The sequence below is a fragment of the Rattus rattus genome, chromosome 14, assembly GCF_011064425.1.
Source record: "Rattus rattus isolate New Zealand chromosome 14, Rrattus_CSIRO_v1, whole genome shotgun sequence".
NCBI lineage: Eukaryota > Metazoa > Chordata > Mammalia > Rodentia > Muridae > Rattus > Rattus rattus.
In genome coordinates, this window is record NC_046167.1 from 55066967 (window position 1) to 55211145 (window position 144179).

At 43.2% G+C, this 144179-nt stretch overlaps 1 protein-coding gene and 1 pseudogene across 1 annotated transcript; one reads left to right on the plus strand and one right to left on the minus strand.

The window, feature by feature from the left end:
* Positions 1–10092: 10092 nt before the first annotated feature.
* Positions 10093–118244, minus strand: Lyrm4 (LYR motif containing 4). The gene is made up of 3 exons (XM_032884400.1): positions 117811–118244; positions 100460–100580; positions 10093–10522 (listed from the first exon to the last, which is right to left on the minus strand). Exons 1-3 carry the CDS (start codon positions 117894–117896, stop codon positions 10454–10456), a joined length of 276 nt encoding a protein of 91 aa, XP_032740291.1. The 5' UTR covers positions 117897–118244; the 3' UTR covers positions 10093–10453.
* LOC116883329 lies at positions 21129–22442 on the plus strand (annotated as a pseudogene).
* Positions 118245–144179: the final 25935 nt, after the last annotated feature.

Below are 144179 nucleotides of genomic sequence, written 5' to 3' on the forward strand. Positions count from 1 at the left end.
GTTTAAAGAGCATAAATGGAAAGTCTTTCATCTGGTGGCACTGATTATAAGCAGCAGTTGAAAGAGTTTTACTCGGTGGAGGGGAGGTAGAATGGGGCTTTTTTTTGGGGGAGGAACTGGGAAGGGAGATGACATTTGATATGTAAATAAATAAAATAACCAATAAAAAATTCAAACACTAAAATAAAATAAGAAAGATTTTTTATTGGTTCATTTTATGCTGAACGTCTACATATAATGGCATAGTGTATACAAGAGGACTCTTGGTGGTCATTTTGTATGCATTGACCATACATGTCTTTAACTATGGAAACCGTTTTCTTTTGTATATTACAGTCTCTTTATTAGTTGTGTGTGTCTGTGTGTGTATACATGTGACATAGTCTGCATGTGGGAGTCAGTTCTTTCCTTTCACCAAGGAAGTCCCGGGAATTTGAACCCAGCTCCCCTAGCTAGTGAAAAGAGGCACCTTGCTGACCTATAACTCTGTAAACTCTGCACCCACAGTTCTCTGCATTTCTAGTCTCAGACACTGGGGGTGTTGTTAGGCAGGGCTCTTTAGGGAAATAGAACTGGCAGGAATATATGTTATAAAGGGGGCTCCTTCTTGTAGGAGCTGAGCAATTAAACAATGCTCATGTGCATCCCAGAAAGACCTAAGATTTGATGCCTCAGCAGGACCAATTTGGTGCTAGGAAGGATGACAGCAGCAACAACCGAGACAGAGGTCAGCAAAACAACAACAACAACAACAACAACAACAACAACAACAACAACAGGGATAGACACCATCAACAAGACAACAACAGGGATAGACACAGTCAACAGCAACACAGTTGCGAGAGATGGACACATTGTAGAGGCAGGCAGGAATATTGCTGTCCCCTTTGGCATCTTTGTGTTTGTGCCACTCATTGGAAGGTGCGGTCCCCATCTGAGGGATGGTCTTTTCCTTTACTCCTTTCTGAAAATGTGCTTATAAATTTGATTCTCTTAGTTGATTCTAGATCCTATTAGGTTGACAAGATTAACCTCTACAGGTCCTACATAAAGTTAAAAGAGTTACCTTAAAATAGTTGTTTATTGTTGCTGTAAAATTATAAAAACAGCTGTCTTTTATCCCCCACCAGGTCCGGCACCGGAGTGCCCCAAGCAAAGCCTCTCACCCGCTCTGCTCCATCCCATATCACACTGTGGAAGCCTTCTCTCTGAACCTGGTAGCAATCTCTCTACCCACCTAGTTCCCAAGGCAGGCTTCACAATGCCAGAAACACACATCCCAACTCCGTGGCAGCCCAGTGTCTCTAGCCGCACACACTCCCTTAAACTTAAATCGCTACATGAAAGAACACACAACACCAAAACCTCTGATCCAATTGATAAGATATAATTGCCCCCCTAGACACACAGAGCCCTGTACACATCCATCCCTTAAGAACATTCATAACAACCTGTAAAGGTGCAGAGTAGAATCTTAACATCAGCCTCCATGTTATCTCAGTGGCTTCTCCTGCCTTCCCATTCCAGTCTCCTCCTCTTCCTAAAACTTTTCTCCTGCTCATCCTTCCTTCTTGTCCAATGACAGACCTTGTTCTATCTTGTACCTGCCTTCGCCTGTATGACATCCTACAGTTTATAAACTAGTAATTTAAAAGATTTTAATGGCAGGGTGTGGCAGTGCATGCTTTTCTTTAATCCCAGCATTTGGGATTAAATGTGTTGTAATTTAAGGAGAGACTTATGTTGTGCCCTGTCTGGATCCTTGATGGTTTCTAGAATGTTTCATATAAGGAAGTCATTAGTTACCAAATACTTGCTTTTTATCAAGCTCAGTGCAAAAACTTTATAATGTGTATTTTAAAACCTTATAAGGAACCATGTATGGTAGCTAATGGCTCCTGTTTTTGGAGTTCAGAGACTCTTTCCTGGAGATGTTGCTACCTGACAGAGGCAGGGGTGAAAGAGAAAGAGATGAATGACTTTTCTAGGCCTCTGAAGGACGTTTGCAATGTGCCTTGCTCAATCTCTTGACTCTCCTGAGCATCACTGAGACCCACAGCCCTCTCTGTGTTCTTCCTGGTCTACACTATTTCTTCATTCTCAGGGCCAGTCTAGTACTTGGCCGTTTTGCAGTTGCTGTACATGAGTGGTCTGGTCTTACCAACAATGAAGTCAGGTTCCTTCTGACAGGGACCCCTGATCATGTTGGACCTGAATATGCCTCAACCAAACTGCCCACTTCTCCTCAAATCATTCAGAACTGTCACACACATGTAGGCACGCATGTGCATTCATATAATTTTAATTTTACATTATGCAAGAAAGAGAAAACCTGTGGTACACTTAGAGCTTATCTAAAGACCATATTCCTGAACCCATCTGTAGGTCCAGCACTCAGGATACTGAGGTAGATGGATTATAAGTTCAAGGCTAGCTTGGGCTGCATAGTGAGACTCTGTCTTGAGCAAAGAACCCTCCCAAACCAATGACACAAAAAATATCATCGTATTCCAGTTGAAAGGATATGCGAGTGGAAAATTACTATTGAGAAAGCAAGACAGAGTGTCTTCCCACCCTCTTTCTCCAGTCAGGTCTAAAATATGGAGTAACTGCTGAGAATATAGAAAGGTGGAATGTTCTTAGAAAAATCAGAACTGCATTTGCTGGGCTAGATGGTGGCCCAGGGGCTGCTGAGAAATCTGACCAGTCAAGGCGTCTTCTCACAGAACCATTCCTTTGCTGTCGCCATGGCTGGCTCCTCTGCGTAGATGGTTCTAGGTATGGGCTCTGCTCAACTATGGTCAAGGTGGTAGCTCTAGTCTGTCCCCAACAGAACCCAACTTTCATGAGGATGAGACACCATTGCCTGCCTTGGGCATTTCCTGCTAATTATGCTAAGAAGTAGCATTTTAGGGGCTTTCAAGTACAGTGTCTTTCCCTTTGAGTGGAATTGCAGACTCGGGAGGCTAGACATTCAGGCTTCTCACAGAAGGAGCAAAGGTCCCAGTATCAAGGACTCTGGCAACACCAATGTGTCCCTTGGAATCAGAGCATCTTTACACAAGGCAGCCATTCAATCAGAGTGTCTTACCATAATTCCCAGAACACCGTAGTCCCTGTGTTTGATTTAAAAAAAAAAAGCTCGATCTGACTGGTTTTGAAAGATTTATTTATTATCTTACTTTATGTGTACAAGTGTTTTGCCTGTGCATATTTTTGTGCACAGTGGACGTGTAGTATGCATAGAGACTAAGATAGGGAGGTGCGTTTCCTAGAGCTGGAGTTTCAGGGAGTTGGGAGCCACCACGTGGGTGCTGGGAATTGAACCCAGGTTTTCAGTAAGACCAGATAGTGCTCTTAACTGCTGAGCTATCTCTCTAGGCCATGATTTTTTTTTTGGGGGGGTGTTGGAGATGAGGGTATGGTCTTCCTAAAAACGACATGATTAGCTTTGAACTCATAAAGATCTGTCTGCCTCTGCTTCCCAAGTGCTGGAATTAAAGACATGTGCCACAGATATCTATCTATCTATCTGTCTGTCTGTCTATCTATCTATCTATCTATCTATCTATCTATCTATCTATCTATCTATCTATCTACCAATCATTCCATCCATCCATCCATCCATCCATCCATCCATCCATCCATCCATCTACCAATCATTCCATCCATCCATCCATCCATCCATCCATCCATCCATCCATCCATCCATCATCAATCATCCATCCATTCATTTATTCAAAGACAAGGTTGTACTATGCCTTGGAATGTAGCTCTGGCTGTCCTGAAACTTACTATGTAGACCTTGAACTCAGAAATCTGCCTACCTATGCCTCTGCCTTTGCTAGGATTAAGGGTGTGTGTCACCACATTCGGCTGGGTATTTTATTTGTAAAAAGCTGCAAGGAAATATAAGGCTATGCTTGAAATATTTTAATACATATTAAAATCTGTAAGACTTAATTGCATTTGAAGTTCAGTGGAAGGATACATTAGCAACTATTGATCAGATTCCTACCTTTTAAGTTATAGTCCTTGATCATGTTTTGAGCATCTTTTGTAATAAATACACATAAATGCATTAACTCTTCAAAAACAAACAAAAAACCCAGTTGATTATATTGACAGTGATCTTAGACAGTTGAAGTTACATGGGTCCCCTATGTAGTATTTACAAAGTTTTAGTGAAATGTTTTAATAATGTGTAAGACATTTAAGAGACAAAGTAAATAAAGTAAGTCTTCAGATAATGGACCACTGTGGTAGGAAGTGGATACAAATCTTAGAAGTTGTTTCCCTTGTTCCTGGAAGCCTGGATTCCCTAGGGAGGTAGCAGGTAACTCACGTGGGCCACACTGTTCAGTCAAGACCATCCAACATGTGCAAATCTCGGTCTATTTGAGTTGGTAATTCACGTGATCTAATTTCAGGAAAGTAAGGCACAGGTTTTGCTACAGGCACAGTGGTAGCAATAATACCCCTAGGTAGGGAACAGTCAAATTCATCATTGAATGTTCTTCCTCCTGTTCTCTCTGAAGGGTCTTTTGACTTGAAACTGAGCCCCTGAGCAAAAGCACAAGACCCATCCAGCTCCTCATTTGGATATCAACACGAGAAGCAATTTTCATCAATGGCTCCCTGAGGTACTAATAAAGCGACAAAGTACTGCAAAGATCGAAAAAGGAAAATCTTACTGTTTTCAGGGGGAGGTGAGCCACTGTCCATACAGACTCTAGACAAACACTCAGAGAGGCACAGGGAGAGGTTTGCTTTGTTATTGAGCCCAGTCTCCGCTACCAAGTCCATTTTATAACAACCGGCAAACGCTAAGTTAGCAGCCAGGCTTATGAGCATTGGATGCATGGGGGACTTCCGGTTTTTTTTTTTTTAATACTGTGTACCTGAATGAGATTGGCTAGCTTCATCATGTGACCTTACCAGATGTGCTTATTACAATGACCCAGCTGCTCCATGTGACTTCTGACCTGTACCTTGGTGGCTGGTATAAGTAGACATCCACAAATTTCCCTCAAACAGAGCTAATGCTTGTCTTGCCAAAGTTGGGCTTGGATATGGTTCAGCAAAAGAGCACTTCCCAGGACCCCAACATTCACAGTCACTGCTGGGTGTTTGTGTGTGGGGTCATCAGGGTTCAGGTGATATTTCCCAAGGACCTGTCTGTGAGTTTAAATCCCTCCAAAGAGAGCTCCCAAATTCAGAGCCCATTATCTTGAGTGTAAGACATTTCCCCTTCTGCTTTTGAGGGCCTCATCTCTTCGTTGACTTTTGTGGTGTCCTTCAATCTAGGATGTAATAGCAGTTGCTATGAAGTACAATGGTCCCTCCGTGTCTGCAGGGGGCTGATTCTAGGAGCTCCGGTGGAGTTTGGAATCTGGCTGTGTTTGTGTAGAACTTACACAGTCTTCTTTGGGTTTCACATCATTTTTATCCTATGTACTCCACTGTAAGAGGTGCAAGTAATGGCCGTACTGTGTTGTTGGCAGCAGCAGCAGTAAAAGAGCTTGTACCGGCTTGGTTCTGATGTGGTTTTGTTCTGTGGTTAGTTGGATCTATGGGTGTGCAACCTTGTGCTTAACAACAAAAAAGCAGCTAGCTCATTTAGACACAAAAACGAGATTCTGAATGGTCCTAAAACCTGATGTTTTACTCTGTGCTTCTTAGTGCCAAGAAGAAAATACGTATCTTAATCTTTCACATCCACTACAACAAAAAACCCACCGCCCTTACCGCTGCCGCCAACAAGAAGTCCCTCTCCCCCTTTTGCTAAATATAGAAAATGTTCTCTCGAGGCAGCTCTTCCTACAGGTGCGTGTCTGTTCTGAGCTTCAGGTAAACTGTCTCTATGAAGGGTTTTCATTTTTATGATGCGATACAAGGCAGAGTACTTCCCCAGCATACACAGGGTCGTCTGCAGCACTGGGGAAAGTAGGAGCAATGTTTCTACTCCTTGGAAATAGGAGGCTTTCAATGTTGGGTGTGGTTATAAAGGGGACAGCTGAAGATGACTGCTACAGGACAGCATGTTAACATGTATGTAAATCAATCTATGCATCACAGGCTGACGATGCTCTCTTAGCTTCACCATCCAGATGACAAGGGCCATAAAAGCTACATAGATACACACTTGGCTGTGTACTGTTGCTCTAGAGCCAGGCTTAGAAAACCAGATAGCCCCCCCCCCCCCGCTGCCACCTGAAGGTCTAGGAAAAGGCTGCCTGGCAAGTGGTTTTGCTTCCACAGAAGTGAACTCCTGGCGGTGTTTCTCATCTGGCAGCTGCTGACACAGTGACCTCTGGCACTTTCAGAGCAGAGCATAGTCTGGGAGAGTTGAGATGGTCTGGTCCAGTGGTACAGCTTCTCCAGCACGTTGCTTGGCCCAAACTCTACAGTTGGGGCCATCAGGCAGGCAGATGGCTGCATTATACAAACATAGTGAAACGCCACTTTCTCTGAAGTCCTCTGTTGTTGAAATTATGTAATCCCGACCTTGGGTTTCTACCCTGCCTTTAATTATTTGGTTCCCAGATAAAAACACACACCTTTATATTGACAATAAGCCTTAAACAGTTCAAGAGCTGGGCCGCTGCCTACCCTCTATGCTGTTAGAATCTACTTTCTTATGGATAACCCTGAGTTATTACTGTGCTTCATCTGGGCTGCTCTTAGGGACCTATGGAGACAAAGTGTGGAGCAGACACTGCCCCACCTGGGGGATCCATTCCATATACAGACACCAAACCCAGACAATATTGCGGATGCCAAAAAGTGCATGCTAACAGGAACCTGCTATAGCTGTCTCCTGAGAGGTTCTGCCAGAGCCTGACAAATACGGAGGAGGATGCTCACAGCCAACCATTGAACAGAGACCAGGTCTCCAATGGAGGAGTTAGAGAAAGGACTGAAGGACCTGAAGGGGTTTGCAGCCCCATAAGAACAATACCAACCAACTAGACCACTCAAAGCTCCCAGGGACTAAACCACCATCCCAAGAGTACACAGAGATGGACCTATGGCTCCAGCCCCATATGTAGCAGAGGATGGCTTGTCAGGCATCAATGGGAAGAGAGGCCCTTGGTCCTGTCAAGGCTCAATGCCCCAATGTAGGGAAATGTCAGGGCAGGGAGGTGGGAAGGAGTGGGTGAGTGAAGGAGCACCCTCATAGAAGCAAGGCATGGGGATGGGATAGCAGGTTTCTGGAGGGGAAACCTGGGAAAGGGGATAAACATTTAAAATGTAAATTCCTCCTGGTCCTTCTCCCACCTCCCAAGCCTGGGAAACCTGCACTCCACCTATTGGCTGTTGGCAGCTTTATTTACCAATCAGAAGTAACTCGGGGCCAAGGTGTGTGTGTGTGTGTGTGTGTGTGTGTGTGTGTGTGTGTGTGTGTGTGTGTGTGTGTGTGTGGACTCTCTCATCTCTCGACAACCAGGTCTTGGGGGCCCATACTTAGCATTACAAAAGCAAAAGACCAAACCTCCACCTCCCTCTGCATTTGGGGAGCACCCAATATGAGGCTCTGCTCAGCTAACTCCTGTTTGTAAGCTTTTGTCTCAAGTCTCCTTTCTGTTTTTGTGCAGATTCCAAATACACAGTAATCTGATTTAAGTGACAAGAATTAGCTCGGCTTTATCAAGCCCTGGGCATGTCCAAACTCACTTATGAGGTTTAATTAACACAAAGGCAGCCAGCTGTCAAACAGTTTGCAGAACAAACCAAGTTTACTCCACGATTGTCTGTGGAAGTGATCCTGTGGGAGTCTCCCATGGAGCTGCCTCTCGGCTCGCAATGTGACACTCTCAGGGTTACTTAGGTTACATTCATAGGTGCTTAAAAATAACTTTAAGTTGGGAGCGCTGTTCACAGCATTGAGTAAGATGGTGAGTGACCACTTACTCTACTCAGTGTGGACAGCAGCAAGGACCACCTCCACCAGGGCCAGGTGACACTGCTCCATGAGTCAGCTCCAAGGGAAGAACACACTTCCATATGAACTGCTTTTCACATGTTTCCTGAATACCTCAGCTCCCAGGAATGGCTGCAGTGGTATGAGATTCGTGATTTCCAATGATCACAGTGTGAAGTGCGTGTACACACTTGAGGGGTGTATGAGACTTCACCCTGGGTTGCACTGCTGGATGAATGACAATAAAGCAGGCCACACAGGTATGAACATTCCCACGTGAAACCTGTGTGCTTTGAGTAAGAATGGCCCCCATAGGCTCATGTACTTCTATGCTTGGTCATCAGGCAGTGGAACTACTTGAGAGGGATTAGGTGTAGCCTTGGTGGAGTGGGTGTGGCCTTGCTGGAGGAAGTGTGTCACTGGGGGTGGGCTTTGGGTTTCAAAAGGCCCAAGCCAGTACCAGCGTCTCTTTCTTCTTCTGCTGGTGCCTGTGGATCCAGATGTAGAGCTCTCAATTACTTCTCTAGCACCATGTCTGCTTGTGTGCTGCTATGTTCCCCACCATGGTGACAATGAACTAAGCCTCTGAAACTGCGAGCCAGCTCCAATTGAATACTTTCCTTTATAAGAGTTGTGGTCATGGTGACCCTTCACAGTAAGAGAACACTGGTTAAGACAAATCTCATTATGTTGCACACTCGTTTTAATCAATTAAGAAAGTTGAACTGCAAAATAGAAAGGCTGTACATATCATGACAGAGTCTACACTGTACAAACACCAGCTGAACACCTGTGGCAGGCTCTATGTCATGTGGGCTAGCTTAGAATATATGTAGCCAAGGCTAGTCTCAAACTCACGCTCCTGCTTCAGCCTCAAGTGCCAAGGGTCACAGATGTGCAGCACCACATCTGGCTCACTCCTCCTTTATGTGTGTGCTGTATGCATGTGTATGTGTTCATGTGGGCGCACATAGGTATGTGTGCATGCATGTGGAGGCCAGAGGCTGATGCCACTGGGTGTCTTCCTCAATCATTCTCTGCCTTGTTTGGATGCAAGGTCTCATACTGAAACTGACTAATTTGGTTAGAAGGGCTGTCAGGGGTAGCAAGGTGGTCTGCCCAGTTTAGCTCGGTGCTGGGAATCTGAACTCAGGCTTGTGTGGCGTACTTTACTGTGCATGGACTCATCTCCCTAGCCTTATGTCCACAAATTTTTAGGTAGGGTGACAGACTCCTTGTACCCAATTCACATGAATGCCACAGGAGTTTGTGACGTTAGCCACTGGAACACCTCACTACTTACATGCATGCATGCTCCAGCTTTGATATGAATCCAGTCTAGTTAGCACCGAGAAGAAATTCCTCCCAGGAGATAGGTCTCTGGAACCTCCCAGAAGTTAAGGAAGATATTATGGGGTATGTGCCCTGTGTTTGGAAGGCATGGATTCTCTACAATATATGACATCTTTAGTACTTGGGAAGGGCTCAAAGGTAGTGGACAAGGCTGACTGACTGATCAGCAGAGTTACCTGGAGAACCACACTTTAATTGTTTTTAAATTAAGGCTTAATTAATTTTTATGTGTATAAATGCCGTGCCTGCATGTATGCGCACCATTGCACACCTGGTACTTCAGCAGCGTTCAGAGGGCATCAGATCCCTGGAACTTGACTTACAGACAGTTGGGAGCTCCTGGAGCACTGGGAACCAAACCAGGGTCCTCTACAAGAGCAAACGTAATGTTTAAAATTTCAAATGGACTCCTAAGTGCTGAGCCATCTCTCTCACCTTGAGAACTGTATTGTAAACGTTCCATCTTCGGGTTCCTCATTCCTTGCTGACTCCAAGGTGTGAAACAGCATAGGTAACATGCATTTATATGGCTTTCTCAGTGTCCTGGAGTCTCAGGATTACACACGGCACACTTCAGTGTTCATGGCCTTCCTTGGTGATTGCCAGAACTAAGATTGCAGTGTGCCTGGGATGTGGAGGGCTTGGGACTCTGCATTTGTAGGTTTGAGTGGCTGGGTGACCCTAGACTCCCCATCTTGATCCATGTCCTCATTACCTGTGTCTGAGCTGGTGCTTGCAATCTGCAGTTTATGGTGGGGCCCTCCTTTTGAGTCCCCACTTTTACCATTCCTGCTGTGTCAGGAAACGAACGCGCATTCATTGTAATGGGTTTATTTGGTACAAAAGGATAGAGAGATAATTACGTTTACTGCTAAGGACTAAGACACAAAGTCTGCAAAAGCTCTATACAAATGTGGGTGAGGTGGCGAGGAGACATGGTAACACATGGCATCATTCTGAGGGACCTCCAGCTCTTCATTCTAACACAGAAACTGAGGATGCACAGCCATTTCTTCACAGGACAGCTCTGACAGAAAGCAAATGTGACTCAGTTTATCGGCTCCTACAAGGCAGGCAGAGCAAGGGGCGATTTCACCCAGTACTGGGAGGTTCCGCCATATAGAATGGGTGCTGACGGTGGTCAGTTCTGCAGAGGCTGTTTCTAGCGCTGGGTTCCTATGTCCTTGGCTTCTCCTGATTCTCAATGATAAGCTTGTCAGTTGAGTACAGTTGGCCAATAAGGACCTGAAGGCAAAGAAAGACACCAGGTAAGAATTGGTGGACTCTGTCAGATATTTGGTTTGAGAAAGAGCCTTGCTATGTAATTTGGGCTAGCCTTGATTCGGCCATCTTTCTGATAGTCTCCCAGTTGCTGTAATTATAGATATATGCCATCAGCCTGTTTTTATTTCTAATAAAAATGTGCAGGTGCCCGTCACGGCAGGCTGATGCCCGTGTAAACTGTGCTGCAGGGTAAAGTTCGTTCCCACCGTTCCCACATGCCTTCGCTAGTTTTATTTTCCACCTCCTAGTCTTGCTGTGGAATGTTAGCGAGACCCCGTGTTTCTCTCAAATGTCACCATGGTATTGGTCTTGGTATTTGGATATGGCGAGGCTATCCACTAGGCTCCCTGGCTGCCAGCTGCAGGCAGAGCCATCCATGTGCAGAGCTCTCCACCCCATGAGAATTGCTTCCCTTACAGATGGCAGCCTGTGCTGTGTCTGCTGGGGTTGGTAGTCTATGCTCACCAGGCTCCTGCTTCCTGTCTTTCCTGCCTCTTTCGTTGTATCTTTTTAAACTAAGTGTCTCTGTTGGTATCCTAGTGTTCCCACTACCTCAGATGCTGCAGTAGCAATGCGGGGCTGTCCCTTTTCTAAAACAAAGATTAGCTGTTCTGGTTTCTCACTAATGGCACTTCCTAGGCAATACTCTAAGGAACAAACAGAACTGGGGAGGAACTGGGCATTAGGACATCTGTCTGGATCTCAGCACTTGGACAGTCTCTATGGACCATCTGGGGCGAGAAATTTCTCTTTACAAAGGCAAATGAGAGCACACTCCCAAGGTCGGGGCTGCCACCCAGAGTGGTCAGTCATGTGTCAGAGCCCAGACTCTCTCAAGGCTCCCCCACTCCCTGCCCCTCAAGGTTTCTCTTTGAAGCCCTGGGTGCCCTGAAACTTGCTTTGTTGATCAGGCTGGCCACAAACTCAGTGATTCACCTGCCTCTGCCCCAACCCTGGGATTGAAGGCGTGCACTACACCGAAGAGCCTTCTCAAGGGTTCTTTTCCTGCCTTATTAATGCTGTGGCTTAAGGAGAGGGCCAGGGCAAGGGAGTATGTCCTTGGCAAGGAACACAGTCAGTGTGGCTCACTCGTACCAATGCTGGCAGTTGTAGAGGCCTCTTGCCTCTGTTTCCCCATGCACTGTCTTGCATGCAGTGTGCACTCAGAGCAGGCAGGCATCAGCGCAGCCTGCCTCCCGTTGCCAGCAAAAGTGGGAATGAGCACTTTAGAATAATTCTGGACAAAACCACAGTGATGAACCTGCTTCTGTGTCTGTGGTCTTGTATTCTTATTGACATGGAATGCCAGGTGGATGAGGCCTGGGAAGCTCATTTCTCAGGAGCAGAACTGAACACTCTGATAAATATGCTGGAACCTTCTTAGGTCTGTGATTAGCTGGGTAGAGCTTTTTTCCTCATTTATTCATTCATTCTCTGGATATCTAAGGAATCATTTCACAATCCTAGTGAGTGGAGCCAAGGACTTCTCTGGGCTTTTCAAATGTCAGCCTTAAGTTTCTGCTGATGGATTGAGACACATGTCTTAAGACCAGCACTTTCCTCAACCCTGAATATTTGTAATATATATTAGTAAACTGCAAAGAGAATATATTAATGCATACATTAATACATTGTTTGGTGCTGTTTAACTCATTGAGAAGCTAGCTCTGGAGGCTGAGTTGCCCCCAGCCCCATTTCAGACCCAAGCATGTTTATCTCAGCATGTCCCCAAAGACCCCATGTCTACTCATCCCTGTGAGAAATACAAAGGAGAACAGACACCAGCCCAAGCATGAAGATGCCATGTTCTTGAGACCAGGAGAGCAGCTGTTAGAATCCAGACCTCATGTCCTTGAACACAGCTGGGAGGTAATCATTCCCAGGCACCTTCCCAAAGCAAGACTCTGCTACTGTTTATCCCTCGACACAAACAGGGATGCCCGTGACGATGGCTAATTAGAAATCTCACCCAGGAGCAGACAGACAGTCTTCCTGGGACCTTCTCCAGCACACGCTCTGGCTGACTGCTCTGGTTCCAGGACTTGCCCAGTTGGTTTCTGGATGCTATGTCTGATCTCATGTCCTCCCGTCTTTTTACTGTTTTAGTTTTTTATTCCTGCTTGCTGAAAATTAATAAATTTACTCCTTCAAAACCAAAAGCATGGCTAGTGTGGATCCTTGTCATCTGAAACAGACCTATGGGTTCACTATCAAGTTGTTTTCACAAGAGTTAAAATACAAATAGTTTTTTAAATAAAGTAACCAAATCACTATTTTTTGGAAAAGTCCACATAACTGAGATAGGTGACACATGTGACTTTATTTAGCAGTTCAAATGGGTCAACTAGGTTTATATATGGTCTATTCTGGAGCACTAATAGGAGCCTTTCTTTTCTGTTTTGGTGTTGTTGTTTTGCTTGTTTTGTGTGTACTGTAACTGTCTGATATCTCGATATCTGATATGTGACCCCTGTGAAAGGGTCATTCCACCCCCAGAGACCGTGGCCCACAGTGAGAACCACTGCTCCAGCTCCAGCCTGCATGCCTTTCCCTCTCTTCATTTGGTGTGCTCGCTATTTCTGTGTTGCCTTCACACAAGCTAGAAGCTAGAGATATCTGAGAGGAGGGAACTTTAACTGAGAAAATGACTCCATAAAATCTGGCTGTAGGATGTTTTCTTAACTAGTGATGGATGGGGGAGGGTCCAGCCCATTGTGAGTGGTGCCATCCCTGGGCTGGTGGGTCTGAGATCTGTAAGAAAGCAGGCTGAGCAAGCCAGTAAGCAGCACTCCTCCATAGCCTCTGCATCAGCTCCTGCCTCCAGGTTCCTGCTCTGTTTGATTGATTTCTTGTCCTGACTTCCTTCAATGATGAACAGTGATACGAAGTGTAGGCCAAACAAACCTTTCCCCCTCAAGTTGCTTCTGTCATGGTGTTTCAGCAGCAGTGATCCTAAGATACTTGGCCTTCTTTTTCCTTGGTATATGAACTGGGTGGTTGAAACATCAAAGTTATTTTGCACTGTGAGAGAAGTCAGTCAGATCTGGGAGTCCCACTAAGAATGAGGGTACAGAGGAAGTACCTGGATTTCTGATGTTCATGGAGCTGCCCTGCTAGCCCAGGGTACCCTCCTTTGAATGAGTTATGGTAAAGATATTGATATTTTGGAGGGATTTGGGGGTGTCCTGGGATTAGAGTCAGGGCCTTGCACATTACATGCAAGTACCCCACCCTTGGGCTACTTACATTCCTAGGCCCTGCCCATCCCACCCCCCTGGTTATTAATTTATATGTAGGTTTAAATGTGCAGGGGATATAACTGACGTATACAGTGTTTTCCAGCAAGCTAAGCCTTGCATTGAATCTTTAGAACTTCAAAAACCAGGTGTACAACTGTTTACCAAGTACTTGGGAAGTAGAGGCAGGAAGATCAATGTTGAAAGTCATTGTTGGTGCATATTCATTATAGGTCTAGCCTGGGCTACATGAAACCCTGTCTCAAAAAGACAAAAACAAACTCAAAGTAAAGAGAGTGTGTGCGCGTGTACACACACACACACACACACACACACACACACACACACACACACAAAAGTATTTAAGTTTGGAATTGTAGCTTGCTCATTCTATTTAACCATGTAATGATCACTCACTATTATCTGATTTAATGTCTCTTTCAAGACAGATTTATTTTCAGGTGTGTGTGTGGTGTGTGTGTGTGTGTGTGTGTGTGTGTGTGTGTGTGTGTGTGTGTGTGTGTTGTGTGTGTGTGTTGATGGGATTTGAGTGCACATACCCACAGGGGCAAAAGGTGTCAGATTTCCCTGGAACTGGAGTTTCAGGTGGTAATGAGATGAGATGAGGACCAAGGTGAGTTCTTGGTCCTCAAGAGCAGACAGCACTCTTAACTGCTGGGCTATCTCTCCAGCCCCTGAATGAATATCTTTAATAGTGTTATAGCAAGTACTTCATTAGAAATATGTGTTGTAATGTATTTGTTTTTCATTATGAACATACAGCCTCCTTTGGTTAATGCTAGGTTAATATGTCTTTTTTCCTGATATTTTTGTTAATGAAAGTTTCTAGAAGCAGAGTTACTGGGAATAGTTATGACATTCTTAGGACTCCCTAGGGAGCTTCCAAATTGCTTTCAAAAGAGGTTTTCTTGCTTTTCCAACTTATGCTCCCTCTGGTGGCCTGTCTGAAGGCTTTGTGTGATATAAACCTATGACAAATGTGTCTTGCTCCACATAACAGGGTATGTGGACTTGGGTGTGTAAAGCAGCAACAATGCATTCCTAATGAACCCCAACCCGCTGTGACCGTGAGCCTAAGGCAAGCTTCACAAACCCCAGTAACCTAGGGCTGGGAAACGGACAGAGGCCAAATGCACCAACTTATAGTTCACTTTGACCCAAATATCACTTAGGCTTTTTATCATTGTTTCTTTCCAATCAGGGTCTCTCTCTCTCTCTCTCTCTCTCTGCAGTCTTGTCTTAGACTCTCTCTGTGGACTAGGCTGGTCTCAAACTCTTAGAGATCTTCTGCCTGTCTCTGCCTCCCAGGTGATGGGATAAAAGGTGTGTGCCACCACCTGCTAGCCGTCAGTTAGGTTTTTAAAGTCTATTCAGTGCTGGGATAGAGTCTAGAGCCACATGAATGCTGTATTAGACATACTACCAACTCTTAAATAAATCTGTTCAGTTGTGTAATTTTATGGCTATCGTGATAATGTGAAGAGAGGTAAGTAAACATAAGGGTGACTGAGATCAGTCTGTCTAGAATTGTGTCTGTTCTACATCCCCTAGCTGCCCACTGCCTGTCTTTGAATGTCTCACACACTGCAATCAGGCTGCAGGGCTCCAACTTCTGTGCCTCTCTGCCAGGTTTACTATCAAGAGAGGCTCCCCTGATGTTCATCCAAGCAGAGCCTGCCCACCCTTTGGCCCAGAGGTTGAGGCATCCCTGGTGTCCTCTGTAGATGGGGATCTCTCCCTAGGAGAGCACGACAGAGATGCAGCACTCATATGGTTTTCAACACACTGCACTGACTTTGAATGAGCCTGTTTGATGATGATGGAAGGAGGCGGCAGAGGGCATGGGATTATTGACTTACGTTGCTCTCACAGCCACAGCCCAGGACTGGACAGGCAAGTGGTCACTGTCCAGTAAATACGGTCACCTACCACATGATGTTCTGATCAAAGACACATGTCCTACATGATGGTGGCCCTATAAGATCATATTGCCTCGTGGTGCTGTAGCCATATTAGTTTGTGTGAACAGACTCTATGATGATTCCACAGCAATAAATGTGCTAATGACAAATTCCTCAGGACATACCTGTGCCATCATCAGTGCTGCATGGTGGTGTCTTGCAACCTGTAGCGGTAAGGTTCTATGCTGGTTACTGTGAAACCTAGATCTGCTGTGGTTAATTAAGCGTATAAATACAGACCCAGCAAAGGCAAGCTGATAGAAACAGCAATAGGACCATCACTTCCTGCAACAAGAACGCCCACTGACTGTTAAACAGAACTCAACAGTATAATGTTGGCTGAGCAGAGGTTTTATGCCATGATCCAGGGTTACAGGGATTGACCCAGAACAATTACAGGAGAGGTGAGGGGAACATTGAGTTTACCCAGGAAGGGAATTCCAAACAGCTATGTCAATGAGAGCTATGGAGCAGAGCCCACAAACGTACATCTAACTGTACAAGGTGTCAGCATATGCAGGAAGTTGGTGTGATTAAGGCTGCAGCTGATAACGCAGTATGCTGCCACTAGGCTGCAGGTTAGACATCAAGGGAGTTAAGGAAGTGCAATTAGCAATTTCCATTTACAGTCCCCTCAGAATCCACACCTGACTTCCACAGTCAGGCCAGACAATTACTGTGCATAAATTGGTCATTAAAATGGATCACACTTTTCTTCTGTAAACTTTTGGAATTGGCATTAGAGTCTATTTGAAAAAGACAGATTATTCAACTGCAAGTAAGATCCAAGAAAACAGAATTATCTTAATCCTTAAGGTCTTTACTGCTAACTTCAGAAGTGACGTGCACTCACCCTCCAGTGCACCTGAGACTCAAGGGGAGGAGAGCTGGGCTCAGGAGGGGGTAGAAGGACCAGCCAGTGGAATGGATCTGCCCTGCCAGGAATCCTAAATCTGCCCCTGCAACTTCCTGCTTGTTTCACAGAGTAGGAGGGAAGCAACTGGACAACAGGCATGGGGAGCACTCGGCAACTGTTCTAGCTACCCAGAGTCCTAATGTGGGGAGACACGTGGCAAGTGTGTGGAAGGCTGCGTATGTGCATGGCCCACCACAGTCATGACGTGTATCGCCTTCAGCAGATTAAAGTGCCATGCCAATGACAAGGCCACGTGGCTTTGAATATAAGTTTTTTTTTTTTGAAATTGGATTGAACTTGAGAAATGACTGCTGGGTTGGTTCTCATCTTCTCTAGAGCTGTGGTTTCCTGCCCAGGAGGGCCCTCATACTCTTAACTGGTTTGAGGGCTTGGTGAAGGAGTGCATAGACACTGGAAGTGAGAAGAGAGATATGGACTTCTGGCTGTGCTGGTAAGATCCAGGGTAGAGCACTGCTGCTCGCTTCCTAGAGGTTACTAAAGCTGGCCAGGCAGGGACATTTCCTAGGCAAGGGGCGATGTGCCTCAAAAGCATGTGATGAGACTTTTAATCTGCATTGAGAGGAAAGTGGCAGGGCCATCTAATGAGCATCTGCTACATGCCAGGGCTGCCCCAAGTGCTCAGGAGCATTTCCTGTAAGAGAACACAACTTGTTTTGCTTTAATAATCGTTTTGAAAGGCATGTCCTTGCTCTGGCGAGCATGTCCTTCCAGTTCACACCCTGAAGCCAGTATCACAGTGATCTACACTGGATAAAAGCCAGTGCAGTACCAACTGTCATAGCAACTAAGACCACACCAAAATATAGCCTTAATCAGAAATGTGTGGTGTTGCTGAGACGGCTCCATGTGTAAAGACAGCCGCCAAGCAAGGCAGCCTGAGTTCATGCCTCTGGACTGACAGGGTGGAAGGGAAGAACTGATCTCGCATGCTGTCCTCTGATTTTATACACCTGCTTGCAGCATGGGTCTGTGTGCTACACAGATGCACACATAAATGTAATAATATTTAAAAAACAGAAAGAAATATGTGTGATTGTAGGGTGGTAGGGTTCCGAATCCCCTCTGCCACAGGGCATGGCCTCTGGAGAGGTGGGACGCAGGGAGTGATCAGGCTTAACTCAGCTGTCACTGGGCAGGTGCTGGGCCATAGGGAAGCCCCAGGGCACTGTTCAGGGGTGGGAAAGCGCAGTCTGAGGTGTGGGACAGCTGGAGCTGACTTGGAGGTCCCCAGGCGATGAAGATGGGTCCCTCTGGTTCTCAGGCTCTTGGACACTCAGGAGCTGCTGGATGTCAAAGAAGAGCTAAGAACAGAGTGGGGGCCCATGGGGGGCAGGGCGGATCTGGGAGAAGGGGGGAATTCTGGCTGGTCCCACAGGTGGTTTGAGCTTAGTGGTGGTTGTGGCTGGGAGCACAGAGAGGCCTTCTACGGGAGACTAGATAGTGGTTCTATAGGCAAAGGCTTTCTCCATGGCTCTCCACGGCAAATCCCGATAAAAATAGGCAGTCCATGGTTTTAAGACATTTATTGTCATGGAGGAAAGTGGATGTGTAAAATTGTACCCTATTCTCAGGGTAGGCCTGAGATTAAATATCTTTTGCAGGGAGGAGTGTCTAGGAAGGAAAACTTATTGGCCAAGCCTCCAGGTCTTTGCCTACCTCATTAAAATGGAGATCTGTCTTGACCCTTTGTCCTCTACCTGTGGAGGGGACTGGGGCCTTGCCCTTATGTGACTGATGGCCACAAATCTATGGAGGGCTGTGGCTAGTGACAGGGGCCTTGTATCTGCGGACAGGCAAAGTGCCTACCATCCCTTCAGGGTCACCGGGGTTTCAAGCCTTAGCTCAATTGGGAACCAGGTGCTTTTCACGGTCCCATATGTGATCTTCAGGAATAAACTAGAAAACTTAAAACTCTAGGCTGGGTGTGGTGATGTAAGTCTGTAATTCCTGCACCCAGGAGGCAGTTTGTCAGCCTGGGATAGTGTTTTTAGGCCAACACTCTCTCTATGTAGTGAGACTGTCTTAGAATGCCAAAATAACCAAATTATCCTTCTGCCTAAACTGAGAAATGTAGACTAACCCTTCCCCTGCACAGCATCACACTGTAGCCGCAGACTACAGCTAGTTATACAGTCCCAGCTCCCCAAGCCCGGGATCCTGCTTTGGCTTTCCAAACGCTTGGGCCACAAGTGCGAGCAATGGCGCTCAGCCTCTAACACAGATTTTTCATGAAGACCGAGATCAGCCAACTTGTGGAAAGGCATGATTTATAGGGCTAACAAGGAAGAAGAGGATGAGACTGCATGTGGAGTACACACTCACGAGCCCAGCCTTTAGTAGAGGTAGGAGGACTGAATTTGAAGCCAGCCTGGCCTCCACAAGAAGACTTGATACAGGGGCAAAGCAAAGTAAACTACCAGACAGACAAACCCCCAAAAGACAATGATATCAAAACAGAGAACACTCTGAAAATCTAAAATCATTTTTGGGCTACAACCAAAATAGTAGGGTACTTGCCAGAGGTGAGAGGTCAATACAGCAGAGCCTTTCACACTGGACCCAGACATCAATTAGCTGACAAACTCAGTCTTACTCTCGGGGATTTGGAACTAGACTTGAAGGGGTCATTGAGAACATTCTCTGAAGCATCTTCTACGGATCCTTAAGGATACGGTATATATTGCTTTATATTTCTGTGTACTTTAATCCAATAATGGTGTTCCCAAGGTGATCATGAATTTCTGGGAAGATGCACTGAATTTATCTTATGCTTCCAAACATTCAGTTTCAGAAGCACATTTTAAAGCTCTCTCACTCTCTCAACATGGCTACACTTAACAGGGGATCTGCAAGGCAATAAACACAACAAAACGCCTTTCAGCTATCAATTAATGATTCTCCCATGGAATTCCAGCTTGAGGCCTCTTCTCAGAGGGCAAGTACCCAGCTGCCCACTCTCACTGGCCTGTGCTGCAAAGGGCAAGCACAGAACCAGGGTCTGGCGCTCAGGTCGAAGCCAGACACCTTGTCCAACTGTGCAGTCCACTCAGCCACTCTCTGAAACACCACTGCAGCCTTGTCACTGTCCATTCTGTCTATAGGCCCTGAGTTAGACACATTGGGACCTTCTTAATGAGGACAGAGGTGGTGACATAATACTTGTTCCTGTGCAGTAACTGCTCCTGGTAGGAGTAAGACTAGTGTTGCTTGGCAATTTTCAGGTATAATTATCAGCAAAGAAAAAAAAAAAAGAAGAGAAAAAAGGCCAAATATACTTCCCTCCTTACAACCCACACCATGGCTAGCAATTATTGTTGTTATCCTTGCTTGTAAGGACAGGGAAAGCAGATACAAGTGTGCGTGCTTTCATTAACATATCCATGCATCCTGTGTACAACGGCTGTCCATGCAGGATTAGTGATAGTCAGTGATCTTTCTCTCAAAAGTGTTCTGGTCTGGACAAAGGCTAGCATGGTTCTATAACTCTCACTTGCAGTCACCAGCTTTCTGGGACATCTCATTGTCTGCCTGCATGTCTGATGTTCAGATACAGAAGTAAGACTACTATGTGAGGGCCTTTCTTTGTGTTCCAGGGGAAATAGAACTATTTTTTTTTTTTTTTGGTTCTTTTTTTTCGGAGCTGGGGACCGAACCCAGGGCCTTTCGCTTCCTAGGCAAGTGCTCTACCCCTGAGCTAAATCCCCAACCCCAAAATAGAACTATTTTAAGGGATCTCAGAGACCTGTGGCCTCTAAGGAGCCTGAAGTCACAGCTAAAAGGCTTCCCATTTCAACAAGCTTTTGGTTCTTGCTACAGGGACTGTTTTGAATGGATGCAGGTGTGGGTCAGAGGCTCCTAACATGTCCATATCCCTAATCTGGGAGGGGTTTATCAGGTAGTTACTGTCTGGGCAATACTAAAGTTGCCTTTAGGGAAGCCATGGCATGAGGGGAAGGCAGTCAAGCGCTCTCTCTCTCTTTCTCTCTCTCTCTCTCTCTCTCTCTCTCTCTCTCTCTCTCTCTCTCTCTCTGACATTCCTGAGTGATAAATGACAAGGAGTGTAATCTTAGGAGATTTGGGCCAAGCACTTACCCTTACTATTATTACTGAATGACTACTCTTTAAAACCAACCAAGCAACCAACCAACCAACCAACCAACCCACCCACCCCAGAGAGTAGTTTCTCACCAAGTCCTTCTAGAAGGTAAGGCCACACAGCAAATGAGATGGAGAGACTGCAGGTTATGGTGCTGCTGTAGGACACAAGGGCCCGTGCACTGTTCTCAAGAACTGGATGCTTCCCACTCTGGTCTAGACCAGCGCTCAGGAAAGGGAGGGGTGGTTAAGAACATGAGACAGGAGCAGACAGGAGCAGACAGGAGTCTGATGGGAGAGGCTGGGCAATGAGCGAGATGGTGCAGACTCAGGACTCCAAGACGAAAGTCTGTTACTGTTATGATGGGAATGTTGGAAACTACTATTATGACGAAACCACCCAATGAAGACTCACCAAATCTGCATGTCTCCCAATTTGCTTAATTATGGTCCCTACCTTATGGAAAAATGGAAGTCTATCATTCTCACAAAGCCAATGCTGAGGAGATGAGCAAGTACCACAGCAATTACTACATTAAATTATTGTGTTCCATCTGCCCAGATTACATGCCTGAATACAGCGAGCAGATGCAGAGATTCAACATTGGTGAGGACTGTCCAATATGGCTTGAGCTCTGTCAGGTGTCTATTGGTGGCTTTGTGGCATGTTCGGTGAAACTTAAAAAGCAGCATGTGGGCAGGGCTATGATCAGGGCTGGTGTGCTGTATACTGACATTGATATTCACCATGGTGATGGTGTGGAAGAGGCCTTCTATACCACGGACTGGGTCATGACTGTGTCCTTTCATAAATATGGAGAATACTTGCTGGAAACTGAGGACCTATGGGATATTGGGGCTGACAAGTACTAATGCCAGTAACTTACCACTCCGCAATGGGATCCATGATGGGCCTTATGAAGCCATTTTCAAGCTAGTCATGTCCAAAGCAATGCAGATGTTCCAGCCTAGTGCAGTGGTCTCACAGTGCGACTCAGATCCCCTGTCTGAGGATCAGTGAGGTTGCTTCAATCTGACCATCAAAGGGCACTCCAAGTGTGTGGAGCTTGTCAAGAGTTTCAACTCGCCTATGCTAATGCTGGAAGGAGGTGGCTACACCATTTGTACTGCAGCTCAGTGCTGGACTTATGAAACAGCTGTGGCCCTGGGCTACCATACAATGATGGCTTTTGAATACTTTGGACTGAATTTTAAGCTTTACATCAGCTGTTCCCATATAACTAACCAGAACACTAATGAATAGCTGGAAAAGATCAAGCAGAGGCTCTTTGAGAACTTGAGAATGCTACCCCATGCCCCTGGGTCCAAGTGCAGGCCATCCCAGAGGATGTCATCCCAGGGGAGAATGGTGGTGAGGAAGATGCTGACAAACACATCTCCATCTGCTCCCTGACAAACTCACTGCCTGTGAGGAGGATTCTCTGGTTCAGATGGGGAGGGAGAAGGTAGTTGTAAGAACTCTTTTAACTTCAAAAAAGCCTCAAACAGAGGATGAAAAAGAGAAGGATCCAGAAGAGAAAAAAAGAAGTCACAGAAGAGGCGAAAACCAAGGAGGAGAAGCCAGAAGCCAAAGGGGTCAAAGAAGAGGTCAAGTTGGCCTGAGCAAGGTCTGTAGCTGTCTTCTCCCTGAGTTCCTCACTTTCCCTTAATCTTTTGGATTTTATTTTTTATTCCCTGTGTATTTATATAAAATATATTAAATATAATGTCCTCAGGTACTACATAGGAACCAGGGCCAGGGCCCAGGGCAGTGGTGCTGGGAGAACTCTTCCTAGAGCTCCCTTGTCCATTCTGCCCCGGGTTTGAGTTTTGAACATGGTAGGGTGTGAATGGAAAGAAAAAAAAATGGAAGACAAAACCCTGAACTGCAAGTTAGGAGCTCTGTTAGGATGCCTGGTTAGGGTTGCTAGAAAGGGTGGCGGGGTCTTCTGCGTCCCGTTATTCAGGCTTAGGTAGTACCAGCCATTTTTAGATTGGTTCTTTTTATACCTTCCCACTAGTCTTGGGCAAGCAGAAAAACTTACATTCCCCTTCTTCCCCAATTCTGCAGGTGGACGTTGTTAGCCTAACTTCCTTTTTGAGATATTTTCGTTTTGTGAGACTCTTTGTAATGAAGCAGCACATTTCTACAGAAAGAGAAAAACAAAACAAAGAGCAGGAGACAGGTACATTCTTCTAGCATGTTCTCCCACCTCTGCTGGGCTGGGGTAGAACTGGTAAGGTAGGGACACGAACATGCCCGCCCCGCTGAAGCCTTGTGGAGCATTGCACAACAGCCTCTGTTAGGTGGAAGCCTCAGGACAGAAGAACCAACTCAGGCACCCAGCCCTTCTTGGAATTGAGCAAAACCTGAGACCCAAACATCACGTCAGAGTACAACCTGGATCTTTGCCAGCCACGGTGACAGCAGAGTCTGGGCGCACTGCCGAGACAATGTTCCACTGGAGGTCACGCTCCTGTACTAAGGGTGAGACCCAAGCTTGGTACACGTCAGCCCTTGAACTCAACACTGAGGTCACCTGCACCTCGGCAACAGGCCTTGTCCTGATACAGCAGTGGCAAGGCTGTGCAAATGCTCACCATCCCTCCTTGGTTACAGGCCAGCATGAGCAAACTCCTGTGAAGTGGAAACGTCCAGTTCTTTGGAAAGTTAGTTATATCAAATGATGGTTTGCTGGGGTAAACAGGTGAAAGGATGTCTAGCTAAAGCAAACTGTTTTCCTAGGCAGACCCAGGTGAAAGGATGTTTGGCTATAGCAGACATGTGAAAGGACTCTTGATGAAGGAGTATAAATATGACCCCACAGACAGCGGGAGAGGAGCAGTGAGCCTTGGTTTGGTTTGCTCTGCCTCCATATGCTTCACTGACGACAAGCATGTATTGATTTGCCTTATATAGCGTTGTTGAGCTCAATTTGTGATAACTCCAACATTGAGAGATGCTTGCCCTAGAACTGCTTGTGAGGTTCCTGCAGTAGCTTGCTGCTCCTGCAGCCTCATCTTAGGCCAGTTAGCGAGCCTGGCAGTTTCTTCAGGATGGAACTACAGTTGCTGGTTGGTGCCTGATGTCTGCTTGCTGAAAGGACTGGACTGTAGCTTCTGGTTCGTGCCTGGTGTCTGCCTGCCTAGAGGACTGGTCTGCAACTCCTGAATAGCGTTTACTATAGGACTGAACTGCTGCCCAAGATCAAGCTCACTCCCAAAAACCTATGGCTGAACAGGTTCACTTCCCCGCTATCCTAAAAACTTTTTCTTCTACTATCTCTGCTGGGTGGTTGGCTAGAGGAGAGGTTGAACCCTTATTAAAAGTAGGTTGCAAAAAAAGTATGCCTATACTCCTGACTATCTGTCTGTACCCCGCTCTGGGGAGCATCTCTGATGACCACGGGGGCACTAGGCCGCTCTCACTATTTACTCTCAGGACCACTATGGTTAGGGTGAATGAAAAGGCAGGACCACTATGGTTAGGGTGAATGAGAAGGCGGGCTCAGAGAAGCTGCTCAGGACAAAGGCCAGCCCTGCTCGCACCACTGCAGACCTCCAGCCTACCTTTCTGCTTTAGCTGTGTTCTGTTTGTCACTGTTACCAGCTGCTAACGGCCCAGCACAGGGAACAGTTCTGTCATCTGCACTGTTTATGTGATTCTCTGGGTCTTGGACTTTGTGGGCTTCCAGAATTGAGAGGTCATTACTGAGAGTCATGCTTTCCTCAGTTCTGAACACAGCAGAACCCAAGCAAAGGTAAAAGCCTCACAGAGGAGTCAGTGCTAAGACTCTGGGTAGGAGTCACACTCATTTTCAGACTCAGGCCTGTGCAATGCCCTTGTTTCCTGGTCCCTTTCGAAAGCGCCTGAAGCAAAAGCTCCCCATGATTCACAGCGAGTGTCCGCTTTTCTGGCTTTGTTCAATCATTTTGTACACCAGTGCTTTCTGGAAGTTTCTCTGGCTGCATTCTATCCCAAACTATTCCTAACAGGATGCTGACCGCTGGCAGCAGGTCCCCTTCCTGTGCCGTCATTTCTGACGTCAATGACACACATGCTAGAGAGACTGAGAAACAATAGAAACAAAGGACCAGAAGTGTCAGTGTGCAGGTTCCTATAGCTGTTCTCCTGCTGGCTACCCAGAGAGGTTCCCTTGTCCTCGGGGCCCACAGGATTGCACTGGCTACATTGTGGCACCTTGCTCACAGGCCCACAGGGAGCTGTGAGTGACATTCAAGGACTTCAGGCATGTGGTGTAGCATTGGCAAGATGACATTACAATCCAGGGTCCCTTCTGACTCACTGTGCTCCCTCTGTATCTCCCCCTCTAGCAGTCAGGTCGTAGAGCACACCATAACAGTCACCCTGTGAAAAATATCAGTGTAAGCCCGACTGCATGGCAGGGCCTCTGAGAGGACCCCACTCCTATGTGAGATCTTGCTCCACTGAGGTGGAGCGTAGTCTGGGGACAGGGTGCTCGTCAGTGTTCAGGCAAGCAGGAGGCCCACAGCCCTTGGTTTGTAGGAAGTTACTCTGGATGGGGCAGAGGGTAAAGGTGGAGCCTGAAATGCCAGTGGCCCTTGTGAGGCCAGGGCTTTTGCTTCCTTGGGTTAGCAATCTGGTGTGGACATTGTTCGGTTTCTGATGGTCTGTGAGTGTAAGGTACACGCAGAGCTTCCAAGACTTGTTTCAGACACACTGAGTTTAACACAACAGAATCCTAAAACTAAGCTTGTCTGATTTTTTAAAAAATATTATTTCTAGGTAACTTAAGATTCTATGGCTGGTTTGAATTTATACATTTTATTGTATTTCTATTGAAAGACACATAAATGTTATCTTTTAAAATAATTGAACTTTTAGGAAGTTTGTTTTTTTTTTAAAGATGGCAAATTACACATTGTATTATTGTGCGATTCACCATATTCACCTTGACTTTTGCTTTTGAACTGGGAGGGTGATGTGCAGTACATCGAGGGCCTGTGTGCTCTTTGCCTTGGCTCGGCTTTCCTGGTGGGGCACACTTGCAGAACTACAGAGCAGCAAGCACACGGGGGAAGTGACATTTACACATCTGCATTTGTCTTGCTGGACCGCCCATCAGCCCTCCATTAGGAGATGGGATGCAATGGAAACAGCATCAGGAAGCTGCTGATTCTCAGTCGGAGAAATCGTTTACTCTAGGAACAGTAAAACGGAAGTAGAACCCAAATGCAGGTTCCTTCTCATTGTACGCAAGGCAGTGTTTTATGACATCTGTCATCATTCACAGAACTGCATCTTGGACACGGTGCAACCTTCATCTCACATTACCCAAACTGGCTCAAACTGGGGTGGCACCCAGTGGCCTCATAGACGTGAGCCCTGTCTCTAGCCCACCAATCACTAAAGACTAAATGAAGCTGTCAGGTTTGACAGTAGCTGCACTTACTCCCCTTGAGAAAAGTCAAAGAGACAAGGTTGCCTGCTGACTGACAGCCGATAAAAACGACCACCCATCATTTCTGCCTTCGCAGGGGCAGAGAGGATGTCTGAAGATCTCACGGGCCACTGTGAATTGGCTGACAGTCACAGAAATGAGGATTTGGAGCGATGCCTCCGTCCCCTCTTCATTTCCACAGCCATTCCAAGAACATGTCTTGAGAGCCCTCTGTGCTCACAGCTCCCACCGCCTGGACTGAAGCACTGTGTGGAGAGATCACCCTGACTGACTGGCTTCCCTCCACACTTCTGAGCAAGTTCCCATTTGACTTCTCTGTGATTTTCCATGAACAAACACTCACAAAAATAGTATTAAATTTGTTGAAAATTCTAAAGGTAGAAAAGCTTCTGAGTAGGTTCACCAGGAAAAAGTAAAAGAAAATTGTCATACTGAAAACTGGTCATGGGAGGGCATGATGACTGATTATTTTTATCTCATGCTTTCCACAATATTTTTAAAGAAAGGATAAGAAAGTGAGCGTGCTGGGCGCCACAGATTTCGGACAGTCTTCCTTGTCTGATAGGAGCTGAACAGAGGAACCTGGGAATCCTCTAGAAGCAGCAGACAGCCTGGCATGCGGTCAGCACTACTGTGTGCTATGGAGGCTCAGAGTCCTCCTGGGGCTAGAGGTGTGTCGCAGCGGTCAGTGCTGGCCTAGTATCTGCAAGGCCCTTGCTTTCATCTGCAACACGGAAACCCTGGTCCACCCTCTCCACCTGTGACCCCACGCCTTCCATCCTGTGCAGGAAGGACTTGAGAGAACTTCAGACTGCGTGGATGCTGGGGTCACACAGGAGACCAGGACTCATTTGACCTGGGGTGTAGTTTACATATCACGTTTTCTAAAAATTCACCTTGTTGGCATACAGACAACTCTGCTAGCCTCCTTCCAGGCACCGAGCAATAGATTACATCATCACCTGCACTGCCACCAGATGCAGGTGGCCGGGCAGCCTAGAAGAGGACTGCTTGCTATCCCAGCCCTACTTCTCTGCCTCCCCCTCTCTCCCTTCCCACTATGGTGTCTTAGTCTTTCTCCCTCTCTCTCCCTATGTGTTCCTGGCCAGTCTCTCATTCTCTCCTTCTGTCCTTCCTGTCCCTGTCTACCCCCACTTTTTCTGCCCTCATGACTCTGTCTGCCTTTACCCCTTCTCCAGGTCCTTATTCCCATCCCTTCTCCATAAAATTTTCTCTTATACCAGGTCTGTTCCATGGCATGATTTCTCGGGGGACATCTTGGCACAGGCCCCATCAGGTACCCCCGCTGCTGCTGCGTTATATTTCATAACACATGTAGCCAATAGCCTACTTCCTGTCTCTCTGGACATTCCCCATGAATGGAACCACCCATGTGTCATACTCACTTAGTTTTTGGTATGCATCAGTATTCATGACTCTGAGATTATGGTACGGCCACCTGGGCTGTTTCCCTCTTTAGGCCATTGTAAATAGTACTGCTCTGCACGTCTACACACACGATTTTATTTAAACACCTGTTTTAATCTTCTTTGGAGTGTGCCTGCTGGTCAGACAGCAGTTCCATGGAGAACTTATTTAGGAAACAACGAGCTATTTTCCACTCATCAGGACGGCAGAATCTTCCTAGGTCTACTGTCAGGCCAAGACTCAGACTCGGGTTGTTTAATATCAGCTATCAATTTTTATACAACCCAAGTAACAACAATAACAACAACAACAACAACAACAACAACAACAACAACAGCCCTCAAAGCCCAAAAAATGACAAGGGTGGTAAATCTGGACACTAAAGCTGTCTATTTCACCAAACTGTAAAGAAAAGAAGAGGAAAAATATGTAAGTGGAACCTATGGACTTCTTTTTAAAGACATTTGAGAGGCTCCCCTTTTAAAAAGATTTATTTTTTATGTCTATGAGTACACTGTGGCTGTCTTCAGACACACCAGCAGAGGCCATCAGATCCCATTACAGATGGCTGGGAACAACCACGTAGTTGCTGGGAATTGAACTCAGGACCTCTGGAAGAGCAGCCAGTGCTCTTAATGGCTGAGCCATCTCTCCAGCCTGAGGCCTAATTTTTTTTAAATCCTAGTTCAAATACATATCTTGAAAAATTATATTTGTGGTACAAGGAAAATGTAAACATTTACGTATTACTAATTTATTAATGTGATGATAGTCTTGAAGTTATGCTTTAGAAGTATATTATTTTCAGAAGAGCACTAAAATAATTTTCAATGGAATGATAAAATCTTTCTCAAAATAATATGGGAGAATGTGGGCAGAAACACAGGTTAAAAGAGAGTTGTGGCCCTGTTCATGTAACTGTTAAAATGCTGGCTGGGTAACATGTCTTATTAGATTATTGTCTTGTAGATATACTTAATTTTTTTTCCAGGAAGAGAAAGTTAAAGAAACAAACTCTCAGGGCTGGAGAGAAGGCCCAGCAGTTCAGAACACTGACTGCTCTTCCAGAAGTCCTTGAGTTTAATTCCCAGTAACCAATGGTGTCTCACAACCCTCTGTAATGGGATCTGATGCCCTCTTCTGGTGTGTCTGAATATATATAAAACCAAACTCTAAGTCATTGGAAAGTAACAAACAGGAAACTCTCACCTTCTTCCCTGTGTTCCCAGGGCACTGCAGATTCCCTGCAGGTAAGATTTTTATGATAATGGAATTAGCTCCCTAGGTGGGGCTCACTCTGCATGCCTCAGGCCCAGTCTTCTTCAAAGACAAGAGTCTCCTTTTAAGTTTTCTGGCTGGATCCACTTAAAAGCAGTTTTTATCTTTAACTTTGAAATAAACCTACTGCTATGTTTTGGGTGTGTCTGTGTGGTAGGATGTGTATGTGCATAGCTGTACAGTTCTAGGGCACTAAGAGCTCCACGCAGGTGACGTGTCTCCATAGGCTCACTGGTCCCCAGCTGCTAGCTCTGAGTCGGGGGATTGTGGAACCTTAGAGCGGTGGAGCCTCAGGGGATGAAGCGTGTCCCCTGGAGCAGGGCAGGCATTTCCTGTTCTCTCTCTGCTCAGTAAGTGCACATGCCATGTGACCACTGAGCCTCCTGCTGTCCTGTCATGATGGACTACATCTCCCTGGAACTGTAAGGCAAAGTTAACTCTTTCTCCCTTAAGTTTCGTATGTCCGGGCATACTTTATTACAGCAATAGGAATGTAACTAGGGCAGATGTTATATTATATTAATTATATTATATTATATATTATATACTAGCGTTCTAGAACATCTCACCCTTACTAACTGAAACTGTGTCCCTTCAACACTAATCTCCCACTCTCTTCTCCTAGGTCTCAGTGGCCGCCATTTTACTCTTGGTTTCCGAGTTTGACTAGTCTAGACACCTGGTATGAGAGTACTCACACAGTACGTGTTCTCTGTGTCTGGTGTACTTCACTTGGCAAGGTCTTTCTAGGTTCACTCACCTGGCAGCGTGTGGCAGTATTCTTTCCCTCTTAAGGCAGACCTTTCACTGTGTTCCTAGACCATTGGTCCCCACTCACAACTGTAATTTTACCCAAACCATTGTGCCTTAACTTAAATCTATCACCTGCTGACGAAGAGTTGAGAATGATGTTGCTTTGCACACTGGTTCAGTACTCTGGGGTATCTATAAACAGTAGAGATGGGATCATATGCTAATTCTATAACACATCCTCCTAGATGACTTGTCCAAAGTTTCCTGCTGCCTTATGGAATGGGGCTGGACTGGGAAAGGAGTAGAAGGTCAGATATGGTCGTGGAGAAGAGTACGTCTGAAGCATGGCTGATGACAATGCTGTCCTTGTCAGTTGCTGAGCATATCATGGAACCCCAAAGCCTCAGAACGCGGGAGGTGACACCAGTCTTGTAGAAGTTACTGCTTATGTTGTGTCAGTGGCTGGAAGGTGGCATTTGACGCGTAGCCCCACTGTAGAGACTCCTTCCTCTGCAACAGCACTGGTGTTAGCTGGGGTAACTGACGCAGGCCCTTCCACCTCTCCTAATGTACAGCTCTATGGCTCTGAGGACCTGTGGACTCCTGCACCAACTATCCATTTCTCTTTCTAAAGGACTCTTCACAGAAAGCAATGGTGTTGGGTAAAATTACAGTTGTGCATATCTTACTGTAATTGATCTTAGAACATTTTCTTTACCTTTGACACACTCATCACACTTGTTATGTGGCCTCTTACTGTAATTTTAACTTGTTTCCTCAGATGAATAAAAGAATTTAATCTCGAGTTCTTCATTGAATAGAGGCAAAAGGCTAGACACCAAATCTAACTACCAGCCGTGTATAAGGCCTTGGATGTGTCTGGATGCCACTGGGAGAAGCTCCTGTGACTGTACATGGATTTCCTCATGATGAGATCCTGGTGGGTTAGTGTTCTGTCAGAGCCTGGTCCATGCTGTTCATTTCCAGAACCATGAAAAATGAACCCTTCTCATCATTTCTATAAAGTAGCCTGACTCAGGAGTTTAGTTGTATTATTTAAAATGCTGACTAATACGTGACTCTTCCAACTTCTGAATGTTCTCAGCACTTGTCAATGACTAATCTTTTTGATTTCTGGTTTCTCTATTCTGTTCATAAAAACAAAACCATACTGTAGAGAGTCCTTTATGGCTTCTTTCATACAGTATCATGATTTCAAAAGTCATCTTTATTACTCCTTTTCAACACTAGTTAATACATTATCATGTAAAAACTGATGTTAAACTATTTTACTAATTTAGTATTCAGTTATCTGAATGAATGATGACTCTAGTATATATAATTTCTAAACTGCCCCAAACCCTTATATAGTATATGGGAATAGTTGTACACTATTTAAGAAACCCATCGTATTCCCCACTCTACTTTGGAGAAAACACCAACATGTGATAGGTGTGACCAGAGGTTTTAAGATGGAAATTAACTAGGAAAAAGAAAACCAAAACAAACATAAGTCCACAAACGTTGTGATTTAAGGGAAAGGAGATTCTGGGATGTCACATAGGAGCAAGTGCTAGAGGTGTCAGAGGAAAGCTGAAAGCTGGAAGCATCCTTCCTTTGGACCCACATGCTCTGCTCTCTACAGTCCTGCTTGGACTCTCAAGTGGTAAAGCCCTGTGAGCAGTCAGTGAAGGTTCTCAAAAGAACAATTTCAATGCTGAATGTCTACTGCAGTCCAGACACTTAAATTAGGCACTTGAATTGTGGACATTGATGTCTTTTTAACATTTAACAAGAGGAAATAACTATTAACATCTGTGTTATATGTACATCTACATTTTCTTTTGCATTAGTTATTTTTCTGTTGCTGTGATGAAATACACAACTCACAGCAACTTAGGGTTTATTTTGGCTTGCAGTTCCAGAGGGGGAGTCCACAATGGTGAGGACTGCATGGCAGCAGCTGGCCAGAGCAGGTGTCTGACTGATTCACATTTTAACTGCACAGAAAACAGGAAGAGATGAAGAAACGGGTGCAGTGGTAGGGGACTATAAGCCCCAAGGCTGCCCACTCCCAGTGATGTACTCATTCCAGCAAGGCTACACCTCCTAAAAGTTACATACCACTGCCACATCTTAGTCCAGAACCACTCATCTACTCGGGACACTTTGGCTGGCTCTGCTGGCTACTATGAACATGTGAGTGCAGGCGTCTATGGTGCTGATTTCACTGACTCTGGGTCTGTACCTACAGAGGCATAGCTCAGCATACAGTGGACTGGCTTCTAGTTGTTGGAGGGACCTCCATATTCTTTCTATAGGCTGTCCTACTCACATTTCACTAGCAATGCATGAGAGATCTTTCTCTGCACCTGCTTAAGCATTTGCTTGTCTTTTTGGTAATAGCCACTCTAATTGGGAATGAGGTGGGAAACATGGTGGTTCCAATTTGCATTTTTCTCATGACTTCTCTCATGTTGAGCATTTTTCATATACTTGTTGACCAGTTGTATATACACGACAGGATACCATTTATTCATAAAAAGAATGATATTCTGTGACCCATGACAACAGTGTAGGACTGGAGAACATTATGCTAACTAAAACCAACTAGTCACAGACAGAAAAATACCATGCATTTCCATTCATATGTTTAGGCTAAGAGTTGAACTTGTGGGAGTAGAGAGTAGCACATGGTGTATATCAGAGGCTAGGTAGGTGGGAGTAGGTAGAGAGGGGTTGGGTAATGGCTGTGGATGTACACCTTGATAGGAGGACTGAGTTCTAGTGTTCTATCACACAGCAGTCTCCATAATTTATAACAATGTATCTCAAAACTATGCGGAAGGAGGCTGAATGCTCCTAACACCAAGCTTCCACACACATATATCAAAGTGTCACACTGCATCCTGCAAACACACACACCTATTTATCAATTAAACCCAAAACCTCTCTCTGTTGGAGGGACAGAAAGATAATGGGGTAAATAGGCAGCTCTGAATGACGACAGCAGGTGACAAGCAGAGCTGGCCAGACAGGCCTGTTAGTCCAGCACACATGGCCTTCCCAGGCACCACACTGCACTTTCACCTCATTTAATGGAGAAACAGAGTCAAAGTTCAAACTCTTTCCTCACCAGAAGCACAGCAAATGCATTGTTTCTAATATGCTGACCATGACAAGGCAGACCGTAAAATCAGACCTGAGTATCAGGTCCTACCTAGGACATAAGACATGACACGGCAGGACACTGCATTTATAGATACAAAAACTGGATCAGTAGACTTAGGAGGATTAGGTAAAGGCACATCATTGGCTGGCTTTAAGATTTTTGTATTGGCTGACATTTTAATGATAATCCCAGCTAATATTACACATGCTCTTTTTAAAGGCTTGACTGACACTTGGTAGGATCTACAACATATTATCTGATGACAAGAGATTTGCACATATATCACAAATATCCCCAAAGCACGTAGAGCCCCAAACTGGGTTCAGAAAAGTGGCCTAACCTTGCTGACTTGCTCTTGTGTACATGAAGGCTAGCTTGTCCTATCTGGTTGTTCCTGGGATTCTAGTTCACTCACCTAAGGTCTGCTAAATGTAACATATAATTCAAGATTATTAATGTGACAGATTCTAGGTGTGCTTTACCATAAGTAACAGTGAAACAGCGATACACTCAACTGTGGACACAGACCCTTCTTGTTGTACTTATGTTGTGTTCTGGCAAGAAAGCTTTCCTTGTGCTGCCTTCTACTTCATACATAACAAGCTCCCTACATTAAAAGCTGATCAGCATGCTTTAAAAACCGACAGTTGTATATTCAACAGTTTCGGCCTCCACAGAAATCATATCAAGGGCCTCCATGTGTGATCGAGACTCTCTGTTTACAATATGTTGGACTTTTAATCTCCCAATCTAGAGTGTTCATGTATGGAAGCCTACACTTTATAAAAGTACAGGCACTTGTCACGTGTAAGCAGACACACTGCCAGTGACACAGGGCTGCCTCCTGGGAATGCAGAGCGACAGGTAGGAGACTGATGTGGCTCAGGTCCCCATGGTTAAAGGCAATCACATGAACAGTAAAGTGCACAGCTGTCAGGAATGGACGTTTGGTTTTCTCTGCCACTTAACTTGCCTCTTGACTTTGGGCAAATCATGTCCCTCATCTGTAAAATGCCAGGTGATAGTTTCAAATGTCCCCATTGACCACAAAAGCCACTCTAAGCATATAAAGTTCCATCAAGAAAACATCTCAAGTAGCCTAGGTGAGAGCCCCCCGAGAACAGGGTTTCTTCCTTTGAAGGCTCTCACACCCATAGTAACCAACTGCACAAGAGAATTTCATTCTGAAAATGTTTATTGACTGACATGAGACATGAGAGGCCGGATTTCACATAGCAGGGAACTGAAATTTCAGAACAGCGAGGGATGGCCAAAATTCCAGTGCACATGGGAGGAATTTTAGAGATCATGAAGGCATTGGGGGGATATGGAGACCAGGAGTGTTTTAGAACTTGAGGGAGGCTTTTCTGAACTTTCCCTGTACTACCATTGGTGACATATGTTTAATTATAGACGGGACCACTGGTGACATATGTTTAACTATAGACGGGACCACTGGTGACATATGTTTAACTATAGACAGGATAGTGACTAGAGCTCAGCCTTTCTTCTTCCACACTGGAAATGGGACGCAAAGCCATGTGCGTGTCTCACAGGCATGCAACCTATCACTGAGCTCCACCTCCCCACTCTCTCCCAGTTACATTTATTTGTTTTGTGTGTGTGCATATACATGTGTGCCATGGAGCATTCGGAGAGGTCAAGAGACAATTTGCCGAAGTTGGTTCTTTCCCTGTACTCTGTGAGTTCCAGGCCTCAAACTTAGGTTTTCAGGCTTCCTGGCAAGTGCCTTTACCATGGAGTTTCTTGCTGGGCCCCAGGCTTTCTCTCTCCAGGATGAAGAAAGTAAGGCCGAGAGAGCCTTGGACCTGGTCAGAGTGCAAACTGGAGAGCGATTTGGATCTAAAGCTGCCCCACTAGCCCAACCAACTGAAAATGGGTCTGAGGCCACCAAGGGCCTGTGGCATATCTGTGAGGTTATCTGTGTGTGCAAGGAGACAACAGTAATGTACAAAACAAGCCTTGTAGACGGTGTTTGCCAGGGACAGACTTGTGCCCTAAATGTCCCTCTCCCAGTGTGACTTAAACCTTCACAGAGACCCTACTGCTAAACCCTGAAGGCTCTATGACGCTGACCTTACACCCTGACAGCAGAAGTGTACTGCACGGCACTGGAAGTAATGTGACTTCTGCCTGGCCCGTTCTTGGAATTCCAGACCTGGGAAGCTGCCAGGCTACAGGGAGAGCCAGGCTTGTGTGTTGTGGCTGAAATCATCAGCCTGTCCCTCAGCTGCCAGCCAGCATCAGTTACCTAACAAGTGAACACGAGGACCTGGGACCCAGCTTTCAGGTCTCTGGTCACCATGGAGTAACATGTTGTATTTGTATTCCATGTCATGTTTGTATTTCTGACTTGCAGAAGTAGAGTGTGATATAAATGAAGATTCTTATTGCAACCCACCATCAGATAGATCACTTATTATACAGCAATAATGTGTACATGAGATCCTTGGGATAAGAGTCTACCTTACATTGTTATTTTAACCTCTACTATTCCTCCATTCCACACTTTCTTCTACTGTTGCTGGAGAAAATGAGAAGCCATGTTTAATTTTTTTCTCCTTTAATTTGAAAAATAACATCCTTTGTATCAAAAGACAGTGTTACATCTCTTTTGTACTACAGTCACACACAGATTTTAAGAGTCATTTTCTGTTTTACAAAGTCTTCATTCACTATAGAGTACCTAGGCATTTGCGCTCCCAGCCCTCATATGTCACAGTCTGCACAGCGAGTGCCATCTTCTACCCTTTGATCCTGCTCTAGCGTGGCTTAACATGGTCTACTCATTTTAGGTATTATTTTAGGTGTTTCCTGCTCATTATCTCATGGACCTCCAGGGAGCTGAGATGCTGCATGCATTGTTTCAGAGCAGGAAAGACCAGTTCGTTCCCACTTCATGTTCAGGACGGCACTGGGGCGATGCTGGCTCACTTCAGGAGGCTCAAACGACATCTGTTGGTGACTTGTTCAAGTCTCCAGGGGCTCCACTGAAGGGGCCAGACTTGCACTTCTAGGAGACTTTTGGTGGCTGGTTGTCGGTAGGTTTTGCTGTGATGTTCAGGATTCTGATCTCATTGACGTAATTGAGTGTAGGGAGGCTGAGTGTGACAACTGCAGGACCCATCTTAAGATACCCCGAATATATCTGAGATGCAGGCCGACGGGGCCTTGGTCTAGATGGCTCAGAAAAGCACACCGAGAAACAGGGAGGAAGGAGAAACCGCCTCTGTTGCCATTCTCTGTCTGTCACACTTCTAGAGTGCTAGGATGTCTCTCAGAAATTCTTAAAAAACAAGGCACTTGTACATTTTGGGGGCGGGAGGGGGGAATTTTGCCTCAGAAAATTCTGAATCTCAAAAACTCTATGCATAAGGTTATGACCTAGTAAAAATTTACCAACAGAAAACAAACTTTTGGCCAGCAGATGGCAGTAAAGGACCTTGGAAGTGAGTCCAGCAGTGTGTTAGGAAATGCTGGCAGGTAGCTCTTAACAGCTATTGTATAAGTGATTTATGTATTTGGATTCTGCTCAATGTTATATATGCATTACTGAATAAAACATTCACAGTGTATTTTCTAGCAGCAGCTGAGCTCCAATTCCAAGGTTCTGAGGCCTAATTCCCAAGGCTCAAAGGAGTCCCTGACATCAAATTGCTTTTCTTCCCTGAAGAGCTGCTCCATACCCCAGAAAAAGAAATGCTTAGAGGCGGGGAGAGAGATTTGATGTGACCACATCCTCAGAGCAGCTTACCGAGTACGTGTGAGGAAAAGCAAATGCCTGTCAGGCAGTTTCCTTGAGGCTTAGTCGTCTGGGCCTCCCCCATGCTGGCTGTCCCCCAATTTCATTCTCAACACTGTCACACCCTGGCCTTGGGAAAGGCAGTGCCTGACTCAGTTTCCACAAGGAAAAGTGGTTATTACTATTTTTTTTTTAAGACTCATGCCAAATAAACTTCTTCAGATTTTCTCCATCTTTTCCAGAGAACCCCAGCTACCCACAGCAGCAGGAGCTGGGAAATTGCTTCACTGTTCCCAACAACACTGAGTTAGGGCTATGCAAATGCAGAGGCAGGGATCTGGCCAGGCACTGGTGTGGAGCAGTCAGCCTGGTGCCTGGTAAGATGTGATTGTGTGGTGGTCACAAATGCTAGAGCAGGCCACAAGCTCAATGGACAGGCTCCCAGAGAAGGAAACATGTCATATTTAGAACAAGAGGCAGAAAGCCAGGCTCTCTCTTCTGGCAGGGAGAGAGCATCTGTGGATCAGGGGAAGACCAGGTACATCCCTGTGGGAAACACCAACATGCTCTTTCAAACATCTGGCTAACTGATAGGCAAGAGTCTTTCATATACACAATGTCTGCACAAAGGCAAGACAATGCAGCTATGGCTATCAGTGCTAACGTTCACATCTGACATTTCCTGTAGGCCAGGTGAACCCCAGCCATTCTTACTGCTTCACTGCAGGGGCTTGTAGGACTGACTGTTCTGCACAGTGCGTGCTGTTGGCCTCATTTCGTAGAAGAGGAAACTGAGGACCAGGGATGCCTTCATCTTCTATGGTTAATCCCTAGGAGTCAGAACTGAGATGGGTGAGAACTAAGACCCAGAGTCTTCCTAACTCCTGCCCCTGCTTTTCATCACTGCGACAGGGAGGGTGATAGCTGTGGTATTTCTCAGTGACAGCGAACACTATCTTGTCCACAGAGTTTTTTAAAAAAGCTTCATCTACAGGAAAAGCAATAGGTGGGGGAAAAAATCACAGGAGAAATGGCTGAGAAGAAGCAGAAAATTCATTTCATACTAACATTCCTCATGCATACTAATAGGCAGTGCTATAGAGCGCCAGAAACTCACCAACGTCTTTAATAAATATTATTTATTAATAATCATAAGAATAAATGGGACTACCTCTGGTCTCATTTATCCCCATGGCTTCACAACTAATGCTCTCATGGTACTGACTGCTTGACCCGAGCTCCTTCTTGACCCCTAGCCCAGCGTGTACATGATCCTACCACCCACCTTTGTTTTCACCATCATCCCTTCTGCCAACTCTCAGAGCTCTTGCAGGTCTTCCACCTGGATATTATGCCTCCATTATCAACTCCCTACAATTGCATTTTCCTGGTACAGCAATTTCTCTAACATATACATTTAGTATTATCACTTTACTGCCTGAAATAGTTTGATTCCCTCTTACTGCATATGGTGTTTCCAACACTGTATTCTGTCCGCCTCTCTGGGCTGGAGCACAGGGTGTCTCACACACTCCTACACCACTGCTTGTTAGTTCCCACCCTCTTCAGTCCTAGAACAAATGCTGGACACTGCTGAGGCTGCCTTGATTATGTCTTGTCCTTAGGATTGAGAACACGGCCTGTGCTAGGTATAGTATTTATCACGCCAAAATCCTCTAAAAGAGATACCGCGCTCTTCATTTTGATCAGTGCAAAGTGAGATGCTGAGGTCTTGTGCAGGGTGACAGAACCAGTAAGGGAGAGGCTGGATTCAAAATCAAGTGCATGCTTCACTTCTGCTTCCAGGCAATTCCTGCTGTATGTGCTGAACACAGGCTCCTGGACCACTTGTAATGGACCCATTCTGGCAGACCATGCTGTTGATGACCTGTTCTAGGCTGTTCTCTTTCTGTTTCCACTGTCCCCTCAAAGCGCTAGAATGTTCAAGTCTCCCATGTGTCCAGGGAAATCTAGTCTCCATATGGCCCTGTGCCATCAGTTTTGATTGATACAAACAGAGTAGGCCTAGGGAATGGCTTGTGCACAGTTCTGCAACACAACTGCTAACAAAACTAGTGTAGAGGGCACTAGTGTTGGGACCCATAGAAAATCTTTATTTCCCTTGAGAGGACACAACCATGCTTTTAAAAACTACACATGGTACATATGTATTGAAATGTCATACTGTACCCCATAAAAATAATTGCTATGTACTGTAGTGAAGCACTTTCTTCTGGGTTAGACAGAGCTGCTGTGGTGACCTACATACAACTGATTACAGGCATGGCAATGAAATACACAGAGTCACAGGGTTGATTGTGGAAGGAGTGGGCAAGTAGGGAGATCTCACTTTCCTATGGCTCTTTCCTGTCCTGGCTGAGTAGCGGGCCAGAGCACACGGGAGTTATAAGGTTGACTGGGGACTTCTTCATGGTATAGCTGCTTATGCCACACATGCTCCTGTAAATAACCCTAATAAATCCAATAAGTCACTTAGCTGGACTTGGCTAGAATCCCTTCCTTGATGTATTGGTGCCCTCTTTATTAATGGTGAATGTGTATCTCCAGGAAAACTCAGACAACATGTGTCCATTAAAACAAGTAACGAAAGAAGAAGACATGAGTCACAGGTTTTTCTGTTTTGGTTGATGGATATTGCCAAGTTGAGGCCATCAGGTATCCAATATTAACTATCCCAAGACTTCATATCATAGAATCGGTAACATTCTTTTTTTTTTTTTTTTTCCCTCTTTTCTTTTCTTTTTTTTCGGAGCTGGGGACCGAACCCAGGGCCACCGCTGAGCTAAATCCCCAACCTGGTAACATTCTTATATCAGAAATTGATGGAGAAGAGGGACAGGGCAGAGCACAGTCACTTTGGACCAATTTGCAGAAAAGTGCCAAGATCACTGTGAATGTTCCTGTCATCATTTGTCCCCTAGAATCATACTGTGACCTGCTCTAAGTTATTGCCCAGTTCTAAGTTATTCTATACAGTGGCCTTCAGGCTGTGCCCTGGCTGACTCCTTTACAAAGCAGCAGTTGGCTCCATTTTGAGTGCAAACGCTGAGGCAGAATGACTGCACCTTGTCTGTGCACAGACACCACCACCTGCACGCATGGACCACGAGGAAAGGAATTTTACCCACTTCTCTATGTAGGTACAAGTTCTACTATGTATGAACTGCCTGAAGGAGACTGAGAGCACACAGGTGCTGCCCATAATAAAATCCTATCAGAGAAGCCTCGTCCATGACACCAGAGCAGGACAACTCCCTCACCCGGATATCCCAGAAACAGTAATACATACCCTCTACTGCCAGAGTGAGGCCACCGACCTGTCATCTGACCATCTGGTGCCTGCATAGGGCACTGACAGGCAGAGAACGCCTGGCTATCCCTAGGATTTCAGCTCCACTATGTTCTGCGTTATGTGGTCCTTTTGACTTCTGACAGCCCATTCACCTATGCACCTGGACCTGGTCCTATGTCTTGTCTCAGTGGTCATACGTGTCAGGCTTGGGGCACTGCAGCAGCTCTCAAACTGGATTCCTTAATAGCTTACCTAACCATAGACAGTGACGCTGCATTTCATGGCCCTCTGCCTCTCTCTCCAGGAATCCATCTTTAACCCTTTCATAACCATCCACTCTTGTGAATTACTATCTGAAATGTGGCATGAAGAACTGACAGTAATGAAGACAGGAATAAAAGACCCTATGGTTGCTAAAGGCCACAGTCTCAAAGGATATCTCGATCACTCAGTAAATCTCAGACATCAAGGCGGGTGTACTGGAACTTCCTGCCAGTCAGTGAGCTCTGGCATTGCATGTCTATCGGTACTACTGACAGTGAGCTCACAACAGCTCTCACAGGAGCTTTCCCTAGTCAGGACACACAATCCAAAGGCCAGAAGTGAAACTATGGCTACTGGTTATCTGAAGAGAGTTGGGATTTTCTACTATTAAAGAGAACATTATTAAAATGTTCTCAACTGGGTGGCAGTAGTTAAGTTTTACTGAGATATTTGTGTTTAAGCAAGACAAATAATCCTGTTTATTAACAATTTAAATATAGGTTTACATTCCATCTAAACTCCTTTGATTTTCTCAGGGAAACAAGGCCATCCTAGGATTTTTCTCTTCTTTAATCAGGTTAACTGCTTGTGGTGGTCTGAATATGCTTGGCCCAGGGAGTGGCACAGTTAGAGGGTGTGGCCTTGTGGAGTACGTGTGTTACTGTTGGGGTGGGCTCTGAGAGACTTCCTCCTAGCTGCTTGGGACACAGTCTTCTCTTTCTCCTTGGAACAAGATAGAGCATCTTAGCTCCTCCAGCATCATGCCTGCCTGGACACTGCCATGCTGCCTGCCATGAGGACAATGAACTGAACCTCTGAAACTATAAACTACTCCAATTAAATGTTGTCCTTGTAAGAGTTGCCTTGGTCATGGTGTCTCTTCACAGCAATGAAACCCTAACTAGGACACTGCTCCAAGAAGCAAATGTGTAGTCACAGTCTAGCTGTACCTTGGGTTAGATAATAAAGAACCCAATTAGGCTACCAAGTAACAATCGTTTCAGAATGTCACTGCAAATGTCATGACCATGGTAAGCCTCTTTCTAAAAATCACTACGAGGTTATAGTTGAAACTGTGGGTTATTACTGTATACAAAATACACTGCCCAGGTTACAGAGTTCTAGGATTTGCATAACCAGGTTTTGTATCTACCTCTCTGTTTTGAGTAGATTCCTTTAAATCTTTTAAGAAGGCAGAAAGAGCACAGGATTCAAGTTACCTGCTCTCCTCCCAAAAGGGTACTAGGAAGCTAAGTCAGAGGCTGTCAACCAAGGATCAAATGAGGCCCCTTTTCTTCATTGTTTATTTTCCCAGGGAAGTAACAGTGTGGTTCTTGTTAAACTTGATTTCCTTAGAAGCTCCAGGTCTCATTAACATCGCACTGAAGACAGATTTCTTCTGTAAATTAGTTGGCAGTCACAGGCTCTAGGAAACTTCCCTTCCAAGTGGAATAGGAAAGCAACCCCAGCATTCTCTTTTAGTTCCTGGATTTGGCCAAGCTCTTCCTCATGCAGGGCACCTAATGCGTCTCTTCCCACTTTCCTCTCCAGGGCTCGTTCACCACCTCTACTCAAGTCTGTTACTCGCTCAGAAAACACACCCAGCTAAGGTGTGTTAAGTCCTCTTAGGCAGTCCTCCTTCAGAACACTTTCTGGTCCTGAGATTCATCTGGGTGCACATCAGCACCTGGGCCCACCTAGCCTGTGTAAGAGAGACCCACTCTGCCCTGCAGTCAACCATCAGTGTCATAAAACTTACTTAGGACATCAGGGAGAAGCTGAGGCCCTTCCAAGTCCCACAGCTGTGATTAGCAAGGCTATAGCTCCCTGGTGCTATGAGGGACAGTCCTGATATGGGCCAACATGTGAACAAGCCTCAAACAAGGCCAGTTTCTTGTAAATGCTCTGAGGGGCAAAATATGGATGAGAGAAAAAAGCAAGCAAGCTAGGAAAAACAGTTTCAGATTAGGTGGCAGATAATAGTGATTGTTGGGAAGAAACACACACACACACACACACACACACACACACACACACACACACACACACACTTTGCAGCAAGTAACTGTACACTACAATCCCTAGAAGGAGACTGCATTTAAACTGAATATTCTACAAAAGTGGATTGACAGATTAACACTTCAGTACTGTGAAGAGTTGGAATGTTGTAGATCCAGCCACCCCCTTTAGTAGCCATCTAAGGATCACCTGTCTGATCTACCATCCTGTGACTATCACATGAAACCTTCTGGGATGCTATGATGAAATGAATATGCTTGGCCCAGGGAGTGGCACTATCAGGATGTGTGGCCTTGTTGGAGTAGGTGTGGCCTTGTTGGAGTAGGTGTGGCCTTGTTGGAGTAGGTGTGGCCTTGTTGGAGTAGGTGTGACATCATGGGTGTGGACTTTAAGACCCTTATTCCGCCTGCGTAGAAGTCAGTCTTCTCCTGTTTGTAACAAGATATAGAACTCTCAGCTCCTCCAACACCATGCCTTCCTGGATACTGCCATGCTCCCACCTTAATGTTACTGGACTGAACCTCTGAAGCTGTAAGCCAGCCCAAATTAAATGTTGTCCCTGTAAGAGTTGCCTTGGTCATGGTGTCTGTTCACAGCAGTAAAACCCTAACTAAGACAGATGCTTTGGTAGATCAATACTTTCTTCCAACCCTAGAAATAAGAATGTTATTGGGTCCCCCGCTTTGCTGTAACCACCCAGCCTCCTTGCCCCATGCCTGATGCTTTTCCACTTGAGTGTCTCTGTTCTGATGCTGTGACAATCTCTTGAGAGCATAGAATTTGGGATAATCTAAATCTGTGTCCTGGCCACTCAACTTTGGATGCAGAATGACCCACCTCTTACTCCATTTGGGGCAAGTAAGAAGTGTGCTTTTTATGTCATCATAAAAATCAGCTCTGGACCTTGCAACAGGGAGCCCTGAGACCCCAGAACATTCTTATTCTCTTATATATAACTTTAGGTCTAGGGAGATGTAATGCTCCATGGGCACCAGGCACACATGTCAAGCACAGACATGTGTGCATGCAGGTGAAGTACCCATACACATATTTTTTAATAAAAGAAATAAGCAAAAAATAAACTCAGCAGCCATGACCTTCTCTCTGCTCTTATCCCACCACCCCCTCTGTCAGGTGCCTGGGTCCTTGCTGTGATGTGGCTTTTCTCTCCAACTAATACAATTGTTCTTGATTAAAAAACAAAACAACTCTTCCCAAACAGTCCAACGATACTTCTTGAAGACAGTTTCTTACCTGAGCCTTTTTTCATTTCTATGCATGTGAAAATGATGGCATGGCTGCCAGGTAGACCACACATAGACATAGAAATTACCTTGCCACTCACAATGCTTGCCAAGGGGAGCATCAAATGTTTTCTATTTTTTTCGAACTCAAATTTTCATTTCTTGACCCCCCCTAAAAATAACTCCTTTAATTAAATTTCATTTTCTGACATGATATTTCAAAATTGTACTTTAAACCTAAGCTTTCCCATTAATTATTTTACTTCTAGGTTTTAGGGTGACACATTTCAGAGGAATCACTAGGTAACTGATATTTAACCAATTTAGTTTCTGTTGGAGGTACAGTTCTGAGTGATCTATAACTAAAGAAGCTTTCATTAATGTAAGTGATGTCTCAGTTTTAGAGTGAAACAGGTACCAAGGTCATAAAATGTGTACCTGTAAGAAGCCAAGATTCATGGGAAAGGCATGCTGGGAAGAATGCCTGCCAGGGGTGGCTTCTCGTAAGGGGCTCTCCAATCCCAGCCTGAGAGCATCCAAGCATCATTACTGCTTCCAGGCCTAGAGGACACAGGAATCAAGGGCGGTGTCTGGCTCCGTATCCCTCAGAAACCTGAAGTGAGGGAGAATTCCCTCAGTTGGCCAAGGTCAAAAGGTAAGCTGTGAAGCTGGGATTCAAACCTTACATGTCTGCTTTCAACGTTATAATTCACACCACTTGTCCTTTCAGCTACTTTGGAAAGACACTTCCCAAGCTAAACTAAAGATGGAGAAAAACTAATCTGAAAAGCTTTGAATGTCTTTGGTGGTCATGGAAGTCAGGATATTCCAGGGGTTTCTTATCTCTCAAAATAATTTGGGGTAAATGGCCAGAGCTTCGGGTACACATTCCTATGAGCAGCAACTGAAATAATAAAATCAAGACATGATAGAAAAATCTGGAGCAATTTATGAGTCGGCTATAAAATAATCTGTATATGTAAAGACCAGGTACAGGAACAATCGTATCTAAAATCACAGATATAAATGTGTGTGCAAATGGAAGCCACTCCAAGGCCATGCTGCCCTGGTAGTTCCTCCTGGAAATAAGTTTGTCAATCCTGTGGCATGACTTATTTCCTACAAGCAAACTATCCACGTCTTAACAATTATGTTACCCTCTAGGATAAATATAAAAAACAGCAAACATTAAATGCAAAACTGTTATGCACAGAGGCAATGAAGAGACCTGTGTGTCTCTGCTATCTTCGAATCTTTGCCAACATTCAGAAATTAACCAGTACTCCAGGCAAATGGGTACTCAGGGGCAGAAACATGCCAGTCACCTGTTCTGCTGCAGCTCACTGTGTGGACTTGTGGAAGGGATTACTAATGGCGGCGAGCCAGCGCCCACTTATTGAAAGCAGCTCTAGCCTCAGCCCGAGTCTTGAGTGGCAGGTGAACACAACTGGCCAGATCTGCTCTGCAGTCTTCCTTTCCAGTATGGTTTCCCTCCTGTAGCACCTCATTTCCTTCTTGCCCTACAAAGCCTAGGGAGCCTGAAGCCACCATACCAGCTCTGTTCCTTTCTAGTTGTCAAATCGCAGTTAAGCTGCTGAACTTGGTCTTGTTCTTTCCTATGTAAAATGGGGGTAATTCTAGCACCCACCTCTCCAGGACGGGAGGTGTAAGGTAGGTGCCTGCAGCATACAGACATGTACTGTCAGCATAATTACCCTCTCCACGTCTGCCCTTCAGCATGTGAGCATCAGTCTGCTGAGTCACCCACAACCCGGCTCTCACATGTCCTCCACACAAGCATCCCCACTCAGGCGTGCGTCAGCTGAGCCCAGCTGGCCTGGCCACTTCCTTGAGGTCCACTCACTGTTCCCTCTTACCATCACCCTTTCCTACAGAAAAGCATCTGGGCTGTCACCTGCCTGCCACCTTCTCTGTCCATCCCACATAGACTACTTCCACCTACTTTTAGGTCCGTAATCAAATGATTCTTCTACTAAAAGTGCTTTCTTTATCCCAGATGGCGTATGTGACAACCTGTTGATATGTCTACCAGCATTTTCCCAGGAAGGAGGCAGAATGATCTGAAGGAAGCACAAGCTTCCAGCCAAGAAAACCCAAGTTCTAACAATGCCAACCACCCAGAGCTTCCAGGGACTAAGCCACTACCCAAAGACTATACATGGACAGACCATGGATTCTGACCTCATAGGTAGCAATGAATATCCTAGTAAGAGCACCAGTGGAAGGGGAAGCCCTGGGTCCTGCCAAGACTGAACCCCCAGTGAACTAGATTGTTGGGGGAAAGGGCGGCAAGGGGGGGAGGATGGGGAGGGGAACACCCATAGAGAAGGGGAGGGGGAGGGGTTAGGGGAATGTAGGCCAGGAAACTGGGAAAGAGAATAACAATTGAAATGTAAATAAGAAATACTCAAGTTAATAAAGATGAAAAAAAAACCCAAGTTCTGCCTCTACTTATGAGCTGCAGCATCAGGAACACATCCCTTACTCTTGGATGTTTGACTTCTCGCCTATAAAATCACATAAATCCAATTCTGGGGATACTATGGTAATAAGATCACATGGTGTGGTGGTTTAAATAAAAATGGCCCCCAATAGGCCCACAGGAGTGGCAGTACTAGGAGATGAGGCCTTGTTGGAGGAAGTCTCTCTCTTCCTGCTGCCTGCTAATCTGGATGTAGAACTCTCAGCTCCCCTGCAGCATGAATTCTGCCTGCACACTAAATGCTTCCCACCCAGACAGTAATGGACTAACTCTCTGGAGCGGTAAGCCAGCCCCAGCTAAATCTGTTCCTTTATCAGAGTTTCCAGGGTCATGATGTCTCTTCACAGCAATACAAACCCTAAGACAAATGTATACAAAACAGCAAGTAATTCCTCAGGCACCGAGGCAGACTCATTTCACAGATGTGTGTTTGTCCATATCCTTCTGTACTGGCATTTCCCACTTTTGACCTTTTTGAGAATTGTTTGTGTAATTTCACACTCTGGTTAGGTGGTAGGGTCTAGGAAGGCAACATCCTCTTGGGATTCGCCGTTGCACTGTACACAGCCCCTAGCACCTAGCAGTGGTGGAGGGACTCATGCAACACATAAGCGAAACTATGCTTACCAGGTTACCACAAATGGGAAAGAACTCAGAGACAAGCCACAAACTCAAAGTACTTTTCCTTCACTGTGACACAGTACCTGAGAAAATCAACTCAAAAAGTCTTTTTTGACTCAAGTTTCGAGGTTTTATAAACTTCTGGTTTTCTCTGTTGCTTCTGGGCTTGTGGCAGCAGAACACAGCATGGCAGAGGTGGCTGGGAACCGACGAGTCAGGATGGGGCTAGGGTTCGAATATTCCCGGTAAGAGCACGTCCCACAACGATATAACTTCATTTTTCTAGGCTGTACCTTCTAAAGGCACCACTTTTAATAGCACCATGGTCTTACATCAAAGCTTCTGGAGAAGCAGTGCTACCGACCAGAGTTAGCTGGCTGGGGATGGCAAGTACAGATGGGAGACATTCGGCATTGTGCTTCTCCTGAGCGGCAACGCTCCTTTCCTGAGCAAGTTGATGGGCAGGCGTTTCCTGACAGCAGAAACATTTCTTATGAAACTGTTACCTTCCAATACCCAAAGTCACTCAGGGAGACAATAAGCAGCTTGTAACCTGACGAGTGCCCTCCACGTCTTCAACGAAGCAAGGAATACGTTTTCTAACAATCTGCTATCCTCCTACTTGAAGGAAGAAGTATATCTTATTCTCCAGAGAAGCTGAGGCACACGCAGCAGATGTGAGGCTGGACTGTCAGGCTCTTGCTCCTTAAATAAGTCATTCACCTCATTTTGCCCATGTCCTCACAATTAGCAAAACATACATTTTTAAGTTTTGTTTTTATTTACAATCTTAAATACGGCGAACAGCTCAGGTTTCGACAGTGTGTGCCTTGTGCCTGCCCACCTTGGTAGAGAAACTGGGCGTTTAGAAAATGACCTTGGAAACGCTTACCTAACTTCCCAGGGCCTCAGTTTCCCTCTCTATAAAAGGGTATCACCAATGACACAGACTGTGCTTCTGTCATCGGGGGTGGCACAGAAACAAGTGAACAATGACTCCGCACTCTCACTGGAACCTGTGTTTTCTAACAGGGAGCTCATCCAGATTATCCCTGTAATGTCTTACACATATATTCTGATGTGCAGTCAGAATTGGGGAGGAGCAGACTATAGCAGACGGTACTCAGATCTAAGAAATTCCTGAATGAAATGACCATGTACTCAATGAGTGCTGAAACAAAGACAGATTCTAATAATTACAAAGGGAGACACACAGAACATGTCCCTTAGAAGCACAACATCCCAGACATGTTTGTTAAATCGCAGCAATAAACCTGAGAACATCCTCTACGGAATGCACCAATTCTAAATTACTGGCTAAATCTAGTAAAGAAAATTACCTGCAGAATGCTATCAGGAATGCTGGGGCGACATTTTTTCTTTTTAACCTAAGCTGTAGAATAAACCATAAGGAGAAAAAAAAACCCCAACCCTGCAAATTAGATATTCTAGCTCTTAAAGCCACTAATTTTAATCAATACCAGCCTGGAAGTTTTAAATGACTTTCTACTGAAACTCTCCACCCCCATCAAGTAATTATCAGAAATATTGATTCCATCCCACATATTCAATCTTACAAGTTCATAAAATATTAGCTTATTAAGTTAACATAAAAATGCAATTTAGTGGAATTAAACAGCAGTGGGAATTTCACATAAACACAGCAAATTGGGTTTATATATGGCTGATGTCTTAATGTATTACTGGTCCCTCATCACTAGTCCCTGGTCCTAGGTGGGTGAGAAAGGTCATCATCAAGGGGAGGGGCAAACTTAGCAGAAAATAGCTTGTATAAACTTAGTATCACACAGGACAAAGACAAGGGGAAAACAACACTCAGATCTATTTTACCTGCTTTAAAAGACATCAAGTTTACAAGGTTGCAGTAATATTCGGAATTGGACTGTGTCCATGAGAGGCAGCACAATTTATGTCCCCATACTCTAGGTCTGGGATTTTCATACCAACATCATTCTAACAGGATGATTGATTGAATGGATGAATGGAAGAATGATTTAGAAATCTTGCTTTGATTCCGTGTAGGATCACTATATCCCCTTCTATGGAGATCTATTACCAAGAAACAGTAATACAGAAACTCGGGACAAGTGTTCTGATCCCATTTTTATGAGGTGAATACTGAACTTAACTATCATGATTACAGACACAGAATAGAAATTATTGACACTGGCAAATTCTATCACTTCTCAGTCAGTCTCTCTCTCTCTCTCTCTCTCTCTCTCTCTCTCTGTGTGTGTGTGTGTGTGTGTGTGTGTGTGTGTGTGTGTGTAAATAATACATACGAGTGGGAATCCTTCCAGACTTTCAAGGCTGGCTCTGCTATTCCCTCCTCACACAGTGTCAGACCTGTTTTATCATGTCAAAAGGTAGTAATTGCTTGTCCCAGCTACTGTGAGGTTATAATGATGATACATGGAGATGTACTTAAAAAGGCTTAAAGCATTAAGCCAAGGAAATGCCTAATTGGCATTTTACAGTTCTCAGATTTGTGTATATTCCAAGGTATCATACATAATTTGGTCCCTGTGAACACATCTGATGTCTGTGGTGAGCAAAAACAGGCAAAGAAAAAAGTCTCGAGATTCGTTTGGAGACAGGCTGGGTCGCCCCTTACAGAGGTAACTACGCAGATTTATAATCTTGCATACTCGACTGCGAACTTTTCAATCCTCCTTCTCGAATGTTTGCCATGGAAGGAAGGCAAAGGAAAAGCATGAGCAGTCCCTAAAACATCTGAGGCACTTGGCAATTTTATTAGTTCTGAAGAATACCACTGTGGTCCTCAGATCAGCCAGAGGTCAAGATGAATGGCAGCCATCTCCAGAGCTGAGGCACTTGGCTCCTTCTCTCAAGAATGATAAAAGATGGCTCCTTCTATGTTAAGACCTCAGCTTCAGGTAGAGAATACACAAATCCTGGGAAAGGTATGGGATCCCAGATACCTGCTAATGGTTCAGGTCTCCCCAAGTACTGGGGGCAGGCAGTGTACCCAAGGAACATGTGTGTGTGTGTGTGTGTGTGTGTGTGTGTGTGTGTGTGTGTGTGTGTGAGTGCGTGTATACTTCTCTTATTGAGCTTGCTGCAGCAGCGTTTGAAATGGAGGCACAAGGCGAGCCCTATGCCAGATGTTTCTTGCAACCTGAACCAAACCTCCTCTTGTATGTCTGCACCTAACACAGGGATGTGCAGTGAGGGTGTGAGAGTGTGCATGTGCATGTCTGAATCTTGACTAAGCAACTCTTGCAGCAGCTGCATGCCTATGGCCTGAAAGAAGACAAAGCCATCTCCAGGAATATCCCATACACTCACATAAACAGCAGGTTAGGCAGGCTGTGATCTTGACAGGGCAGAGAAAATCCGTTATCACAGTCTTAGGACTGTAGGCACATATGCTGATTTATAATCAGACAGTGTGAAGGCTCCCTGTCCCCTCCCCATTTCACCTAGACCATTAAGATTGACTTGGTGGGTCCAAACCATGATCTAATGTGTTGAGTTTACTTTATTTTCATGCCCACGCCCACATCACGTGAATGAGGACTTGGATGCAGTACTCTAGTCACTGGTGCTTTATTGCTGGGCTCCAAGGAAGCCTTTGAATGGGGAAGGTGGGTGCACCACAAACTGCCTCTCACAGTAGGATATCCACAGCCAGCTAATGTTATCAAATGTTCAAAAAGGAAGTAACAAAATGGTTGTCTGTGGTTGTTTGAATAAAAATGGCCTCTTTAGGCTCATATGTTTGGATATTTGGTCCCAAGTTTGTTAAACAGTGAAAAAGTAGGAGGTGTGGCCTTGTTGGAGAAGCTGAGCCACTGTCGTGTGCTTCAGACGTAAGTTCTCAGCTATTGTTCCAGCACCGGTGAGGGACAGGGACTCTAGACTCAGGAACCATAGACCACAAAGGAAATGCTTCTTTACTGAGTTGCCTTGCTCATGGTGTTTTGTTACAGCAACAGAAAAGTAACTAAGATAGCAACTAAAGTTAAAAAGCAAAAAACAAAACTTTAAATACTGACATTCAATATTTCCACTGTATGCTTTAACTACAGAAGAATGGTGCAGTTTACTTTAAAATAGAAACAACACAGGAGAGGTCCCAGCAGAGTCATTTAGAAATGAGCTTTGGTTTTCATTTCACCTGGCTTAATAATGAAAACATGAAAGATGGCTCCCGACTTCTCCAAGATCAACATATTTGTTCCTTACAAATGCTGCTGGAGGCTGCTCCCACTTTACTTTAGAAGACAGATTTCATCTGTTCTTTGTTTAAAATTGAATGTATCTCTCAATTTTAACAGTGTCTGCCACATCTGGGCAACATGCGTTAGATTTAAATGAACCTGTAGGCACAGATTGCAGTGGGACTTTCTAGTCAGCCAGTTGCTGAGCAGCCTCAACACCGTGACACTGTCCAAGTCTGATGAAGAGAGGACACAGGCATTTTGTCTGTGTGTGTGTGTGTGTGTGTGTGTGTGTGTGTGTGTGTGTGTATTGTACCAAACGCCATGGCAACAACACCACATACAACCTTCTCTGCTTCATTGTTAGGCACATACAAAGGAATATGGGGGAAGGAGAAAGAATAGTCCTATCCACTAAAAATATGTATGTGTGTATGAACACATGCATATGCAAATTAGATATGTATATACAACATATATATGTATATTTATTTATGTACATACTGATGAAAAAAGAAGCAGGTTCTTCAAATATTTCAAGCCACATATGCATATGTGAACAAAAACTGTTGACAGGTTCTCCTGGCAATGCAAATTGAATGAAGCTATATTCCTCTGGGGGTACATGCCATAGAGGCTATATGGTGGGCTTCCGCCCATGGCCTGCACAGCTTTCAAGGTCAGGCTAGTCAAGTAAAGTCCACTAGAAGGCAAGTCCAGAAGAAAAGAGATTGATAGGAATAAGTAGGTTAAACATTTAAATATTTATAATATTCCTGTTATGTATTGTAAAAGACTGGCACCTTCACTGAACTGGCAGGCTCAGAACACACAGGTATGCTGATGGAGAACAGAGACGCTCTAATGCCACTGCATGGAGTCATTCTGGGAGGGTTTCAACCCACAGAGGATGACTAGGTCAGTGTCTAGGGAAGAGCCAGTGAAGGCCAGACGAGGGAACAGCTGCTGCTCTCAAGGTACTGTCTAGTAGGGCAAATTTGGGTCTTGTTACCCCTTTGGTAGGCCCCAAAGCGCTTGAAGGTGAGAAGGGAAGCAGCAGACCAGATAGATATGCTAGGGAAGAAAGATCACAGAACATGAAGGACGGCAAAATTTATTATTTCACTATAGTTTACACATTGTATTTTCAAGAAAGAGGGTACTGGTGACTGGTATCGGCTGTATTTGCGTGAAACACTCAGTTGTTCTGCACTGTCTCTGTGGGACTACCTTAAACCATCTCAAGCTTTGTCTTCAAACAAACAGGCACCCTTAAAACCCTGTCCCCTCTGAATGCCTGGGTCCTGAATCTTTCCATTCAGACACTCTGTTCAATTATTTTCCTAAGTATGTGTCTAGCTTCAACTTAAAAAAAAATCACACTTTGCTAGAAAGCACTAGGGGGCTCTTGATAGATATATTTAAACTTCAAAAAGTCTATCTGTGAATATATGACCTACAGCACCTGTGAAACAGACCACATCCACCAGACAGGCTTGAAACTGGCTTTGTTTTTCTTATGCTTCATTAAAAGCTTTGTTTTTAAGTGTCTGCTTGCATGTATGTCTGTAAAGTAAGGGTGGGTGAGCATGGAGCCCAGAAGAGGGGTTAGATCCCCTGGAGCTAGAGTCAAAGGCAGATGTGAGCTTCTTGACCTGGTTGGTACCACATTTGAGTCCTCAGTAAGAGCAGTGCCCACTCTTAACCACCGAGCTATCTCTCCAGCCCTGATTCCTGAGCCTGTTACCCCATGTTAATGATGTTCTCACGGGAAGCCATCATCCTGGCCTAGGATGTTTTCCTTCTGTTCTTCTTGAAAAGGCCTCTCTTCACTTCAGCTCTGGTAATCTTCTCCATGCAGAAGCAGTTCTGGACACTCTTCCTAGCAGACTCCTGGCTCTATATTTTAGGAAGGTGGCTTCTGTTTTTGCAGCTTGCAAAGTAAACAGTTAGTCTAGCACATGTCTGGGCTCTGAAACCCCAGGAGCTTGCCTGGGAATGGAGGGCAGAACACTGGAAGGCTCCCTGTTTAGTTTTGGCTCTGGGGTCCTTCACTGACTACGCTAAGCTTCCTTCCTCCTGCCTGGTCTCCAGTCTCGTTACCTAGCTATGTACAGCTGGCTTCTCAACATGCCAGCTTCATATTCTTGGATTCCTCTATTCATGATGATGAAAGAACGCAGCAAAACAAAGTACTTGTGGGACTGGAGAGATGACCCAGAGGTTAAGAGCAAGCATTGGTTACTATGACGTACAGCTTACAACTGGCTCTAACTCTAGCGCCAGAGGACCTATGCCCTCTCCGGGCTCTACAGGCACCTGCACATGCTTGTGTTTGCTCACAAAGACGCAAACATTCACACATACAAAAACAAACCTTAAAAAAGCTACTAAACTTACATCTGTACTAGAAATAAAAGCCAAAATATTCTATCAGTGCTGAAAACAGTTACACACTGCCTTTCCCGCACCATTCCCTTGAGAATGCAGAGCACCACAATGGTAGGTGTCACAAATAGTCTAGAGCTGTAAATTATATGGGAGAGTGTACACAGGTCTTATGAATTAATATGTCATTTATACAAGGGGCCTGAGCATCTGCAGACTTTTGGATTGGGTTTGCAAAGAGAAGGTCCCAGGGATGACTGTATTCAGAGATGAAGATGTTCAAGATAGTACAGTGAGCAAACACCCTAGATAGAAAAAAAATGGAGTTTATGGAATGGCTGTATTAACAACATAGAGTCATGGCCTAAGTTCTCTGCTTTTGGCTTTACTTTTCTCACCAAAGGACAAATATTCTCATCTTGTCCTAATCTGTTGAAAATGTGGAGAACTTAGCATTGATAATATGCACTGATATGCGGATCTAGTGAATCTAGTTAGCCAGAAACTGGCTGGAGGTTATAAGTTAAAATCTTATTTCCAGCTTGTTCTTTGCTTAGCAGAGAGATGGATGAAGAAACATAAAAATATAAGACATGAAAAAAATCTGTCAGTTGAAAACGTTCGGTTGCACTGTCTTCCATGATGCAGCGTCACCTGCTATGACCTGAGATAGATTATCACATGAGTATAAAGAAGATTTTCTGGTGAACATTTGGGACAGCTTAGGACACCTGGCGAGGCAGCATAGTAAAAATATTAAATTTTTGCTGTAGATGAGAGAGCAACAAAAGCAATTTCAGCTGGTGACAGAAGCTGGACCCTGAAGGAGGCTGTGCTAACCAGACAGTGTTTTCATCACAACCAATGTGTATTCACACGGCATGGAAACCAACCACAAGTAGCATTGGTACAAAACCGAGCTGTCATGAAATCTTAATTAGTGTGGGGGCTGCTACGGAGGAGGCAGGGCAGAAGGAAGCAGGCAGTGTGATCCCTCAGGTCCCTCTGGTTCCAGAATCTCTCAGTGCAGATAACATTGGGTGCCTGGGGTTAAGGAAGGAAGTCACCTATTTTTGAAAGATAGCTTATCAATTCCTCTTTGTAGTCCTCAGGACTGACAGTCTCTAGAAAGAAGCTATAAAAAGGTCAAGGACCTCTCTTACCCAACTAAACACAAATCTAACAGCCCAAAGGTCACTTAATGGGCAAACACGTATTTAAGCTCTGAGGGGACCCCAGAGCAGGCCAGGGCGAGGTGCTGGGTGCATCAGCCCCTGGTCCCAGTGCAGTGGTTACCAGAGCTCTCCAAATAACTCAGACATCAGAGAGAGAGAGAGAGAGAGAGAGAGAGAGAGAGAGAGAGAGAGAGAGAGAGAGAGAGAGAGACAGAGACAGAGACAGAGAGAGAGAGAGAGAGACAGAGAGAGAGAGAGAGAGAGAGAGAGAGAGAGAGAGAGAGAGAGAGAGAGAGAGAGAGAGAGAGAGAGAGAGAGAGAGAGAACTTGGTTTTGTGTCACTTTGACACACACATTTTCTTTATCTACAATTCCTCCCTCTTCAAACCACTGAATCTCCTAGTTTTGTATAATCCCCAGGCAGACACATAAGAGCTTTCCTTATTTCATCCATTCCATCACATTCTTGCCCCTTTATTATTCCCTGTAGGGATGGATGGCATTGGAAACCTAAAAAGGTGACCTTAGGTGGCTGTGTATGGGATAAGACATCTATGGCTCAGAGATTAGAGAGAGGGAAGGAATGAGAAGGCCACGCAGGTTGGTGAGAGAGATCTTGTTTGCTCACAGTTTCATGGGAGTGGGAATCCTACATTTTTCTTAGGGTTGTAAATATGTGTGAAGCCATCTGTTGAGTCCTGCTGTCAAATCCTTTAGATCCTACATGTTTACATGACTACAGCATCAAAACATCATGAGTCTAAAACAACAATATTTACAGGACAAGGGATTTAATGGACTCATACATAATACTGGTTCTTCATAAACAGTAATTTATAATGTCAGTCATAGGAGAGTGTTTTAAATTACACACATATTCTAGCCAGGTGTGGAGGTACATGCCTGTAATCTCAGCACCCCAGAGGCAGAAGCAGGTGGATCTCTATGAGTTTGAGGCCAGCCTGATCTACAAAGTGAGACCATATCTCAAACAAAACAAAACAAAATTATAAACATATTCTGCTACTGTAAGTCAAGAGAAGACGAAAAAGAGACGATTTCTTATTTTACTACTGATATTGCCTTTGTAAACTGAGTGCTCAAATCCTTTCCTCATCTTTAAAGATGGCTCGTGGACATTTGAAGAGATAATCTGTAGTTCACTCTGTATTACCAATAGAGTCCTTTATCACATGCCTTATTCCATTCTGCCTTGCCACTCTCTTAGTAATGTGTTCTTGATTCTCTAATTAGATATGGTGTAATGTTTTAACATTTTTGTTTCATTTCAAACACTTGTGAGCTGTTTGAGAAAATTTTGCCTATTTCAAAATAGGAAAGATGGTGTTTTTCTTTAAAAAAACTTATCTTTCCCATTTAAGTCTATAATTCATTTTTTAAAAAATAAAATGAGTGAATATAATGAAGAGGACAGGCACTTCCTTTCTTCAAAATTTATCCAAATGGCTGAAGCCACTTATTGAAAAGGCTGTGCTATTTCCAGTGTACTGCATTTAGCACACACAAGGTGGCTTTTCATAGGTGGGCACCTTCCTGGCCTTTATTCTGTCCACAATTAGTCTCAATCAGTCTACCTAACCTTGATTCAATTACTGGAGATTTAGAATGGTTTTGAAACCTGATGGTGAAGGCATAACAGCTTTCCTCTTCTCCTTCAAGAATGACGGGCTACTTCTGAGCCTCTGAATTTTCATGTCAGTTCCTGATTGAGAGTCTTAGTCTCCAAAAACCTGCACGCAATCTGCCAGGGCAGCATGCATCTATCAACATTAGCATTGGAGCATTAGTAATTTGGTTAGGGAATATCCATCCAGCAGTATATATGTTAAAAGGTGCTTGTCACCATGAGTCCTTACAGACTTAAAACTTGACTCTCCACAGGTAAGCTACGTGTCTTTATATAGGTATGTCAGGAACGTCAGGACGCCATTCGCCCTCAGACAGGGTCTCTGATTGGTTTGTCTAAGTTAGCTACTCAGTGAGTCCAGGATTCCTCTTGACTGCACCCCCCAAGTGCTGGGATTATAGCACATGCCACCATGCTTGTTTTTATAAATGTGAGTTCTGGGGATGAAACTTGGGTCCTCATTTTTGTGAGGCAAGTTATTTTTTTTTTTTTTTTTTTTTTTCTTGTTTGCTTTGGTTTTTGAGAATGGTTTCACTGTAGCTCTGGCTGTCCTGGAACTTGCTCTATAGACAAGGCTGGTCTCAAACTCACAGAGACCTGCTTGCCTTTGCCTCCCAAGTGCTGGGATTAAAGGCATGCCCCACTATGGCAAGTGCTTTAACGACAGAGCCATCTCCAAAGCCCTTACCCCTCCTACCTCAGGGGAGGATCAGCACACCTCAGAGAAGGATCAGCACACCTCAGAGGAGGACCAGCACACCTCAGAGGAGGACCAGCACACCTCAGAGGAGGACCAGCACACCTCAGAGGAGGACCAGCACACCTCAGAGGAGGACCAGCACACCTCAGGGGAGGACCAGCACACCTCAGGGGAGGATCAGCACACCTCAGAGGAGGACCAGCACACCTCAGAGGAGGACCAGCACACCTCAGAGGAGGGTCAGCACACCTCAGAGGAGGGTCAGCACACCTCAGGGGAGGACCAGCACACCTCAGAGGAGGACCAGCACACCTCAGAGGAGGACCAGCACACCTCAGGGGAGGAGCACACCTCAGGGGAGGGTCAGCACACCTCAGAGGAGGATCAGCACACCTCAGAGGAGGGTCAGCACACCTCAGAGGAGGACCAGCACACCTCAGAGGAGGACCAGCACACCTCAGAGGAGGACCAGCACACCTCAGGGGAGGATCAGCACACCTCAGGGGAGGACCAGCACGCCTCAGGGGAGGGTCAGCACACCTCAGGGGAGGGTCAGCACACCTCAGAGAAGGATCAGCACACCTCAGAGGAGGACCAGCACACCTCAGAGGAGGACCAGCACACCTCAGAGGAGGACCAGCACACCTCAGAGGAGGACCAGCACACCTCAGGGGAGGGTCAGCACACCTCAGGGGAGGACCAGCACACCTCAGGGGAGGACCAGCACACCTCAGAGGAGGGTCAGCACACCTCAGAGGAGGATCAGCACACCTCAGAGGAGGATCAGCACACCTCAGAGGAGGACCAGCACACCTCAGGGGAGGATCAGCACACCTCAGAGGAGGATCAGCACACCTCAGGGGAGGATCAGCACACCTCAGAGGAGGATCAGCACACCTCAGGGGAGGACCAGCACACCTCAGGGGAGGACCAGCACACCTCAGAGGAGGATCAGCACACCTCAGGGGAGGATCAGCACACCTCAGAGGAGGATCAGCACACCTCAGGGGAGGATCAGCACACCTCAGAGGAGGACCAGCACACCTCAGAGGAGGATCAGCACACCTCAGAGGAGGGTCAGCACACCTCAGGGGAGGGTCAGCACACCGTTGTTTGCCCGGTTTCTTAATGAATGTGTAAAGCAGGTAGTTTATTCCCTCTCAGGCTCTTAGGAAATGTGACACCTTGATTGCTACTGTGATTCACTCAATGGAAATAATAGACAAAACCAAAAATTATGGAAAAAGCTAAGACTGTTTTACAAAAGCACTGCGAGAAATGGCTAGTGGGCAATTTTTCTGTGTTTAAAAATTATAAATAAAAATATGATTCAAGTTTCCATGAAACAAAACGTCCTTATTCTAGACACTAATAACATTTCACGCTGGCAGAACATGCAGAGAAAGGGCTGCCCAAGGAGCAGCTTGTGTGTCTGTGCTAATTCTGGCTTTGCCAATAGATAACAATTCAAGAGAAAAAGAAAAACGACAAAAACAAAGGAAAGGCATTTACGAGAATATATTACAGCCCATTACTGCATGGAGATCTGTGGTGGTATTGAAAGTCATTCACGGGAAAAACTTTCTTAACTCACACCACATGCTCTGTGAGAGATCTCCTCAAGCATACATTACTCAGAGCAATCACAGTGTGACTCACAGTGCAGAGACGAGACAACACTTGACAGCTCCTGTATAGAGCCAGACCGTAGCACAGTTCAGCCTACAGAAGAAGCTAACAATTTCCAGTGTGTGCTGTGGACTCTGTTGAATTTGGTCTCCATGTAGAATAGACACTGAAGAAGGCAATTTCAGTTACATCTCTTTTACCACTTTATTTATTTCAAGACATCTGCCAAGGAGTGGACACCAAGTGCCATTTTACCCCATAGCAATGCACACTGACCAGGGCACTGCCATCACACCAACAGGTAGAACCAGGATGCACATGCTTACTTTTTTTTAAAAATAAGATTTATTTATTTATTTATTAGTACACTGTAGCTGTCTTCAGGCACACCAGAAGAGGGCATCAGATCTCATTACAGATGGTTGTGAGTCACCATGTGGTTGCTGGGAATTGAACTCAGGATCTCTGGAAGAGCAGTTAGTGCTCTTAACCTCTGAGCCATATCTCTAGCTCCCTATTATTACTTTTTTAAAAGGTTGATTTCTAATTTTTAATATTATGTGTATGTGTTTGTGTCTGTGTCCATGCTGCAGGTGTATGTGAAAGCCAGAGAGACTGGCACTGCCACCTCTGCCCGGAGCCAGTGGTTATGAGCTGCCTGATCTAGGTCTGAGGAACAGATCCTGGGTCATATAGAAGAACAGTATGCACTCTTAGTCACTGAGCCATCTCTGTGGCCCCATGTGCTTACTTTTTGAGACAAAAGTCATGAATTGTTAAAAGTTGGGACATTCTTTACTTGAATAAATAAAAGTTAAATTATTTGAAACCTGATAAATTTCTTTTGATACTGTATGTTGTTGTCAAGGGATGAGGATAAACAAAACAAAACAAAACAAAAGACAACCTGCACACATACATGAGTCCCTCAAGAAACAAAAAGCCGTTCAAACCAACCAAGTCATTTGCGCTCCAACAGCTGCTCTTCCAGGGAGAAAAGACCTCATATACTTAGGAAATTTCTACTTCCTCCTGTTTGTAAGTGAGCACAGTGCAGTCTAAGGCAGGAAGGCAATGATTATATACAATCAGGAATGGACAAGAAACAGTAATTAAAAGTCTACCAAGCAAAAAGAGCACAGGGCCAGATAGTTTTAGTGCAGAATTCTAACAGACATTCAAAGAAGAGTTAATGTCAATATCCCTCAAATTATTGCACAAATCAAAGCAGAAAGAACTGTCCAATTTGTTTTATGACATCACAGTTACTCTGATAACCCAACTACATAAAGATTCAACAAAGAAAATTACAGACTACTTTCCCTTATGAACATAGATGCAAAAATTTTCCATAAAATGCTTGCAAACTAAATCTAAGAATACACCAAAAAACCATTCACTGTGATCAAGTAGGCTTTATCCCAGAGATGCAGAATGGTTCAACATATGAAAATCAATAAATATAATCCACCATATAAAGAAACTCAAAGACAAAACACACATGCTTATCTCATTAAATGCAGAAAAGGTCTGACAAAATCCAGCACCCCTTTATGATAAAAGTCCTGGAGTGATTAGGGATACAAAGAACATACCTCAACATAATTAAAGCAGTTTACAACAAGCCCATAGTCAGCATCAACTTAAATGGAGAGAAACTCAAAGCAATTCCATGAAAATCAGAAACAAGACAAGGCTGTCCCCTCTCTCCATATCTATTCACTATAGTACTTTAAAAGTCTTACCTAGAGCAGTAAGACAAAGAAAGGAGATCAAGGGGAACAAATTAGAAGGAAAGAAGTCAAAGTTTCTTTATTTGTAGAAGATAGTACATAATATAAATGATTCACAAAACCCCACCAGGAAACTTCTATGCTAATAAACACTTTCAGCAAAGTACCTACATAAATAATTAACTCAATAAAATCAGTACTTTCCTTCATACAGACAGACTGAGAAAGAAATTGAGTAACAATTCCTTTCATAATAGCACCAAACAATATAAAATAGACAAACAAGTAAAAGGCTTACATGATAAAACTTTAGGATTCCCAAAGAATCGATAAAAATATTATGTTGAAAAAACTTTAAGACATTGAAGAAAGAAACTGAAGAAGATATCATTGGTGTAGGTTGAGAAATCCAAATACATGCATCCTTTTCACTTTGCCCAATACTCAATTCCAAAAGGATCAAAAAAAGTCTTAACATAAAACAAGATCCACTGAACCTGACAGAAGAAAGAGTAGGGACAGTCTTGAATTTATTTGCACAGGAGAAGACTTTATAAACAGAGCACTGCTAAAGCAGGCACTAAAATCAATAATTGACAAATTGGACCTCATAACATTCAAAAGCTTCTCTAAAGCAAAGGACACCATCATTTGGACAAAGTGGCAGCCCACAGGATGTGAAAATATTTTTTTTTACTAATTCTACATTTGACTGAGGATTAATATCCCAAACTGTAAAGACCAAAAAACAAAAACAAAGCAAAGACAAACAAACAAACAAACAAACAACCCTAGATAGTAAGAAAACAAATAACCCAATTAAAAATAGGCCACAGAACTAAACAGGGAATTCTCAATGAAGGATACTCAAATGGATGAAAAACACGTAAAGAAATGTAGAACACCTGTAGTCCTCAGGCAAATGAAAATCAAAACAACCTTGAGATTTCCTCTTCCACCCATCAGAATGGTAATGAAACAAGTGACAGCTCATAGTGAGAGTCTGCCTCAAAAGCAGAGAAAAACTAGTAAGACAAAAGTTCACCAATGGAGATATACCAAAGGTATAGAGCTGAGGTGAAAGAGTTTCACTGGCATCCAGGAAAGCATACAGATACTGAGAGTAACAATCATGTAATTGCCTATAACTTCCTTCACAGAAGGTCAGCTAGTTAGCAAATCCCAATACAACCACTAACTGTTAAGCAAGGGACCCCATTGGTGAGCCCCAATACCTGTGTGAAGGTCAGTGCAGAGGAGGTAACCACCAGGTCTCTCAGATACCACAAGATGACTGAGAAGAGAATGGTGAGCCTCCAGCCAGCCTAGCAGCACCAATAAGACAGAGTCAAATTAGAAGCACACATGAGCCTTGAGTTTCCTTCCGGATATGTTTAACCTGAATATAAACATGGGCTTTGAGCCAAGGCCACCCACCTCGCACACAAGATTCAACCTGTTCAACACAACTGGCTTGGACTCTTCAAAATTGAAATATCAGTGATGCACAAGAGAGAGGACGAATGTCCCCAAAGTAAAAATTCATCCACATACAAGCATTTTCAAGCAGGAAATCCTTAAAAACAAAAGAAAACTAAGGCTTCACAACAGACCCTGTCATGACACAGCCATGTAGGTCCAGATGTAGCATCAAGCCAAAGACCGCATAAGACAAAAATGCCATCACTGGTGTTTTGTTTTGTTTTTGTTGCTGCTGGTTTTTTGTTTGTTTGCTTTGTTTTTGTTTTTCCAAGACAGGGTTTCTCTATATAAGCCCGGAACTCTTAGAACTCGCTCTGTAGATCAGGCTGGCTTTGAACTCAGAGCTCCACCTGCCTCTGCCTTCTGAATGCTGGGATTAAGGTTGTGTGCCAAGGCACAACTCTGGCTGATTTTGAAGTTACAAAGAGATGTTAGTGAATTTAGTAAAGTATGGGACCTGCAAATGATGCCTGACTGAGTATGAAACATGCTTATTTTCATGTGCACACGCCATAGTTTGCTCATTAACACCTTGAAAACAGATTCTCTTCTATGGTTGTGAATACTAGCTTACAGTTGTGCTGATTTATTTACTACTGGTTGTTGATCTGATTATTCTGTAAACTCCATGGCATCTGGGGATCTCTTAGTAAGTGGAAATGTTGAATACAGTAGTTAATTTTGTCATCTTACTGTGTATCCTGGGATGCTCATAGATCTGGGTAAACATTATACTGTGTGTTTGGTAGTGTTTGTGGGTGATAATAACACTGAAACCAGAGACTGAGTAGAACAGATGGTCTTCCCTGATGTAGGTGGGCCTCATCCAATAATGAAAGGCCTGGATAGAACAACCAGACTGATGTCCGGGTAAGATAGAATTCTTCCTGTTTACCAGCCTTCAAAACAGAGCAACAATAGTTTGTGCCCTTTGTTAGACGCAAACTGAAACACTGGCTATTCTGGGGTCCTGGATCTGCTGATCACCCACCCTGCAGGTCTTGGAATTTGCTTGCTTCCATAATCATTTTAGTCAATTTTTTCCCCATTTGTAACTTGCATGGCAACAATTACCACCACTGCACCCACTTAGTCCCCAACAACAACACAATGACAAATTAAAAACTGCAACTCCAACTTCACTGGAGTCTAAGGTTAGACTCAGGATTCAGATCCAACTACTTGAAATACTGCTGTATGTAGTTTTAAGTGGAGCGCCCAATGTCTATATTCTAAACATCTTCAATTCCCAATACAACGAGAGGTCTGGAAACTACTTTTCTTACAACAGGACTTCATCTAATCTCTAACTATAGAACCAATACATAAGTATCAAATATATACATCTTTCTTTCCTATTTGGCATTTATAAAAATGTTTTTATATTGGGTATACATTTTAATCTGTCAATTTTATTTCCAGCAATCTATCATAAACAAATAGCCAGCCATATTGCTGACAATAATGTTTATCATGATATTGTATATACCAGAAAAGCCAGGAGGTGACCTAAAGGATCAACACAAGGACAGCAGTTATATAAAGAAGGCAGAAACTGTTCAGAGTGGCACCCTGTCTTATTCCCTTTAAAATGATGATGAAGGCATACTATTTACTATCCTGAAAGGCATTAAACTTTGATAAACTACAAAGGACTAATAGGATTTCATCAAATGACACACACACACACACATACACACACACACACAAAGATACATAAACACAAAGAGACACAAAGACACACACACACAACTCTGTAGAAGTAACATTTTGAAAGGAAATACATACAGATGACATTGTTTTCATGACAGAAAGATTAATACTAGTTTTGCTTTAAAACTATTTAGTTTTAATTCTGTGTGTGTGTGTGTGTGTGTGTGTGTGTGTGTATGTGTGTGTGTCAGTGCTCACAGAGGCCAGAGGCACTAGGATCTACAGGTCTTGAGTTAGAGAAGGTCATGGGCTGCCCTATATAGGTGCTGAGAAGTGAACTCAAGTCTTCTGGAAGGACAGTACCGGCTCATATCCTCTGAGCCATCTCTCCAGCCACATAAACTTACTTTTTTGCCCCTACATTTTATTATAAAAATCACATATGATTTATGTATTCAAAAGACAACATTTCCCTTATGCTAGTCTTCCATATCAACTAAATGCCTCTCCATCCATCAACATTATAGTCCTCTAACTATCTTATCTGCCACGCAAAGCACTAACAGTTTCATGAGAGTCCTTTGTCCCTTCAAGTCCTGCATCAACCAGTAAGAACTACACTGCCTTTGGCATGCAGTAGTGGAAGACTTACTCTAGCTCACTGGAATGCCTCTTATCTGAGAAAGACTCAGAAATGTCAAACAAAAGATGAATGAATGATTGGGGGAGGTTAGGCAGAGGAACAAGGAGGCTAAAAGAAGACCAGAAGAAATTGTTATCATCAGAAATATATCAGAAGTTTAACCTTCTCACCGTCTTTCTGTAAGAATCACTGTGCAGTTGTTATCATTTTGCTTGTTTGTTAGCCATTTTAAGAGTCCACAGTGATGACAAAGTGCGCTCTGTGTGATGGAGACTCACTGAGCAAAACATTACCTTTTCCTCTACTGTCACTGGGGTACTACGGGCAAGCACAGCAGATTTATGTAGTATCTCTAGATTGATTTTTTATTATTTTTGGGTTGAAAGGATTATGAGTGGGGTAAACCTACTCAGAGCTCATCAGTTTCTAGTGAAGACATTGTAAATCACTACTTCAAAGGAATAGAACCTATAAACCCATCAGTGACACCAGTATCAGCTATGCTGGGGCATGAACAGGCTTGCTGTATTTGCAGCTATGATAATGTACTCCCGGCTGCAGAATGCATTGACTACTCATGATCACAGGTTATACACAAGAACTTCCCCCACTCCTATGAGAAGCTTTGTAGACATGTGGACTGCCAAGTCTCAGCTCTACCTAGAAGCCATAATTTAATATGCACTAACATGTTGGGATCCCTGCTATAGGAGGAATTCTATTCAATGGTCATCAATTTCTAGAAAGTTCAGGAAAATATCAGCAGAGGACAGATGATTTGTAATATACTTGTAAACTGTGGGAGACAAAAATGCTGACTACCCAAGAAGTATGTGCAGGTCCAGGAGATGTTCTTGTGGTTTGAGTGCTGGGTCAGCTGCCTTTCTCCTAGCTTGTGCAGTATGCTAGTATGCTGCACCTCCCTAGAGCCCAGTTCTTGATCCTGACCTGTAGGCCCAGCAGGGCTCAAGGTCTCCTCTGTGTAGTGAGGATGACAGCAGGTAGTCCAATAGCTCTCTAACATCTCACTGACCCTGCTGTCCAACACTAGGGCATCAACCATGTGTAGTGAGGGGAAACCTCATGAACACTTTTTCTCTTTCCCACTTCGCCTGCTCATCTGATTTTTAGAAGTTATATACAACCAGTGCTAGATTCTCACTGACTTAGCTGCAGATAATACCTGAGAAGTGGGTGCTACGGTAGAGATTGGGTAAGACTTGTTTTTTTTGGAATTTGGTGGTCTCACCAATATAGGCTAAAACCAACAACTCCTCACTCGAGGTTGCTCAAACATCTGAAGAGTGACTTTTTCATGCCAAAAGGCTATAAACTCTATCCTGGGATCCCTTGGCATAAGCACCCAAATTTGTTCTTATGTTTACAATAAAACCCCAAGACTGGCTTCAACTATAAAGAGACATAAGTGAACACTTGGTTGACAGGAGTTATTCCTGCAGAGTTCACAAGCAGGTTAGCCAAGGCAGTTTGAAAATGGATTTTTAAAATGAACTATTTCAGCCTTTCCCCATCTTTCCAAAATAGAGCAAAGAAACAGTCTAACACCATTTCAGTGACCTATGGGGCTAGTATTCTGTTATGTTTCACTTTTTGGTGCTATGTGGTAAGAACAATAATTTCTACAAGTAATCCAGAGTCAAGCTAGAGAGTGAGTTCTTTACTGTCAATAAATCCACTTTCTAATTATGCAGAAAGACATGTTTGTCTTTGGTGCAGATTACATTAAAAATACCAGAAGTATCATTGCTTTAATGTGCATTACAGAAACATGAGTCCCAAGAGAGTCTGACCCATTAATAATACCTCTAACTGCTAATGACTTCTGCAGACATGTAATAGGATATTTCATTGCTGTTTTTAACCATCTGTCCCTCGTTCTTTCTGCATCGATTTGCCAGAGGTGTAATGAAATTTCTCATGCGTTGTGCCAGTACACAGTTCACATCTGTTAGTACTAACACTGTTGCACGTACTCTATGTGAAGTTGATCTCTAGGCTCAAGGAACCAGAACCTTTTGCCTGAGCATTCTCTCAGCTAAAGGTTGTAACCCATGTAGTTGTACCTTCAGGCATGCTCCCAAGATGCACAGGGAATAAGTCTGAATTAACTGTAGCATGAAAATGAATAACAGCACCAGAGATACCACACTCTGAAGAGAAATATAATAAGTAAAGTCACAATCCTTTCCTTATAAACTAAGTTTATCTATGTTAACAGATTTGAAATTCAACAAATTAAGTTATTGAAACAGAGAGTCAATGAGTATAAGAGTGACCAAGAATATCAAAATTTAAGCCCTTTTCTCAGTCTCTAACTTACTGTTTACTGAATATCTATTAAATGCTGGTCATTTTTATGATCAATTTTGCTGTGCAGGGTTCATGCTTGGTGTGTACACAAAGGAAAACTTCATCCACTAAGAATGTAAATGTTAAAGTAATATGCCATCTTCCAAAATACAGTAACAACTTATGAGGTTCTAGATTATCTTGGCTTGTATGGTAAGACCCCAACTCAAAGAGAAAACAAAACAAAAGCCCATCCCCAACAAAACCAAAAAACCTCCCAACATCCATTCACTCCCCAAAATATAACTATGCTGCAATCTCCTTTGTTGCTTTCAACAGGAAGCTGTCTTACAGACACCTGCAGACTCCTTAAGACCTGAGCGCTGGGCAATAAGAAGACATAACAGGACTCTGGAAGAGGCAGAGAGAGGATCCTGCTCCAAGACCAGGATAGATGGGCGTTAGAGGAATCATCAGTTATGGTCCTAAGTTCCAGCATTTGATGAGCAGGAGTAGTATGTATTATGCAACCTGCAGAGAACCTTTTCCTCTGCAGCTCTTTCCTGCTGTTGTTGGACCCCAGCTGCTCCTTGGCTTCTCTGCAAACAGCTGTCTTTCCCTCTCTCTCATCCCTTAAGGAGGCCAGAGCCTTCCATAAGCAGATGTTCAGATCTTATAATAAATTTTGCACGGAGAGCTCTACAGAATATAAAAATCATTACAATCTTTCATCCACAGAGGAAGCAAGTAATTTTACCCCTACAGGGCACCAGTCATGTTTCTAAGGGGAGTGCACCTTTAAAATCAATTACTGTGGTTAGAATGAGGAATGTATCCATGTCTCCGTGCTGTAGGATTCACCAGCGGTGCTACGACACAGAGGTGATAATGAATAGAACAGGAGGGAAGAAAGGGAGAAAGGTTTCCACAAAGGCTCCAGTTTCAAAAATGAAACCGAAGGTCATTCCTGTGTCTCGTCCTGATAGATGTCACGAGGACATTTCTTCTCAGAGCAAACTTAATGCTTAAATCAAGGAGGGCAGGAAGACAGAACTAAGATTCCCTCTGTCCTGTCTGGGCCACTGTGAGGTTCGTCAGTTTTATTCATCTTTGCAGATATAACTGGCATCTAGAAGGACTCGCGTGCTAAATTAAGGTGCATACGTGAGTACTTAGTAGTCCCTTCTTCTCTAAACTGACCTGAAATCTAATAGTACAGAAGAGTTGAAAATATAAAGTACAAGCTAGCACTACCTTCAAAAGGGAAGCATTTCTGCAATTAACCATTAAGAACCTGTTCCTAACCAATGCAGTTTAGAGACATGTAAACATTAGACACATAATCAATAGAACAGCTGCTCTATTCTGTAGTTGTCCCAAATGCCCATGAAACTTTGGAGGAAACCCCCCCCCCACAAGTTCATGTTGTCTACAGCAAAACATCCTGAGCAGAAACGCTGCCCTGGTTCTTTAGGATGAGCCTCCCTGTACCACCCACCTTGCAAGGCTCGTGTCCAGTGGTGCACACGCTCCTCGTGTCAGCACTGTGATCACTTAGGAGAAGGACATTTGATAACTGACTTCTAAGACTTACTCTTCCAGGTTGTCTGGCCAGGACTTACAGTTTCTGCCCTGACCTGAGCTCTGTCTGAGCTCTGACCTGAGAAATCTTTAAATCTTTTTCCTAATCCTTTTATCCATGGCTGTCAAATATGTCCTTATGACAGTGGGTTACTTCAATAACTAACAAAAGTAGAAAATCCAGCAAGAATCACGGATGGACTGATTGGTATTCTCTGACTGGTCCAGGGGCTAAAGGACAAATCATCACCCTGCAGCAGTCTGTTCTGTACTCTCAAAAACAAGCAAGGTCAGACGGATTTACACAAAGATAAGAATTGATTATTAGGAATGAAGAGCGCTTTCCAGTTCAGCTCATACATTTCTGACCATCACGTGGGGAAATGGACATGTATGCCAGGGAAGATGCTTTTGACTACAGTCAGAGCACTCTGGGAAGATGCTCCTTCCCATGCTCTGAAGATGCTAGTGTGTTCCACCCTGCTAAGTGTGTGAATTCTTCTCAGCAGTTAAGAGTAGGGAATGGAGATGTCTCTTCATCCCTCACTTGCTGTGACTTGAGAATATTTATTGAGCAGGTAATTCACACTCTTTGGCATATTGCTCTTTGATGGTTTTATCCTCTGAGGGTCACTCTGCCTCCTGGAACCAGTCAAAAGCAATTCAGAGCTAGGCGTAGAGACAGGTCTTGGTACTGTACAGTTTTCTTATCCGTACCATAAGCTAAAATGGCAGGCCATTCTGGAGACTTGTTTGAGTTAACTGGAAGGTTTTCCCACGCAAAATCCCTCAGATGCAGGAATCTCATATGGCTCCTAAAGAATAATTGCTCAGGGATTCCTACTGTAACTTTTAAAAAGAGGCTTCGAAAAGTAAAATCTTTATTTCTTCATTAGTGCACATATATGTGTGCACACATGTGTGTGCATGCGTTTTTGTGTTCCTTGAATGTGCAGTGAAGTACAGATGAGCTTGACATTCTAGCATGTGTGACAGTGTGAAAGGCCCAAATACTTGCCCCTTTCTTGTGGCTTCTTATTCCATAGTCTTTCTACTGCTTTACTTCTCAGCAAAAGCAAATCCGAATTTAGGCAAAATTAGAAAGATCCGACTTCCATCTTTGTTCGGCTTAGGCTCCTCTGTTGCCTATCAATAGGTACTGGTGAGAGCGGCAATTTCGCTACCCCATATAATGTGGTGGAGTGCAGTGGGACCAATGTCAGCAGACAGCCTGAATCAACTAGGAAAAAAGCAATGTCAGCCTGGGCTGAAGAAAGAATGGCCAAGGAGAAACATCCCCAGGCATTACCAGAAGCATGCTGTCTAGGTCCTGTGGAGGGTGGGTAACATCAGAGATGAAACTTAGCTTCCTTCTAGAGCATTATTTTTAACAACTGAGCCATATTTCATGTATTGAAATGATAACAGATGTTTTCAATCATTGTATTTTATGTGTATGAGTGGTTTGGCTGTATATATCTTTGTACACATTGTGCATGTCTATGCAGGCCAGAAGAGGGCAAAGGATTCCTGGGAACCAGAGGTGCAGACAGTTGCAGCCACCAGCTAGATGCTAGGAATTGAACCTTGGTCTTTATCACTCAACAGTCTCTCTAGCCCTCAAATGTTTTTAATCCATGTAAATGCACATGCATGGCTGCCTTATCTACTCCTGATGTCTCCATTTCTTCCTCTTCATTCTTCCCAGGACCTGGCAAGCGTTCTACCATAGCCCTCTTCTTCTTGTAAATGAAATATAATTTAAATATCGGTAAAGTACGCACATCACTGGTGTGTCAAGCTATGTTTTTAATTGCTTAAAGAAAGCAATTTTCCTTCTCCTTACACTTCCAAAGGGGAAAAGATGAACTCACTCATAATCAGTAACAATTAGGTCAAGAATGTGAAGAAAATTCTAAATAAAAATAATCGCTCAAAGCAATTTAATGCTTTCCAGTGAAAACTGAAAATAAAGAGCTTTCAATAAAAGAGCACATACAGAAATACAGATTGATTTTATATAGCTCTTATGAGTGACAGAGACAGAAGAATCAGTATGGTTACTTCAAAGAAAACCACAATTTACATTTAATAAAGTATGTTGCTGAAAATCAACTTCAAAGACTACCTGGTCACCCATATCTGCTTAACTATATAGTTGTTGCTAGAATTTAAGGTTTTGTTTTCTTGAGGCGGAGTCTTGTGTAGTCCTTGACTTGCCCTGAACTATTCATATAGCCCGAGACGACTTCCTACTTCTATCTCCAAGTGCTGGCAGGGTAGGTGCTGTGCTGCCTTGCCAGCTTATAGTTTAGATCTCCAACATCTCCCCCACACCACTGTGCTGAGACTTGCTCCCTGGCCTGCAGCACTCATGGGAGGTTGGTGGAACCTTTAGAAGTGGAGTCCAGTGTAAAGAAGACAGGCGAGGCTGGGCAGTGGTGATGCCCTTGAAGGGGTATGTGGACTCTAGCTCTTCCTTCCCTTCATGGCCCACTCCTTCTCTCTTCCCCCTTCCCTTCTTCCCTGCCCCTCCCCCATGCTGACAGGGCTCAATGACATAGCCAGAATGAACCTTCTGTAATTACAATCTAAAGTATGTATTTCTTTCTCATAAGTTGTTTGGCCCATGCATTTTTGACACAGCAAAGGAAAACCAATTAACACTGAGACAGAGAACTATCTTTTAACTTCCCTAAAGACAGCCAGTCAAGAATCGACTTCACAGCAAAGCACAGGAGTAATGCGTATTTACATGCGTCCAGCCAGGTCTAGGCAAGCTTTTGCTGAGAACTATCCTGCTGTAGCTTTATTTCTCATGCTGCTGCTTATTCACTGCTGCCTTAGAGGATTCTGTTAAAGCTGCTCCCAACATCCCTTGACAGTCTAGAAGCAGTGACTCGTTCAGTCAGGACTTTCTGCACACAGGGACTTGTGGAGAAAACTATCTCCATATCAGCAGTGTGCTCCTGGATTCAGGGCCATCTTATGTATTTTCAAAGACTCGAAATGATCGCCCCCTTCAAAGAAGCCCGTTAAGGACTGCATGAGCTCTGCCAGCAGTTCCTATGGGCTTCAGCACATTGGTTTATGAGTCAGGGCTTATCAAGGCAACACATCAAGACGGAGAATTTAGTTGAAATTCAGAGCACAACTCCAACTTCCCTTCCCTGGCACATGCCTTAAATGCCGAGTGAGACATAAACTGAAACCACGCACTGCTGTTTTCTAGGCATTATCTAGGCCCTGCAGCTGAAGGCCAAGTAGAGGGCAGGCAGGTTATGAAGGGCATGATAAAAGAGCCCAGGCACAGCTCTGGAACCGCAGAAGTTCTGGCAACACAAAGAGCGCCTGCATTAGATATGTCAGCAGAGAGCAAGGCTGTACTAGATATGTCACCATATCTATTTGGTGGCCTGAGAAAGGAAAACATTTTCCCCAGCATCTGTGAGGCTGTGGTAAAGTATGGGAAGCCACAGAGGGAAGCACTACCACCCTATTCCCATCCTACGGGGCTGGCTGCATTACAGCCACTGCCCACAGGATAGACGTGGATCTCACAGTTTGGTCGACTTATCCGAGGCCAAAGAGAAGTCTCCCACACATCAGGGAAAAGAATTATCCAAGTAACTGTGTTGTCAGCTACCAACTTGGGAGGAGAAAATAGTTTCTTTGGTTCAGTTTTGAAGGTTTCATGACTAATTGGGCCTGGTAGTCAGGACCTGGGGTACACAGTGTGGAGAGAGATGCTGGCTACAAGTTAGAAGAAAGAGAATAGGGGTTCATTACCTCTCACAGTGCCTCACCCAACCACTTCACAAAAGCATGAACTGGGTACCAATTTTCAACACAGGGGCCTCCGGAGAGCACTCAGAAGCAGAGTCACGAGCTTTTGGAAACTTCCTCTTCCAAGTTTATAGCTGAAAGGAAACAAAGTGACCTGCTCCCAGTAGTTTGTCATGTGTGGAGGGTATGTGTTGAGGGCTCAGCTCACTGGTTGAAGATGGAAAACCGTCAACCTCCACCTGGATGCCATGTGAGAGAGAGCACTTCTTAGATCTCAAAGAATTTTAATGTCCTCTGTTGTACTGACATTGCTAGCAATAAGAGAAGAAATTAATGAGAAAGATGGGAGTGAATGAAATGTTTGGGTTCCCCTCTGTAAAAGGGTAACAGGGGTAAAATTTAATAAAAAGTAAATGATCTTAATGAGACTTATTGGCAGTTTAAACTTGCTGATTCTCGTAAAATAAAACATGTTTTTGAGCATGGACAGTATGTGTTTTTGTAAGATTAGGAGATGACACACACATTGTCTTCTCACTGATTTTCTTCAGACAATTAAATGCACACTTGGAAAAGAATCAATAGAGGCGACCACTTCTTAACTGCTGAGAGTTGAGGCTAGGTTGTCTGACACTGTGCACACAGAGGTCAAAGACGACTGTAGGAGTTGGTTTTCTCTTTCTGCAATGTGGTCTCAGGGACTGAACTCATGTAGTCAGGTTTGGAAGCAGATGTCTTTACTATTTTACTGTGTACTCATTCTTCTGTCTTCACGTGCAGTCTCTTCAGCATCTGTGCTAGTGCTCTTCCTGAGACCCTGGTTTAATCACAACGTCTAGCATGTTCGAATTCAGTAGCGTGTTTGCCTCCCTAATGCCACCCACCTCAGGTACACTGCGACCTGGAACTCACTGGCATCTAGAGCACGTCCATGTCCTTAGTCAGCTCCCAGTTTTCTGCTCTTTCCAAACTGCCACCTTTGCACTTCCTCTTCCTGAGTGTGGCTTGTGCTTCTTTGGTCCCTTCTAGTCTCAGAGGCCTTGCTGCTCTGCTAGCCTGGCATTGGTCATCAGTCACTGCAGTGATGTCCTTGAGTGTGGCCTTCTTCAAATGACTCCCATTACTGTCTTGTCTTTGCTACTTGTAGCTTGGAGAAAAGGTGTCAATCTCTTTATGTGCACTGAATACTGCAAATCAACGCTGGATGCTCTTGCTACGAGTCAATTTCAACTTTACTACTCCTCTGCCTGCTTGCCCTCCACTCTGACTTAATGGTGTGCTTCTCCCACCATACTACCGACTTCCCAGCTTCCTCACATAACGATATCTTAATTGAATAACCCAGACTTTACTTAGAGAATTTCACTCTTAAGTCTCTGAAAGTCTCTGAAAGTCTCTGAAAGGATCAAGACCATTTAAAATTAATTTTCTTGTCAATAAAAAGAAAAACACAAAGGAGAGTCCTGGTTTATCAGATAATTCTGAGTTTACAGTGTTAAACAGAACTGGGATGAAAGATTAAAGACAAGGTAAGAAGGAAAATACAAGTATGCTCAGTCCCCCTTCTCACACTGATCTTGTGTGCAGTCTACCCTCTCCCCGCCTTCCCTCTCTCGTTTCTTCTGTAAAAGACATTTCAGGAAGACCACCTTCTCCTGTAGCGCTAGGACCGTGTTCTATCACGCTCTTCATTGGATTTCAGGGATTACTTCTGAATTGGCTCTGTTCTTAGTCAACGTGCATCCTAGCATTGTCACATCCTCACCACACTCACATACAGACCTGCCTGCCTTTCTTTCAAACACTTGCCTTAACCTTTCTCCGTTCTTTCCTCCCAAGCATGTCTCTCCCTCTCTCATTCCTATTCCTTCTGTCTCTTCTCCCTTCCTCTCTTATATCCAACACGACCTACTTGGATCTTTTATCAGTGGTTGAGCAGCCTCTGAGCTCCAGGTCTGTCTGCATCCTGTTGGATGTGCCTAGAAAGTCAAGAACTGGTACCTTAGACTCAGTCTGAGGGAACGTCTCCCCTCATCTGACTAGCCTTTGCTCCCTCCTGTAGATGATGGCATTCCTTAAACTGTGACGCACACTCACACCAGTATAAGAAGCCAACTGTGTTCTTAATGGGGGCAGCTCAGACAGTGCCCTGATCAGGTAGAGTAGCCTCCAGGTCCTACTATAGATTATTAAACCCGGACAGATATTAATTAATGTGACATTTCTGAAACCCCACAGGTTATATAGAAATAATGAAGCATAAAGTCAAATGCTGTTAACATTTTAGAATGGGCTCAAGTACAGATGCAGTAATTGCCTTTGTAGTGACTGTTTTTGTATTGTTTTAACTATTCTTTAAGCTGTTTGAATTAAAGAAAAAAAAAACCCAACTACATCAGAGTAGCAACTGCTTTTTAAATTGGTTAAAGGAACATAGATTAGAATTTAATCAATGCTTAAATGTTTACCAAAGATCCATTTTAAAGTTTCATTTATTGGATACTAAGATTAATAAACTGGTCATTATGTGTGATGAATTTATCCATGGTCATAGCCTTCTGGCTATTAAAAACCAATCAATGTTCAATGTATATCATTCACACGTCTCTTACTTGTTTTAATGGCTTGGGGTCATGGCTTTAAACAGGAGAGCAGGTGCTTACAAGGACAGGCCTGAGCTCATGTATTCTAATAAGGTGGCTCTGATGGACGTCCCTTCGTGGACTCACTGTTCAGTCCACCCTTAATCAGTGCAGAGACTATAAGAACCTGTATCTGTGTGTCACACTCAGATTACTAGTCAGGTCTCATTTTGCTTGGGATTGATGGATCTGTATTCTTTGCTTGAAATGCATCAATTTTAAGGAGGCTTTAACAAGAGAGAAGACTGTCTTATTTTGCAGAGACTTTTATTATAAGGAGCTTTTATCTGTACAAACGCTTTATCCTTACTATGTACTATTTACCAGAAACAGTGGGAGAAACGATAATGGAAGCTCACGTCTTAGCCTTTGAGACATATATAATTTCTAAGACCTCTGCTCTCACCTCTCTGCCCTTACCTGAGGGAGTTTAGTGTTTCTGAGAGATGAGTGCCTGACTAACCAAAGCTCACAGGCATGATTAAGAAGGGCACTAGGAACTGGGTTTCTAGTTGGCTTAGTCAGGGCTCACGGGCATGTGTTTGAGGAAAGAAAATCAATCACATGTACTGAATTGTAATGCTTGTCCTTTGTTGTGCTGTATAAACCAGAGTTCCCTATACCCTCCAATCTCATACTACACCTTCCATCTGCTGCTGGGTAAACCACCTTCTATACAGAATGTCCAATTCTATACAGAATGTCTAATTCTATACAGAATGTCCAATTCTATACAGAATGTCCAATTCTATACAGAATGTCCAATTCTATACAGAATGTCTAATTCTATACAGAATGTCCAATTCTATACAGAATGTCCAATTTTATACAGAATGTCTAATTCTATACAGAATGTCTAATGAATGCCTGGAGAGGCATTCGCTGTTTGTATTCACCTCAGTCGGTGACAACAGGAACAGCATCTGGCAATTCAATAGATGATAGTTATTATAGTAAGTAAGGTTAGCCTCCCTAAAAGAGCTGTGCACTAACAAAATCATTCTAAGATTCTATTTGGTAGAAAAAAAATTCTGGAGAGAAAAATTATTGTGATGTGTCTTACAGAATCTCCTATTTGGAATGACATACCAAGTCTCACTTATCTACCCCCCACTATTCTCAGATACAGGAAATAAGTGGTTGGATAGAGGTGGTCATTTCTCATCTTTTGCTGATGGCTAAAGGTAAACCAGAGGAGAACAGAGTATGACAGAGAACCAGGCCTCTGAAGCTACTGCTGGAATCTACTGGCCAACACAGGGTCTGTGGTCAGTGGTAACTCTTTCTCTACTTTACAACTGCGGAGAGAGAAGACCTCAAACACACTTATCACTCAGATACATGTGACAGGAATGTGAAGTGGTGGTCATGGAAGCTAGATTGATAAAATCATCTTACAGCATATAGAAATCAATGTAATACATTCCACATTAAAAGCATACAACCTGTATTCATCATTAAAAATAAGGGTACAAATAAAAGTAGTAATTTTTGCTTGTGCATCAAAACTTCTGTGCAAGGGACTGTGGGACAATCTATCCATTTTCCCATTTTTCCAATTACTCTCATTTGTCTTTGAATGATTTTCATGTGCCTACTTTCAATGAGGCAATGGGGACTGAGCCTGGGCCTCCTACATGCTAGGAGAGCAGTCTACTACTGAGCTACATACCCGTGGATGCTGTCATCAAAAATAAACTGTAGAAACCAAAGGGAAGGTAGGTAGTGTGCACTGAGATCTCAGAAGAAAAAGCTTTACCACAATCAGGCAGTCTCCCCTTCCTCCCAAGAACTGGTTCTTTTAAATAAAAAAAAAAAAGATATTTATTTTGTCCTTGTTTGGAAGGTAACAGATACTAAATGCTTTGTGCTCAGATGGGGGCTACATCAGTTACATACCCACCAGGTTAGAATTGTCTGTGGAGATGCTGTTAAAAATAGTAGAAACCCAAAAGGATTTGTTTTGTTTACTTTTCATACAAATAAAAATGTGTATGAAAATAATTAACAATAAAGAGTCTGGTATTTAAGAACAAACACAAGATACAAAGAGCTCTGAGTTCCTCTTTTGGGTTGAGGAAGAGTTAACTGTCTTGCTTTCCAATGTCCACGCACCCACTACAAACCCTTGCTGAGGAACTCTGCATGCAGACCAGATTCTTCAGGGTTCTGAATGTAAGGAAATGGTTCTGAATCATAAAGTACTCCCAGCACATGGTAATTAAGCGAAACACTCAGGAAGATAACCCTACACGCACTGTCTAGGTCCATGCCACTGAACTGTACTTGTCTGGAGGACAAGTCTTCTCCTGTAGGTTCCTCTACCTGAACTTTGAACTTCCTTCTGTTGGGGCAAACTCAACACCTGCCAGCTTCCATGGAGTCTCTGACTGCTGGGAACAAGTGTTAAGAACTGTGTGTGCTAGGCAGTTCATACTCATACCACAACACAGCCAGAAGATCAGTAAACACAGCAACCCCCTTAATTCTGACACACACCATTCCACTCCCTTCACTCCTGAGAAACCTGACGTCTACAGCATTCCACGTGGCAGCTGAGGCAAAGCAAAGAGCCACTTAGGATTCAATTCTGTGGGTGGTTATGACTGTTTTTAACGACATTTTTCTTTTATCGAAAGGAGATTTTTCTCATACAATATATTCTGATTATGGCTTCCTTTTCCCCAACTCCTCCCAGTTCTTCCCATCCAGAGTCACACACGTTCTGTCTTTACTTAGAACACAAACATTTAAGGTATAATAATAAAATAAGATAAACCAAAACAAACAAATTAGAATATGGGAAAAAAACAGAAGAAAAACAGCCAAAGAAAAAGCACAACAAGTACATTTGCACACACAGGATCCCATAAAAACCACAAACCTGGAAGCTATAAATATATATGCAAGGGACCAGTGAGGTTAAAAATCAAGGCCCTGCCACAACATATGACGAGACAAAGAACCCCGAAAGATGGCACTGAGCTCATTTTGTGTTGCCATCTACTGCTGGGCCCAGGGGCTGCTTTTATGAGTTTGTACGAAGAATTAAAAAGTTAGAGAAGAAACAGTACCCAAAGATGGCTAAGCCACCCGTGCAAACATGTCAACACAGGCTTTGAGCACTGCTATCCTTAAACAGGCATTTTCCTTAGCATGCTCCTGTGATAAACCGGATCTGAGGAATTCCTTCACTGCTTTAGCACAGTAGACTAATGAGGGCGTCTGTTTAATACATGTGCGAAGAACACTTCTGGAACTTTTCCAAGTTTCTTCGGTGATTTAATGACACAATCAGATGAGTTCACGGCCTCACGCTTTCTAATTTGCCTCAACTACCACACAAAGGGATTATCGCTTCCCCACTGTAATTTTTCTATAGGAATTTGCTAAAATCAGGTTTGCATTTACTCTGGAATAATAAAGTATTACACTAAGCACACAGAATAGACAGCATTGCTCTTTCTGTGAATTCCTTACCAGGCCTGAGGCAATTGATTTTGAGGCTTAAATTTTTGTTTTTGAAAGCACAATTTAGCTTAAGCAAGGAGGTTAAACTTTTTTTTTTTTTAAACCAAAATAGCTGTGACTCAAAATGCTTTCTTATATGAAGATGAATTCTGGTCTAATATAACTCTACTTCAGAAAAAGAAAATCTATACAGAAGAAAATTCATGTGGTATTCTGTAGTAGTGCTGTGCTAAGTATCTTCATGAGAAATAAATTGAATATGCTCTAATATGCTATGACATAAAATTGCAATGCACAGATATGTATTTGATTAAAATATTCTCTATCAAGTACAGCGACACATAACACACATAGGCAGGACGGAATAGGCTGTCTTTTATGTGTCTTATGACACTGAATTCCAAGAACCAGAACCTTGAACAGCTCTTCCCTCTGACATCCTGGGAAGCGTTCTAGCTTAAAGACTCTTCCCAGGAAGTGCTTTTAGACATGTCTGCTCCATGTTTCAGTTGCCCAGAAATAAGTACTTGGAAAGACAGGTGCAGACAGCATATGCTACAATGTGTGTGTTTTCATGGCAAGGTGGAAGGACAGTTATTCACTTCAGAGACCCCCAAACCATGCTGTCCCCTCTCAGGGAGTTCACTGTAAGATGCCCTGTCACTACTGAAGAAGACAACAAACGCTGGCGATCGTTCCCTGTGCTCCTGAGTCTTAGTTACCAGGGCCTACTCCGATCTTACGTGAACACTGTACCAGTAACGTGAATGGCCACTCTAAGACTCTCTAATCAGTTTTATAGATTATAATACATTGAATTAGAGTAAGTGGTTTGATGCAACTATGATAAAGGAAATGCTAGCCCAATGTACAAGTAAAAGCTGCCATTACCCTACACCACCCTACACAGAGCACAAATAGGCAGAAGTTGATTATAGACAGAAAGAGATTCACTGTATTATCAGGATTACAAGAAAAGCTGCAGAATCAATTACCAATAGGACATATTTCAAGTCTTCTCTTCAAAAATGACAATTTGACAGATGCCAATTATAAATGCTTTTTACCAACAGAGTGGAAAAGCCCCTAACAGCCTCATAACTACTTAATTAGAATTAAATCTGAGAATGTTTCATAGTCAGTGTGGTCTTGGGAAGTTTTCAGATTCTAACCTTACAAATCAAAAGTTCTGAGTCTGAGCCCCCAGTAAGGTATGCAAAGTACAATCTTTATATACATGAGTAGATGTTTCTGAGGCAAGTGCAAGGTCTTATTCTTTATAAGGTGCTGTATTAAAAGTTGCTTCAACTACTTAAAGGACATGCTTATCACACAGTCTAGTCCTTTCAATGATATATACATTTATCCCAAGAAGCTATCAGACACACACACACACACACACACACAGATATTTATGGCAATATTATAATTAGAAAAAAATCCCAGATATCGAGTAAATAGTCAACATTTTAGGGACAGAGTAAACAAATCATGGGAAGCTAAAAATGAGATGATACTGGAAACCATTAAAAAACATGAGTCAAAAGAAACTTGAGTCATATGAGAAATGTTCACCTTATATTGAGATAAAAATAGCTTTAATAAACCCAGCATGCAAGTTATTGTCACGCAGAGGCTAGAAAATAGGAGCAGATCTCTTTCTGTTCACTCTGGTGCTGCAGGCAGGTTCCCGGGTATCTCAGGAAACTGACCCTCAGGCCTCTGTGAAGAACAGTGAAACACTAACTCCAAGTCAGGCTTCCTATGGGTCAGATCATGAGTGTGCTCAACCACAAATGCGGAGTAAAACAGACTAAGAAACGCAACTGACTATGTCAGGATTTAGTCTTGTTAACGCGAGTCTCACTGTGCTATGATGATATGAGAAGGAGAAAAGCCACCATTTTGTAGCTACGAATATAAGAATTGACTCAGACATGGTATATTAATGGGTCTGAAAACCAGTGGATGAAAAGCTGCTGGAGCTTTATTTATTAGAAAAGAAATAGATTATTAATTATAGAAAGTAACAGGATTTTTTGATGGAAATATCTGGTTAAATCCATTCTAACAATGGACCAAACTAAGTATGAAACAATAGCACAAAAAATTGTTTCCTGAAATAAACAATGGAAAAATACCAGATTACCCACACAGTTTTCTTGACAAGGATACAATTCTGAGCATGTCACTAGACAATAACCTGACAAAGTCAGATGAGGGGACATTCTGGGCTAAATATGCCAATGTCATGAACATTAATAAAGAGTGCACAAGAATTCCATGTTAAAGACTAAGCAGACATGACTACAAAATACAATGCTCAACTCTTGCATAGATTCTTAATTAGAAGCAAACCACTCCTTCTGTCTTCAACAGCAACATGAAGGGGACTTTCTGATACCTAGGTGTCCTCTTGGATTTGGTTAACTTGTCTTAAAGGATTACACATCTACTCAGATGGCCCTGACTTGAACCCCAGTCCTGTAAAGTCACTGACTCTGGGCAAGTCATTTAAGTAAACAGGGTCTGCTTGGTTTCCACCCTTATGGCACTCTGAGGATCTTCTCTCTGCCCAGTGTGCCTCTCTTAGGGGAGCACATTTGCACTCACCAGGACAAGATGCTGTACTCTGCGGAATGGATGGTGCAGCTCTGGAAGAGCTACTTAAATAGGCACAACTGGCTCTTTAACTTATAGCCCTTTGACACCACAGGCTCGATTGTCTTTCTTGCCGAAGCTCCTCCTTTCACATGCTAAATATTCCTCAGAAAACAACTTACAACACATCAATATTGGCAGGAATCTAAAGCTGTAATGTCTGAAGTTATCTGTACATATGATTTATTGCCGACGTTTCACTGTTATAACCTGGTAATTAGGAAATATTGATAAATGCAAACATATTATTGATGTCAATTATAAAAGCACAAGATTGACGAGCTTCCAAATTGCTCTGACAGCAGCAGTTAGAGAGTACTGCCCATCAATACACATCTAGCCACCCCCAATGCAGAGCAATTAGGCTGCCGGGAAACAATGCTCTCACAGTAAAAATGAGAATATTCAAACAGATGAGCAGGGAGGCAAGAGGAAGCTCTATCAGAACTTCAACTGAAGACCTACTCAGTGAAAACCAGCACATACTAGGGATTCAGGATAAGGCAGGCAAATAAATTAATTGAGTGAAGAGAACCAAAGTTCCAAAGAGGAGACACAATCAATGTTATTGAGATAGACAGAAGAAGTAGGATTGAAAATCTAATTGGATTAACAATAAGGAAGCCTACATTTTTATGGTAGCAGCTGAATTTGTATAGGGAAGCAGCTAGCTTCCAAAACACTTTAGATACCTATCACCTGACACTCACTGTGCTGAAGACCTCCATGAAGAAATAAAAAAGGCAAACCATCCTGTCCAAATGGGAAGAACATTCCCTTTAATCCACACACTAGGGAAGGGCCACAAGACAGTGAAAATCAGGAGTCTCATCTAGAGCTGTGGGCTGAATCATCCTGTGGTATTTCTCAATCATTCCAACCAGTTTCTCTTTTGAGCACTGTAAAGTTAGGAAGGGGCTTTTTATTACAGAGTGGAGTTTATAGAAACCAAGAAAGTCAGGCCCAAGGTTTACATTGTACTATGTCTGTCTCAGCCTTCCTTAGATGCTTCAAAGCTGGCCTTCTAATTCAAATCTATATGTTTGTGCAATAAAGGTATTCATTAGTCTATACATCATGCCAACTCACGTGCAGTTGGAAGACTACAATATAAACTATAGGTATGAACAAATGCTTAGGAGAATGTGGTAAAACTGGAATCCACACATACTGTTGATGGTAATACACGGTGGTGTTGCCACTCTAGAGAACATGGCAGTCCCTTGCAAAGTAAAAGCCTGACCACTCCACTCCTAGATATTTACTGAAGAGAAATAAAAGTATATGGTCTGAAATATCTTCTCAGAAACTTGTACAAAGCTGTTTAAGAGGACAAAAAGGAAACAACCAAATATTCTTTAATAACTTAGGAGTGAGTAAATTTACAGGGAGTACAGTCCAGCAACACGACAGAATAAAGTACTAAAATATGCTACAGCATGGATTGACCATGAAAATGTATTATATGAAAGGAGTTAGTCCAGGCATAAACTACAGGAAACGTCCTCCTGCTCTGCTTTGCTCCGGTCTCCTTCCTCCCCCTCCTCTTCCTCTTTGTCAACTCGACACAAGGAACCTCAACTGAGGAAAAAGTCTAATCAGATTGACCATAGGAAAATAGGTAGGGCATTTTCTTCATTGATGGTTGACACTCAAGGGCCCAGATCACTAAGGGCTGTGCCATCCCTCACAGGTGGTCCCGTGGTAAGTAACAGCAGGATGAGCAAGGCTCAGGGTGCGAGTCAGTAAACAGCACTTCTCCATGGTCTGTTTCAGCTCCTGCCTCCAGTTTCTCCCCTGACTCCCTTAAATGATGAACTGTGAGGTGGAACTGAAACCTGAAATAAATTCTTTCTTCCACTAGTTGCTATTGGTCTTGGTCTTTTGCTGCCGACCAGCACTTGAGCAGGGATCATGTCCTGAGAAAGGGAAGGGGTGCTGGTGCAAGTGAAGACACAGTCCACCTGTTGACATTGAAGCAAGCGGCCCTGAATAGCTCAAGCTGCCTTTATACATCACAATCCTGCTCACCTGAGCGGTGCTGTTGCTGGTTATTTTATTTAAAGAAATCATAACATCAGCTTCATAAGCCCCATCAGTACAAAAGCCCCCAACACTTTCCTTTCCTCTTCTCTATCTTTGAAATAATTTAGTTTTCCCCCACTCATTAAATCACATCCGTCATAAAACTTTTTTCTTATTGCAGACAGAGATGTGCTCATTGTACCAAGCAACCTTTCCTGATCTGCACTCATCTAATGAGATTTCTGTTAATTGCATACAACTGCTCCGTTTTTAAGTCTCTGTTGATCAGACACAGCTCCCTAGAACAGTGATGCAAGCAGGACCCACTGCTCTCCAGGACTGCCCCAGGCTCACCGTGGTGACTGTAGTTGTTTCTCTAGGGACATGATTACATGTCCCTGAATACCCACGATTAATGGTCACTTCTGGAGGATCAATAGAGGCAGAAAGAGGAGAGAAAGGGTTTACCCTTCGAAAAGAGTATTGAGGAAACAATCATCCACAGTGCTTTCAGCCTGTGTGGTCCTGACTTTGCCTGTGACCATTCTTGGACCTTCAGTCTACAGGAAGCCACTTTTGGACAAGGCGGACCACAATCTGCAGGTTGTTCTAATAAATCCCTTTCCATATATATCCATTCAATAAGTTCTGTTACAGTAAAGATTGCTTATACATATTTTCAGACTGAAATGGTCAAAGAGATTGGCACGAACATGTTAGTCTTCACATAGTCACGTTGAGAAAAAACAGAGTAGGAAATTTCCGAGTAATATCCTTAGAAAATTTTGCAGTACGGGTTAAATTAATCTAATTGAGCCTAGACATATTCCTTCAAGTGCTAGGGCATTTGGCCCAGTGCATCAGTGTCTGCCACAGCACTGGCTCCCACGCACCCACTGCCTTGCTCTGCTTCTACAGGTCTCTTTGCTGCCCCTAAGTGTTCAGATATCTGGCGGTGTGAACAAAGCAGTTGTAGGTAGGTCTGAAACAGACCAGAGGGTTGAACACACTCCTAACAACAGTCTTGAATAAATTTACAAGCATTTTTTCCTGGCATAGAGCTAACATTTATTTTCTTTTTTTTTTCTGTGCACTCTATCTGAATGAAGAAAACTCGAGCATCTCCCTTCATTTCACCTTCGCTTAGAATCTGACTTGGAAAAGTGATTCTCATGAAGATACTTTGTGAACACTCTCTTACCAGGGCTTATACAACAGTGTATTTACAGAGGTGCAGGGTGGAAAAACCTACATTGTCTATGCAAAATACTTTCCCAAATAACTTAAACTTTCCCTGGGATGAGTGCTCTATTCTAGAAGGCCTGCTATTCTTCTGACATTAAATTTACTCTGCTTGGCTGTTAATGCTGTTTTGTGGGCTGGCGAGAGCAAGAATATAAAGGTGCCTACTGGCAGCTGCAGATCCTAAATCAGATCCCAAGTTCCACATGGTAGATGGAGAGAAGTGTCTCTCTCAGATTGTCCTCTGATTTCCCCATGTCTGCGGTGGTACATAGAGACCCAAAATAAATAAATAAAAATGCAATGAAAAAGAACACTATCTTTCAATATCACCCTCAATTCCACAGAGTGTCATAAGAAATATGTACTCTATCCTACTGAGCAAAACCACAGGGAATTTTGTTACAAGGAATTTATTTATAAACTCTAACTTAAACAGCTTCCCAATCATTGTCGAAGTGTAAGAGGATAAAGCAACCCTGGAATCAAGGCTTAGTTTGGAGATTTAGAGATCAGGGATGATATCACATCAAAGCAACCTGCTCAGTGTCTAGTTCTCTGGAAAGTGGGGTAGACAAGATGACTGCAGGCAGGTAAGGGCTCTTCTTAGGCCTAGTGTGAGACACGGTTTCCCAACAGAGGCTGTATTCCCCAACCTCTGGGAAAGCCTCAGAAATGCTGGAGCCTGGGTCCCACTCTCAGAGATTCAAATGCAACTGCTCCACAGTGACTGGTTACTGGGGCAACTGCTCCACAGTGACTGGTTACTGGGGCAACTGCTCCACAGTGACTGGTTACTGGGGCAACTGCTCCACAGTGACTGGTTACTGGGGCAACTGCTCCACAGTGACTGGTTACTGGGGCAACTGCTCCACAGTGACTGGTTACTGGGGCAACTGCTCCACAGTGACTGGTTACTGGGGCAACTGCTCCACAGTGACTGGTTACTGGGACTTGCCAACTGCTCCACAGTGACTGGTTACTGGGACTTGCCAACTGCTCCACAGTGACTGACTGGTTACTGGGACTTGCCAACTGCTCCACAGTGACTGGTTACTGGGACTTGCCAACTGCTCCACAGTGACTGGTTACTGGGACTTGCCAACTGCTCCACACTGACTGGTTACTGGGACTTGCCAACTGCTCCACAGTGACTGGTTACTGGGACTTGCCAACTGCTCCACAGTGACTGACTGGTTACTGGGACTTGCCAACTGCTCCACAGTGACTGACTGGTTACTGGGACTTGCCAACTGCTCCACAATGACTGGTTACTGGGACTTGCCAACTGCTCCACAGTGACTGACTGGTTACTGGGACTTGCCAACTGCTCCACAGTGACTGGTTACTGGGACTTGCCAACTGCTCCACAATGACTGGTTACTGGGACTTGCCAACTGCTCCACAGTGACTGACTGGTTACTGGGACTTGCCAACTGCTCCACAGTGACTGACTGGTTACTGGGACTTGCCAACTGCTCCACAATGACTGGTTACTGGGACTTGCCTAAGTATCACAGATGGGACTCTATTGTCAAGGCTGGGTCTTATCTGTGCAAGGTCAAGAGTCTTGTTTTTGAAGTTTTCAATAAAGACCAGATAGCCTTGGCCTTCTCACTAGGACAGCATAAAATATAATGCTAAAATAAATGTCAAGTGTCCCACAACATTTTGGGGTTAAGATTAATTTTTTTCTCTTCTCTTGGGAGAACCATACTAGGGATGTTTGGAGATCATGGCTTTTTTCTTCCTTTTCTTTGCCCAATATCATAAAGTGGTTCAGAAAGAAACACTCTGCTTATGTAAGATCTAAGGCTTCTGAGGAGAGGGGGCACTTGATATAGAATAGGCTACTCTTCTAGGTTGGTTTCTTGTTTCCATCGTGGAAAAATAGGGGTACACAGATGGCCAACCCCCAGTCATATATGCATGCTTAACATGTCCTGGGAATACAAGTACATGGTGGATAACCAAGTTCTTCCCTGTTTGGAAAAACATCTTTAGATTCTTTAGGACTTGGAACAAGTTTAAGCCTTAAATTGCCATCAACAGGAATTTGAGCTGACTCACCCACCTATGTAACCAATTCTCAGTCCAGTGTGATTTACCCTACTAAGTAAAAAAAAAAAGAAGACATTTTCAGCTAAGTTTTTTTAATCTCTAATTTAATTTTTAATTTTAAATTTTTAAATCCAAACAGAGTCTGAATCACTATAAAAGTGTGACAAGATAAAAGACAGCATTGAAAAAAAAAGGTTTAGTTTGGACATCAGAGGTTTTAGAGGGTTGTCCCATTATCAAGATGAGCTGGCCATTACCTAGTCCTCAGGAAAGTAGGACTTGAATTTACTTTTCATGGATCACTTCACTGGTCAGATGTGATTCTTTTTGTTGGCTCTGGTTTATCTCTTTAGCCTACTGGCTGTTCTAGAAGGAATCTTCTTTCTGATACTACTTACTTCTGAGCACCCCAAGGGCTTGAAGTGGGTGCCTCCATCATTGCTGACTCCTGGTGTTAAGGGATTATTCACTCAAGGTTATAGAAGTATACATTAGATCCTATGCTTTTATAAAGTCCTATTAAAATGCAATTAAAAGCTCTGAAGTGTATATTAGTGGTTGAGAGTTTGATCTACAGGAAGGCTCACACAAGTAAAATGTACAGTGCTTGTGAGACTGGCATTCTGGGGAGACATAGCCCTTTATCTGTTGTCATGGAATGACCATAACCAGATTCAACTTTAAGGGCTCTCATTTGGCTTCTTCTATTTTCTTATAAATTTGATTAAACAACAACAACAAATCTGTGTAGACAACACACCTAGCAAGAACATTACTTTGTGTATATTCTTGCATTTACAGGCATGTATGAGTTCACAAAATAGTGTCCTCCCCTAGGTTACAATGAGTAAATTACAGTGTCCTGAGCTGTGTGTTGATATTGTCTGTACTCCATGAAGCTGAGAGGGAACGCGGCTCAGTAAGTAGTGCTTGGTCCCAGGACTTGCCTTTGATAGTCTACTTATCACAGGCAGGCTGACCCACTGGTTCCCATCTCTTATGTACAATCGGAAGAATTAAAGCCTTATATGCTTCCCCAAGAAGGTGCCCAAGGGAGGCGTGGCTACTGGAAGAGCCATGCTATACGACCTAGCAAACTGTCTTTTTCATTGTGCACTTTGTGCAAGAACTATTTCCTTCAAGAGTAGCTTTGCAAAGTCGCATTAGCTACCTTATTCACTTAATTTCTTCCAAAATTTCTCAGGAAAACACTTTGTGGCAGCCAGCTTTCTGTTAGTATAATACGTGAGAGAATTAACTTTTAAAAGTAGGAAAAGGTTTACTTTGGCTCTGTTTTGGAGAATTCAGTCTGTGGTTGGTTGTTTATGACACTGTAGCCTGAGGTGAGGTAGGGATGGTGGGTGAGTGCAAAGGCACTCAGGGGCTGGGAAGTGAACAAGAAAGGAAGGGATAGAATCCCATAGTCTGCAAGAGGGCACAAAACTCCAATCAGTGACCAAACCTCTTCCCATGGGCCCTACATCACATAGGTTCCATTGCATCCCCAAAGCACAAAGTTGGAGACCAAGGTTTTCCCAGAGAGGACTATGGGGGAATAATTAGGATCCAAAGTATAGCTCTAAGTTTATAGATATACCATGGCTGCCAACTACAAAGAGAAAATATAATGAGTTTTCATTATTGTTCCAAGGTATGGGTAAATGTTAGCCTAAGAATTTTTGCTTTACTGATGACTTCTTCCTCAGACATGTGGAGTGACAGTGAGCTTTTAAGAAATGCAAATGTGTCTGGATCACTCCTTTACAGTTAGAGCAGGCGTGCTGTATTAGTGTGGACGGTGCTCTCTTAGGTATAAGGACAACCAGGACAGTTGCTGTCCTCAATGAAACAAAGCCATGTAACACCAGTAAATCAAGGTTCTAGAGAATTTCTCTCTCTCTCTCTCTCTCTCTCTCTCTCTCTCTCTCTCTCTCTCTCTCTCTCTCTGTCTCTCTCCTTTCCTTTCCCTCTCTCCCTCCTTCCCTCCCTCCCTCCCTCTTATTTTTCCTGCATCCAGCATTGGATCCAGGACCTTATACATGCCACATATACTAGCACTGAGGTACATCCCTAGCTCTAAGAAAACAAAGAAACAAGCATTTCCTATTCCTTGTCTATTTCTATGTAATAACATCTCTTAATAAAAGCCTGTCCTTTATCTGCCAAAGGAAAACTGTTTCTTGAACCAGACAGAGGGTACATGCATGTTTTCCTCCCAGAAATGGGGAGGGGGAAGTAGGAGGATCATGATTTGCAGCTAAGCTACAGAGTTAGATCCTGCTTCAGAAAGCTAACTACATAAACATACGTGATACTCAGATTCCAAGAGCCTCGTCTGTCTTCTGTATCCATGGCTTCTACACATGTGGATTTAGTCATCTGTACTGAATATGACTTGTCGTATTCCCTAAAAATATAGTCTAGCAACTATTAATACAGCATTTTAATTATATTAGGTGTTATAGGTCATCTAGGGGTAATCAGGAGAAGGTATGTATGGATTATGCTAAAATATTATACCATTTTCCATTATAAATTTGAGCAACCACAGGTTTTGGGGCCAGGCGGTGGGGCTGCTAGTCCTCTGCAGACAGCAGCGTCCTGTACTTTGGCAGCTTACCCCTCGAGACACGCCCTGATGCCCAGGAATAAAGTCTGCAATGAGCATTTCAGGGATGGAAGCCGAGTTTCATGCAAGATTTAATAAGATTCACCTTGTTGATCATGTATGTCTAAGTCTACAGTGGAATGAGTATTAATTTATTTCCATTAGCTTGCTGTCTGGAACGGCTGGTTGCTGGGACCATTTATGACTGTCCCATTGCTCTACCTTTTAAATTTGAGAGCACCTTTGTTCAAATAAGGATTAATCTCTAAAACTAGCTTGCCCTACTCAGTGCTAATGTTTTTTATTTTGTTGCTTAGCAGTCTGCATTGTGATAAGAACACTGACATAAGCTGGATTATGTGGAATGAATTTCTGTCTGTTCCTTGCGAGTCTCTCATTGGACATGCTTTTATCTACATATGATAAATATTTCACAGTAAAGCTGTTATCTGGAATTTGGAATTCATAGCTCCACTTAAGAAACTGTGAAAAGTAGTGAGATGAGACTTCTGTGTGACAGGTGCCCTGCATGGAAACTGGCACGTTGGCAGGCCCTCTAATCTGTGTGGTAGGATACAACTGCACAGTGGATTGCCTAGAAGACAGGCCATAGCTACTCCTTTGCTGCACAGTTAGAAATCTGAAATAGAATTGGGAACACCTCCATGGAGACTCACTTCAGCACAAGACTTTGAAAGCTGTACAGGAACATCTGAGCTGCACGAAGCTGAGCAGGCTGAGGAGTCACTCCGTGTCCCCTGAATCTCTGCAATGGGGACACTTATGTCTGTTCACGCTATAGGGAAGTAAGTCTCACGGAATCATTAATGAGTTCATAAGGCCTGGATGTGACAACTAGGTCTAGAAATCATTCCTACCCAACTCTTCTTGCCCAGTTTTCAGGCTTGTCAGTGGGCACAAGGCAGAGCACTTAGGAACCTATGACATTCTTGTGCCAGCCTGTTGGAACTCACCTCACATTATCTTTCTCCCCATGTCCCCTGAATGTGGAGTGGGGATGCAGATGGGGGGAAAGGATTCTGTTTCTAGAAGATTTCCTTTTTGTAAAATAGATGGTCACACTTCAGCCAGAGTGGGATTAAAGATGAGTGTAGGTTAGTTATGGTGGTATTATTCACTAGTCAATGGCTTTGCTATTTCTAGAATATGTTGGTACATATTTCAGCCTATAATCATAAAAGAACCACCTGGTACACAGGGCAAGCATTTTTTGCACATTAGAAGTCTCGTGGTCAAAAAGGCTGATTCCTTGGTTTACAGGGCCCATCAACACCTGAACTAGAACCAACCCTGAGTTCTGGTTTGAGCACTGCTCTTTTAGTAAGTGTTTGTGGAATAGTCAGTAAAACTATGGGCACACAGAGCAATGGGGTGAATAAGAAAACAACCCTGGGGCTGGAGAGTTGGCTCAGCGGTTAAGAGCGCTTCCAGAGGTCATGAGTTCAAGTCCCAGCAACCACATGGTGGCTCACAACCATCTGTAACGAGATCCGATGCCCTCTTCTGGTGTGTAAGACAGTGACAGTGTACTCATCATATATAAGATGAATAAATAAAATCTTAAAAAAAAAAAAAAAAAAAACAACCCAGTCTTCATGGAAGCTTGATGATCAGGAGAAGGGTAAGGATGACTAAGAAAAATGCCATAGCAAAGCATACTATATAGAAATGCGTGAAGTCACATCTGGAAACTAGTTCAGAGTATCCAAATCTCACCGTGAAAGGAAGGCGAAGAAATAGCACTGGAGGTCTCCTTCAGTGCTAGTGAAAGAAGAATGGCTTCTTGGGAAAGCCCTGTGTGCTGCTAGGGCTGCGTGTTAGACATAAATTGTGAGGCTGTAAAAATGCATGGTCATCAACTTGTAGGAAAAACCAAAATGGGCCGAGCTTCCAGGAAGAAACATACTTTATTTAGTATTAGGAAAAATGTGGGCAAGCCACTTAGACAGCTCCAAACTGCAGATACAGCTCCTGATTATTTAAAAATAAACAAAAACAAACCCATTAGGTTTGGCTCTGTTGGCAGAGCTTGTTCAATGTAAGAAGATACTTTATTTTTGCTTCCTTCCTCCCTGCTCCAGTCACTGTAGCAGCTCTTCTGACTTCCAGGACAGGAACGCTCAACAGGGAAGCAGTCAAAGGTCTTTCTCCTTGAGGTCTTTGTTTCAGCTGATGGTGAGGAGCCCAATGGACATAACCAGGCATTACCTAACCCAGCACACAATCTCATCATGTATGTGCCACCAAGGAGTCCCGGACAGTCAATAATGGTGGCAGCCAGTGATACAGTCTGTCTTTACTTAAACCCAGCACTGACCATTCACAGGATGTTTTAGGGAATTTAACAAGTATCATCATTTATTTTTAGTATCAGAAAATATCAAGAATAAAGAGAGTATGAAGTCTATGGAACAGCTTCTTTGTGTGGGAGTGCTGGTTCCAGGTCAGAGCAGGTCATAGCTCTTCTGGTTCCTGGGACAAAGTCTGTGTGCAGGTACTTACAGAGCTGTTATGGTTGGTCTCTATCTGTGCAAGCAATTCTTCAATGTCCTCAAATGGCCTCTCAATTTAGATTGATAGATGCACATTATTTATAAAAAACAAATTCTGTTTCTCAGGAACTAAGTGCCTAATTCCTTACTTTTTAGAGGCTAGGTCTAACTGGAAAAAAGGAAAATACTTAAATAAATACTTATTTCCACAGTAATATAACTTGACACAATGAAGATCATTATGACATATTAGAAGATTTACAGCTAGCCTATGATTTGTGATTGACTAATCCTTGAGATGACAGCTGTGACACTTAGCTCTGACTCAAAGCTTGGTGTTTTAAAAACATGCCCAGTGTAGAACTACTTAAACCTCAAACAATAGGGCTAGAGAGTGCAGAACAGGGGTAGAGCAGATGCCTCAAATGTGTGAAGTCCTGGGTTCTATGCTCAGCATTGCAAAAGAAAAGTTGATGATTTATTCCTCTGCCTTCAGGGAAACAACTCCACAAAAAACCCCCCAAAAAACAAAAAACAAAAACAAAACCCCAAAAACTTAAACAATGAATACTTTCAAAAGGGATGAAACACAATGACCAAGGAGAGAGAGCTACTGAATAGGTGTTTCCACTGAAGTGTATCTTGCTCAAACATGTTTCTTCTTTTACATCACTCCTATTACAGCTCAGGGAAAGCAAAACCAGAAAGAACTCAAATAGTGACTGAGAATGAGATGTGCAATTTACCTTCCAAATGTTACCCAGGAGACTACACTTCATAGACACGCAGGGAAAACGCAACTGACCCACACAGAAGTCCATCTGGGCTCCTAAGTGCTCAGGAAATGAGCGTGCTTTGCACCAAAGCTGAGGTCATCATCTCCCCATGGAGGATACCAGAGAGAAACTAAATCAGCACGAAGGAAGCCGTCCCCTGCCCTCCCTAAAAGATACAACATTGTCCCTTGTCCTCATGCTTCCTAACATGGCTGGCTTCAGCTCTGATTTTGTGAACGGACAAGCTGAGTAGGAGGCGTGAAAAGCTTGCCAGCGAAGGCTACTTTGCCCGTAGCTTGTCAGGAACAGCACAGCTGGGGCATTCTGGCAAATGCTTCTTAAGAGATGGCTGGACTTTAGCACGCTCTCAATGTGGTCTTCATACTCTTCTTTCTGAAGGTAGTTTTAAAAGAAAGGGCAACGGAGCCTGGCCTGTAGGAATCAACTCTGTAAGCTGCATAGGATGACTGCAACCTTTCAATACCACCTACGGACGTGTAGGAAAAGGAAAAAAATCCATTTACCAACACTCACATTCAGAGCCTATTGGCCTTCGGTTAAGACAAGGCCACCAGAGTCTGACTCTTCAGAGAGCTGGCTTCAAAGTGAGAATGGTGTGAATGTGTGGGTCCCTCTCTCCTAAAGTCACCTTTGCTCTCTTCTAAGTCTGTCTCACAAGGCTATCGTCGTTAAGACATTAACACAAAGCATCCCGAGAGTTCTGGGTGACCTCTACATAGAATGGCACAAGGAGGAACCCCAGACACACACACACATACCACCACCACCACCACCACCACCACCACCACCACCACCACCACCACCACCACCACCACCACCACCACCACCACCACCACCATCACCGCCACCGCCACCCTCTTTCAACATTCTCTGCTGCTGTATGGACACAGTACAGTGGTAGACTAGCAACTTGCCTGCTTGACTCTGCTGAGATTCCTGCCTAAGAGTTTACAATACTTACCACTGCTCAGAGAAAGTTCATGGAAAACCAGGAACCATGGCTCTGTTGACTCTCTGGGGGTTGGATGATTGGGTGAATGGATGGGCATTATTATAAAAATTCCCTAGTGAAATTCCTGTCAAGTCTAGGCAAAGCACCAGCACATCCATTCACATAGAGTACTCTCTGTCTAGAACATGCTAAAGAACTACTTGAAGAAAGCAGGTTTCTCCTGGACACGCAGGGCAACCTTGTTCTTTGCATGTTCATTCTGGAGGGAGCTAGCATACAAGCAGACTGCAAGCAGATAAGAAGCATGCTCTTTGCAGGAATGCTGACTGGAAAGACTTGCCTCAGACTTCAGGGTTAACTGGAAACTCCTACAGAAAGCAGGGAGGCAGGAAATTATTCTAAATTCTCACTGAAGCGATCTTTTTATAGCTTCAGAGCAGCTATATATTGAACAAACAGAGAAAAAAAAGTAATGTTCTATATAGGCCAAGCTATAAAACTAAACTACCCTTCTCTTTGCTCTTTCTTAAACTTCCACAGGGGAACTGAAGAATATTTCATTCATCCTGAAAAGCTGAAGAATATTTCATTCATACCCCAAAGCTCCATCTATCCAAAAGATACAGGGTTCACTTTGGGTGCAATTCCAGTTGCTGTATATAAATTCACATTGCGTCTGTGAGCCTTTTTATTGAAGTCCAAGACAGAGTATGGCCATCTCCTCTGCTGACTACTTTATTATCACTTTTTAAGTGAAGATCGATCCCTGGAGCTAATCTCAGTTGATCTATCTAGGCATAGGGAAAAGTATTGCCAGAAGAGGATTAAAAAAAGATTAATTTTTATTTTATGTGTATGGATGCTTTCCCTGCACTTATGTCTGTAGGAGATGCATGCCTGGTGCCCACATAGGCCAGAAGAGGGCACTGAATTCCCTGGGACTGAAGTTACAGATGTTTCAAACATCCATGTGGGTGCCAGAAATGGATAGAATCTGGGCCTTTGGCAAGAGTAGTCAAGTCAATGCTCTTAATGGCTGAGCCATTTCTCAATACTTTACGATAGGATTTAAACTCTGTTTCTGTTAGAATAAATGATGGAATCGAAAAGATCTAGATCTGAGAAGAACCTTAATGAAAAAGAGCATCTACAAGATTCTGATGAACCTCATAATCCTCCTCAGGTCTGTCACCAAAGAGCTTATCAATTACGTGGTACAGAGCAGGTAGTCTGTAATTATGAAAGGAAAAGAGAGTATCATGGGGAACTGCAAAACACACAATGCTTTAAACTGAGGTAGAAGATGTGTTAAGCACAGTGGAGAAGCCCACACGGTACAGGGATGAGGAGCTAAGATGAACCAGTACAGCCATTTGGGAGAGGTTTAGAAAACACTTTAATCCTTTCCTTGCCTGCAAGTTATATTGTTCTTTAACTACTATTTCATTTTCTGGCAAGAAAACAGTCTAGTTGTATTTTCTCTAGTCCTTCTAAGATTCTTCTCAGAAATCAAAGAAGCGGGGCTGGCAACATGAGAGAAATAACTGAGTTTCAGTAGCAGAAGCATTATGCCAAGACAAGAATTTGTAATTTATGATGAACAAACACTGGTGCACAACTTGGCTCATCTACAGCCTAAACTCAGCGGAATTAGGTTCTTTGTGAGTTATGATCAGCGAGATCTCGGCACGGATAAGTGTATTTGAAAATGTATCAGTAGTTTCTCAGAGAAGGAGGGGATGGATTTTTATGGGAATCATGGGAGCTGAGAACTAGAAGTAGCTTTAGAAATTGGAGCATAATTGTTTCATTTTTTCCCAACAAGCAAACTGAAGGTTCATAGATATAAATTTGCTAGTTTAAGCTTCAAATGACTTCAGCTTCCTACTCTTAAATACATGTACATAAAGCATTTAATTTTACTGTTTCCAATTAGAATTAAATGACTAGCTGTAATTTACTTTGGGGTGGTTTTTAATTGTAAAAAAACACCCAACATAAACTTTATCATCTTAATCATTTTCAACTATATAGTTTAACAGTATTAACTATGTTCAGACTTTTATCAATGAGATCTCTAAAATTTTCATTTTCTGAGATCTAAACTGCGTACCCTTCCACACCCTGCTTTCGGTCTATGGTATCAACATTCTGTTTCTATCTCTCTGACTGTGACCAGTATGACCTCATAAATGTAATCCCGCAGCAGCCCTGTTTTCATGTCAGGCTATTTCACTAGATATCCTACCCTTGGGATGTAACCATGGTTAGCTGGGGTGACTCACACTACAGGCTACATAGCTGTCTGTCTGTCTGTCCGTCTGTCTGTCAATAGACATTTGGGTTACTTGGACTTTTTGACTTTTGTAGACAGTGTAAAATTCTTTCAATGTGTTACAAATATCCCTAATATAGGAGCCAACCTTCCTTTAGCCACCAAAACCACAATTAAGTTTTATGTTTTTGATCCAAATATTCAATAGTACTTCGGCTAAATGTGTGCATGTGAAAGATATATAGGATACACTATCTTTCCCCTGCAGAACCTAAAACAATCGTACTTTTTTCAAAGGGTTTGTAGGATGAGAATTATGAGGTAGATTTCACCTACATTCTCATCACCATCTGGGGTCATGGCGCGCACAATGTACAGTGTCAGACGAGGACAGAGGTATCAGTTACCCACTGCTCATTTCATAGCAGCTCATTCAGAGCTCCTGGAACAGTTCTCTGGAACAATCCCTTAGAAGCAGCAACAGAACAGCAGAGAAAGTAAGAACAAATATGGTTTGAAATGCTTTTGACAGTCTATAGAAATAATTAAGTTCATACTAAGAAACACCAAAAATACTTCACCTTGTTCTTACATATGTTCAGACTAGCCAAATTCCAACCCCCTATATTTTCAACATAGCACACTCTTGTCAACTCTTGACGGCTTTCACAATAGGTTCTTAATTCTAACCCTTCTGCTGTCTGAGCTGCAAAGTTAAAGAAAGGAAGTTTAAGAAGAAACACTGGAACCAAAAGTAATGACTATTGGAGAGCTGATACCGAGATTACCATGGCTGAACCCTGACATTATCTGGAACCAGAGCATACACACTCTATCTTTTTATTGCACGGTTGCATACAATAGCATGGATATATTTTTAAAACTCATACTTGGGCAATAAGAGTAACTGTGGTTTTCTGGTTGCTGCCTTTCTATCAAAGAACATTTTAGTGACTCCTGTCCTTGATAAGATTACCAAATACTTTTGAAATACTTTTAGTTCTACATTCAGCAGTGTGTGGCCAGAAACATCTCAAAACAGAACAATTCTCCTTTCCTAAGATCTCAGACTCACCTAGCTCACTACATTATGGAAAAGGTCTGTGGGATATACTCTCTCCATCAGTGCACCCTAACCAACTTCCCTAACCAGGTTCCCTGCTCTAATGAGAACCCAAGCTCGAGTGTCATTTCACTCTAATGACCCCTGATGGCATGACATAGGTGGAGCTCGAGCCTTCTCTCTCGAGCACCTTGGCTTTCATCTAGTTTTCAGGCAGAGCTGCTAGGGTACTTAGGATTTAGAATTGGGATTCCTGAAATCTTCGGATGATTTTTTTTTTAGATGAATTAGTTTCGAAAGCTTTCAGGTAGAGGTGCTGTCAGTTAGGACTTGGTATGCATGTGTCTAAGTGAATCACCAATACAGACTCTGAAGCTCCTGGTTGGCTGCTTGCCCGTGTCCCACTCCTAAGCCTCTTCCTCTTTCTTGCCCACAGGCATGTGGTGATTAAGCTACATACAGAACAAAGGTCAGAACATTACTTCATAATACTCAGAAACCATTTCTTCTTTGATGAACACATGATCTCCATGAACACCCCAGGAAAGAGGTTCTAAAGGGCTAGAGATGCTGGAGGTATTTCCCCAGCCACAGTAGCGAAGAAGTACAAGGCAGGTAATAACCACACTACAGTGCTCACATTATGTTCCTTTAAAAGGCAAAACGCCAGCCAGGTGTGGTGGCATACGATATCCCTTTAACTCTAACATCTGGGAGCCTGAAGCTAGCCTGAGCTACACAGTGAGACTCTAAGAAACTAACAACAATGCAAGAAAATGCAAAGAGTATGGCAAACCACAGACTATAGTCAACGAGGATGGTTAACTGATAGCAATTACAGGAGGGGCTGTGGAATTCATTTACGCAAGAGACCCAAGACAGACTTGGCTGGCTTTCTTGCTCCTTTCCTGAGGTGGAAACACCATGGGCAGTTCTTTGCTGCCCAGACCACCGGTGCGCTACTCAGTCAGGCCTATTCATAGTCTGCTTTTACAGTCTGCCTCTATCTGGTCCACATCCTAAATCTCACCCAGCCTTTCTGATTCCACCTGAAGAACGAACAGAGGGGTAGATTTAGTGAGAACTACTCCAGAACTTGCTTTTGGCAGAGAAGCTAATATATGCCACTTTGGGCCAGTGTCTTTCCAGAGGCGTCTCACGCAGATCGACTGGTAGTTTAGCAGAAGCCAGAGTAGCACCTGGCCTTGAGATTCAATATGGTGGATACAGCCAAGAGACTTGAGACTGCACACCAGACTGCAATTTTCAGGGAGAAAGCTATCCCAAGAATGTCAAGGAAAAAAACAAGTACACGTGGGACCATTATTATGGATAAGAAGCAGGAGGCTGACTTGCTCACCATAAAAGCAAAGCCAAGCAATTTGTTTCTCCCTGAAATGAGAATAATCCTTACCGCTCTGTGAAGGTTAAGATGCCACTTTTAATCCCTTGAGGTTGCCACAATGAAGATTCAATATCCTTCATATGAAGAATGTGGAAGGAAAGTGAATGACCTGAGGAGAGGCTGAGGTAGGTAAGTGACACTCTTATCCTTCTGGGAACAGAAAGGCAAGGATGACTTTTATCTATCTGTTTCTGCTGAGCCAGGAGCTAATAATGTCCATGAACTTCTGAGTTTGCTAAAGAATGAGGAGATCTGAGCTCATGTCTGGCGTTTGGCCTTGGAAAAAGCATTCAGCTTTCCTGAACCTCGGGCTTTGTTTGGAGAGTTCTTTAAAAATTTCAAAATCTTACTGGGCTTTTGGTAGCCTCCTAGCATCAGGGACAACTGAAGTGACAGGGGAAGCTGCCCTGGGAAGGGTGACTAGCAGGCTACATCATATGAAGTGGGGACTTCAGCTGGGGTACTGTCTTTAGCATCTGTTTACCGGGCAGCTGGGCTGGTGTCCATGGCTTCTGGTTCAAAGGACTGGGAGGAACTGTGGCTGAATTGTGTGGCTGGGGTCCACCAGATCCAGAAGAGGGGCTTGATAGGAAGGAGACTACGCAATTTTGGCAGCACAGATCCTTTGCCTGAGGTGATCTTGGGACAAACTGTACATTTCCGTTTAGTTAACAACACTGGGAGTTAGTTCTCTGTGAGACTGTTCTTTACATGGTAACTGAGAACGGCAAATACTTCTCACGTGTCATTGTCATCTCAGGGCTTGGCTATATTACCTAATCAGATGCTTACCACAGCTCTGCTGCTCTCACCTGCACTCTCCACTAGGCACTGAGTATCCTGCTCAAGGTCATACACTGGGAGCTCAGGCTTGAACTTAGTGCAGACTGGTCCTTGTGGATGCAGTGACACAGGTCAGATCCTGTCCTCATGGGGTGGGACAAAACAGATTAGGCTCTGAGTACTAGTATTTTAGGTACTGATAAGTGCTTTGAGGATTAAGGGGCATGTAGCCACAGAGGAGAAGCATACCCTGGGAATCTGGCTGGATTCCTCTGGAAAGTGGCGGGTGAAGGCTGGATGTGCATCTGGTCCAGCGATGGGAACAGTGTGGGTGAGGGGTATGAGAACACTGAAGGTCCTCTGAGGATCTCACGAGAATTACTCTCAAGATGCTTCTTTGAAGCCTCTGTGGGAAGTTCAGCAGGACAGTGAGTGGATCAGATCTTTTTTTTATTTTTTGGAAGATGATCACATCGGAGTGTGAATAGAGCACAGGGGATCCAGTGAGGGAACTCAGATGGCTATTACAATGGCCAGTGCAGAGGATGCTGCGACAATCTAGTCTCCTCTTCTCCTTTAGACCTTTGCTCTAAGGCCAGCTTATGCCAGCTTATAGCCAGTAGGCTCAGCAAGTACTCTACTATGGTAAGTGCGGCTAAGTTACTATGGAAACCCTGGCCTAGAAAGGAGGCAGTGTGCATCCCTCATGAGGAAAGTGCGGTCACTGGGCTGTCCTGAGGCAGGCACCTTGCTTACAATCCATTGCTCCTGATGCTCCAGCCTGTTTTCAGTGTATGTTCACTGGGAAGCTGGCAGAAGGCCACGGTCTGTCTGCTCTTTGTATTTTTTGGTTTGTTTTCTCTTGTGCACAGTGGGCAACTGTCCTATCATGAAGCCATGACCTTAATCCTGGCTTATCTTTTGAGAGTCGTTTCAGCATTTCAAACCAAGAGGCTACTGTACAGGCAGTCACAGATGCCATGAGAGATGGTGGAGGAGATTACTCACAGGTTGTGTTTCTAATACAGTTTGTATTCTGATCATGCTTGTTGACCTCTACACAGAGAAACATGCAGAAGAACTGATTTCTTTTTTTGTGTTTATATAATGCACAGACCCAAGCTGCTTATTTTCCTAAGTTCTACTGCTAGAGGATTCCATGAAATGATCCACCCACTGGAGCCTGGAAAGTGCCATTGGTCTCAAGTTTTCCAAGTGACTCATGTATATACAGCTCTCAAGTATATGCAAATGTGTGGATTGGCCTTTCCCTGGTGACCTTTTCCTGTCAGGCTTTTAGCCGATGATCATTTCCTAGGCATGTGAATGTGGCTGGCTGGATAGTCTCTCTCTAGATAATTGCAGAACTCAGAGGATTCTTCGTCTTGATGCTACTCTGGAAAAAAGAGTGCTCCACTATGTAAGCAACGGAAACAGACTGAATCTTGACATAAAATGCAAATTTCATTTTTAATACCATTTTCTTGTTTAGCTTCTATTTTGAGACAACTGTGAAAAGCAGCGGGGAAGACTGGATGTGGTGAGCTGTTGGCAAGCAGGCATCTTCTAAGGGGGAACCAACAAAGTCCGCACCAGAACACAACAGAACTTTGGAAATGTTCACCCTCCACACTTCATAAACAAATTTGCTATAAGAGTGAAAACAGATGAATAAAGAAATGGAGCTATGCCAATTTGAAGAAAAGAGAAATGGGAAGTTCAGGGCAGAAATTCAATCAATAGAAAACTACATTAGTCTTTGACACTTCAATTATCCAGAAGTCAGACACTACAGTGTTGCACTAGCCAGGAGACCATGCTACATACAGGTGAGGCTCACCTTACAGAGGTCAGGAAAAACAAGCCGGAGTCAGGGTGATGTGGAATAAAACGAAAAACACCCCTCAGCTCCACTGTGGGCCAGCATGTAATCAGATGTGCTCTGTACCCTGTGCCTAAAACCACACCAGTCCCATGGTAACATACATGCCTATAACCCACTCTACTCATCTTAAATTCTGATGACAAATGTTGGTAAAGGAAGGATATATTTATGCTTTGGTATATGTCACATAGCCATGTACAGAACATCATAAAAACACTTGGATTAAGACGCAGTGTTTTTCCCCCAGAGTTTCTCACACTGAAACCGTGAACTTCAGTAAAGCCTGAGAGCTCAGTTTCCTAGAAGAACCAGGCCCCAGAAGTCCCAGAAAGCTTGTATTTTCCTGCAGAATGTCCTTGAATCTGGCGATAGGACAGTTTATCTCTGTATGTCTGCAATAGGAAAGAGGACAGTGCCTCGCCATCCTGCTGTGTAAATCACAAACACCAAAGCAGTGATGTCCGATCACGGAGGGAATGTCACAGCTGAAGACGAATAATGAAGGGCAGTCTGTCACTGAGCCATCTTACCTGTCTGCGGATTATTTCAAGGTCTCTTTTGGCTTTATTCACCAGGGCTTGAATTTCTACGGGGTCTTTTACATTCTTATTTTCTCGGAAGGCATCTCTTATTCTCCTGACAGCATACATTCTAATGAATTCAGAGAAAAAAGAAAAGATGTCAGCGAGTATGAGAGTCTGCTTTTAAATGAATTTAAAAGATTTTTTTCTCTAGAATTAACGGCTGAATATTCTCCTATAGATAACCCAGTTTGATCTTTGCTTGTCGATTCGAGGATGGCTAAGCAAGCAGATTTAGGAAAACAAGGCACACACAAATGGCAAACTGCTCCTTAGATCACTGGTTCTTCAGGGTTCTGCACGTCTGATTTCCCTTCATTAGAATGGGTAATTAACCTTTGCTATGAAGAGGCAAATGATGCACTTCATGTGCACGCACGAGGACAGTGATGAGCCTTTTCGTTCCTGCCCGTCAGATGACAACTGTGTAAGCGGGCCCATGGCATCTCTGGTGTACGTTTTTAGGACACACTGTCACCACTTCACGGCACCAGGCATTTTAATCCTACTTTTTCTAGACAGGGTCTTGCCATCTAGGCCAGGGTGGTGTATAGCTTGTGATCTTCCTGCCTTAGCCTGAGAAATACTGGGATTATAGGCATGAATTACCATTCTTTCCTTAATTATAATATATATTCATATTCTCTCTCTCTCTCTCTCTCTCTCTCTCTCTCTCTCTCTCTCTCTCTCTCTCATTTCGTTTTTTTTCAAGAGCTCTGTGTAGCTCTGGTTATACTGGAACTCCCTGTGCAGATCAGGCTGGCCTTAAACTCAGAGATTTATCTACCTCTGCCTTCTGAATGCTGGCATTAAAGGTGAGTGCCATCACCACCTGGCTTAATTCTAATATTTTAATCTACTTGTAAACTGGTTTTATAACAAGATCTTGTGGCTGGAGCTCTAAACCAGGCAAAATGTATGCCTGACTACTGAGCTCTGCCCATACCCTTCAACCACTGCTTTAATTCTTCAACTGGGATTCAGCAAAGCTTTTGCAAGAACATCACAACCTAAGAAGCCATCAATACCCTGATTTTTTTTTTTTTTAAATAACAGATAAGTGGTTCAGAACACCTAAAAGGAGAAAGAACATTTCACAGAATGGAAATAAATGTAAAGTTCCCCAAAGTTTAAGAACACCAGAGAGTTACTTAAAATGCTCTACAACTCAAAGCAACTTAGCTCAAGGTCACGTTCAGAATACTTGGCTCTACACTTTAAAACCTCAGCTTCCCAAAGCCCGCATCTCAGGAAGTTTAGCATATATCTCAGAGTTAGATCCACGTCAGCTGGACAGCAGGCGCAGTAGGTAAGGGCGTTTGTTGCTTCAGCATGGCGATCTGAGCTCATTCCTGGAATCCACATAAAGTTGAAAGACAACCAGTTCCACTATGTTGTCCTCTGCCCTCCATACATGAACTGTGGGATTTGTATGTTACCCTCCCCGAGAGAAACATGGGCCCACACACATGCACACCCAAATACAAAGTCAGAAATCTCATTTCAATTTCTATACATCCCTTTGACATGACAACACCACAGTGTCCTTCTCTCCCCCACCTCCCCTTTGGCACAGGGTGCTACTGGCCTTAAGAGGAGACTCCACTGGCTCAGAACCACAAAGACGTTTTAGCGTGGGTAGTTTCTTTCCCAGTTATGCCACTCTACTTCAATGGATCAGTTTTGTGAAGGTCAACACAATCCAGATGACCCCTTACATTGTGGGAGGACTAACCACCAGTTATTTTAATCCTGTTTTAACCTGTCTTTTACTTTTTTTCTATTCCCCCTTTAATGTATTTAATTCTGATGACTAAGGAAAAACATTTATCATTAAACACATTGTGATGATCAGCCTGTTGCTTGTATCACTATGAATATTTCAAATAAAAATGTGCAGTGCTATAATGAAAAAGTCGGCCAGCCCCTACACAATTCAGTAACAGATGATCCTCAAGGGGAGACGCTATCGGAAATTAAGTTTACCACTCACGTGGCACACAATACATGTGCTCTGTGCAAAGAGCTGGGTGTCAAAAGGACGCAAGCCACGATCACAGCCTCCTGCACGTGAATTCTCACACCCATGTTAGATCCAAAGAAAGACCCGAGCAGTTAACGCATGGCCTCTCATCTGTCATTTTCATCAGTATTAAAGTGTGGACTGTCTGTCTACACAACCTAAGTCAAGAGTCCCAGTGACAACATAGCTCAACTCTGCTACGTGGTCTCCTTGGAGTAAACTCCCAACCTCCAACTGTCCTCAGTACTGGGTAGTCCAAATTGTCAACTCACCACAAGCTAAAACCGCCCAGGCAGGGGTCTTACTGAAGGATTCCCTGTATGAGGTTAGTCTGTGGGAATGTCTATGGGGGAGCATCTTGATTATTAACTGAGATGGGAACATCCACCCTGAAGGTGGGGGCACCATTTCATGAACTGTTTAAACGAGAAGAAAGCTAGCTGGGTCCAAGTAAGCAAAGAAGTGTGTATGCTCTCTCTGCTCTTGACTGTGGATGACGTGACTAGCTGCTTGAATTCCTGCCTCGAGTTTTTCTCAAGGAGAGAGGTTCTTAAATCTTCCTGTTGTCTGCTTACTGGTTTATCCTTTCACATCTTCACATCTATGCCCTGTTGTAAACCTTTCTGACCTGATCATCTGTTTACTTCTCGGGATTAAGTCTCACGATTCACCAGGCCTTAATCTCCACAGCTAACTAAGTGGACTTCAGAGCACTACATTTTTGTGTAGAACATTTCCACCAGTTTTAGGTACATGTGGGAGTGTGTGCCTTTAATACTCAGGACACTAAGGCCAAAGAAAGCCAATGAGAAGTCCCCAGAAGAAGGCAAAGGGACAGAATATCAACACTAAGGGTGGCAAACCAAGTTGCTTAGGTAATTTAAATTAAAGTGGAATGGAATGTCCCGGAGTTGTGTGTGAATACCTGACAAGACTCACTGGATTTTAACAACTAGTAGACAATGCTAAGATATCTACTTACCAATCTCCAACTCCAAGTCAGAGACGACGATAATTTTAAAGGAGAAAGAACTCGAAGCAGATGATAGGGAATGACAGACAGGTGCTCAGCAAAGCATATTCTAATCCCCAAAGAGAGAGGCTACTTCTCATACAGGACTGTTCAAAAGGATAACTGAGCATTAACAATCCACAGCTCAGTATGTGAACTGTGAGTACAGCCACGAGGAGCTCAGTGCCTGACAAGCCTTTTCTCATTGAATCCTCACACACTGTGACTCAGACAGATTTGCCCTAGTGTGTGGCAGTGCTGGCATCTGAACCCAGGTGACTATCTTTCAATCCTGAGTTATCCCACCCAAAGTTAACAAACTATTCAATACTTGATAAGTGCCTAGCCTAAGCCAAGCCAGGCCGTTACTCACTTGAAAAGGCCTTATAAAAATGATCTCTAGAAAAGCTTTAAAAGGTCATCTTATCTCTCAACACTGTCAAGTATTCTGACAAACAGTTCAAGTATTGAGCCTGTCTTACAAAAAGACAAGTGGCTGAGAGCCTTAGAGGGAAAGAGCTGTTGATATAAGCGCCAGGAGTAAGTGAAATAATTGAGTCTAATTGCTTCAAAAGGAAGCAATGACAACTGAAGAGTTGTAGAGCAACGGGGTTACCACAAGAAAACACACCTTGGGGATCAAGGCAAAGTTTCTGAATTTTGGGGTGATACAACCCACTATATTTCTGGTCAAAATCCTCTCATTTCTTTTCACAGTCCGGAGATCACAGTCAAATGGGACGCTGGGCCACCTGGGCATGTCTCCCACTTGCTTTAGCACCTTCTATACAGATAAATCACAGACATGTGCAAAGTTTTGCCTGTTCCTCAGTTTTCTCCTTGAAGTGATCTAGCTCTCCATACATTAAGTGGTTTTTTTTTTTTTCCAAACCACTCATTTCTAAAGATCTAAGTCAGTTAGAAACAAACATGACAGAGGATTAATATTCTACTTGAGTAAACACCATACATTAAGCCAGGCAAAAGAACAAAGACTATGGTAAATCAGTCAGTAGAGGCATGGACCAGTAGTTTACTAGAAGGACAGAGCTCTATGAATGGCCAGCCCTAGGAAACATTCAAGAAATGCACGAAGTACCACTTCTTTGGTCTTCAGTTAACAACATTTTTAGAGAAAGCCAAGGAATCAAGTCACCCTGCTGTTGGGAACATGAGCTGGAACTGGTATAATGAGTAATAATACCCCTCTAGTTTAATCTGCAAAGTCCACCTTTGGTGATCTACCCCATGGAAGCAAGCTAGAAAGAGTTAGATGTAGAATACTCATTACGGATATACCTTCATCTTACGTAGGAAAAATACGTGTTCAACGATGGAGAAGTGGCTACATAAGTTAAGACACTAAGCTTCTGAGATAAATATTTTCAAAAAGAAGTCAGAGGTTTAAAAAGTGTGACGTGAAAATCCCCCCTTAGGCAACCAGGCCTATCCATACAATCAAAGGTCTACACGCTCAGCTTCTTACGCAGTTTCCCAGAGCCAAGCTCCTGGAGATACTTCTAACGCCAGGACAACAGGACAAAGGTCTTGTGTTCAGCAGGGTTCCGGAAATAGGGCTTCAGAGCTCAGGAGAGATACGGCTGGCGACAACCACAGGGCAGAAGAGCTTTCCCAGTGAAAGCAATAGACACTGAAGCTGACCAGAGGCCCGTGTCCTACCAATACAGAACAGGCAGGGGAAAAAAAAATCTAAAAACAGAATGGGGGAAAGAAAGGTCAGAGGCGGCAGGAAAGCTAGAAGGAAGCATAGGAGACAAGACAATCTTTCCAGAGAACGGAGGAAATTGTTTCTGGAGACATCCATAGGGGCAACACCACCGCAATCCGGTAAAGAGAGGAGCAGAAGTCTTAACGCTGGAAGCACATTCATGAACAAGAATTAACAACACAGTTAAGAAAATGTCTTCAATAATAATATAATATGTAAAATCTTTGGAATATATTTAAAGTCATACTTACATGAAAATCAATGACAAATATTAATAAAACACTAAATTCTGCAAACATTTTTACATTCTAGAAAAAATAGTATTTTGTTTTCTCATATTTCCCTATGAGAAAATAGAAAACAATGTATTTAAAATTAGAAAATTAAAAAAAGGTCAAGTGAAGTTAGTTTGTTTGTTTTTTAAATAATGTGATAGTATCTTGCTTATATATTAGACAAAACAATCACAAGGAAAAAAGTGAGGAGGTTTGAAAAATGATTTGAGAACCAGTGTGACTACATTTCGGGACTTGGCAGGAGAGAGGAAGGCCGTGGAGAATGGCAGTGTTGAGCTGCGGGCGCGCACAGGGTGAACACAGGTGTGCAGTGATGCTGGACGCAGTTCTGAAGCAGAAACAACAGGGCAAAGAAAAGGCTCTCCAGGGCTCGAAAGATGGACGGATGTTTTCCCCAGTTGCCAGTCAGCTTCCTCTGAAGGACACGAGTACTAACCCAAGCAGTCAGAAAACACATGAGCAAGCAAACAAACCCACCCTCTACAAAGTTACAGTGAATTAATGAACAATAAAACTGTTGTGCAAATATGAGAAGCCATGTGCAAACCAGAGTGTATTCAGAACGATGTGACTTAACAATTTCCTCCAAGTGCAATTTCTGGGTAAGGCTCTCTAAGGATGCTTGAAAATAAGATTATCCTTTTAAAAATCAGCAGGCCAGCAGAAGTGGGCGGGCACACCATCTTGTAGCAGGTGCTCATTTCTGTCCCTGGGGGAATGGCTGAGGTGCACTTCTGTCTTGGCATCCTTCACAATGCTTAAAAGCTCTTAAACTCTTCAAATTTTAACTTCTCCTTATCACTTGGGTCTGTTATCAGTCACTGAAATTTTGTGGCCAACAAGATTTTCCAAAGTGTTAACCAAATGAGCACAGTAAGGGCTACTCTTGAAATGGCTCTGCCATGTGTGCACCCAGTGATGCAGACCAGGTGGAGAGGCGCGCGGCCGCGTCTCCTCTGCCCTGAGCTTTAGACTTACAGCACTCTCAAAGCTGTAGCCCCAAAGCTGGTAGCTGTGCTATCTGTCGTTCCCCTCTCATTTGTCCTCAGACTGGGATAAGAACTCCAGTTCTGTTTGCAGAGTCCTGTGAGCTGCCCTTATGAGGAAGTAAACAGAACATTCTAGTAATTTCTTTATGTCTAGAAAGGTTTCTTTAGTAATTAGTTGCATTTCTCTTACAGTATTTTGACGTAAAGGCTCCATGGTTAGGGGTGAGACTTCCTGTCTCCACCTCAACCCCTAAGAGATGAGGCCTGGCACAGCACCAGAAAGGCAACCTTACACTTTCATTGTTTAACAGGCCTAAATATTAGACAGCAGAATATAATTTTTTATTTCAGAATTATAGTGCAAACCTAAGACACGGCCTTTAAAGTATTTAAAATTTATGGAGAATAAAGAGCATTCAATGGACTCTGGAGTTTCCACTTTATGGGAGAAAAACAGTCTAAGGAGCAATGGAAATCTTCCCTGGTCAATGAACTTGAAAATTCACTGAAATGGCCTATCAAGTTGAAACGCCTTCCCTTTTATCCTTTTTACTGCCATTAGTTACCAGACACTGGCACTGACAATAAGTGTGTAAAGAGAGAAAAAGGGGGCGTGTAAGAGACCTACCAGTGTTCAGTGCATTATCAAGGATAATTTATAGGGTGGCAGGATGCAGAACAACCTCCTCCTCCTCTCTAAGGCTAGTTGTCAGAATAACCCCAAACAAAAGAAACTCCCGAAGTGAAACCAACCAACCAAGCCACAAATCTAATCTACAAACTACCACAGGGATACGGTCCGCCTGCAGGACTGTGAGGGTAACTGGCCTTGAAGTGTATGAAGGCTAGAGAGTATGGTCACAGAAACCAAGGTAAGAGGGAGAGTTACAGTTCCTCTCAGCAACTGGCCGCTCCCATGCTGTAGTCACTAACTCACATAACCAAGCGCCATTTTCTCTTAGAGTTGCTCCTGGAGGCTGAGTCAAACCTGGTGGTCCTGGTGTCAACCGTTCTGTCTTCTAAGCAGCTTGCATGCTTGCAAACCTCATTCCAGGCTTTCCTTTTTTTATTTTCTAGAAGTTTTTATTTAAAATACTCATTAAATACTGATTCCTCAGTAAGAAAAAGGCAAATTAAGCTAAGGCAAGAGCGAAAATCATCTTCAGGCTCATGAGAAAAGATTGGAGTTTCCCTTCTTCCTTTTTCTTTTTTTCCCCTCCAGCACTAGGGAACTGAACTTGGGGTCTCACATATGCTGGAAAAAAAAAAATCATACTACTATATCCCCAGTCCTGGAAATCTTACTGAGAATTTAGAACAAAATGAAACAACTCCAGACTAGGTCCAAGGAAGCTACTCCAACATGGCAAACGACAGTGTCAAGGTAAACCGAGGCTACTCAAGATGCACCCTGCAGGGTAAGTCTGTCTGTATTCATGGTACAAAATTATTTTCTTATTGGAGAATTTGTGTTTATGAGCTATCAATGATTATCCAAACTCTTACACATAGATACATAAGTTAAGTCAACAAGCAAATTTATGAGTACATAAAGGAACATTCAAGGGCCCTATCAACACTCCATATTTTATTCAAACAAATTGACTTGTTTTCCCCCTTACAAATGCAAATGATTTACGAAATTTAATTCAGAGAGGGCAGTGAAGTGAGTGTAGATTTTTGAAGAAGAATAAAATGTTAATTTTATGGTCCTATTTATTTGGTATAGTTTTTACGTGATAGGAAAGAAATTCAAATTTTGAACCAGGGTTAATCCTTAATATTTTGAGTAGCAGGGAAGTAATCTATTAGATTTCTGATTTATAAGCAAATTCAACATTTCTGTTTTTTTTTTTTTTTTTTGTTCTTTTTTTGAGCTGGGGACCAACCCAGGGCCTTGCGCTTCCTAGGCAAGCGCTCTGCCGCTGAGCTAAATCCCCAACCCCTCAACATTTCTTATGTAGACAAACAGAGTGACATTTCAGGCATAAGCTATCCACAGTCCCACACTATGTCCTGGGGGTGCCTCGTCTTCCGCATGCGTTCATTTGGGTATATCCTACTCAAGCTTTCTTGACAAATTTTAGTTCTTTTGGGAAGAATTGTGCTTCTATTAATCGTTTGTGCTTCTTTTTACAGTCTGACTAGGGGGAGCAAGACATCCTGGCTGTAGCCTGGAGGATGCCTGACACGATCAAGAGCTGGTGCTGAGTGACCAACAGAAATTGCTACCAAGCCTGATAAAAACCGATGGGTAATAGAGCTCATCACTGTGAGGAACCAAAGCCAGCCAGTGAAGGAATTTATAAGAGACTCCATGGAAAATAAAGAATTTATGATCCCAGACAAAGTCAGGAGAAGTCAGTATGACTTCCAGTTTAAGCATGAGAAAAAACCAGAGGTCCAAGCTTCCTGGGAAGGCACAGCAGATTAGGCAGGGTGCAGCATTAGAGTTCATATCTGCTTATCTTCAGATGCTCTTAACAACCCCAGAAATGCACAGGAGGACCTTGAAAAGATGAAGGTGTGGTTCAGGAGACAAGGATTAACTCCAAGGAAACATTAAAGGACACAGGGTTGAAGTCACTGTCACTATGGGGATTTGGGGATAATGAGGTGAGAGGGGAAAGACAGAATACTGGGGCCTCCACTGTCAAAGGAAAAGAGGCAGGGGAGGAGCAGGGTCAGCAAACTGGGGTGGCCATGAGACAGGGGTTCCTGCTCATGGAAGGGAAGGCTGAAAGGTGACATTATACCAAATGAGGCCAAGGCAAGATAACATGAGGATCCTTAGGCCAGCCTATGGTGGAGTGAGGAGAAGAGACGAGCAAGGCAGAGCCTGTAGAGATCAATCCCTGCCTGCATCCCAACAGCATAGGCCACGTGTGGTTTTCAAAGGTTAGAGGCTCTTTAGAGAGTAAGGCCATGCTACAACAAAACCTGACTTTCTGCTTCGAGCTTCCTTGGGTGCTGTTCCTCTCAACATCTTCACTGGCCCCATGGGGTAGAGCCCAGCACAGGAAGACAGGAGTTCTGGGGAGAAGCTCAGCACCTCAGCAGGGAGGAAGCTCACACTGCTGGAGCCAGTCAGGCAGAGGTGCACTCTGGTCCAAAAATGCTTCTCTCCAGGGAGGTAAACAGGTCTACCATTGGCTACTCTTCAGAACTCCACCTGGTTCTGCCAAGGTGGAGCGTTGGCCCGACTAGTAGTCCACTACTGAATGCACTCCTGCTCCAGCACATTAACGTTCCCGGGTTTAGTCTGCTCTTCTATTCTCTGCTAAGATCTGGCCTCTTATCTGTCCACTTCTGGGTCTCCTATTATCACTAGAAATATTTTTCGATAACACTATTCCCATCTCTTTGCTGATATTTTGGAATATGGCAATGTAACCAAGCTAATTTATTTTCAATTTATGAAATGGCACCCTTTGTGAGAATATTGCCATAGGGTATATATAAACAATTCAAAACATTTACTTAGGAGCTCTTACACCAGGAGAACAGCTGGGAGCAATATCTATTCACCCATCAACTATGAAGTGACAGCTTTTAATTATGCTTTATCCCCTCTCTTAAAAAGGTCAATGCAGGGAGAGCTGTCTGGCAAGGGGAGATCCAGAGCTGGGATGTCTCTGACAACAGTGTACAGGGGTCTGATTCTTCCCACGGATGGAGTTGTGAGCCTCTAGCAGCTGCTGTGGTCAATACAGCTCTGAGATTAAGGCCGAGGCAAGGTTAAAATACAGTTATTTAGGAAATTCTGACATGTAAAGTCAAGGGACAGTAAGTACAGTGCCCTCCATATCTGGAAGGTTCTGTATCCAAAGATTCACCCAGTACAAACATATATGATAATAAACAAATCAAAACAAACAAAAGCAAAACAGTATACGGAGTGAACATGTACACCTTTTCTTTGTTATCTCCTCAAAATTACAGTGGCCCCAATTCCCACAGCATTTATGCGATTTGCTGTAAGGGTCTGGAGCACTGGAGATTCTGGCACTCAAGATGGGCCCTATAGCCAGTCAGCCATGGAGAGGGAAACGGCACAGAAAGAGGTTCACTCATATTAAACATGACGCCAAGTAGGGCTTCTCAAGTTTGTTCTCATCCAGACAGGGACCGAGTCAGTGTATCTCTTTCACAGAGAAGCAGAGGGAGGAGGCCTTGTACATGGAAAAGTCTCAAAGGAGAGAGAGCAAGGGAAAAATATTTGAAGCACATTTTTCTCTAGGCTAACGAATGGATTTATAAAAGAATCTAAAACAGGCTATGCTGCAAGGTGTACCTCTTCCCTCTGTTCAAAAAGAAGAGAGAAAAAAATAGAGGATGGAGTCAAAAGGAAGCATTAGATTCATCCTTACTCCCTAAGGTCAGGAGAATGCAATTCCCTTTGAAGAGGCCATGGATTAACACTAATTACTATGGAAATGTGACTGTGTGACAGCAAGCAGAGGTTAGGAAACAAGAGGCAGCCTCTGCATTTCAGTTTTCTAATTAATTACAACAAGGAAGCCAGTTTTCCCATACATTACCTTTCAGACCTGATCTTCTAACCTTTGAAAACTGACCATGAAACCAACGGCAGCATGTCCGGACAAATGTGCACCGTTAAGACATTGTGAAAGACAAGGAGATTTTGCTCATCAGCTGAGACGCCTCAGTATTTGGGGTTCTCTTCCCCAGCCCCCAGACTTTCACTCTCTACTACAGAAAAATTTTCCAGGGAGGGGGCTTGAGCATGGTAAGCACATGCCCTACGACCAAGCTACACTCTAACCCCAGGAAATCATGTCTAAGAAAGTATATTTCTCACATACCTTGCTTCCTGCTTTTAGTCTACTTAAAGCACAAACCCTATTAGCATGACATTTCTACCCCTCCTTTAGTGGCAGACCAAGTCTAAAGGACTCAGGGAAAGGTGAGCTGAAGGCATTCAAGTAGGAATTTTGAAAAAAGGGGAGAGGGTCCACTGTCTGGGACAGCTGGTCATGTCAGTAAGAACACAGGAAGACTTATTTATTTCTAATCCTACGCCCCCTCTCTGGGGGGAGCAGCTCGGTACTGGCTTCAGACAGAGGATTGGAAGTGTCTTACTGTCAGGTAGCATGAGGCACCCAGAAAGCCACAGTGACAATGTCAATGTGATTAAATGTGACTGAGGAGATGGTCAGTCAGTAATGTGCCTGTTGTGTAAAGAACATGAAGACTTGAGTTCAGATCCCTAGCTCTCACATAAAAGCCAAACATGGCGGCTTGTGCCTGTAACTCCAGCACTGGGAATTTTGGTGGAGATCCCTTGGACTTATTGGCCAAACAGCCTAGCAAAAATGAGTTCTAAATTCAGCAGGGGGTTGCAGAGCATTCTCTGAAAAAGTCTATTAGCAGAATTCTGAATGATGTGCAGGGATTGGCTAACGGGAGCAGGATTATAGGAACTAATACATGATCACACAAAGACAAAGTCTCCCTGATAACATGTAAGGAGTTTGTTAGGACTGAAGAGTAGGAGAGAAGGCAGAAGAGTGATGGCACGAGAATTTTCCAGGAATTAATTTCCAAAAGCTACACAGATCCTTTGAAATAAAGGGGAGAAGGATTGAGAGATTTGGGTTCAAATTCAAGTCTCCTCTGCTTTTCATTTAGCAGAAATTATCTGGGAACTGCACTTAGCTAAGTGTACACTACACAGATGAAGAGGTTGCCAGTGTAGTTTGGAAACCTCTCGGCAAGGAGGGCAGACACGGAGGGCTGGATGGCAGGGTATATACACAGCTATTTAGGTGAGAAGTCAGTATGGGCTGGCTAAGGTGCTGAGCGAGAGAGGGGATGTGCCTGAGAAGGGTCCAGGAAGACTAAGCAACTAGGGCTAGGAAGGAGTCCTGGATGAGTGAATGCTCATGCCAGCTCTGTGTGGCAGGGTTGATGTGGTAGGGGGTACAGGAATGACTTGCAGACCCAAGTCAGATGCAGAGGCTGGCTGTTGCAGACAAAACTGTGGGTGGGCAGAATACTAGCACAGAAGGCTGCTAGTTAAAGGGGAGCTCTAGGCTACTATTCACCCACTGGGGCTTTTCTTCAAACTTCCCCGGTCAAGGTCAGGGCCAATAAACAGACAGTGAAAGCTTCACTAGGTCCTTCAGTATTCAAGCCTGGAGGCCCAGCACAGTGCTGGAACAACTCTATCTGCTCCTTCAGGGGAAAGGATCAGGCCTTCTAGACTCCACATCACTCTAGTGCTCAGAAATAACATGCTGAACTAATAAGAGATGACTGGACAGCACTGGGCCAGTGGCTATGTCTGCCTCGAACCTGTCTGTAAGGCAATACTTCCTTATTTAATCTTGCATTTTGTTTAGTCAAAGGTAAAGATAATTTCAGGTCAGACATTTCTGCCTACAGAAATGTTTTTTGGTATACTAGGATGAGTCTCAGCCATTGGATGTGGGGAGAGATAATTATTTAAGGAAAATGGTGGCATGGATAGACAGGAAAAAAACATATGAAGTCATTAAATGAGCACAGTAAAGAGGGATGTTCAACAATTATAATGAATTGATAAGATAATCTGAATAAACTAGGCTAAAGAGGGGATTAAACACATTTCAAAAATTACCCCAGGAACAAAAGACTACATACAAGGGTAATACATTAACAGTGCTGAATGTGGCAGCAGTCATTAATTAAATAAAACAAATAATTACCCTGAGATCAGATCAATCAAATCAATGAGAACTGGTGAACATTAACACTAACACATGTAAGACACAGTTAGAAAAAGAACAGTGAGAGAAGGTAGAAAGGGCTGGAAATGTAGGGTGTGGACTACCCTTTGTCCTTAGGGACACTTGTGAGGTGCCATTGTTGAGGATTGTGAGAGGCACTCGATTTTCTACAATTTTGTTTCCATCATTTTCAAACCGAATAGCTTGTAAACAAATAGTGTTACCAAAGTACAATGCAGAATACTTTTATGATACTTTATAAGCATCCTAGTTACTTGGAGTAGCATTTTGTAGTCTTTTGTTCTTTATTCTCTACCTCCATTTTCTCTTTGTTTTTTTGTTATATTAGTTTAAAAATGCTAAGCTGAAGTATAGCTAGAATAAATACAATCGGAAATGCTTTCAAAGGCAAACAAACAAAACAAAACAAAGAAAAACCCCAGCAATGATGCACATAGGTCTCATGTAACCAGACCCGGGCTTGAATTTTGCTGTGTAGATGAGAATGACCTTGAATTTCTGACCCCCTTGCCTTCACTTGTTAAGTGCTGAAAATACAAGGGAGTCACACTGCTCCCTCCTGCCCTAATAAGACTTTATGCTGGGGACCAAAACCAGGGTGTTGTGCATGTCAGGCAAAACTTTACCAGCTAAATTTCACCTCCAGCTCTGTCTCTAATACTTTCAAGGTATCTTCTGCTATCATCAGTCCACAGTAAAACGAATACATTCTTTTTATTGCCTAAATTAGAAACTGTGATTTTCTTCAAGTATTTTTCAAAATCATTAACCAATATGACAAAAATTAACAACTGTAAGAGAAAAAAAACCCACTGGTTTTTGAGACTCTAGCCACAGTTAGTGATAATAATTAATCTTCCCCAAGTTTCAGCAATCATCTTTTAGCACACATGAATTGCCTTCAGTTGTCTGTGGGTACCACGGCAAGACCAGCACGAGCATTCTTCCCAAGGAAGTGCCACAGGCTACGCATGAGCTCAACGGCATGAACTCAGAATATTAAAGCAGAATCTGCAAGGAACTTTAATAAATCTAATGAAGCAGTCGTTTTCTTTTAAAAACTTTGCTTTTGTATGTCTTCCAGTAAAAAGGCAGTTTTCACCAAGATGTGTAATTTGATCAGTGTTTCATAGTAAAATTCTTAATTGGCTGCTTAAAAGAGAATCTTATGTCTTCTCCAGTAGGTCATGATTTACATAAGTCTTAAAAGCATTATTTCAAGGCTTAATGTGAGGGAAAAAAGATTTCCTCCTTTAAACTCAAGGGAAAATATCCTTAACACTCTTAAGGGCATACAAAAGGTGAGCGCTGTAACCCAGGGTGGAATGGGAGCTCCTCACATGTGGAGGCAGAGTCTGATCCTTAGCACCCAGAGAAAGAAAGAAGCAGCAGCAAGAGCACACAATGAGCAGGACACTCACTGACCTGCTGGTGATCGGGCAGGTAGGCTCTGAGGGAGCTCTAATTCAGTCAAGTGGGAAGAGGTGAGAAACACCAGAGGGACGGAGTTTCCCACTCATCAAAACTGCTGGGTAGCGGGAGGCTATGGTCTGACAAGAAGCCCAACATGGTCCTTGGAGGACATTTATAGAAATGAAGGGCATTGCAGCGCATATTAGTTTCTAAGTAAGAAATGATACAGTTAAGATCCAAGTGGAGCTGAGTTATGCCTGGAGGGTTGAAACGTGAGTCTCAATGTTATTTAAGCATATTTTTGGACAGCAGTGTTACAAGTAGCAGTCAAATCATCAGAAGTATATCTCCAGATTTTCTGATGCATAAGGGGCCACCACACATGAAGAAATATGAACAGTTATCTTGGAAACTCATAAGGAAACATATGTTCCAAGAAAAGGGTTTATCCAATGTGAGGATCCAAAATGATCATTGTGGTTGCTGTTCGTCATCAGACCAAAGTATTATCGTTATAGTACAGGTCTTCCAAAATGACAAGTGACAAACTGTCTATTAAACAACCTTAATAAATATTCTGCAAAATAAATTAAGTATAGAACGTTTAGATGGCCACTTTTATCTCTTACTTTATGTACCTAGGTCAGCTTCTCCTCAAGCTGACTGATCATACTCATTGAAGTCTACAATTTAAAATGGTAAAAATAAGAAAGAATGGGACAGAGCATGATGGGGGCTCCCTGGACATGGTGGTTCAGGCTGGAGATCCCGCTGGTGCAGATTGTGACTAATTGCTTCTCCTGGGTGCCCTGGGCTCACTTGGGGGACATTCCCAAAATGAGAGAAAAATCTCTTCAGATCAGCTCTTTCTTTACTGTTTCAGTCAGTTAATGGCAGGGTTTCTGTGTCTCTCCTTTTCCAGGTCTTAGGCTTAACCTGACCTATACTCTAGAATCCCTTTGATTTATTTATTTTTTCCTTATTTTGGTACCCATAGTGGTTTGACTAAGGATGGTCTCCATAGGCTCATATATTTGAATACTTAGTCATCAGGGAGTAGAACTTTTTGAAAGGGTTAGAAGGATCAGGAGGAGTGGCTTTGTTGGAGGATGTGAGTCTTGGGTTTCCAGAGCCAGGCCCAGTCACACTCTCTCTTCCTCCTGCCTGCAGATGAGGATGTAGAACTCCCAGCTACTGCTCCAGCACCACACCTGCTGTATGCTGTCATGCTCCCTGCCAGGCTGATAATGGACTGATTCTTTGAAACTGAAAGCAGGCCCCAATTTAATGCTTTCTTTTTATAAGAGTAGCCTTAGTCATGGTGTCTCTTCACAACAATAGAATAGTGACTAAGACAGCGTCCTATCATCAGTCTTAACACTCTCCTTTCCTACTTACCAAGTCTGTTTTCTTATGTCCTCTAATTTATCCTCTGCACCACTGCAGGCAATGCCCTCTGATATCTCGACTTCTAGTTGGAGATTTTTTATCCTGCAGCCCAAAGGACCTTACCTAATCCTCAGAACTGGTTGCTGCTTGACAACTTGAAACCACAAAAGGAGTGGCTTAGCTACCTGTTGTTTAAGAATGAAATCTGGGTTCCACAGCAGCAACTGCAAGCCCTGCTATGCGTGGCCCTTTCTACTCGGCAGAGTTAGATTCTCTAGTGCTTAGTTTTGATTGGTTCATGAAAAATAGGACATCACCAAGTTGTCAAAAATCAATGTGCTAACATACCTATGGAACAGAACACAGTGCCATAAAGAAGTGACCAATGGGTACTCAGTGAATGACTCTGGTGGGCTGAGAGAAGAGGGACAGGGTATCTTTGAATTCTATGGGACGTTGTAAAGGCAGACTTATTTTACGAAGGCAGTCAGTCACCCATGGGCATAATGCTTGGTAAGTAACTCAAACACTTGGGAAGTAACTGCTAACACTCAATTAACTGGGGAAAAATGACCTGGTTTCATCACATTCTTGTTCTGAGTAGTATGGGTCAATCTCGAAGGATTTAGGTAATTAATCAATAAGACATCAAATCTCAGAAAAACCCTAAAGGCTCTACAGAAATGTTGGGCCAGAAGTTTCAAAGCAGAGACTATGAAGGTGAAGGACTCAAGGTTGAGTGTTGTAGTTCTTGTTTGTGTATGTTGGTGTTGTTCTGTTTCTTGAGACAGGGTTTCTCTGTGTGGTCCGTGGTGGCCTCAATTTCAGAGTTCTACCTGCCTCTGTCTCCTTCCCCAGTGCTGGGGTGAAAGGTGTGCATCAGAACCATATGGCAAGTATAAGGGGTTCATACACACGTGGGACAACAGGCCAAGCATGGACAAACGGGCTGAGTTAAAATGTATGAGCTTTAGTGCATGAAAGTGAGGTGCACACATACTACCTCATTAACATACATTTTTGTGTTTATGTATAACTTAAAGTACACCCAAGATTTAAATGTTTTTGAAGAATTGATGCTCTTATCCCCTTGTTATATGTCCTAGACTCTAGGATCTAGAGGGAAGATCTCAGTTCGGCGAGGCAAGATCAAGTAAGAACTCAGTTTTTAAAAGCTTAGCAACAAATTTCACCTTTAACATTCCTTGTATACGTAGCCTCTCTCTACCATCCTTTAATAAGAAAGCATCTGGTACTTGGAACCAAAGTCGGGAATTAAAACACCAGTGAAATGAAAGGGGGCTGTAGGGCAAGCCTTCAGTTTTGTGGCCACGTGGTCTGGACCGACTGCTTCCACTCTTGTAATCTCAAGGCGAGTTTCATGTATGCTGTGTTTCCTTGTCCTAACTTCTCACTTGCAGCTTCGCGTCCATCACTTCGAACCTCAGAAACAAGACACAGACCAATGGTCCTAAAACCCCTACGTGGGTGTCAGCTCAGGGAAGATGTCCCAGGACTTGAAGGGCAAGTCCTTGGCTCCTCCCATCCCCGGCTCTGAGGATCTCACCTGGGGGTGGGTAGTTGCACGTGAGTGTCATAGGAGTGGAGACTGTCACTATCAAAGGTTGTGGCCGCCTGATCCGCGACCCCCACAAACAGAGTTGGGCACCCGATTCCCGACCTTCCCCCCGGGTCACCTGTAATTGTAGGCGCTGAAATGCTTGCTCTCTCTCATCATCGCCCGGTACAGATCTAAAACTTGTGCGCGGCTGGAGGCTGCCATGTTGGAAACGAATAAAAAAAAAAAAAAACCTAGCAACAAAACCAAACAGGTCCTTCTTCGTAGAGGTGCCAAGTTTAACTGAACCGAAATGTCAAACGATGCAAAAAGCACGCTGGAAGGCAGGAGCAGCGGCTCGGCCTGGCTTGCGGCCTGGCTCGCGCCCCGCGCGAGAGGTGGCGCCGCAGGCAGGACGGAGGGCAGCTAAGGGGAGGCGCCCGTAACTGGGAGCCTCTGCGTTCCTCACAGGCTGCCCCACCGGCAGGAGGCCAAGCCGTCCAGCCCCAGGCTCGCTCCTCCTGAGGACAGTCAGGGGCTCGAACACCGTGGCTCACAGCCTCCTTATCCTTCCGAACCGCCTGGGGGCGTGGCCTGGACCCTTGCGTCTCCGGACACCACGCCCCCTACACCTGCTCAGGCCCGGTTGCCTGGGTTACGAAGCGCACTCCTTAGCTCCGCCCTTGCCCGGTTCGGCTGTCTTTGTCACTGCCTGACCTGCTGTGCGCGACAGCGAGGGTGACTTTGATTTGACTCAGCCTGGTTGGAAGCCTGAGGTTATAAGTGTCATCTTGGTTGGGGGACGCAGCTCCAGAGGTGCAGAGGTGACTAGTTAGTGACTTCCTGGAGCACCGGCTTTTCTCTGGGCGAGCGGCGCAAGGGACCTCGGGCCCGGGCCCCTTTTCGTCAAGATGGCGGCGCCCAGCGCACACAGTGTCTGGGTAGCTTGAGGTTAAGCTCAGCGACTACCGATTGAACGTGTGGCCGCGGTGCGAACTTCGAAACACCCGCGTTTGTGTTTCCCCGGCGTAGGCTGGGTGAGTGCTGGCCTTGCTGCAGAGTTGAGGTGTCAGGTCGCCTGCTGTTATGCATTTTGCAATCGGCTGTGACTTCCATTTCCGGATATTCATTGAAGGGCTACACTATTTTTTTCTTTCTTTTCTTTTTTTTTCTTACACTTTTTTTTTTTTTTTTTTTGGAGACAGGGTCTCGTTTTGTAGTTCAGACTGCCTTTGAGTTCTTGGTCGCAGCTTTCCCAGTGTTGGGATTACATGTGTGGGACACCATGCACTACTTTTTTGATTAAGAGCACACAATTTAGCAGTGTGTAAAAAAAGCTAAAAGTCTCGACTTTAAATGTCATGGTTAATTAGGGAACTCTTAGGACTTTAGGGGGTTTCTTAGGCATCCTTTCAGACCCAAGACAAGAACAGGGTTTTCCTCAGCATTTAGCTATTAGGAACCAACTTACTAAAGTAAGTTTCTTGGTCTGTTCCTTGATTTTGGGACTGTGCGAAGAGAAGTTTCCGATAATTCTGTTATTGTGTTTGGAACGCACTTGTTAGTTTTGGGATCTTGTTTTATATTAAGATCTTGCAATGATCCATTCCTTTCATATCCCCCGCCTCTAAACACAGCAAAGAGTAATTTCTAAAGGCAACTTACCATGCCTTGTCGTTTGTTTTAGTGTATCAAGTTTTGAAACGATGCATGTTCTATTCGAAACAACTTGTGTTTTCAGGAACATTAATGCAGGGCACTTTAGTGTGTTTGCAACCTGTTGTCCTTGAATCTAAGTATATCTACTAGTCTTGATGTAGTGGTATTCAAAGATATTCATGACACAGTGCTTTTAGAAACACTCTTAAGCCCTTGTTTGATTTTGTCTTAGTCAAAATAGATTTTTAAGTTTTAAATTTAATTTTTAAATAAAGGAAACATAACTTGCCCCACTTTTGTTCCCCTTCCGTTTGTTTGGTCCAGTGATTGACTCAAGTTTAATGAGATTCATTGAGTTTTATTTGCAACGAACATCTTAAGTGGCTGACGACTGTAAAGTAGGTTTTCAGGTTATTACAGAGTCAGAGCTGAGCTGTGGTCTCTTGAGGTAATAACATATTGATTGCTGTTGATATAAAGTATAAGGCATGAGGAAAAACTACACATTGCAAGTTACAAATAGACAGAATTACCAGAGTGAGAAGGATGTAGAGTTTTAATTTTTTTTGACTTGTCATTAAAGAGTGGTGGATACATTTTAATGTATTTTACTTTAATCTTGAAAGTGAACTAGGATAATTACTGTATGCAATTTATGCCAAATTACAAAAGAGTTAATTTCTAATGTATACAATAATTTATCTACGTGGTTTATCTTTATGTGATCAATTGCAGCTTATAGGATATTCAGAGTTAAAATAGTTTAGGCAGTAGCTCTGTCAGCAAAAGAGCAGTTGAGATTAGGAAACTGATAGCTTCTTAGTGTTAGGTAAAATTTGTCAGAGGCTATGGATTTGGACTGGGTACTAGCATTGAACACAATCGACTAATGAGAGTTTAATCACAGTGATTAAACATTATTCAAGAGGTCCTATAATCATTTCAATAACCAACTTGTAAGCTATTGAGTAGATGATTATGTTGCTGCCAATGACATTTTCTGTAAACACTTTCAGATCACATTGTTAGGATCTATCACCTACTTTGTTTGGTTTTGGATATGTTGCCTGATTCTCATGCCATTTTGTTTTTCTTTGTTCAAATTAATGGCTGTAACATGCATGACATTAGTTAAAGCTATTCAACTCTCTCCCCTTCCCCTTTCTTTTCTATCTTGGCTGTTTTGGTACTTGCTCTGTAGATCAGGCTGAACTTTAGAGGTCTATCCACTCTTGCCTCCTGGTTATGTTCCCTTGCCGGTGGATATTGCTTGGGTGGCGAAACTTGGATCCCTGAGAATTAGGGCCATTAAGGTGGAGGTTATGTTTAGGTTGGCTCTGAAGATTCAGATTTGAGCTGGGCCTTGGGAGCAGAGCATTTAGAGGCATGGATGTGGAGGTGCTTTCTTAGAGGAGAAAACATTCCTTTTGTCTTGGAAAGAGTGGAAAGGAGACTGTCCTGAGGCTAGAGAGAATAAAACCATAGCTTAGAGACTATGGCAGGGAATGGATTCTTTCCTTCCAGAGCTCAGGTTAAGGGCATGCAGTGAGAAGACACTAAGTCATCTGAACACTCATGTGATCTCAGTCAATTATTCTGCAAGCTGTGAGGGGACAGCTTTTACCTCGAAGGAAAGGCAAGCTGAGACAGTAGACGGTTTAGCCGGATTGGACAGTTGAAAATGGGCCGTACTGGCTGCTGGCTGAGTGCATGTCCTGTCTAGCTGTACTGCTTGCTCCTATACTTCATACATATGGTCTTCTGTGCCAGCTTCAGGAATTTGAAATTGAATTGATTCCTCTCACTCCCTCTTGCTCTCTCTGTCTCTCTTGTGTTCTCGCTGTCGTTCTCTGTCTCTGTCTCTCTCCCTCTCTCCCTCCCTTCCTCTTGTTTTTCTGAGATAGTGTTTCTCTGTGTAGCCTGGCTGACCTGTAACTCACTCTGTAGACCAACCAGGCTGGCCTCGAACCCAGAGATATACAGAGAATACCATCCTCTTTTTATTACTACATATGAAGGATAGCTGGTATGTTTTTGTGTGTCACGTGTATGAGAATGATGCACTAGTCAAACTAGCTGTAATAAACAATAATAGCTATTGACTTATTTTCTCTTACTGGGCTTTGCTAGTCAGTTTGCTAGCATCCCATTTTAGTAATCTTTCTAAAGATAAATTTGAACTTGTGATTGACTCTTTTGAATGATGACTAAGAGCGTTCACTTCCTATTTGTGCCTGTCAGTTGTTTACTGAAAACACTTGAGCTTTGCTGTGCTGATCCTGTTAATGTTTGTCAGTTACTGGAGAAATGCTACCTCAGAGTCTTAATGTACTTGACACTTAGTGTCTGCGTTATTTCTACTTCTGGGGATCAAAGCCAGGGCCCTGTGTATTCAAGGCCAGCATTCTCCCACCGACCTATACCTTTAGCCTGTAGGTCTGTGATATTACAATAACTGATTTCTCAGTAGGATATTATGTCTTTGAAATTATGCTGGAGACTCTGATTAACTAGAGAGTCCCTGCATAGAGTTCATGCATGATGCCTTTGCCACCACAGTGAATACTTTTATGTGATTTAATATTTCATAACTTATTAACCAAAACGTTTATTTGCTGAGCACAGCAGAAGCAATTTAGCTTGTAAACTTGTTATGTGTGTGCACTTGTTAGCTTGAATTAACTCATAATGTTTAAGTAATACGAGCCTTTTGTGAAGTGGATTACAGTAATATTGGCAGACAGTACTACAGAGTTAGGTTTGGTTAATGAGGATAACTTTATTGGGAAAATTATCATCATAGTAATTTTCAGAGAAACATAAGTTTAGAAGTAGTGCTATTGGAGAAAGCTTAGCATGTTGCACACTCTCTTTCTGAAGGTTTTTTTTTTCTTTCTTTCTTTTTTTTTTTTTTTCAGAGCTGGGGACCGAACCCAGGGTTTTGCGCTTGCTAGGCAAGCACTCTTCCACTGAGCTAAATCCCCAAACCCTCTTTCTGAAGTTTTTGAGACAAAGATTCCATGTTTCAGCTTTCTGTCACTTAAGCAGTATACGTGAAACAATCTAATGATAAGTAGGAAAGGTTTATTTTGCCTCATGACTGTGCTTTAAGTCTATGGAGGCATATCATAGTGTGAGGGTCTTAGTTTTATTATTGCTGTGACGAAATACCATGACCAAAGCACCTTGGGAAGGAAGGGGTTTATTTTGGCCTTTGCTTTCCCTGTTCATCATGAAGGAAACCAGGGCAGGAAGTCAAACAGGGCAGGCACCTGGAGGCAGGAGCAGAGGCAGAGGCCTTGGAGGAGTGCTGCTTATTGTCTTGCTCCTCTGGCTTGCACAGCCTGCTTTTTTCAAACATGCCTGGGCAACCTGCCAAAGGGGTAGCATCACACTCCTAGAGCTTGCATCGGGGCCCTAGGCCTATCCAGCCTGAATTTAATGTCCTTCTGCTTTGAACGGCTGAGAAGAGTTCTCAAGTGGTCGGTTGTAGTGTTTTCTCATTATCTTTTTCTGTGCCCTTGAGAGATGTTTAGAAATAAAATGTTTGTTACAGGGCCAGTCTGTTGTATATTCCTGCACCCCCCCCCCATTTATATTATTTGTTTTTATTACACTGTAGACTGTGATTTCTGAGCCTGTCTCCCTCTGACATACAGCGGCACTTCAGGATGTAGTCTGAACTCGGCACTGACTGCAAGCCCCTGCCTGTTGTCCCTGGCCAGTTCTCCAGCCTGTTCCATCCATCATTATTTTCATATGTGATTTTCTAGTTCTTTTGAACTTCTTTCCTTTCTGCCCCATACCTAAGCTGGGGCTAGGCCAGCTACCTTGAATGCCTTGAAGACCTTCCTACCGTAGTTAAAACTACTATGTGAATGCACCTTCTTTAATTGAAGCACATCTTGCACTTTGATGCGCCTCAGAATTGTATAGTGCTTTTTAAACTGAGAGTGACAGGACTTGCCACAGACAGCTGAGTCATGCCGATTCACACCTTTGCAGTAGTTTTGTTGATTCCTGTGACATGAGGGTTCTGATTCCTGATGGAGCCTTACTGTTGCCTGGTTTGAGTGCCATTGCCAAGGACTTGGTTTTCTTCTTTTTCCTAACAAGTCTTCTCAATGTCTACTTAATCCCTCAGCTTTCAGCCTATCTTGGTTTGTACCACTAATACTTCCTGGTTGCTTATTTCTAGAACCCGAGAAGAAGAACATAGCTTCTAGAGAAGGGGTGCCAGTCAATTTTTTTCATTCATTGTCCCCATCCATGTTCATTCATCTATGAGGCAATATGACATCAGGAACAGGGTTATGATTATTTAGTCTGAATCACCTGCCTGACTTTTAGAGGCAAGGTGTACAGCTGCTCTCAGTGGGTAGGCATGAAAGTTGGGGGATGAGTATGTTGGTGTAGGCTACACACTGAAATACAGATAGAGAAGACAAGGGGGGTGTTTATTGTACAGAGCCACGAAATTCCCTAGGGTAGTCTTGCCAGAGTCGCAGGCTTCTTTATGTGGTTATTCAGTTAATATTGTTCTTGGACATTAGGCTGAAGGTGTGAGAATAGGTACTGTCTCTGCTTATCACCCTTCCCCCAATACTTCATATTAGCTTTGTGCATAACGTTTGATTAACAAACACCGATGGTTGAATGAACTAATAAATCTACTCTTAAGCGGCTCACCTGTGAAAATTGGCAGGCGATTCCATCATGCTGTTAGTTGTCTGTGAATTTGACAGAATTTAACTGCTTTTCCCTGACCATTGCCTGGGTCCTAAAAATGAAGGGTCTTAGGCAGTCATAGTAATTCAACCTCCTACACCCTCAGGTCACCTTCTTCCTTTAGCTTGCCCTCACTTCTTAAAGATTCCCGTGCCCCAAACAGCACTGCTAGCTATGGACCAGCTGTCCCAACATATGAGCCTATGAGGAACATTTTACACCCAAACCATAACACTGTTATAAATAAATTCCTTATAAATAAGACTGAGTTTCTTGCTTCAGCTTTTTAAAGGTTTGGTTTAGAATTCATTGCTACATATTTTGAGGTTGTCTTTGCTACTTAGGAAGTTTTAGGATATTTTCATGTATTTGTTTTACAGAAATCTGTTATGTATACACATAGATTAAGATCCTTTTTACTTAAGAATGTTTGTACACAAAAACATCTCTAGAATAACCACTCATCTCTCACAGACTTCACTTGATTTAGGATCATTTAGACTAAATGTCATGTGTTGAGTGCTGTTCCCTGGTTGTAATTTAAGTCACACCCTCATGGTTTCATTATGGCTTTTAACAGCTCATTCTTTCCCTTATCTCTGTGATTTAAAATTATATGTCTGTATAGTGATAGGTTATTAGTGTCACAAAGACTTGCTGAAGAATAATGATATTTATTGCTAATAAGCTGGAAGCTTTGCAGTGTCAAATATTTGTGCCTTACATGCTAGGAGTTTTTTTAAAGAGATGGGCATGTAGATGACTTTGAGAGGTACAGAGGTGACTTTAAGGGGTATACATAATTTTATAGGTAAATGAAAGTTTTATTGATGTTTAAAATAATACATCATCCATAAGATTAATTACAAAGATATTTGGGAATCAATAATATGGTTGAGCAGTTATCGCATACAAATCCTTACATAGTCACTGTTGTATAAGGTTGTGGTTCTGACAAGTGTATGGCCTTAAGGATCCTGTCCTTCAAAAACCTGATTTTGTTTTTTTTTTCAGGCTTGGACACTATTTTAACCTATCTAGTGTTACACTAGCTAAGAGTTGATTTCTACATAAGTATGCGAATCCCACAACAGAAGACCATGTCTATTTTGTTCATCACTGTAATCATAACATAGATGCTTAGTAACCATTTTATGATGAATGAGTGGATGAAAGAAAAGAAGCTTTAAGTCTTTAGATTCTGCGCCTCTTGTCTTTCTGATCATTATAGGTAACACATTGTTTCTCTGTGACATAGTGTTTGTTCACTGCTCTCTGTTGGTCAGGGCTTGGGATAGATTTTTGTCTCTGAGTGTATTAATGGGCCAAGCATCATGTTCTTTTAGGAGAGTAGTGCATATTTTAAGTACTTTTTACTCTGGTATTTTATTCTTAAATTTCTGTTATCTTAAAGCCTGCTTTATTGGCACAATTTTAGTGATTTTGAGTGAAGTGTCTGGTAAATAAAATTGTTGCTTTGTGTTCATGAACATTGCTGGAAGCACGGAAATGAGCCTTTAGTAGATGACTGTGGACACAGCATCTGGAATCACTTTTGCTTTTGAAAGAGCACTCTCATAAATTGTTGACACTGTTACTTACGATGGAGATACTTCCTAGTACATCCTATGCTATGATATTAACACGTGCCAAGATCTCGGGTTGGTATTAGTTTTACTGTATCTGGGGAGGGTTGTATGTTTTGTGAGAGGCATTTGTATTTCACAGCTGTGCAAACTTTTCATTTTGTTTTAGGGGGTTCACTTGACATTGGGGCGATGACATTATTCATTTTCTAACCCAAGATACTTGAGATCAATGAAGGCGAGTGACCTAATAGTTATGTTGGGACACTGGCATGTACCTCCGTTGTCTTAGAGACACAAACATGTTTAGACAGTTTGATCCTGGAACTATTCGTAACGGTTTCGGACTGTCATCTGCAAGCCTTTGTGTCTGAAACCAGGCCTCATTCTCATAAGGGAAAGCCATCATTTATTTTGTTTGTAGAGACAGAAAAGGTTTAAGAACTCAGAATTTTTATCCCAATTGGCTTATCCTGTCTTTATTTCTATGATTTTGTTTGGTGGGAGGCCGGTGTTGGGGTTCGGTAAAAGGGATATTTTGCTTCAGGGCTGACACTCTTTGTGCATGATCAGCTGGTTGAACTCAGGTATTGGGGGTACTGTTCTACTTCAGTCATTTCATTTAATACAGGAACTGTGGCTGTGTAGTTAATGTCCAAGCACAACCTTATGTTGAAGATTCTGTGGGACAGATTGTGAATTGTACAGAAACATCACAGAGTAACCAAGCCTTTCTGCTAGCACTGAGCGACATGGCATTTATAGATTTCTCAGTTTTCCCCTTGCAGCTTTCAGCCTGGGCTTTGGAAGGGGCCTATTGTTGTCTTTCCTGGGCTGACTCTGGGTGTCCAATTCAGGGCGCCCCTAAGGCAAAATGATTCATGTCAGCGTAATATGGCCTGGAGCTTCAGGTAGAAATTTTCCTGATGGTCACTGACAAGTTTGGGGGTTCTTTCTTTAAAAGATTTACCAGACATTAATAAAGGAGTCTGACAGGAACTTGCTCTCATATCGCATAAATAAAACAGATATTGTTACCCAAATTTTGGCAAAAATAAAACCAGAAACCCACTCTGAAGCTTAGGGCCTTTAAATAGTAGCAAGTTCAGATGATACTGCTATGTGACTTGGAGACTGTTAGATCCTGAAATGTTGGCATTTTCTATATACTGTCATGTCAGATACAATTTACAAATGAAGTCTAAAAACAACCTGGAAAACCTAAGAAATAATTTACATTTACTGTTTTTTTTTTTTTTAATCTTTCTACCCTGGGTGAGCATTCATTTCTAATCCCTTTGTTGTCCTAGAGTTGGCTAGTCTGCATTCTCTTTGGTTTTGTGTTTAAGGAGGTTAGAGTTGGTGTGACTGTTAAAGTGACCATAGTGAGTGATTATTCGTACACAGCACACGTGTGCTGAGCCTGTCTTCAGTAATAGATGAGAATGACCTGTGGTTTTCTATTTTGGTGAGGATCCCACAGCCTTTTTTCCACAATTTTGTATCAGGTTCTCTTCCTCTCCCTGCCTCCTTACCCCCCTTCCATGCCATGTTTAGATCCTGCAACTTTTGGAAAATTGATGAGAGTTTTCAAACATTCCTGCCCAGGCAGTGGTGGCACTTGGGAGGCAGTGGCAGAGACAGATGGATCTCTGTGAGTTTGAGGCCAGTCTGGTCTACAGAGGGAGTAGGGTCCATCTGGGGCTACACAGAAAAACTCACCTCAAAAACAAAACAAAATAACACAAAACAACACAACACAACCAAAAAAGATTCCTGACCTTGTCAGCTCAGTCATTTGGCATAGTGATTTCCAGCCCGTTTGGGCGCAAGGGGGACCGCACTACTTTTATCTGTTCTTTGATACCGCAGGAAGGGCTCCTGTGAATTCTTGTGTGCTCCAGCACCACCTGTTACAGTGTCTAACACATGAATGTCATCCCATTTCTCAAACTTGCAGCTACCATAGTGACGTGATTCATTAGTGTTTCATGTAGCTGAATTTTATGCTGTTTATTGAAATTATATATCTGGTCTTAAGAGAGGTGGATCTATTTCAGAGTTAAAACTTACTTTTCCCCTAGACTAGAGTAGCTTGAGAGCCTCTGACGACTTCCTAATCAAGGAATAGCGGCTCTGCCTCTTTAGCGTGATAGTTCCCAGCTGGCCTGATAATTCCTTGGCTTCAAGGCTTCCTCTTAGCCCCTCACTAATGTGGCTGAAGCATGTTTTCTCAGTCTGTGCTAATTTCAGGAATCGGGTCATCTTTGGCTCCCATCCTTGGTAAGATAAGCAATCAGTAAACTATCTTGCATTTAATGCAGCTTCAATTTTGTTTATGTGCTGGACAGTATGTTATTAGAATACATGTAGAGGTAAATTAGTAACTTGACCATACTTTGCAGTGGATTCAGTGGGTGTTTGCATAGGCTTCCATAAATCTTTGCCAATTGGTCAGTAATTCAGTGCAAGATCCTACTAATGTGGTAATTTCATGATTTACTTCTAGTTTTTGTTTTTTTGATTTCTTTCATTTAGCAGAATTCTTGTATTTAAGTAATGCTAATTCTGTAATTGTGTGTGATTTTGCCTGGATGGATCCCGTGCTTCTGCTCCTCTACATTCGCAGTTCAGCTCCCTGCGAACTAAGGGAACTACTCTTGACTTACTAAGCACCAGTTGCTGGAGAGCTGTCCATGGAGCCATGCTTGGTGTTCCTGACAATAAGGGGTACAGCCGGGATTTGCAGTCAAACATGGATTGAGCAGATTTCCTCAAAAGTCTCCTTGTTGAGCATTTCTCTTACTGTGTCCTGATATTTCACCAGACTGTATGCTCCCAGCCCTCCACTAGGACTTCCGGTTTGTTGTTCTGTGTATATTTCGCTGAATCCTCCTCTTAGCTTCCCTGCTCTCCACACCAAGCATAGATTCTGTGTTACTTGTCTTGCTGCTGTGACAGAATGCCTGATAAAACCACCATTATGAAGAATGGGTTTATTTGGCTAATGTTTCAGGGACACAGTCCACCGACATGATCACCTTGGATTTTCAGTAAGGAAGCAGAGAACAATGAATGCTTTTGCTTTGCTAGCTTTCTCCTTTCTATCACTCTGGGACCACAGCCAGTGGGATGGTACCAGTCACATTTGAGGTAGGCCTCTCTGTTTCGTTAACCTAATCTAGATGGTACTTCACAGACATGCCCAGTGATTTGTTTTCATGGTGGTTCTAAATCTCATCAAGTTGACAAGATTAACCATCATGCAGTCATATTACCCTCCTCTGCTTCGCTCCCGTGTGTTTGCTAGCAGACTTGATTGCAGTGTAGGGAAGATACCTTGTGGATATATCAGTATGTTTGTCTTCCTGTATCCTTACCATTACATTTTGGTCTGTTATTTGGTGATATTGTATATATAATCCATATGTTGAGCACACCCCCTGAGATATTCACTTAGTGGGTGTAATACTCTCCCAATTGAAACTTGGTCTCTTATCCATGCCTTCTCCCAAGGAACATTTCCCATGGACCCAGCCATGGGAAATTGTGGTGGCATATAGTTATTTTGTATTGTTCTGTTTTGACTTTTTCTCTCTCTGCTCATTTGGACTGCTTACCACTGGGTCTCCTGGCAAGATTAAGGGGAGGAGAGTAAAGGGATTCAGTGGTTCTGTGTTAGCTGGGTGGATTAGTCCTCCAGAAGTTTAGCAGACATTTTCCTGGGCTTTTCCAAAACACAAAGAAAGCTAGACTTGGTCATTCCAACTCCATCTTCCTTGAGTGAACTGGTTCCTCTTAGGTTTGCTGTGTCCTTTTTCTTTGCTCCTGGCTCATCTGAGGTGCTTTCACAGCAGACATATTCGTGTTGCTCATGCCAGGCGATCTTTGCTCTTCGCAGCCCATGAGCCAGATAGTGCCCACTGCACACAGCAACAGGGATGTCCCCAAAGAAGTCCTGTGCACCTGCTATCAGCTTGTTTCTGCTTCCCGTGCCTTCTGGGTGCACATTCGTGGTCTGTCTCATGGCATGGAACACACATCAGCTCCTGTCCCAGGCTGTTAGGGAGGCAGCTACATTTCTTACTCTTCCATGCATGCAGGGGCTCCTTCAAGCTTCCTTGAAGGTATCCTTATTTGTAGATAATGTATTTATGTTGAAGAAGTCATTGTGTTGTTTTTTGATCATGTTCCTTTTTATATACATCTGTCTAATATTTGAACTATAATAATAATAATTTATAAAAGTGTTAATGTGTTGCTTTTAATAGCTGTATACATCATTGGGAAGCTGGCTTTTCCTCTATCAATCTGTGAGAGTTATTTGCTAACTGCTGCTCAAATGTGGTAGCACTTGCAGAGTTTTTGACAGATTTTCTATAGAACTTTGCATCTCATGTTACATGTTTTCTTTGCTACTCAGAATCTGTAACTCCACTGACTGTCTCTGAGTACTGTTCAGCTGACCAACCCTAAGATTGAGAATGATAATACAGTTCCTCATATATGAACAAGCAGGAGGTAAACCAATGGTATTCTTATTCTTTTTCTTCATTCTTTTCCCCAGTAAGATAGCAGTTTACACACAGGGAATGCTATACAGGAGTTGAAGCCTGAGTTTAGTGAAAACTAAAGCATCCGTATCTCCATTTGTAGCTTACTGTACTCTTCTGTCTAGTTTTGCAAGAGGAAATTAAATCTAAATATTCAAGAGGGAAACAGAAAGATGTCTTCTGAAAGGTGTCTTTCATTGTCTTTTGATTGGGTCATCTCAAGTTTTGCTCTGTGAGTTTGACATGATCTGACTCGTAAAAAGTACATTAGATACCAAAACACAGGCAGAGTAGTGGAAATAATTCCAAATATATTCAGCACTCACCCATGCTGTACACTTTATGCACACCTCACATTCAATTTCCGATGGGGACTCTGGAGAAAACAGCACTTTGCTTCCTAATAGATCATAAGCTCGCAGGGGAGCTTACTTTGCTGAGGTGTCAAGGCTGAACCTTGAGCCCAAAGCACAGCCATGTGGTTTGGGGGTTTGGATTCTTTCTTGGCTAAGTATTCCATCCTTCCCTGAGGTGGGATGGCTGAGCCTCTCAGGCTCTTTTCTTGGATAGTCATTCATTCCTTCTGTTTGCTTCACAGTTTGGCATGGCTAGCTATGCTGTGTAGCACAGAAACAGAGTTTTCCATAATTTGCCATCAGCTATTGTCCTTTGTGGCCTCAGCGTGCTCACAGCTTGTTCAGAGCTGTGACGTTTTGAGAAAGTATACTGATGACTTGTGCCTGGGCCAGTGAGCGAGAGCATCGCTTCCCCCCACCACCAGCTGCTTGTCTGCTCGACACCGCTCTCGGTTCTGAATACCCGCTTTCCTAGCTTTGAGCCTTCTTACTTCATCCTCACAAAGCCCCGCTGAAACATGAGTTCTGTTTTATATATGTGAAAACTGGAGCTGAGAGTAGTCACGAATGAGCCAGTGCCACATAGCCAATCGGCAGTGCAGCTGGGATTTGAACCCCAGTGTGTCTGTAAGTCTTTCCTTCCCTCACACATGTACTCCCTTCATGTTTCTGTGTAGGAGAAAGGGTTTGAGTCATCATGAAGGTCATACTGACTTTGTCAGTTTTTAGTTCCTAGCTATGTTAACTGACAGATGGATCGCTTTTGGTCTTGTTTGTCTACTGGTTTTCTATCATGTCTTTTGTTCTGTAGCCAAGAGAAACGTCTCAATACCAGGGCTCTTGTACCATGTGGAGAAGGGAAGATAGTTTTAGTCCATTATTGCTAGTGAGGCTGCTATCTTAAAACAAAACAAAACAAAACAAAACAACAAAACAAAACAAAAGTAGACTTTAGGGACATTATGTCAGCAGGCCCAGGTAGCTGCATGAAATGGCAGACCTGTGTGTTCACAGCCCCTGTAACTGGCTGCTCATGCCATTTCTTACCAGCCCTGTGGCACTGAACCTCTGAACTTGGGAGGATGATGCAAACACCTTGCGTGCATTGCAGCGCTGAAGCACGGCACTCAGATCTCCTTGGCTAAGTGTGCTGAGAACTTTGCTCAGGGAAACTTAGGCAGAATGGGCCCTTTACTTGAACTTTGCCTCTCTTACTAAGCAGTTTTTAGGACTAATCTTGTCTTTAATCTTGAGACATGTCAAATTGAGTATTGCACCATGACTTTTTACTTCCCAGTTAAACAAGTCTTCTCAAAATGTATGTACCTCATACTTTCAGTTCCTTAACAGCAAATCTATTCAGCCAAATCAGATGTTGCAGTTGCCATGGCCTGGATTTATATCCTAACTTGCTGGCAAAGTGCTTTTTAGTCACACTTTATACAGAAGGCATGAAGCTAAGTTAGGAGCTTCCTGAAAATGGCCAGTGCCTCTGGCTTTTCACTTCTGTGCTGATTTGAATAAGAACACCCCATGGTGTGTTCATAACTGTTTAGAAGGAGTAAAGGATTAGGAGGTGTAGCCTTTTTGGAGGAAGTGCATTACTGGATGTTTCAAAAGCCCACACTAGGCTCAGGGTGTGCGCGTGCGTGCGTGTGTGTGTCTGTCTGTCTCCCTCTCTACCTATGGGTTAGCATGTACCTCAGCTGCCGCTCCAGCACTCTAATCTGTCTTCATGCCAACATGCTTCCAGCTATTCCTCACAGCAATAGAATACTAAGACAACTTTTTGTAAAATATTATGATTTTTATTAAATAATGTTTTTACTCATCTCAAATTTTAACTCATAATGAAATTTCATATAATGTAGTATTTGCATGCAAAGTGACAATGTGTGGAAATTTAGGTACTTAAGAGTAGGTGTGGCTTCCAAAATTGCAGTTAAGTCTGAGATACAATTTGAACTGCAGAAATAGCATTTGAAACATACAGCAGAACATTTTTTGAGTAGATACTAGGTATTTCATGGATTCAAAGCTGAATTGAATGGCTGTGGACAATTTGAGGGGCAGTTTGAGTCATCTTGGGTCTTCACACTGCTGAAAACTTGTAAATTGTCGGTTGGAAGCAGTGGTTGATCCTGGCTACACCTTACGGTTATGGGCTGTTTGTAGAGTTACTGTCAGGGAGCACGTGCCCACAATCTGTCAGAGTCATTGGAGGCTGTGCCTTACAGGAATATTTTAAAATAGCTTCACACTTTATCCACTGTTTAGGAAAAGCTGAGGACAGATGGCCTTAGTTCTTCCCAGAGCGCACGCCTTTGATGAAATTGCAGCCATAGCCCATGGCTGGGCTAGCCTAGTCTTTGAAGTCAGGGCCTCTTTTGTACTCTTCATTGTTTCCTCAAGAGATGCTACCCTGTGGCTCTTTAACGCACAGTAAAAGTTTCAAAATGGGCACACGTGTGCAGTCTCTGGTACTTGAGAGACAGGAACAGAAGGATGTCCGTTTCAGCTTCTCCTGAGCCTAGTGACAAGTCCTTGGTTAGCAGGAGCACTTGGACCTTTTCTCAGATAGAGAAGTAGAAACAGGCTAGGGTCCAGCTTAGGGTGCAGCTTAGGGTGCAGCTTAGTGTTAAGTGCTTGCCTGCTGTGCACAAGGCCCTGGGAACTGATGAAAGATATTTGTCGATAAACTATGTCTTTTTACAGTGTAGGTAGAAACTTAGGATGAGTGAGCTTTGATTTTGTGGAATTTACTGTGGTACAAAAGCATGGGAAATTCACATTGAGTTGACTGCATAGAAATGTGTACTTATTTTAACTTGAATCTTTGCAGGGCCAAAGATGTATGAGAAGACCTTCCCTGGAATGCTGTGTATTGGCAGTGAGCCATTGCCCCAGTCAGCTGTGGTTACCAGGCCCGGGTGCCATATATGCTATAGTGTGCTCTGTTGCTGTGCTAGAGAGCGTACTTTTCCTTACATGGTTTAAATGTGTTTTCAGGTTGTGTTAATTTAAACTTGCTGTGGTATATTACTCTCATTGCTGTGACAAACCCCTGTCCCCTGCCTCCTAAAAAGGGTTAAAGAAGGCCTCATTCTGGCTTCCATTGAGGGTGAGGGTTCATTTTTCAGGGAATTCACTGGAGCTAGAGTAAACACAGTTGTTGACATTGCATCTGTAATCAGGAAGCAGAGAGATGAGTGTTAGTCCTTAGCCTGCTTGCTTCTTTCCTCCTTTTATTTAGTTCTGGATCCCAGCCCAGGGCGTGGTGGCTACATTCATGCAAGATCTTCCCTCCTCAGTTAAAGCTTTCTGGAAACCCCATCCAGACAGGGTCAGTGTGTGTCTCCTAGGTGCCGAGGCATAGCAGGCTGATAGTGATGATCAGTAGTTACTGTGCATGGGTTTACTGGGTGTGACCTCTTAAGAGTCACTGAGCATCGGCGCTCCAGCTTCCGTTTACATTGATTGCATCGTCCAGTGCAGCATGGACTGCTGGGCAACCACTGTTGAAACAGAGATGCTCCTGCCTCCAACCTGGCTGGATCAGCAATCATGCAAGTAAGTGGTGGCTGTTGGGGGTTTGGGATCTCCAAGGAGAGGAGATTTGGTGACACTCCATCAGCTGAGAAGGACCAGGTTTCTTTCTATCTATATGTTCCCGACTATTAACAGTGTAGCCCAGGGACCAGATTTGATTGGTATGCCTTGACATAATGTTCATATGTGCCAACTACATTAACTCCCCAACCTCAGAATACTGTGACACAAGGAAATTCTTTACCTCTTCTGGTACGTAAGCCAGATTCAACTGGATGCCACTCTGTAATTAACTTCTTTTTTCTCCTCAGTTATTTGGTAACTGAGGCGTGGAATAAAGCTACAAGGAGTGAGAGCCTTAGAGTTTTGTTTAAAGCTCGTGCATGTGTAGACGTGACTGGTTCACAGGATGTTTTGTCACTAGTCAGGTGCAGACATCCCTTCGATACAAGTCAGCTATTGACCTTTGACCATCTGAAAGACTTAAAAGACATTGAAGCCCAGCTAAAGTAGCCATGTAGAACTGCAGAATGGCTTGCATTTGAAATAAAGGGGATTGGCTTCAGAGATTTAGAGCCTGTTTGAGGAAGGAAAAGGAGCAGCAGTTCCAAATGGATGACTGTAGATGTGCTTTCTTTCCGAGTTTCAAGGACACATGTGCTTGTGAGAAAGGTATAAGCTCTCAGTCGAGTGCAGCAGTGTGAAGCAGAACTTAAGTCTAACACACCCGGCCCAGAGGCTTCATAAGTCATCTTCATAGGGCATAGAGTGTGCTGAAATGCTGAATCTGAACTGAGCTTTTGTGTACTAGCATCTTACCAGAGTACCAGGCTTAGGGGAAGTGTTTTCAGGTGTTCATGGTACTTGGCTTGCCCACTGGGTGTTTAGTTTGAAACATGGAAGAACATGTTTGCTTTCTACTTGCTCAGCACTGCTGCCCATGTAACCCTAACATAGTTTTGTCCATTTCACAGCTCCTATTTTAAGGGCATTCATAGCCTGTTTCCAATCCCTTCTCGAGTAAATGACAGGAGTGCTGAGAAACAAGTAATTGTGAGTTGGTGTGAGGATCCATTCTGTGTAACCTGCACAGTGGTTATCCAAAACATTTCTTCCGTTATGGTTTAGTCCACTTTCCAAACCCAAGTCAGCTCACAGAGGCCCGGCCATTGACACTTCGAGTTACTTCATTATCATCTTGAAATGCAGGATTGATTGTCATCCTAGGTCTACAGTGAGTCCTGATCTTCTCCAGCTTGTGTGTCCACAGGCATAAATAGTGACGTTTCCTGCCTTCTTCAGTCTAAGGTGACGTGAAACTGTCTGTCCTCTCCTTACCCCGAGAGACAGTGGAGAGCAGTGACTCACAACCTGCGAGGAGTGAGGGTATTTATACTGTGATTCATAACAGTATCAAAATTGCAGTTATGAAGTAGTTATGAAAATAATTTTATTATTGGGGGGGTCACCATAACATGAGGAACTGTATTAAAGTTCGCAGCATCGGAAGGTTGAGAAACTTGGAAGTAGAGTCTAAGAACACTACTCTCCTTTGTTTTTCTGAAACAGTGGGCACCGTGAGTGTCATAGTCTGATATTTTATTTAGAATGTCCACCTTAGTGAGCCTTTACTTGAAAGAAGTTGAATTTTAATTATTGCAATATGTTTAGACAGAGGGTCTCTGCGCGTGAATGTTTGGGTGTGTGGATTTAAAGTACATTCGTTGGCATTGTCATTTACAGTTCTTTACTGTCTCGAGTCCTGTTAATTTGCTTTACATCTTGAGTACAATAGGGCACAGGACTGAAAGCCTGTCACGGCTTGTCTTTTGCATTTGATTCTTCAGTTAGTAAGAGATGTGGCATTTGCAAACACTTTCTAGCAGAGTGGGTTCTGTTTTCTTTCCTCTAAGAGAGATTCAGCAAAGAGAGAAATACATGGGTAGCTCAGCTCCATGGAAGAAGAGAGGAGGGTGGCATCTTCCTGTCATGCTCAGGAGAACCTGCATATACCAGAGGACAAAGGCTGTAGTGGTCCTCTGTAGCTCTCCTTCCTACAGTCTGTTCAGGGGTCACAGGGATGTCTTCTGCAGGGGCTCGTGGGTTCCAAAGGTGGCTTGGGTTGAAGTTGGTGTACTGTAGTGAATACCACGAGGGACCTGATGATCTCATGTCAGAAAACTTCAGTGAAAAAGGCAAAGAGAAGGAGATGATAGAACCTCAGAATTCATGTAAATGGACCTGGGAGTTGCTGGATACATATGTTTATGGTTTAGTGGGTTTTATTTTTCACATAAGTTAAAACCTAACTCTACCTAAAAGAATTGAGGTTGAAAGGTCTTGAGATACGCAATTGGTAAGCTGGAGACACAGAAGAGCTAATGTTTTAGATTTATTTTCCTTGGTGCTGGGTTTGCTCTTTGAGGGTTTGCTTCCCTACTTAGATACCTTTAGAGCCCCTCTCAGTCAGGCACTGAGGAATTGCAGAGTTTCAAGTTTGTCATCAGAATGGTCTTCTAAAGGCTGAGGATTGTTACCCTCCTCCCCCTGCCATTTCCCATAGTGGCTGTGCTGAGGGGCCTACCAATTGCCACCAAGTAGGAAGGATTGTTCACTCTGATTTATTCTTCTCAGCAGCTCAGAATTGTTGGAGGCTGTGTGGTTGTTCGCCTTTGGTGGAAATAATGATAATGCCCTTAAATAGAAGTTCCTATGACGAAAATATCTCTACTGCCCATGATAACAGTGGTGTGGAAGGACACGGCCATTTAAAATTCACAGTGATTTAGAAGCTCATTCACGTCTCTCTCTCCACTGTTAGGAAGCAACAAAATTAATAGCTCTTTTGTACATGCCCACTCAAAGTTGATACGTCAAGAAATGAGATTACCAAAAGACAGGTGATTTAAAGGAAGGAGGAGGGTGCCTTGGGTTATATATGGGCTGTGCTCTAACTTCCCCTTGAAATAAATGTGAATGTCAGATAAATACTTTGCTTGGTGTTTCAAGTTAATGAGACAGCTACAAAATATACTAAATTTACTGTCTAGAATATGCTTAGCCATTCGTGCCCTGAGTACCATGGTGCTCAGTTCCCAGTGTCTTGGAACTTGGTTTGTGTCTTGTTTTTGTGAAGATTTATTGGTCTAATCTGGGCTTAAACCTTGCTTCCTTAAATAAGCGTCCCTTGTTTTTTTTTTTTTTTTTTTAAATCTAAAACATACTTTCCCCCCCCACCTTTTTTAAGGTTTCTCTTTAGTCTCTTTCTTAAATTGTTACTTTTCTGTCTACAGTTAGCCCAGTGCCCATCACAAAACAGGTACCCTACAAACATTTATTGAAGGAAGCAGGATGATGGTGTGTTTCAGAAAAAGGCACTTAGGTGTTTTGAGTAGTTCTGGAGGGGGTCTAGCAGGCAGTCTGGTGGTGGACATGTTTCTTATTTCTCTCTCTAATAAGCCAGCCACTGCCACTGCCACAGCAACTCTGGAGTGCTTGCAGCCTGCCTGCGGAGTAGAGGCACAGACTTTCTGTTTCATAGAATTTTAATTAACCAGTCACAGATGGCTAGTGATTGCTTGATAACATATATCTTTAGGATAAGATTTTATTCATTTCTGACAGTTGAAAACATTGTCACTGGACTATTGTGCCAGCAAACACTGGTAATTTCTAGAGCTAGAAAGACCCTGGGAAGATGGTACTGTGCATATCACTCACTTTCTACACATAGTTGTTTGGCTGTATGATTTACTTGAAATCTGTAAATAATCTGATAGTCTTAAATAATTTAATGATGTCTGACTGAGTTTTCTATGTAGTCATTGGTTTTAGTATTTTACTTGCATTACTTGATTTGACTGGAGCCCTCCTGGGCTTACTTTTGAGAGACTGTCTTCTGAAACATGGCTGGATCTACTTTGCGTTCAGGTGCTCTGCACTTTGTGTGGATTTTCATTTCATGAGATGTGGCTAGCAGCAGCATGGGTTGATCCTAGAGGATAACCATTTTCAAGGGAAGAGTAAGATTTAAAAAGAGAATTGTCACATTGAACTTGACTAACACCTTAGCCCTTCCAAGTAAAAAGGTAAGCTTTAATGAGGAATTAGCAGAAGACTTTAATCAGATTTGCTGAGATCACTCAGCACATGCCACTCAAGAGGTATGATGGAGACCTATAATGTGTTTGACATACTTGACAGGTGGCTGTTGTGTTTATATTTTTTTATTCAGGTCTAAGGATAAGAGATAAAAAGAGCTTAGAGTTGCACCTTTTACTGCCTTAAAAATAAGCCTTTGGGGTTGGGGATTTAGCTCAGTGGTTAGAGCGCTTGCCTAGGAAGCGCAAGGCCCTGGGTTCGGTCCCAGCTCCGAAAAAAAAAAAAGAACCAAAAAAAAAAAAAAAAAAAAAAAAAGCCTTGTCGCCATGTTTTAGGGTGGATGCTTTTGCTGTAGTGAAGCATATAACAGAAACATTTCCCACTTTAGCCATTTTTTATGTATACTTACACTAAACATGCACTGACAGTATGGGATAGCAGCACCACTGTGCTTTCCTCAGAAAGTTTTAAAAATCACCGAAGGGGTTGGGGATTTAGCTCAGTGGTAGAGCGCTTGCCTAGCAAGGGCAAGGCCCTGGGTTCGGTCCTCAGCTCTGAAAAAAAAAAAAAAATCACCCAAGAGGTGATTTTTAAATATCCGATACAGTGATTCTAATTTCTGTCACTTCCTGCGCTCAGTAATCATTCTACTTCCTGCCTACAAGCTTTCCATGCATGAAAAACTTGTGTCCATAGCCACTGTTAGGCCACCTGAGTGTCTTCAGTGATCATGTCATTTAAAATGACTGCAGCCCACTAACTGTCTCACACTGGGAAATGGGAGACACTTCTTGTTAAGGACACAGAGCCATCCAATTTACTCACCGCTTCTGGCCATCACTAACCTTACATCTCTCCCTGAGTCTGATCATTTCTCTCATTTAAGAAAATAATAATTCTTGAAAATTACTTTTAAGTGACAGGTGCTAAGATTGAATTTCTCGAGTATATACTTGGTATTCAAACTTTTTACCAGTTTCTGCCAAGAAAGACCAAAACAGTCACACTTTTAAAAAATGTTCTGGTTTATCAGCCTAAAGACACTGGTCCACCTTGCAGAGCAGTACATATGAATCAGTGATTTTAAAATGGATTTGCAGCCATTTAATGAGCAACATGAATATTTGGATTGAAAGAGTGTTCCTTTCCCCCAGATGCCTTGCTCTGGAGATTGCTGTGGACACATCTTTGAGTTCAAGAGACTCAAGGAAGAGCAGGAGGTACCCTGGCCTGGATACGTAGGGGAAAGAAGCAATGCATAGCCTAAAGGGCAGCCTGTGCCCAAGGTCTGTCTCGCCCAGCCTCGACCAGCAAGGAAGACACGACTAGCAGAGATCTTCATGCAGTTTATTCAGGATCCTTGATATAAGCTTATTCTCTCTCTCTGGGAAACGCCCTGCATCAGCTTAAATACCTAACGCTGACCAACCTCAGCATGCCACGAGGGTCATGTAGACAGGCTGTCACTATGCGGAAGCTAGCAGGCAAGGCAGGCATACCAAGTAAGGACTTGTTTATTACAAGGAGCGCTCACCGTCGGGAGGGTGGAAGGCGGAAGCCAGCGCCATCTTTGGGGCATGGCACGTCGCAGCTCTCTACAAAGGTCCGCACATATACTGACTGCACCATTTGGGAGGGCATGAGGGAAAGGCTTCTGAGTTAGTGCTGGTTCTTGTGATGATGAGGGCTGCAGGCTATTTTACCAGTGAGGGTGGGGAGGACTCACGTCCATGGAACGAATGATACAGCCCCTATAGAGGACACAGGAAAGGTTAGGTTTGGTGCTAGGAAGAACTTAACGGTTGTTGTGTTTAGCTAGAGCGTGGGTTACAGTTCCTGGGAGAAATGGAGACTCAAGCCTATGTGGAACACTTGACAGGCCTGGAAGTCCCTGGACTTTGGAAGCCAAATAAACCTTCATTTTTGAAAGGCCGATCAGGATTGGTGCTGTGACTCATCTGGAAGCAAGGCACAGAAGATCTTTACGCTGTTTCAGTTTTAGTGAGAGAGAAGTGACTCGGAGATTGTCAGGATAGAAGCCCCAAAAGCTGTTCAGGGCACAGGATGCAGAGAGCACCACCAGGTCACGAGAGTTAGGCTGTGATGCATTTGTGGAGTTCTGAAGGTAGAATGTGTGTGTGAGAAAGGAGCCCCTGCCTGTGTCCTTTAGCTCTCATAATTGTTATGCATTGTCTTATGCATGCATATGAACTCTGTTTGCATTACTTCCACAAGGTCAGCTGTGCTGCACACACATCAATTCCTCACTCATGTTTTAAACCATTTCCCAGCTGGAGCTGTTACAAGAGCTTTTCCTAACTTTACTTAGATAGTCCCTAGCTCTTCTTAACTTTACTTAGATAGTCCCTAGACATACAGATACATACTTTTTTCCTTCTTCTTTTCATTTAGTGAATGTTCTTGTTTGTGCGTTATTTCCTCTGCTTAATAGGTCTATTTGCAGGTTCAAATTGCTACGATGGAATTGCTGATTAAAGGATATATGCATTAAAAATGAGATGGATTTTCCCAAATTGTTTCCAATTAAATTTTTATTAGCAGTTTCTTTTTCTTACAGTACTGGATCTTTTCCAATCCTTGATTATTTAAAATGACCTCAACATTTGAATATTCATTTCTCTGGAGTGGAATGTATTTTCATAACTTACAGAGGTTTTTGCAATTCTGTCTTGGTATCGTTCTGGCCTTGGGGAATTCCCATTTTTCCATTCAGAAGGTGGACTGTGGAGTGTTTACTGTTGTGCTTTCTCGAGGAGTTTTGGTTGATGCATTGGAATAAAATTAAGGCAATAGTGATCTCTTTGTACTTTAGTGTAGTTTATCACTAAAACTACAGCGTTTATCAGAAGCCTTTGGAGAGTCTGGTGGGGGTGGGCATATGATTGGAAAAATGAATTTCCAATAACACGTATCCCTATACTCTGTGTGTGACTGTCCTATCCCACATTCCCCTGCAATATTGTTTTTCCAAGAACAATTAACAGGGTTCTGCTTGTCAATGTTTTATTTATGATTTTTTGCATAGACTTTAACAAATAACACTTAGGAATGTTTAATTTTATCAGATTCCTCATTGCATCAGCTTTCCCAAGTTCATTGATAGCTTCCTAGTGGTCAGCACTTTCCCTCATGCAGTCTTTTACCCTCTGGAGTCACCTGTGGCATTTTACATCCCTAACACCTACCCACTCCCTCCCTGTAGCTCTCTATCTCCCAGCCTCTTTTCTCAACTGCGATCACATGTGTCCTTCCAACTGTACCCTTCTCTTCAGTGCTTTTTTTCCCCCTTCATGGTCTCCTTTCTAATTTTAGAGCCAATATCCACACCCCCACCCCACTTACCATGCACACGTATAAACAGTGTAAAGTAGACTTTATTTATGGGAGAACATACAAGTTTTGTCTTCCTGAGTCTGGCTTATCTCAATGTAATACTTTCTAGATCCATCCATTTTCCTACAAATTTAATGATTTAATTTTGTTTTTTAGCTGAATACAATTTCCTTGTGTATACTCATTTTCATTATCCACCTTTTAATGATCCCATGTTGTTGTGAATAATGCATAAATAAACATGGATGTGCAGCTATCTCCATGAGAGGATATACATTCCTTTGTGTTTGAGCTGAGTATGGCTGGGTAATGTGATAGTCTATTTTGAAACTTCTGATTTCTATAATGGCTGTTCTATTTTATTTTCTTTTTATGATAGCCATTCAGAAGATAGAATCTCAAATGGGTTTTAATTTGCATTTTTCTGATGGCTAAGGATGCCGAGATTTTTTTTTTTTCTTTTTTTCGGAGCTGAGGACCGAACCCAGGGCCTTGCGCTTCCTAGGCAAGTGCTCTACCACTGAGCTAAATCCCCAACCCCTTCCGTATTCTTTTTTTTTTTTTTTTGGATGCCGAGATTTTTAAAATACTTACTGGACATTTGTATTGCTTCTCTGAGGAACAGACCATTCATTTTTCTAGCCTTTTTGTTGATGAGTAATTTTTTGTATTTAAGTTTTATAGTTCTTTATATATTATAGATATTAATCTCCTGTCTGAATTATAGCTGGTAGATTTTTTTCTCCCATAGTATAGTTTGGCTTTCTGTTTATAGTTTTGTTTACTGTGCAGAAACTTTTTATTTCATATAATTCACTGATAAGTGGATATTAGCCCAAAAGCTTAAATTACCCAAGATACAATCTACATACAGACCGCATGAAGCTCAAGAAGAAGGATGACCAAAGTGTGGATGCTTCAGTCCTTCTTAAAAGGGGGAATAAAAATATTCATAGGAGGAGATATGGAGACAAAATTTGGAGCAGAGACTGAAGGAAAGGCAATCTAGAGCCTGCCCCACCTGAGGATTCAGCCCATATACATACAGCCACCAAACCCAGTCACTATTACTGATGCTAAGAAGTGCATGCTGACAGGAACCTGATATAGCTGTCTCCTGAGGGGCTTTGCCAGAGCATGACAAATACAGAGGCGAATGCTCGTAGCCAACCATTGAACTGAGAATTGGGTCCCCATTGGAGGAGTTAGAGAAAGGATTGAAGGAGCTGAAGGGGTTTGCCATCCCATAAGAACAACAATACCAACCAACCAGAACTCCCAGGGACTAAACCACCATCCAAAGAGTACACATGGACTGACCCATGGCTCCAGCTGCATATGTAGCCAAGGATAGCATTGTTAGGCACCAATGGGAGGAGAAGCCCTTGGTCCTGCCAAGGCTGGACCCCCCAGTGTAGGAGAATGTTAGTGCAGGGAGGCAGGAAGGGGTGTAAGATTGGGTGGGGGAAGACCCTCATAGAAGAAGGAGGAGGGGGGATGGGATGGGGTTTATGGATGGGAAATTGGGAAAGGGAATAACATTTGAAATGTAAATAAAAAATATTCAATAAAAATAAACTAATTGGCAATTAAAAATTCATTGACTTGGGATGTAGCTTAGTGGTAAAGCACTTGCCTATGATGTTCAAAGACCTTGTGTTTAATCCATGGTAAAATACAGACACAAAGAGATACACGGACATGCCGACACACATAGAGACACCCTCACAAACACACAGCAATGAGACAGACAGACACACACACACAGAGTAATGCTTATTTGTAAGATTTTAGTATTTGAAAACAAGACAGGAAAAATTGTGCTTTCTCACTTGTACACAGTTCTGTTTTTCTGCATGAATTACAGGGCTCTAGTGTGATAGTACTGTTCAGATAACATGTGATTGGATGATGTTGGCATGCCATGGTTTAGGTGATGTATCATTGGTTGATGCCAGTGAGGTTAGCCTTAGGAGCTAATATCCCCTCTTCTTAGTTCCTTTGGTGCCAATTTAAAAAGTTGCAGAAAGGGGTTGGGGATTTAGCTCCGTGGTAGAGCGCCTGCCTAGCAAGCGCAAGGCTCTGGGTTCAGTCCCCAGCTCCGAGTTATTCTTCTAGCTTTTCTAAACACCATTCTAAAATCCCCTGCTCCTTGAGCCCTTTTTTCATGGCAAGGTGCCACAGGGTTGGCGGGAGGCTGGGTAATTTCAGATCCTTAGATTGTTTAATATCAGAGAGATGAGTATTTGCTCACCTTTTTCTAATGATAGTACACTGAAGTTTTCAGCCTACTTTATGAAAAATAATTCCCTATTTTCTTTGGTAATATTGAGTAATACTAATGAGTTAGAGATTTATCTACTTTTGTTGCCTTTAGAATTAAATATTCAATATATTTGAAAAATAATGTTTCTTTACAAAAATTCATTGATTTATTATACTAATATGTGCTAGTTAGATATAAAAGCCTAGGAAGACACATTTCCTTCCTCCAAAGAATGGATATTTTAGTGAGAGAGATTAATGTCAGCAAGTTCAATAGAGTCTGTAGACACCGTGGTGATGTAAGTTCTGAGAGTAGGGTCACCCTTACAGACAGGCAGAGGGGAGATTTTCAGAGGT

What these genes read in the sequence shown, in the direction of transcription:
- Lyrm4 (XM_032884400.1), bottom strand. Translation starts at nt 117,896, where the DNA reads ATGGCAGCCTCCAGCCGCGCACAAGTTTTAGATCTGTACCGGGCGATG. An exon ending in TTCAGCGCCTACAATTACAG is followed by an intron (nt 100,581 to 117,810) that starts GTGACCCGGGGG and finishes TGAATTCATTAG; the next exon opens with AATGTATGCTGTCAGGAGAA. An exon ending in TTGAAATAATCCGCAGACAG is followed by an intron (nt 10,523 to 100,459) that starts GTAAGATGGCTC and finishes CTTTGCCTTCAG; the next exon opens with GTCCTTATTGGCCAACTGTA.